Source organism: Aotus nancymaae, unplaced genomic scaffold (genome assembly GCF_030222135.1).
Source record: "Aotus nancymaae isolate 86718 unplaced genomic scaffold, 86718_ANA_hifiasm-v0.15.2.pri h1tg000014l, whole genome shotgun sequence".
NCBI classification, from domain to species: Eukaryota; Metazoa; Chordata; class Mammalia; order Primates; family Aotidae; genus Aotus; species Aotus nancymaae.
Genome location: NW_026988425.1, coordinates 32169418 through 32313596, shown reverse-complemented (window position 1 = coordinate 32313596; position 144179 = coordinate 32169418). Strand labels below are relative to the sequence as shown.

At 41.1% G+C, this 144179-nt stretch overlaps 1 protein-coding gene across 2 annotated transcripts; it reads right to left on the bottom strand.

Moving 5' to 3' along the window:
- Positions 1-75615: 75615 nt before the first annotated feature.
- Positions 75616-138419, bottom strand: NPR3 (natriuretic peptide receptor 3). 2 transcript variants are annotated; one of them, XM_012459940.3, is made up of 8 exons: positions 137651-138419; positions 127946-128068; positions 121486-121652; positions 86522-86657; positions 81970-82064; positions 79326-79461; positions 77465-77552; positions 75616-76133 (listed from the first exon to the last, which is right to left on the bottom strand). In XM_012459940.3, exons 1-8 carry the CDS (start codon positions 138417-138419, stop codon positions 76022-76024), a joined length of 1626 nt encoding a protein of 541 aa, XP_012315363.1. In that variant the 3' UTR covers positions 75616-76021. The 2 variants fall into 2 exon arrangements, with proteins under 2 accessions (XP_012315363.1, XP_012315364.1); XM_012459941.3 differs by having other exon boundaries at positions 77465-77549.
- Between the last annotated feature and the right edge of the window lie 5760 nt (positions 138420-144179).

Sequence of the window (144179 nt, the reverse complement as noted above, 5' to 3'; positions counted from 1 at the left end):
AGTATGGAGGTTCCTCTAGAAAACCAAAAATGGAATTATCATATGATCCACTAATCTCATTACTTGGCATTTATCCAAAGAAAAGAAAATTAGTATATTGAAAAGGCAACTGCACCCCTACGTTTATTGCAGCACTATTCACAATAGCCAAGATATGGAATCAACCTAGGCACGCAAGAACAGATGAATGGTTAAAGAAAATGTGGTATATTCACACAGTGGAATGCTATTCAGCCATGAAAAAGACATGGATGCAACTGAAGAACATTATGTTCGGTAAAATAAGCCAGAAACGGAAATGTTCCCTCTCATACGTGGAAGCTAAAAAAAAGTTGATTTCATAAAAGTAAAATGTAGAACAGAGAGTTCTAGAGCAGCAGTTTTCAACCTTTTTGGCACCAGGGATCAGTTTCAGGGAAGACAATCTTTCCATGGATGGGGGTGGGAGATGGGGTTGGGGGATGGTTCCGGGATGAAACTGTTCCACCTCAGATCATCAGACATTTAATTCTCATAAGGAGAATGCAACCTCGATCCCTAGTATGTGCAGTTCACAGTGAGGTTTGTGGCTCCTTTGAGAATCTAATGCCTCTGCTGATCTGACAGGAGTCGGAGCTCAGGGAGCAATGCTCACTGACCTGCCGCTCACCTCCTGCTGCGCAGCCTGGTTCCTAGCAAACCATGGATCCATACCAGTCTACAGCCTGGCGATTAGGGACACCTGTTCTAGATGACAGGAAGGGAACAGAGTAGATTTGTTAAAGGTTATGAAATTACAGCTAGATAGGAGAAGCAAGTTCTGGTGTTCTATACTGCTATAAGATGACTATAGTAAACAATAATATATTATCAAGTTTCAAATAGCTAGAAAAAGGATACCGAATATTCCCAACACAGAGAGATGACAAATGTTTGGGCCAGGCACAGAGGCTCATGCCTGTAATCACAGCTACTTGGGAGGCTGAGGCAGGAGAATTGCTTGAACTGGGAGACAAAGCGCACTCCAGCCTGCGCAACAGAGCCAGATTCTGTCTCAAAATAAAAAAGAAAAGAAAAACAATGATAAATGTTTCAGATGATGGATACGCCAATTACCTGATCTGATCATTATATATTATATATTGAAACATCACTACATACACCATGAATACATACAATCATTGTGTGTCAATTTAAAAAATGAAATAAATATTTAAAAAGAAAAGGACAATCCAACAAATGAAAAAACATTACAAATCATCTATTTGATAAAGGTGTAGTATCCAGAACACATATATAAAATATAAATTCTCTAATTAGAGTTCTACACAGTTTTTCTGCATATACCATCCTCCCAATACATCATCTATAATTTCTAATTTCAGCTTCTTTAAAGTGGAAATACAAGTGCAGATTTCTTCTATATTTTTATAGTCTTTCCAATCTTTTTCAAGTTGTCCTGCCAATACTGACTTACTAGCATTTGTCTTACAAGTTCATTTTCATTTAATTTTTTAAAGTATTGCATTAATTCTCTTTTCACCCTCTTATTTCATCAATGTATAGACTATTTCTCTTGTGTGGTTTAAATAACATTTACAATCAACCTAAGAAGACTGTTTGGCAGGCATCAGCTCAGCCAGTGAGAGGAGTTACTTGCATACTAGAAAGCAGCCTGCCAGTCTTGGGCATTCACGAGCTATGGTCTCAGACGATATGGTTCACCAAGGCAGTGGGAACAGGCAGAGGCTAATACAGTGAGACTGAGACATGGAATGGTTGACAGAGCTTGTCCTAGGTATGTATATATACACACACTCATACATCTTTTACTTGCTGATGAATATTTTAAGAAGTTTAAAATTATCTGATTGTTAGAAAATTTCAATTAGATAATTTTAAATTTCTTAAATATTAAGTAAATTTGGTTTACTTCCAAATCACACCGGTAGCAGTGTAAACTGATGTGATTTGGCAACTTGGCATAACGTGACTCAGAGTATCTAGGACATGAGAAGTATTCAAGGGAGTCAGTAGTCTTTGGCACTTGTTTGGGAGATGCTAAAGAACCAAAAGGATAGGGTTTAGGAGATGGAGAGACAGGTGTCACCTGAGAGAAGTAGGTCCAGGTTCTATAGCTGAGAGGCAGAAGACCATATTTTGTAGCTTGGGAGAGGCAGCAGGAGTCAATTTGGTGAGTCAAATTGAGACTCAGGGTGCTAGGTGCAGTGGCTCACGCCTATAATCCCAGCACTTTGGGAGGCCAAGGCAGGTGGATCACAAGTTCAGGAGATTGAGACCACCATCCTAGCTAACATGATGAAAACCCGTCTCTACTAAAAATACAAAAACTTAGTCAGGCATGGTGGCACACAACTGTAGTCTCAGCTACTTGAGAGGCTGAGGCAGGAGAATCGCTTGAACCCTGGAGGTGGAGGTTGCAGTGAGCTGAGATCCCACCACTGTACTCCAGCCTGGGTGACAGAGCAAGACTCCGTCTCAAAATGAAAAAACAATTGAGACTCAGTAGAGAACATTGGGTACTTGGTGGACCTCAGAAACTGTTTTCTGGGGAATTTGAAAAGAAGAAGATTCTGTGGTTCAAGAAGAGAAGATCTAAGAAAAATCCTTCAGTGTTCTCAGTAAGTTCAACATCAGATATCTGCCCCCAGGTGCCAGTCTTTTCAGGATGAAACTTGGTCTGAAATATCCAGGGTTCCTAGATCTGTCTTTCCTCAAAAGGGATCTAGCAAAACTCTTTTCTCTTCTTGGAAAGGCAGAGAAATACCCTCAAGTTCTTTCAAAGGGAAACTACGTGGTATGAGAAGGACTGGGGTAGGGTTACCACTTGGTACTCAGAGCTGTCTGCTTAGAATTTTATAGCAATCAGGCCTAAATAGCTGCTGGTGTAATATACTTATTTAGTATTTGATTATAAATATTTATCTTCTCTCACTTCTAGGAACATGAGGTAAAACAACTATTTAGTGGTTTATTACACCCCTTCAATCATCTACTAGAGAAATGGCAATATTCAACTCTGATATACATGAAATCTAGATTCATGAAAGATTAATTGGTATAGCCTTAGAAGTCATGCCTTATCCTTATATGAGTGACAAAACTGAACACTGAAACACTGAGGGTCATACAATATAATGACAGAACTAGATTTCTTGTCTTTCCACCACACCATACTTTTTCTACTCCCAGAGTTGTTTTATGTCCAAATCAAGAAAAACATCCTCAAATTCCCATAAAGAAAAAGCTTATGGGTGAACTTTAGGAGCTCTGTGAACCTCCAATATTTTGCAGCAATATTTAGTATATGTATGCACATTTTTCTGCAAAAACATTCTCAAAGGGGCTCCCATAAATGTTGAAACCTACAGCAAACTACTTATATTGGTGGGATGGGAGGAGGATCTAATATTTATTTCCTGCTGACTATTTTTGCTCCTCTCCTTCTACCACTTACTGTCACACAATTTTTTACTTGAGTTATTCTCCTTTATAGAAGCCTCCAAAAACCAAGATGTGAATTGGGCTGTATCTGTGGCCACCTTTAGCATATAAAATTCACACAATTTTTAATGATTTTGGAACAATAGTTTCATGCTTACATAAAACATAGGGTATCATAAACCTCAGAGGAAAATTTGGAATTGTATCATTCTCTTGATCCTGTTATATCAGGATTTTGTGTTAACAGTAATTCTTTTCGTGGAAAGCAGATGTGATTCAACTTCTTCCTTAGTGTCCAAGCTGCAAGTGACTACTAAACAGCCAGAAGTTTATCACTTCATATTTAAGAGATGAAATTTTTTGGCCATTCAGGGAGTAAGGGAGACTCTCTAAATGACATTCAAGAAGAAGTGTGGTCTTATACAAGGATCATTAGATTTGGGTCTGGAAACTTTGTCCTAGTCTCAGTCTTGCCACTTACCAGCTGTATAACTTTAGGTTTATTGCTTAATACTTCTGGGTTTCAATTTCCTCACCTGTAAAATAACCACAAAAATACTATCTGACTTGCTGATACTCAATGTCGATTGGTATGTCTGTTATGGGTTGAATTGCGCCCCAACCCCCAAATTTATATGTTGGAGCTCTAACCCCAAGTACCTCAGAATATGACCATATTTGGAGATAAGGACTTTAAAGAGGTAATTAAGTTAAAATGGGGCCATTTAGATGATCCTTAATCCAATCTGTCTGGTAACCTAATAAGAAGAGTGTATTAGTCCATTCTCACACTGCTATGAAGAAATACCTAAGACTGGGTAATTTATAAAGAAAAGAGATTTAATTGATTCACTATTCCACATGGCTGGGGAGGCCTCAGGAAACTTACAATCATAGTGGAAGGGAAAGCAAATATATCCTTTTTCACAAGTTAGCCGGAGAGAGAAGTGCAGAGTGAAGTGGAGGAAAAGCCCCTTATAAAACCATCAGATCTTGTGAGAACTCACTCAGTATCACAAGAACAGCATGGGGGAACTACTTTCATGATCTAATCACCTACCACAAGTTCCCTCCCCTAGCATGTGGAGATTACAATTAGGATTACAATTTAAGATGAGATTTTGGGTAGGGACACAGCCAAACCATATCAAAGAGGAAATCTGGACACAGGAAGAGACACCAGGATGTGTGTACATAAAGCCCACATGAGGCCTTGTGAGAGGACAGTTGTCTTCAATCTAAGGAGAGAGCCTCAGGAGAAACCAAACCTGCCAACACTTTGATCTTGCACTTCAAGCCTCTAAAACTGTGAAAAAATAAATTTCTGTTTTTTAAGCCCCCTAGTCTGTGGTATTTTATTGTGACAGCCCTATGAAACTAAGACAATGGCAAAGTCTACTGTTAAAACTATTAATTACTAAAGATGTGTAAGAAATTGCTTTTGATAGCAGGGTATATTTTATCTACAAATAATTTCAAGTTGTTTAGATCACTTTTTCCTCTACCCCAATTGATTCTTGCTAATTTCCAGAAAGTAATTGTTGGTACTCTTCTGCAACTTAAACCCCAGATAAATATCAGAATTGGAAGGCATTTTTAAATCATTCTATTCCAACCCCTTATATTATGGAAGATAAATTGAGTCTCAAATTCATACAATTAGCCGTTTCTGTAAAATAGGGACTGGCAGATTACCAAGTACCTTTGTCATTCGAGTATTGTGAAGAAAATCGTGGGTAATTCCAGTAAAGTGCTTTGCACAATGCTCAGTAGGTAGCAAATGTTCAGTATACTGTAGCTCTTTGTCATTGAGAAAGGGCGAATAAATAGCTTGGTCTGGTACTTATTGCTAATTATTGGTAAATCTAACCTTCCAATAATGTTTGGGGGTATTGAAACTCTCAGATTTCTCCATATCCAAGCCCAGTGAATTTTCCCAATAGCAATAAACCTCATCTAATTAATTTAGAATAAACTTGTTGGGAACCTGATGAGCTTCTATAATATTTGGTTCAATTTGTCAACAGGAACCACAAAGCACACAGGGAGCTGAAGGGTGTAGACCCCTCACATGCCTGGGACTCAAGTCAAAGCCAGCCTAAACTACTGAGTCCACAAGTTAACAGCTTATTCTCTGAGTCCCTTCTCCTTTCCTTCTAGAAGAAAAGCAAAAGCACAAAAGATAGTCCGATGGAGGTCGCTGGCCCACCAGCTCATTCCACGGGATCACCAAAGAGAATCTGATCAGTAGCCTGCATGTGGTGTGAACTAATGTGCACACTCCACCAACCTCCAGCCTGAGCCCCTCCTCATCATCATTGAAAAAACAAAAAGGCCCTGGATTTCCCTTTAACCCTTGTGCTGGCTATCTGCATGGATTCTCTCCAGCTGTGTTGAATCATGCCTTTCTACCTTTTTATCTCTGCTTTCCCAACATTTCCTTTGCTAAGTAACACAGGCAGATGCCCAGACTCAAAACGCTTCCCGACTTTCAGTCTGGATTTCAGTGGAATACTCCTTCATGTTCGCTTTGGAGGCTATGGTAAAGATTACATTAGGGACAGTTACCTTCCAGCTCTTCACCATTGCCTCATGGCCTCTGGTCTGACCTGAATTCACAGAGGGCATGGTCACCCGACAACTTAATCAATGAGCCCCTTTGGCTTTAGGGTGGCAGGGGCCAAGAGCTCCATCAAAGAAGCCTATGTGCTTTCAGCAACTCAGAAGATTCCAGTTGTTTTCAGCAGGCCTGAGAGGTTAAAATAAACAAATAAGAAAATGCCAGGTTGCCCTCTCATTTCTTCTCATACCCTGTGCCAGCCAGGGCCAGGGCCGAACAGGCTGCCCCCAAAGAGACTGCGGTGGTGCCTGTGATGCCAAGCCACGCGACCAGAGCTTTCCCTGCACTAAGTGCCTGCCTTTCTCTTCTCATTCCACTCTCCATTTCTAAAAATGCATGAAATGCCCATTGCTGTATAATTACCAAATGAATAAAAGGCTCTCCAACCCCTCTCTCCCAGCACAGGGTTCATCCAGGTTGAGGCTGCAGTTGGCAGCTTTTGGGTACATTAACACTTTCAGCACTTTTCAAAACAAAACCCAGTGCAGAAAATCCCAGCAATTGTTGGCGTTTCCAACTGTCTTCAGTTGCAATTTTCCTGTCCCATAGCAGTAAGGCCTGGAAAGTGAGTGAGATCTCCATAATGACATTACAGGGTAAATACACGTCCTCTCTGTGTGCCTTCAGCCTTTAGGCCTTTGCAGAGCTTTAAAAAAGTCTCATAAACATATTTGGCTGCCAGACCCAGCTCACAGAAAAGAGGCTGCTCACTGAGCAATTGTTCAGTCAGAGGGTCCTACTTACAGGGCAGCTCCAGCTCATAGCTTGTGTTCTTTGAGACGCATAAATCTTCTGAATTGGAATGGAACTGAAAGAATTGTTTCACTATTTATTGGTTAGTTTCAAATACCACCATTCGGTCTTTAGTCTTGTATTTACCAGAGCATTGTGTACCCCTTTTGCCTAAGATGACAAGAAAAATTGTATAAAGCATTTGTGAATGTCTATTCCCCTTCTGCATTGAGTTGAATTTGTTGTGTGTGTGTGCATTGAATTTGTTACGTGAATGCACATGTACTTACTTACCTGTGAAGGTGAAAGGCGCTCAAAGCAGGACCTCTTTGTAGCTTAGGGAAAATGTTGCAACTCAGCTGCTTCTGATGCTGTTCTCAAAAGTCACCAGTGAGTTTCTCGTTGCCAAACCCAGTGGCCATTTCTCAGTCCTCAAGCTCCCTGATGTCCTGGTAGCACTCAAAACCGCTGATCATCTGCCTGCTTTTTCTTGAAACTTTCTTTGCAAAAGCATATGAGACCCTGCACCACTGTGACTCTTTCTGATCTCCCTGACTACCATTCTTACCCTAGTCTTCAACCTGTTTTGGTCCGTAAATGACTAAATTCCCCCATCAGCATGATTGGGTCATTAGCCATCTTCTTGTCTTCCTTCATTCTCTCTTGGGACACTCTATTCCCTACCAGGACATCAAAGATTGCCACCATGTAAATGACTCCCAAATGTACATCTGTGGCCCTGCCTCTCCTCTCTATTATTATCTCTTTCTCTGTTCAATCTGTCATACTGGTACCTCAAATTCAGCATGCACACAGTAGAATTCCCCATGTGTACCCCTACTCTCCCCCGGGGCCCCTTCCAGGCCTGCTTCTGCTTTTACATTCCCAGTTTGTGTTTGGGTGACCAGCATCATCTAATTAGCCAGACTTAAAACCCCAGAGTCGTCTTTGATTTATTTCTTCCACTTACCCCTTAGTGGGACTGTTAGCGAATCCATCTGGAATCCTAAATGTCTTGTGTAATTTTTTCCTTCTCCATTCTGTCTGCCACTACACTGGTCAAGCATCTATTATTCTCACCAAGAGTATTACTAGGATCTCTAAGAATTTCATGGCTGTCTTCTCCCTTTCTTCCACATCATCCTGTGCATTACACTCAGATGAATCATCCCACAACATGGTTTTTATTATATTACTCCTCACCCAAAAATCAATGACCCCACTACCCATACAATCCAATCCAAACCCTTTAGCCTAAAATTTAAATGACTCCAGGATCTGGCCAATGGCCATCCTGCGTTCAGCCAAATATAACTTCCCAGTGTTTCCTATTATTTCCCTTCAACATTTAAGTCTTTATTCATGTTGTTCCCTTTTCTAGAATCCCCACCCATCTCTTTGTGTTTAAATTTACAGACTTGAGACATGACATAAAAACCATCTTCTCCTTAAAGATTTTTCAGATATCTTCTTCTCCTAGCCCAGCATGTCACAGAAATTATTTACCTGGATTCTCAATGGTTTATCTGTAGCTTTGTATGGCATATTCTAGCAAAGATTCAAAAACAAATAAAAATATAATCTAATCTTCCTAACTAGACTAAACATTGCTTTAGAGTAGGGTCACATGTTACCCATTGCAATGGACTTAATATTTGTGCCCCCAGTTACATCCATGTTGAAACACTAATGTGCAATGTGATGGTATTTTGAATTGGGACCTTTAGGAGATAATTAGGGTTGGATGAGGTCATCAGGATGAGGCCCCCAGATGAGATAAGTGCCCTTATAAGAAGAGACACCAGAGATCTTTCTCTTCTTTCTCTCTGTCTTCTCAGCATGCACAAAGGAAAGGTAAAGTGAGCACAGAGCCAGAAAAAGAGCCCTCCCCAGAACCTGACCACACTGGCACCCTAAGAAATAGATTTCTGTTGTTATGGCAACCCAAGACAACTAAGACACTCAATTATATGTACCCATTGCTTAATATTCCTAAATATTTGTCAAATGAATGAATGAATGTATGAGTGGAATACATGTCAAAAATTGTCTTTGATCTCTGATGTCCAGCAGAGCCTGCCACTCAAGGATTCTGACTCCTCTTCACTGCCCTGGCCACATCCCTGCCCGGCTTCAACTAAGCTCAACCACTGCAAGCATATCCCTCCTTCTAAGCCAGAGATGGTTTACTTGCAGCCCAGAGTCTAGATATTGCCTACAAGTACTACTTTTCCCAACACTATAGTGTTTTTCTAGCTTCAACTTAGTTGCCAGCTTTTAAAAATTGGGAGATATCATGAGAATGTATAGATTTGGGCCATGGTGGACCCTCAATGACAAATGACTACTACTTATAGATGGGGCTTGTACTGTTCAAGCCACAGCTCCAACTAGTTAATGTGACTTTCAGTGGGCCTTGTATAAGTATTTGAGTTCAAGAGCCATAACCTCCATCTTTTTCCACTCTCTCACAGCTCCATAGCTAAATTCTGCATCTCTAATTTTGCCCTTTTCATACCAGGAAGAATTCACCAACTACCAAAGCCTGAAATTGACTCTCCTCACCTCTTTATATTTCTGTAGAACAAGAGTTAACTAAATATCCAGAAAATTGGGGTATGCCACTATATATTCTCTCACTTTTCTCATTTCCTCAGGTCAAAAGGTTAAAAGTGAGGTTCCAGGTAAGTGGCCAGAGGTATTAATTTTTACAAATGGTGATTGATAGAACTGGTATTCAAACCCAGGTCTTATGGCTTCAAGTTGTATTTTTTATTTTGATGATGAGTTCTTTCTTCACTGGTTTGTGCTTTGTCTTCTGCAATTCAATCCAACTTAATTCACTAAATATTTGTTAAGTACTGAATATGTTACAGGAACTAACTGCTTTCTGTCCTGGAACAGTAAACATTCTCATTCTAAGTACAGAGAATTCTCACTCTTCAATTGGACACCCTGCCTGTTGACAGAGGATAGCCACTAGAGATAAATTCTCTCCTTCACTTAATACTTAATGAGCATCAACTTTGTTTAAGCATCATGCTAGATCCTAGGTATACAATGATAAATAAAACTGATATGTCCTTGTCCTGATGAGGCTTAAAATATATCAGTCCTTAAATGTATATTTTATTTTTCAAACAAATTAAGAATTCCTGTAGGGTAAAAGCTGCATATTAATTCTCTTTGAATGATGCAATGGACTAAATTTAGTAGGTATTTCATCGTTGCTACTGATGATGTTCTCAGTTACTCCCAGGTGGAAGCTGCACTTGTCCCTGCCTTCCCTGCTGTCCTTCAAAGCCACTCTTAGACTCCTAGCAGCTGGTTCTTACAGAACTATACTCTTGTTCTTAGAATGACGGGATAAGAATGTGTCAGGTCAGTTTCATGGGCATAAGACCTAGACAGTCACACAGGGCCCTATACTTGGTTTAATGCTCTATTGTTACTGTCTTGACATTCTTAACGATTCTGATTAAGGAGCCCCAACACTTGTGTAGTCATTCTGAGAACAGAGGTGGGGGTGGCAGCTGATTCAGCTTTAACGTCAACACTATCGCTTGTCAATAAGACTAAAGACTCCTCTTCAGTATGTCTTTAGTCCTATTCAAATACAGCAAAACAGTAGGGATATAGCTTGAAAGATATCTCCATATTTGAAGCTGTTTGTATTCCCTGGTTCCTCACAGAGTACTGTGATCTAAGCCATACACAAAAAAAAATAACGAGGATGCTGAGATAACAATGTCATGTTTGTTCACCTAGATTACTGGCATCTTTAGGTTCAGTGTGCAATCATTCTTAAAGTGAGAGTCCTGGACCAGCAGCAACAGCATCACCTGGGAACTTATTAGAAATGCAAATCCTTGGTCCCCACCCCAGGCTTACTGAATTCGAAACTCTAAAGGTAGTTCCCAGTTATCTGTGTTTTAATAAGCCCTTCTGATGACTCTAGCGTCTGTTGAAAACTGGAAACCGCTGAACCACGGCATTGTCAGCCCCTTGAGAGCAGAGTCCATGTCTCCATAGACGCTCTACCTTCTACCATTTCTCAACCAGGTGTAGATTATTTAATATTGACCCATTGCTGAACAGTTGGGAAATAGGCTCAGAGAACTTTTCTTTAATGAGTTTATATGAATAGAGGGGAAAGGAGCAGGACTGGTTTTTTTCTTGGGCAACATATTTGTTTATCTTTCTCCTTTGAAGTCAGAGCCAGTAATGTAGAAAGTTTTGGTGGCTAAAGCTGAACATCTAGTGAAACAGAAAAATCTTCTTTTAATTGTTTCACTGCACATACACATTTTGAAGATAATGCCATAGAGTCCTATTGCTGAGAGTGACCTTAGATAATTACCCCCACATTTTATAAAAGAGAAAACTGAGACCCATAGAGATGAACTTACTTGCCTGAGGTCACCTAGTTTTCTCCCAGGATTCAGCAAAGGAGGTTTATTAAGAAAGTCAGAATCATCTTGCTGATAATTTGGTTCCCATCGTGACTGAGCAGTTAGGTATTGGATATGGAAGAAGCAGCCACTTATCCAAAAGTTCTATTAATTGCTTTGCCATTGAGCAATTCATACATTTCTTCCCTGTCTTCTCTTAGGTAGTTTGATTTCAGAACACATGTATTTTTTGAAAGACAGTCTTCACATTCTCTGCTTTTCAATGTTTTATTTTTCCTTTGCAGTTGGACATCTCACCCCAGGAAGACAACATGGTGGCCAAGCTGTGTAGTTAATGAACTACGTCGTTGATGACCAACTGTCACTTCCTGGGAGGAGGATGAGCCCTGCTTGTAGGTGGCCGTGCTCAGCTCCAAGCTGCTTATCTCCACACCTGGTTCTCGTTTGTAACACCAAAAGCATTTCATGCTTATTAAGCATCATCTGTTCTCAATTTTTAGACCACAAGTTTGGCTTGGTTTGTTTTTAATAAGTGGTTATAACAGAGTCCACCTTTTCAGTGTGATGATGTCTCTTAAACCCAGCTATTGGCATCTTTTAAATTTGGATTAATATGGCTATTACAAGAGGATAAAAACATGAAGAACATAAATCCTTCAATTTCTTACTTTCTTCTGCATAGATACAACACAAATTTATTTCCAACACATGTATTAAAAGGATAATCATGTATAAAGGAAAGGGTATAACAATCTTTATCTTTGCATAGTTTTTCATGTCTTGATGTTTTCTTCCCTGGTTTTGAATTTAAGGAAGTTCTAAATTTTATGCAAAATTAGTTTGGAGGATTAAGTCAATGAACACTTCATCATTGCCCAATTTCTATTTCTCAGTGTTTTGCAATTGGTATTGCTTGGTTTTTTGACAGCCAATAGTTCATTATGTGGTATTTTGTCACTGCACTTGGCCAAAAGAGTTAAGACATTCATCTTCTTTTAAGATGAGACAGTAAGGAGTCTATTTGTTCCAAGTTAAATATAATTGTAAAGTCACAAGTTTTAAAAAAGATATGTAACTGATAGTTAAATTTTAACAGGATTTTCCAGGTTCCTTTAAAGTGCATTTTTAAATGCCGATTGCCTGGTGTTAAACACATATAACCATTCATGTATTGGGCAGGGATATTTTAGTATTGGTGTTGGGCAGGGATATTTTAATTTCAGCATGATAAATTCTTTGATGTTCACTTAGTGCCACAGGTTTGGGTCAGCATGGCACAAGTCTGCAGCCATCTCAACTCTCTTCCTTTAAAATAAAAGCCAACCTGAATTAGGGGAAATGTTTAATTTTTCTTCTGAAGTAAACATTATAGATGTTTCCAAGTTCTAACTTCAGGAGAAACAGCCCTCCTATAAATGACCAGCAACAGTATAAACCCTCTTCCTGCGTGATTTCAAAAGTTAAGTCTTCTTCGTAAATATTTCTAATTGGTCCCATCACAACCTTTGCCCTACCCTTGTATATTTCACAGACCGGTCCTATACAACCTTTGCTCATTATTATTTAATTGTCCAGTGTCATCAACTCTGGGCTAGATGATGCCACAGTCCTTTTCTACCTTTTTGCTACTGTGTCCTCAACATCTAGAACAGTGCCTGGCACATTATCTGTGCTAGATTAGTCTCTTGGGTGTGGATTGATTGAATGAATGAATGAATACCAGAAACACGTGTATCATGATTATTCATCCTTAAAATTCACAATTTAGATTTTATATTAATGAGAGAAAAGTAGGGAAATCACAAGAATACTAATGTAAATTTCTATATTATTCCTAGGGAATGTCTCTAAATTAATATTACTACCCAGTAATTACATATTAATCAAATGTATTAACTGGATTACACCCTCCAGTTACCATTGTAATTCCTATGGTTAGAAATACTTCTTCAATATTTATGAATTGTTATGTAATATTTTGTTTACAGTTGGTCTAATATGTTTTCTCATGAGCAAAATAGGAATTCTACTTTTCTTTCCTGAAAAGTTTGTGCAAATCAGTAAAGAGATGTAGAAACTTTGCAAATGTTTAATAGTATGTTCACATTTTTGTTCCCTTTGGAAGTCTAAGTTTATGGCTAACAGAAATGAAAAAGAAATTAGTTTTTTATATCTGTTCGTTATTTTACATTTCAAAATTTCAGATCAGTAAATTTAAAAAATACAAAGAAAGATTATTAATATCACATTTTGTGATAGATTCCTCTATCAGTGTTGTCAATAAATTATCCTACAGTATGAATCAAACTCTTGAATCATTGAATAAAATATGTTTCTACCACTGTCCTCTACCTTCAGCTGTTGGCATTCAAGGAATTTCTTTTCTCTGGGGTATATACAATATTTTCAAAATTGCTTTTTATTTCAATGTTCTCTACACATCTTAGGGAGATTTTAATATCAATAAGAAACAGAATTGCCCTTCTTTGGGAAGGATTCAGTTTCTAGAGGCTGGTCTTCAAGCTCCGTTCTCTTCTACCTCTATAGTAAATCCACACTTAACCTCATTTATAGGTTCTTGGAAACTGCAACTTTAAGTGAAATGACCGACAAAATATCCTCAAGTCACTTTGTTTTAGTCCATGTTGATGAGAAAAACAAAATTGGTTTTGTTCTAAGTTGTTTTACTCCAAGTCACAGTTTCCAAGAACCTATGGGGATATTAAGTGAAGACTTACAGTACTTGTATCTTTCAGGAAAATTCTAACCTTTGTGTATCTCACATATCAATGCTAAAATAAAACCATGCTAAGTTGGCTCCCAATGCCCAAATATTATTATTTAACCTAGAAAGAATCAGATTTTTAATAAGACACTAAAAAAATATGTTAAAATACCTTCTCAAATGGTACAATGACATCCTTTATTCTCACTCACAGACTCAACTTTTTTTTTTTTTTTTTTTTTGAGGTGGTGTCTTGCTCTGTCACCCATGCTGGAGTGCAGTGGTGTGATCTTGGCTCACTGCAACCTCCACCTCCCAGGTTCAAGTGCTTCTCCCGCCTCAGCCTCCCGAGTAGCTGGAATTATAGGCACCCGCCATCATGCCCGGCTAATTTTTGCATTTTTGTAGAGATGGCGTTTCACCATGTTGGCCAGGTTGGTCTTGAACTCCTGACTTCAAGGTGATCTGTCCGCCTCAGCCTCTCAAAGTGCTGGATTATAGGGGTGAACCACCACACCCAGCCAACTTTTTTTTTATAGTTCCTTCTTAGTGTCCTACATTTTTACAGTCTTACAGTGTTTTCCCATGTTTGTCTCATTTGACCAAAATACAGCTAAATTGTAAAGACAACATATCATAATGGTTAGGAGTACAGGCTTTGTGGTGAAACTGAGGTTTTCATCTCTGACTAGTTGTGTAAACTTAAGCTACTTAACCTCTTTCTGCTCAGTTTCTCATTGTAAATAAGTAAAGATAATGCTTTTTACCCTATACAACTATTAAAAGAGTTAGATGGGGAAAAAAACATGGATAATATGAGCTACCTTGGTTGAAGCTGAGGCTCAGCTCTACCTACATGAGAATATCTTCACTATGTACATTGGCTTTGAGCAGTGTAGATTTTCCACTTAGACATATGTCTTGAAACTCTATGTATGTTAAAACAAAGAGATTGGCCTCCTGCCTTTTAAAGAGCCTTATAATATTTCATAGTATGCATTATGCAAACATAATACAAAAAAGAGCAGGCATCACTGTTCTTATATCAGATAAAAGAGACGTTAAAGCAACAACAGTAAAAAAGGACAATGAAAGGTATTACATATGATAAAGGGTTCAATTTAACAAGAAGACTTAACTATCCTAAATATATATGCACCAATACTGGAGAACTAATATTCATAAACAAGTGCATCCAGACCTATGAAAAGACTTAGCCACACAATAATAGAGGGCACTTCAACATCCCACTGGCAGCGTTAGACAGATCATCGAGGCAGAAAACTAACAAAGACATTATAAGCTTAAATTCAACACTTGACCAATTGGACATAATATACATTTACAGAACACCCCACCTGTCACCCATAGAATATTCATTCTTTTCATATGCACACATAACATACTCCAAGATTGATCATATGTTCATAAAGCAAGTCTCAATAAACTCAAAAAAATTGAAATCATACCAACCACACTGTCAGACCACGGTGAAACAAAAACAGAACAGAATGTGAAGATCTCTCAAAATCACACAATTACATGGAAATTAGGCAACTTTCTCATGAATGACTTTTGGGTAAACAGTGAAATTAAGGTAGAAAAAAAATTATTAGAAATAAATGAAAACAGAATGACAAAATACCAAAATCTCTTACAGACAGCAAAAGCAGAGCTAAGAGGAAAGTTTATGGTGCTAAACACCTACTTCAAATAGAAAGATCTCATATTTACAATCTAACATTGCACCTAGAGGAACTAGAAAACAAGAACAACACCGAAGCTAGCAGAAGAAAATCAGAGAACAACTGAGTGAAGTTGACAGCCAAAAATTCATACAAAGAATATATAAAACCAAAAGTTTGTTATTTGAAAGGATAAACAAGATCTTTAGACCACTAGCTAGATTAACAAAGTAAAAGAGAGATCAAAATAAGTACAATCAGAATGACAAAGGTGATATTACAACTGATCCCATGGAAATAACAAAAGATCCACAGAGACTATAATGAACACCTCTATCCACACAAACTATAAAATCTAGAAAAAAAGTGATAAATTCCTGGAAACACACAAACTCAAAATCAAATCAGGAATAAATTAACACCCTAAACAAACCAATATCAAGTTCCAAAATTGAATCAGTTATACAAAACCTATCAAAAAAAAAAAAAAAACCCCAGCCCAGACCAGATGGATTCACAGCTGAATTCCTCCAGATGTACCAAAAACAGCTAGTCCCAGTCCTACAAAACCTATTCCAAATAATCAAGGAGAAAGGACTCCTCCCTAACTTATTCTACAAGGATAGCAACACCCTGATACCAAAACCTGGCAAACCATATTGAAAAAAGAAAACTAGAGATTAATATCCCTGATGAATATAGATCTGAAAACTCCTAACAAAAAATAAAAGTGAACTGAATCTGGCATCATATAAAAAAGTTAATTCACCATGAGGAAGTAGGCTTCATTCCTGGGATGCAAGGTTGTTTAAACATACACAAATCAATAAATGTGATTTGCCACATAAACAAAATTATAAACAAAAACCACATGATCATCTCATTAAACATGGAAAAAGCTTTTGATAAAATCCAACATCTCTGCATAATAAAAGCCCTAAAAAAAAACTAGACATTGAGGGAATATGCCTCAAAATAATAAGAACCATTTATGAAAAGCTCACCATAAACATCATACTGAACAGGTAAAAGCTGGAAGCATTCCCCTTAAGAACTGGAATAAGATGAGAATACCAACTCTCACCATTCCTATTAACATAGTAGTTGAAGTTCTTGCCAGAGCAATCAAGCAAGGGAGAGAAATAAAAGGCATCTAAATAGGAAAGAAGAAGTCAAACTATCTCTTTGCTGCTAATATGATTCTATACCTAGAAAATCCTAAAAACTCCAAGGAGTGTGGAACTAGTCAATAATGTCAGCAAAGCTTTAGGATACAAAATCAATGTACAAAAATCAGTATTATTTCTATTCACCAATAACATTCAAGCTGAGAGCCAAATTAAGAACACAATCCCATTTACGATACACACACACACACCCACACACACAAATGAAGCACCTAGAAATACCTCTAACCAAGGAGATGAAAGATCTCTACAAGAAGAACTGCAAAAAAACTGCTGGAAGAAATCAGAGATGACACAAACAAACGGAAAAATATTCTATGCTCATGGATTGGAGGAATCAACATTGTTAAAATGGCCATACTGCCCAGAGCAATCTACAGATTCAACAGTGTTCTTATCAATCTACAAAGATCATTTTTCACAGAACTAGAAAAAGCTATTTCAAAATTTATATAAAACCATGAAAAAGCCCAAATAGCCAAAGCAATCCTAAGCAAAAAGAACAAAACTGGAGGCCTCACATTACACAGCTTCAAACTATATTGTAAGGCTACAGTAACCAAAACAGCACAATATTGGTACAAAAACAGGCATATAGACCAATGGAATGGGATAGAGAAGGCAGAAATAAAGCCATATATCTACAGCCATCTGATGTTTGATAAAGTCAACAAAAGTATACAACAAGGAAAGGACTCCCTATTCAATAAATGGTGCTGGGATAGCTGGCTATTCGTATGCAGAAGAATAAAAGTGGGCACCTACCATATACAAAAATTAACTCAAGATGGCTTAAATATATAAATGTAAGACCTCAAACTATAAGAATCCTAAAATAAAACCTAGGAAACATCATTCTAGACATCAGCCTTGGGAAATAATTTATGACTAAGCACCCTTCCCCCAAGAAAAGGAACAAAAATAAAAATTGACAGGTGAGACCTATTTAAACTAAAGAGTTCCTGCACAGCAAACGAAACTATTCACAGAGTAAACAGACAACCTACGGAATAGGAGAAAATATTCATAAACTGTGCCACATGAAAATCTAATATCTGGAATCTATAAGGAACTTTAAAAAATTAAACAAGAAAAAAGCACTAAAATGGGCAAAAGACATAAATAGACACTTCTCAAAACTTATAAGCAACCAACAGACATATGAAAAAATACATCACATCACTAATCATCAAAGGAATGTAAATCAAATAGCTACAATGAGAATGGCTATTACTAAAAAGTCAAAACACAGCAGATGCTGGTGAGACTGCAGGAAAAAAAAAGGAATACTTTACACTGTTGGTGGAAATGTAAATTAGTTCAGCCCCTGTAGACAGCAGTTTAGAGACTTCTTAAAGAACTTAAAACACAACTACCATTTGACCCAACAAATCTATTACTGGGTATGTACCCAAAGAAAAATTAATCTTTCTACCAAAAAGACACATGAACTTGTATGTTCATTGAAGCACTATTCATAGTAGCTAAGACATGGATTCAACCTAGGTGCCTATTAATGGTGGTTTGGATTTTTTTTTAATGTGGTACATATACACAATGGAATACTATTCAGCTGTAAAAAAGAATGAAATCATGTCCTTTGCAGCAACATGAATGCAGCTGGAGGCCATGATCCTAAGCAAATTAATGCAGAAAACCAAATTACTCACTTATACGTGGGAGCCAAATAATGAGTACTCATGGACATAAAGATGGCAACAATAGACACTGGGGACTACTAGAAGGAGGAAGGAGAGGGACACATGTTAAAAAACTACTATGCTCAGGACCTGGGTGACAAGATCAATCATACCCCAAACCTCAGCATCACATAAAGTATCCAAGTAACACATCTGCACATGTATCTCCAAATCTAAGATAAAAGTTGAAATCAAATTTCAACTTTTTAAAAATTAAAAAATAAAGTAAAACAGATGGCCATTGTGGTAGCTGCCAATATTTCTTCTATTACAATAATTCAATGAACCTTTCATATCTATTCCCTTGCACATTAGTGCTAGTGTGTACTAGAAGGAGATGCTAACAAGTTAAACTTCTGGGGCACAAAGTATAAATATTTTTCATTTCAATAGATGCTATAAAACTGCTCTCCAGAAAGGCTTTTCCAAAAATGAATTTCATCTCATCTTTGACATCATATGACATTATTTAAAGTCTTTAACAAACAAGGAATAAAAGAAAACTAGCCCACCATAATAAAGGTCATTTATGAAAAGCCCACAGCTAACATTATGCTCAATGGTAAAAGACTAACAGCCTTTTCTTTAAAATGAGAACAAGACAAGGGTGTTCATTGTCCCCACTCCTATTTAATATAGTATCAGAAGTCTTAGCCAGAGCAATTAGGCAAGAAAAAGAAATTAAAGACACCCACCTTGGAACAGAAGAAGTAAAATTATCTCTGTTTGCAGGTAACATAATCCTATGTGTAAAAAGAAAGAAAGAAAGAAAAAAAACCCAAGGATTCTACACACACATTTGATCTAATAAATAATTCAGTAAAGTTTCAACATACAAAATCAACATGCAAAAGTCGGTAGCATTTTAATACACAAATAATGAACAAACTAAAAATAAATTTTGAAAAATCCTATTTACAATGGTGTCAAAATAATAAAATGCCTAGGAGAAAACTTAACCAAATAGGTGAAAAATCTGTACACTGCAAACCATAAAACATTGGTGAAAGAAATTGAGAAAGACACAAATAAATGGAAAGACATCCCATGCTCATGGATTGAAAGACTTAATATTATTAAGATGTCCATATTATCTAAAGCAATCTACAGATTCAACACAATTCCTATTAAAATCCAGTGGCTTTTTTTTCACAAATAGGAAAATTTGTCCTAAAATTCAAATGAAAGCTTAAGGGACCCCAAATAGTCACAATAATTTTGAAAAACAAAAAAGTTATATGACCCACATTTCTTTATTCTCTTCAATAAATGGTACTGCAAAAATTTATATCAATGTAAAAAAGAACAAATTTAAACTTTATTTTATACCACGTACAAAAATTAACTCATAATGGATTAAAGGCCTAAACATAAAACCTAAAACTATAAAACTGCTAAAAAAAAAAAAAAAAACAGAGAAAAAGCTACATAGCATTGGACTTGGTTGGCAGTGATTTATTGACTATGACACCTAAACACAGGCAACAAAAGCAAAAATAGACTAATGAAATAATATCAAATATAACAACTTTTGTGCATCAAAAGACATAGTCATATGATCCAATAATTCTATTTCTGGTAAATATCCAGAAAAAAAGGAAAGCAAAGAGATATGGGTTTACCCATGTTTACAGCAGCACAATTCATAATGGCCAAGAGGTGAAAACAACCCAAATGTTCATCAATGGTTGAATGAATAAACAAAATGTGGTCCGTATATATATGTATGTGTATACATATACATATATGCATATGTGTGTGTATATATATTAGGATAATAATATATATTATATCATATATTATGATATATGTTATATAATACAATATATATATTAGGATATTATTCAACTTTACAAAGGAAGGATATCTTGTTACATGTTACAACATGGATGAATCTTGAAGACTTTATGATAAGTAAAATAAGCCAGCACAAAAGGACAATTATTGCATGGTTCCATTTATATAAGGAATCTACAGTAGTTAAATATGTAGAAACAGAAAACAGAATGGTGGTTACCAGGGACAGGTTGTGGGGCAGAGGGGAGGTAAAGGGAAGTTTTTGTTTAATGGGTATAGAGTTTCAGATCTGCAAGATGAGAAAGTTCTGGAGATCTGCTCACAATAATGAAAATACACTTAAAGTACTAAACTGTACACTTAAAAATGGTTAAGATGGTAAATTGTGTGTTACTTTTTTTACCACAATTAAAATTGACAACAAAAAAAGTTGCATTTACATAATTAGAATAATGTAAACATTAAATATTGATTTAGCCAATGTGATGATTTAACCATATTAGGAGAAGAGGAAGTGAAAGTGTATTCAAGTGAGTTGAGGGTGTGTGTGTGTGTGTGTGTGTGTTACCAATCTGTCAGATGTAAAATTGTATTCTATTTCTTTCTCTGATCATTAATGAAGTTAAATATCTTTTTATATATGTAGTGCCCATATATGACTCTTCTCTGTATTTCCTGTCCATAGCCTTTGCCTATTTTTCTTTGAGTTGTATATTTTTTCTTATTTATATGTAGGATTTTTATGCATTTATTTATTTTTTAAATTCACATAAATTGACATTTTAATTGCTAGTACAATTTCTTTAACATTATACTGTGATTTCTAGTCAGCCCAGCAGCACACCTAAACACACAAAGGAATGAAATAAAGAGCTTAGTCTTGCTTTGCCTATGTGTGATCTTCTTTGGATCTTTATAGATTATAGTGCTGTTTTTTCCAGTTCTGTGAAGAATGATGGTGGTATTTTGATGGGAATTGCATTGAATTTACAGATTCCTTTTGGCAGTATGATCATTTTCACAATATTGATTCTACCAATCCATGAGCTACATGTAAAATTTTTTAAATACTTAGAAACTATTCCTTTATCTGCTAAATATGTTGTATATATTATCTCCCAATCTTGCCCTTTGACTTTACCTACAATAAATTTTTGATATATAAAAATTTTCATTTTGATTTAGTCAAATGTATGCTCATAATGCTATCCCTTCATTTTACATTTTTAGTTTTAAATTGTGATCATATTTAATTGTTCACACACACACACACACACACACACACACCTCAACTCCACCACTTGAATACACTCTTACTTCCTCTTCTCCTAATATGGTTAAATCATCACATTGGTTAAATCAATATTTAATGTTTACATTATTCTAATTATGTAAATGCTACTGAATCTGTGATCTGTATTATGCTACAATGATATTTCCTTATTTGTCCTGCTTTTGATTTTTCCTAGAGTTAATCATTATTGTGTGTTTTCATTTGCTTATTTTTGCATCTACTTGTTATTTATCACCAAACTCTTCCCAATTTGGTAAATTTCTTCTGAATACATTTGCAACTTTTTATTTAATTTCTTCTTGAAAAAATTCTCCTCCCGGGCCTCTGACATACTTCAGTATGAATTTGTTGAATGTTAGACCTATTGCAAGGCTGCCCCCATAAGATGACTTTTTAGTGACACGCCAATACTGTCTTCGAGATTGCCTGCACTTTTCTCTTGTGAAGGATGTCTACTGCCTGCATCATATTCTTCCTCTTTCTTAGTTACTCCCACATTTTAGTGAAACATGTCTTCTTGTAGCTTTGCACAAAAGGTGCATAGGTAGTAAATTGTTTTAATTCTCCAGTGCCCCAAAAAGTTGGAAGAGCACTGTACAGGGCAGCGCTGCACTCAAGTGAGAAGCCTTGATCTTTGGTACTGTATTCACCGCCTCTGTGATTTTGGGAAAGGTCACAAAACTCTCTGAGCCTCAATTTCTCTTTCTGAAATAGACAATAATCCAAGCTGTGCCTGCTCAGAGTGATGGCGAGGAGAGTGCTTGTAGAGGGGCTTTGTATGGTAAAAGGTATGTACAAACAGTGTGTGCTGGTGCCACAAGAGTCAATTGTTGAGCCATTGGTAGCTGAACTTGGCCGTGGTAGAAGTATTTACACTACAGAAATTGGCAAATGCTACAGAGAGTTGTTTTGTTTTGTTCTGTTTCCTTTTGGAGGAGAGCTGGTTTAGGAGCACACTACTTACAAATACAAGTGATTATAACAACCGTTTTCATTGCCGTGCCCGCCTTAGTGATCCATGGCCTAATGCATAGCTCAATTATAGTTTTGATCACATATAATATTATTATATAATAGGTCGTGGACTCCTTGAGACATGAGACAGTGTGTTACTCATGGAGATATATCTCCCCTGCACCCTATTTCCCCCGGTACCTAACACATTGATATTAGGTACCTACTATCTAATTGATACCTGGCACTTAGTTGTTATTTGATTCCAAATTTTTGAATGAGTGACCAAAATTTTTGATTAATTTCTTTTATGAGTTGGCAACAACCATAGAGAAGATGAGAGTTGAGGGAAGGGGTTAAAAAAGGTACGTGCCACATGGAACAGCTTTCTCGAGGCATGCCCTGTTAGGTGTATTGGAAAGAGCTGTCCTTAATGGGAAGTCTTCTACGAGCCAGTCACCATTCTTAGGTGCTATGCAGAAATCATCTAATTCCCATAACAACTTATGAGGTAGGTGTTATCCCCATTTCACAGATGAGAAAAACAAGATGTCTGGTGTTAAGTAATATTCCCTCCGTCACTAAGGCTGAGGTTCAAATCTGATGAATGTCTGTGTGCTTAATCATATCTGTACACTGGAGGTAGAAAATGATCTAAATGGGTTAAAAATAATCATCGTAATCTGGTAAAACAGATCCACTTAAAATAAGAGGGAGGAGTAAAGATTGTAGCAAAGGCTAACTCAAGAGCCAGACCCAACCAAAAGGGATAGCTTTGTGACCTGAGGAAATGTGGTATATTGAGGCTAGAAATTGAAGCTGTTTTTCAAGAGAACCTGGGAATGCGGAATTTTATCTCCTGAATTTCAAATGTTGGTAATTACCTCTAATTAAAAATAAAAAAGACTCGAGATGAAGCATCTGTAAGTGGTCTATCAGTTTGCAAGTTTTGATATACTGCCTTCCCCCAAAATACGCTTCGAGCAACTAGGGGGCAGCATAAGGGTATGGAGTGTCCCTGGAGGTGGAAATGGATAAAATGAATGGCAAGTTTAGTCCAGCTCACAGTTTCTCCTGGAGGAAAGCAGACACAGGGAGCACAAAGGTCCTGCTATCACGTTGCAGAGCAGAGGCCAACGGAGACGGGAGGAGGATGAGGTAAGGCTCCGCTGCGGGTGCACATTCCGTCTTCTCCAGGCATCCCTGGGGAGGGCACATTCCTCATGCTCAAAAGGCAGAGCTGTTGATTTAAAAGATTCTTAGAATATTCTGTTCAATACCCCCAGAGGGTTCTTCTTGCCTTGGAAACAATATATCTAGGCCATGCCTTGGACTGTGGGACCTGCCTACAAGTGAATGGGAAAACAGTCATAACTCTAGCCCCCTAGGTAGAGTGTCCTGGGGTCTGACCAGTCCCTTCGGGTCCCTTGTCCATTGATTTCTTCTTCCCTTCCCAGAGAGTAGTGCTGGTCACACTACTAGATCACAAGGGAATTCCCTGTTCTTTTTCATAAATTTTAGCCTCTGCAGAAAGTTGGAAGATTGAATCCTGTCATCGAGTGAATCTGCAGTTCTTTTTTAATGAAGTTTTTAAATAGTTGCAAAGTTACAATTACCTCTTGAAATTATGAGGAGCTAAACTATAAGCCCATTCTTCATGGAATGCGGCTGAATCCCTGAGATTAATTAGGGAATTTAGATTAAGGACTGACGAGAGATGATCTGGTGATGAGGACTCAAAGAGAAGGTTTCCACAAGTTCAGGTTAAAATAAGTGGTGCCCGATTTAGATATGTGACTGCAAGTTGTAAAAGGAAAGTTTAGGCCTGCATGCGATCAACAGTTTGTTTCAATGAGGGCCCCATGACCAAAGCCTGTCCAGACAGGCTACTGGCACGTGTGTTTTGAAAAATCTCTGTGTTCCTGATGGCCTTTTCCCAAAAGCCTAATTGAGAACCTCTGTAAGTAAAAGTGAAGAGAGATGAAAAAGCTAGGCTGGAAAAGCTGGGCTGTGAATTAGTCAAACTGGGTACAAAGCTTTTAGGGAAGATGTGAAAAGGTCTTCACTGTGACTTGGCTACAACAGCCCCTGGCGAGATGATAAATAGATACAGAGCTTTATAGAGCAATGCTCCCATTGTTCCTTGAGGGCACCAGGGTCTTCAGAGATGGTGCCCTGGGGCTAGAACCCTAATTTCTTTTTAACATTCACAACTCAATAGTGCTTACAGATAAAGACCCCAGAGATACAATGGTACTTTATCAATTAGAAAAAAAAAAAGAACTGAGGCTCTGCTAAATTCTACCGCAGAACAGAGCACAGTATAATACTTTCCATTATGCTTTTATTCCCTCCACTGCAGGAATTTAATCCAGGAATAACCCATCCATGCCCTTGCTCTCCTCCCCTATTATGAAAGTTTTTCTCCAAGCCCTCTCTCATCTCACCTTCCTGCTTCATTCAGTGCATTCCAGTTAGCAACCTGCCAATCCCAGTCTCTGCTCCTGCAGCCTCACCCTCACCCTCCTGCCCCACTGGCCCACAGCAAGCAGCAGTCTGGGCTCTTAGTTATGCACTCCCCTACTCTCAGCCTCAGTTACATTCTCTCATGTAATCCGCAGGCCCATCTGATGAGGCAAAGGCTGTTCTTATTTTATAGATGAGGAAATTAAGACAAAAGGTAAAGGAGTAACTTTTTCAAGCTTCCAGAACCATATGCAAACCCGGATTGAGCTGGACTTCAAAAGATCAAAACCTCCTGACAAATACCTAAAATCCCTGACTTGACCACTCTGCAATCTATGCATGTAACAGAATTGCACATGTACCCCAGAAATTGCACATGTACCCCAGAAATTGCACATGTACCCCAGAAATTGTACATGTACCCCAGAAATTGCACATGTACCCCAGATATTTGTACAAATTAGATAAAACAGACTGAAGTATTGTGATAAATACCTTAAAATAGGCAAAACAAACAAACAAACAAAAACCATCCGATCAATTTTCACTGAATGATCCACACACCCAATCTTTCCTTTTTCATGCTTCTCTAGTTCCCCATCAAGCACCCTCTCTTTTTAACACAAAGTCACTCTTTCTCTAACTTTTTTGGCTTCCTCTTTCTGATACCCAATAAATTTTCCTCTTCTCCTTTTTGCTATTTATTCTCCTGGACTAGGATTTATGAGAATCAAGTCCAATTCTATTTCAACACCATTAGTGTGACCTTGGGCAACAAAATAATTCTATAACACCCTGTGAAGAGGACGCAGTTGCTTTCTCCAAGGGGAACCTAGCACCCTCGACTTGCATTTTTCTCAGCCTCCAGCCCCATACAGCAGCTCATATTTTATTGGGATGACTAGGTACACGCACACAACATAGAGGACAAATCAGTGCTTCTAAGAATTGTGGGGAATATAAAAATTTGGTAGAAAGTCAGATAATGGATGTCCCTTTGGACTAGCATAGGTGGTAACGACCCAATAGAGGAACAAAGAGATTCAAGGTAAGTCTAAGAGCATGGGATCATGTCTTAGCTCAGGCTGCTGTAACAAAACACCACAGACTATGTGGCTTAAACAAAACGAATTTAACTTCTCACAGTTTGGGAAGCTGGAAGTCCCAGATCAAGGTGCTGGTCAATTTGGTTCCTGGTGAGAGCTCGCCCCTCTTCTGGCTCACAGAAGGATACCTTCTTGCTCTGTGTTCTCTTGGCTTTTCCCTGGTGCCTGCACACAGAAAGACCGAGTGCCTCTGTCTCTGGTGTCTCTTCTTACAAGGACACTAATCTTATCAGATCCGGGCCCCACCCTTATGACCACATTTAAACTTCATTACTTCCTTGGAAGCCTCAAATTCAAATACAGCCACACAGGGGCTTAGGTCTTCAATGTATGTATTTGTGGAGACACATTCAGCCCCTAACAAGGGGATATGTCTAAAGAGTGTGATGGAAAGCATTGCAGACCTAAGCAGCATGAGAGAAAATAAGGAGTTAAGAAAATTGTATATGTATAGGTGTATGTGTATGTGTGTGTGTGTGTGTGTAGATTGTGTACATGTGGTACATGAAAGGACATTATTTCTTTTTTTTTCTTTTTCTTTTTCTTTTTTTTTTTTTTTTTTTTTTTTTGAGACAGAGTCTCACTCTGTCACTAGGCACCAGGCTGGAGTGCAGTGGTGTGATCTCGGCTCACTGCAACCTCCGCCTCCCAGCTTCAAGCAATTCTCCTGAAAGAGGACATTATTTCTGAACAAATATTAATTAAGCACCTACTGTGGGCCAGGCACTATTCCAGGCACATGGATATATCAGAGAACAAAACAGACAAGGCTCCTACCCTCATGAAGTTCACCTTCTAGCAGGCAGAGACAAACATGAACAGAGTGAGTAAATGATGTAGTAAATGTTATCAGTTGTGTACAAGGGATAAGCACTATGGAAATAAGAAGAAAGTAGAACAGGCTGTGGAGGCCAGGGGTAGGGATGGTGCAGGGAGGAGGTTGAGAAGCTCAGTTAGGGTAATCAACATGGGCCTCATGTCAAGACTTGAGGGAGGTAGTGAGGTGGATAAGCCAGTGAAAGCATTGCAGGCAGAGGGAAGATAAAACAAAGGCGTGGGAGGCAGGACAACACAATGACACTTAAGAAAGAATGAAGAGGTGGGAGAGGAGGGAGGAAGAGCAAGAGCTGTAGACAAAGCCAGAGTGACCTCCAAAGCCACTTCAAGAAGGACTTGGTGGGTCCCCTACATCAATGGGAATCATTGCAGGGTTTGAACAAAGGAGTGACACAATCTGACTTCCTGAAGTCTGGCTCTAGCTGATGTGTGTAGGGCAAGGAGCTGAGAGGTCAGTGTTTACTGCAATGATCTAGAGGAGACATCATGATGGCTCAGACCAAAGTAGTCACAAGGGGAGGCAGAAGCAGGGGTCTGATTCTGAGTGTGCTGATGGTAGAGACAAGAGAATTTGCTGACAGGCTGGGAAAGAGCAGGAGGAGGCAAGAATGATCTCGAGTATTGTGTTTGCTTGTTACACTAGATCGTTTCACTGGCTAGAGAACTGTACCTCCTCCGCTCCAGCCTCACCACTCTTACTTTAGGGCTGAGACATGCAGGACGCAGAGAACCTCACTGTATTACCCAGAGTGTCTGTGCGGTTAAGGGATTCAAACTCCAAATTGTTCTTGTTTGCAATACTTAGCATAACTTCATTTTACATTGGCTGAGATCTATATTGTTAAGTATGAGCATTCCTTGATCACCCTTTGAGAAACTGCCATCCTATTCTCCCTGTTTCTCTTTCTTACTTTAGTTTTCTCCCTAGGAACTGCCAATACCTAACATAATATATATTTTACTCACGTATCTTGTTTATTGTATATTTCTTCCCATGAGAATATAAGAGCAGTTTTTCTCAGTTTGTTCACTACTGCATATCTACTGCCTAGAAGAACGTCTGTTGTGTAGAAGGTGTTCAGTAAATATGTATTAATGGAGTGCATGCACCAAGGTGTGAAAGGAAGAGGGGAAGGAAGGAAGGGAGTGAGTGAGTCAGGAAAGACAAGTAAAGTGAGAGAGAAAAAGAAACACAGGAAATAACTCTCCAGGTTTTTTGTCTCATGTATCTACACACAAACATACAAATGCAATAATAGAACAAAAATTAAAAGTAATGAAATTAATTCAATGAAAAAATGGTTTAGAAAACCATTACTTTGACTTTTATATATTCATTTTCCCCAAATGATATTGAATCTGGGCACGTTTTCTTTATTCCAGAATATTTGAAATCCTGCCAGTGTTCCCTGGATGCGTAAGAAGCTAAGGCGGGAGTTAAAGAAGCTATGAGTAGGTTGTATTTTAAATGGATATTGAGCAATTAAATCAGTGACTCCATTCTTTCAAGTAATGCTGAACTGTTTGCATCGGGAGCATTTAGTGTCCCATAATTCTGAAAACCCTCAGGGAAGAAAATGAGTCAGTGGCTTATGTATGAACCGAAAAACTGAAATTTGAGGGCACAAGTTCAGGACTGGGAAAGCTGGCGTTTTCACCCCTGGTCCCTGTGAATCCAAATGCAGTGTGGCTGGCAGGCAGGGACGTGATGTCCTGTTCCTAACTCAGTAACATTGTTCACTGCAACTCTTCCCAGATTTGGAAAGGGGTTGAATTGTATGAAAACCCATTCTCAGAAATAAGAAGTCAATATTTCCATGAAACCATATGAGATGTATATATTTCAGTTTGCCATTTACAACATGTTTCACATATTTAGCATAACCAGTAGGCAAGGTGGAACTCCCTTTCCCAGATAGGAGGCAAATCAGTTAAACTCAAGCTTTCACGGTCCCTGAGCTGGGTATCTTCCATTTGCCGCCCAAGCTCCACTCTCGTCCCTTCTCCCTCTCCCTGTTTTCTGTGATCCTCTGTGCCTAGAAAGTTGGCCCCATCGCAGCAAGCTTTCCCCAGGCTTCTGGCTTCTCAGTAGGCTATGAGTGAAAGGAGGGCAGTGGAGAGTCAGCCCTGGGCATTTTTTCTCTTCCTCATTTCCTACCAGGTCTTAAGGCCCCTCGGCACACCATAGTTCCTCTCTGGCAGCCCCTCGGGGTCCCAGACATGGCCTCTTTCCCTTTGCCCCTTCAGGCCTGGAGATGACAACCAAAGTGTGAAAGAAAGAGAGGAGAAATATCAACAATAGCCCCAAATATTGCACTATGACTTCCTAGTTTCCCTGAACCTAGCCTTCACTTTGTAAATAGCCCCTTTGTTAAACTCTTTTCAAATCACCTGGTTTGAGTGTACCATCTATTTCCTGCTAGGATCCAGCAATACACACACTTAATAGGTAAGGGAGGAGCAGGGTTCAAACCACATCTGTCCAGGCCTCTTCCCCTGTTTAATAGCTGAGGCTACCAGATGAATAAAGCTATACACCTTCTAGAGGAAACCTGATTGCCCCCCTCATTTTTTTAAACAATACCAAACACATCTCTTACTCTATCATTTATTCAACCTGACCACCAACATTTATTGAGAACATGCTCTGTGCTAGGCACTCTACTGGGTGCTGAAAACACAAAGATGAATGGGGCACAGACTCCATCATCAAATTACTCAGATTAGACAAAGGTGGGTGACCCATATCTGGAAACTGGGAGGCTGATTTTGAGATGAACATTAGTATGCAGGAGTTTTCTTAGGGAGCTCTTGGAATCCACACCCATGGAATGGCAGAAAGGAAACAGGACTGGCCACAAGGAGAAGCTGAGATGTGATGCAATCTAAATGGATGCTTCTGCTGACACTGCCGAGCGTTCTGAGGCTTAGACGAGGTTTCAGACCTGAACTTACCTGGGTTAAAGAGCTAAAATTTTCCACCTCTGTGCTGATGAATCATTGGACTCTGACCATCTCAGAAAGGGGATGTGACTTGGCACAAAGGCAATCCCTTGAAGGGGCTGACAGCTGATAGCTGTGTCTAGTGGTACTTCCAGCATCTGAGGAAATATGTTCTTCATCTCTTAGGGGAATCAGTATCCCTCATTGTAGTTCCCCGCATTACATGGGGATGAACACAATGTATTATTAATGCCCAGAAAGATGACCTAATCCAGTCTCAGAAATCTTGAAGAAACTTCCTGAACAAGGTGATGCTTGACTTGAATCTTAAAGGCTAAAGAAGACATTAGCCAGACAAAGGAGGTGTGGCATGTAAAAGTGTTATGGACGTGATGAACAAAGGCTGAGACCGACCGTGGCATGGTACATCTCAAAGAAGAAGGATTGCTGGTGCATAAAGTTTGAGACTGAAAGACAAGAAATTAAGCTGGAAAAGTAAGCAAGATTATTGCAAGGAGACTGAATGCTGTGTAAAAGAACTGGGACTTTAGACTTCAGGCAAAGGGAAGCTACTGGGAAAGGAGAGAAAGCCCTCCTCTAGGACACAGTCTTCCTTCAGAGGGTTTGCAGTGACAGAGAATGCCCTGATTATGGGAGGGGGCTTCAAGTTCTCACCATCTGGATCATATTCACACCGTGAGCACATGCAGCTTTCTGCCTTTTTCTTAGCTGTCTTCTCTACTTTGAAGGATATCCATTGAGAAGGTATCTGTTCACTAACTGTCCCACCTCCAGAGTTACATCTCATTTCAGCTCTAGAAGGATAGATGTGGGTTGAGGCCACATACAGACTAGCAGAAGCTCAGAGGAATTGCCATTTTGGAGGAGCCATAATTTCGTTCTGCTCAATTTCATGAATATAAATCAGCCCAGCCTAAGATGCTCAGAAGGAAAGGACTCCCAATTCTCATGCTTTTTGTTCCCCCACTACATTGGTCAAGACCAAGAAGTGATACTCTTCTCTATATGATGCGTGAACTGGAGTAAGACAGAAGGAATCAGAAGGTTGTTACAATTCTTCAGTAGCGACTGTCAAACTGAGTAAACCAGGTGTCAAAGCACAGTCCTGTGCTATGATGAAATTAATCACAGCGTTGAAGGTGACAGCTGAACATGTTCACACCTGACATGAATTTTGTTCTTTGATAAATGTTCCTGTCGTGTCAGAAACATCCCTCAGGTTGGCCTGGGGACAAGCTTCACTCCAGACAACCATGTCTTCTCATGAATCTATTTAGACAGGTGTTCAGAAATATTTAGGACATTTGACTCTGACTTTTCATTCTGGTTAACAGGCTTAATTATAGTTGAACCACATAGAATTTTTTTTTAAACATGGTTTTTCCCAAGTGAGACAAAGGCTTCAAGTTCGGTTTGCTCAACTTAGATGATTGAAGTATGAAATACACGACGCTGTGAAAAAGAAGAGGCTACACACCTGGATCCTTCCATTTTCCTGAACGGGACCTTTGGGCTCTTCATTGGCCACAGAAAGTTGAAGATAAAATTCCATGCAGAACATTTTGCTCTTTTCCAGAGAGTAAAATCAGAACACCAAGGAAGAGAAAAGCAGCTTTGGCCAGGGAGGAGCTCTGTGAAGGTCAGAGTGGAGAAAAACTCAATTTGTCGGAGCTGTTGCTATAGATTTAAAATCCATATACCTATGCAGTGTTTTTGGCTGATTTCCCAAGGGGATATATGGTCCAAATTCCTAGCTCATCTATCAAGAGCTGTAAGTCGTTTAATGTTGCTTAAGACATTTTGGGTGTTGCCAATACAGGCTTCCCTTCCGGGAACATTTTTCCCCTGTAATGTTTTCATCTTGGCTTGTTTGAGGCAGAGGCTTTAAGAACACATCAAGGGCTTTGCTCGGGGTATCACCGCACCCTGACCGCCCTTCCTCATTCTATACCTCACAACATATGGAAATGAGCCCTTTCAGTCATTCTTTCATTCACTAAGCCTTAAAGGATTGTATCTGTTCCAGATATTAAGCTCAGAGGCCTTAAGCAAATGTGACAGATCAACAAGTCAACACAAAACCATAACCCAAGATGATTATTGCTAAGAGATTTGGAACAAAGTGCTTTTAAAACACTTTCAACAAACTTGTCCTCAACTAAATTATGGCTTTATCGCAGTGAGTTTGCCTTCTCAGACTCTTTACTCTGCTCAAATAGAAATATCTCTCCTTTAGCTTAGTTCTTTCCCGAAGAAAGCATTATTCTCTATTCTTTCTAATGGATCAGCCTAGAAAGTGTAAGTATGTTTTACATAATGCTATCAATGATTGATTCTATTATAGCCATATTATAGTTCCCATATCACAAAGATCATCGGGAAATTTCTCCAAAATTCAAAGCCATTCCATCCAAATAGTAGCTAAGAGCTACATGGGCTTTTGTGCCATGAGATTCATTCAAGAGGAAGATGGCTTCCTCCTGAAGAATTGTATGCAGAATACTGAAGATGTGAACTCAGTCATTGGTCTCTTAAACAGAGGGTTCTTGAAAAACAGGAAGAAGTGGCAGCTTAATGTTCTTTCAGTTAAATTGTCTAACACCATAAACACAGGAATTCCACTTCCTTATCAGTTTATTTATCTCCAATGCATCTGAGGGATGAAAGAGACCAACTCACATTGTTGATCTGGGTGGGTAGCAAAGCATTATTTGGAATATGTTAGAGGAAAGAAAAGTAATGCCAGTTCTTTAGAACAATTATGGAGAACCTGCCAATGGAGCTGGCATTTCTTTATATAAACAGTTGGCTTCAAATGGTCCAGAGATTGACTGAAGGAGGAATGGCCTCATCCGCTTTCACCTTGACATAAAGAAACTACTGTTGCTTGCTCTTCCCTCCACCAAACAAAGGCACTCAAAGCCCTTGATGAGTCAGTTTCCCTATTCCTGTCACCAAAAGTCTTCATGTATTTCAATGGCAATGCCTCTCTAAAGGGACCCCAGCCCTGCTGAACCAGGAAGAGGGAGAGCAAACAGATGCTTATCTGCATGACCAGAGGAACAAACTGCTTTCTGGTCTGAACGTGAGCCTGCAGCTGAGCCAGGCACCATGAGGATACTGTCTGAAAGAAGGCCACCCTGCAGCCCTCTGTGGAGGCCCGGCGCCCTGAAAGAATTCATTCACTCCACATGGGTGAGCAGTTTCCTCCCAAGTGGCTACTCACCAATGGCAGACCCAATTACAGACAAGATTGATGGCTCTGCTTGATGTGCTGAACCTACCTTCATTTTTTTTTGAAAAAACTAATCTTCACACACAGAAGCTCTAGTACAAATAATAGGAGGATTTCTTTAAACAGAGTTTAAAAGGAAACAAAGAGTAAAGCCACAAGAAATTTTGCAGAAAGTGACTCAGGAAGCACTGACTTCCACACCTCCCTTCTACACCCACACCCACACCCACCCTGTCCCCCAACACACACACACACCCCAGAAGGGCAATAATTCTTGAGGCCAAGAGTTAAAGACACTGTCTTCCTAGTGTGGGGAAAGCCATAAGCTCTGCCTGCGGGAACTGCGTGGGCTTAGAGTGCATTCTCTCCCTTCCTGGCTAGATTCCTGCAGCTTAGGGGACGCATTTACCTTTGTGCCATTTTATCTAGAATAACTTCTCAGTAAAGCTGTATTAGAATCCCAAGGCCTCTAATTTTACCTACTAGCATTTTTCTCCCAGAGAAAACTACAGAATTTACGGAACTCAGTATGAAATAAAAATCTGGGCCCCCTGTTCACAACAGCAGGAGGAAAATAGTTTTGTTCTTCTTCTTCTTTCTTCTATGGTTTCCTTTTTGGCCTGACAAAGTGGTTTTTTTTTTTTAAGACAGGCTCTCCCTCTGTCACCCAGGCTGGAGTGCAGTGGTGCAATCTCCTCTCACTGCAACCTCGCCTCCTAGGCCCAAGCTATCCTCCCACTTCAGCCTCCCGAGTAGCTGGTACCACCGTACAAGCCACCACACCCAGCTAATTTTTGTATTTTTGCAGAGACGGGGACTTGCTAAGTTACCCAGACTGATCTTGAACTCCTGAGCTCAAAGGATCCTCCTGCCTTGGCCTCCCAAAATGCTAGGATTATAGGCATGAACCACCACACCCAGCCCCATTATTTTCTTAATTTGCCATTTAATGTTGCCTTTCCTTCAGTGCAACAGAGAACATTAGAGCAAATGGAGACCCTCACAGGTGTCCAGGGTCTAACACTGCAATATGGGGGCATATGCACTTGACCTCACACCTCCCTCCACCTAGGTCTGTGGCCTCACTGCAGGCAGAAGACAGCAGTAACAACTGGACAGTCTCATGGGAGAGAGGCAGAGAAGCCATCCAGTGGCGGTAGCAAGAGACAGGGCACAAGTGAATCAAGGTTCCAAATGCCTTGTGCATGCTCCATTGTCCCATCAGACTTCACTTACAAAGTGAAAATCCAAACAGACAACTACAAAGAATTTCAAGACGGTGATCACAGAGCATTAAACCCCAGGTAAGGAACTCTTTTCTGAGGGTAGGATGCTATGCAACCACGCTGGTGGCCCACCCAAAAAGCCAGCTCTGCTCTCTTCTAATACAGGAAACACTGTGTGAGCATAAAAACTATAAGAGTTTCCTCACCAAACATGTAGATGCAGATTAACAGGTGGACAAGTGCACACGAGCGTTTACATGTGTGTGTAACTGGCTCTTCCCTTATTGTTAGACTAGTTGCTTGGATGCAAGATTATTGAAACAAAGACACAAACATCGTTGGGGCTGACAGATTACTTTGCTAACAGGTGTGGTGACTTTCAGTGCCACCAACAAATCCCAACAGGACAGGTTTGCTGCATCTGCTTAGGCACTGGACAGTATTGTGTGCTGATAAATAGTTGTGTTCACTTAATATGGGAAAAAAGTTAACATGAAAAAATTTCATTTTAATTTGGTTTAAAATATTATTTCATACACTTTTTGTATGTCTGAAATATTTTGCAATTTTTTTTTTTGAGACAGAGTCTCGCTCTTTTCACCCAGGCTTGAGTGCAATGGCTCAGTCTTGGCTCACTGCAACCTCCACATCCCAGGTTCAAGTGATTCTCCTGCCTCTGCCTCCCGAACAGGAGGTGCCCACCACTATGCCTGGCTAATTTTTTGTATTTTTAATAGAAACAGGGTTTCACCATGTTGATCAGGCTGGTCTCAAACTCCTGATTTGATGATCCTCAGGTGTTCCACCCACCTCAGCCTCCCAAAGTGCTGGGATTACAGTTGTGAGTCACCACATTTGGCCTATTTTGCAATTTTTTAAAGAGGAAGCGTCTCACTATGTTGCAGAGGCTGGTCTCGAACTCCTGGCCTCAAGCCATCCTCTAACCGAAGACTTCCAAGTAGCTGGGACTACAGGGGCATGCCACCATGCCCAGCTATTTTGCAATTTTAAAAACCACCAAGTTTTAAAAACATTAAAGTATGCTTTTTAGTGATATTATGTGACACCGTTTCAAAATGTCACCTTTTGTGTTGATCTTAAGGTAACTATCTGTATTCATCAGAAAAGGAGAGAAGAGGGAAGGAGAGGAAAAGAGGAAAAAAAGAAAATGAAAAATTAAACTTCAGTAGGGAAGTATCTTACCTTAAAGTTATCATTGCTCAATGTGGCAGTTGTCATTGTGGAACTTGTCATTGTAACTGGACAAACACATCTGGTCCTATGGCATATGTTATCAGTGTTCATTGGAAGGCCTTTATCATGTGCTACTTTGTACCATGGTTACTTATATGCCTGTTTTATTCCCCATCCTTCCACCCTGAAATAAATCGTAAACCCCCTAGGTCTTATTCAGCTTTTCACGTTCCCACAAGGCCTAAAACAATAATAGGAACATAGTCATCACCAGACTTCTGAAAGCATCAGAAAAATTCAAACATCTCATACATGCTGAGGTCCCTTATTCTATCCTTTCACCCTCATCTGTAACTATTACTAGATTGATGAGTTTCAAGTAGAGTTATATGGTATCCTTGGGTGAAAAGATAAGAAATGAATCCAGAAGAGTTTATGTTATATAGATGTAAGTATAAATATAGATGATAGATAATGATATTCCTAAAACTGCAATATTTTCACTATTCAGAGTTACACAATAGTTGCACTTTTACTTATTTCTTAATTAACACTAAAATTCGGGAAATTTGGGGTGTCATGGAACAATAGTTTCTAACTCAGCAAATACACATATTAGAAGTGTGCAATACATTACAGGTGGTGCACACCGGTAATCCCAGCTACTCAGGAGGCTGAGGCAGGAGAATCACTTGAACCCAGGAGGCGGAGGTTGTAGCGAGCCAACATCACGCCACTGCACTCCAGCCTGGGTGACAGAGCAAGACTCCATCTCAAAAAAAAAAAAAAGCAATGTGATAGGCATTCTGGATATTTGTATTAATTCTCACAACATCCTAAGAAAACAGGGACTGCTATGGTCTACCATTTTACAGAGGAGGGAGCTGAACTCCAGAAGATGCAGGAATCTAGTGAGCAGCAGAACCAGGATATGAACTCCAAGCAATTGAGTCCAGCTTTAGCCTCTCCAGTTTTCTGCCTCCCACAGTGTTATTAGTGGATTCACTATCCTTAAAGCTTGAGCCAGGCCACCAACTGCTTCTTGCCTGGGAAGCCGACTTGTAGGCTTGCCAGATTTAGCAAATAAAAATACAGGATACCCGGTTAAAATTGAATTTCAGATAAACAACAAGTAATTTTTAAAAATATGTGTCCCAATATCGAATGGAACATACTTGTATTAAAATGATTCATTGTTTCAGGTTTAACTGTGTGTCCTCTATTTTGTTTGGCAACCCTTGCAGCTTGCCATCTCACAGTAACTCTGAGTGACTGTCATAGTTTCTGAAATGACAGCAATGTGGCTTTTTGAGAAAGATAGAAGAGTAATTCTAGGTTGAAGCTGGCATCAGAAACAAGGACAGACCCTGTTTCCATGGACAAAATCTCTACTTAATAGCAGCCAAAATGAACATCCCTCTTAAGCCTGCAGGTTGGACCAAACAGTCCCATTGAACACCTCCTCCTGTAGGCCCTGTAAACCTTAATCAGTATTTGCAGAATGAGAGCCTTCTGACCTTCAGCTTCTCACCCTGTAAATAATGATAATATTTCAGTGGGTTGTTTTGAAGGTCAAGTAAGGTTATGTATGTAAACATTTACTATAAATGCTGTTTTCCGTCTCATGGTTTTGAACATAGAAAATTAAGAAACTGTGTCATTTTTTTTCAAAAACCAAGAATAAATGTTGTTAATCCAAGCCACTTTCAGTGAACATATAAATCAGGAAGTCTAATATTTAAACGGATTAAGATTAAAAACTAATATATTTGAAGGGGTATTTTTTAAAGAACAATTTAAAATTTGAAATCAGATCTAAAAAATCACTTTGCATTTGTTCTGACAATCACATGCAAGTAAAAATAGCCCTTTATGCACATTACATTTATTCTTTATTTTTGTTATTATGTGATGTCAACTTTTAAAAAATGAGTTGGATATACCAAAATCAAGTAATATCATTCAAGGTGATCCTTTTTTAACTGAAAAGCTACCAAAACAATTAAATAGAGCAAATATTATATTAAAATAGGTAAGCTAAGAATAATAGGGCAGAGAAAAAGTAAATACATTATAGACATACAGAGTGGTAGTGAAACAACGATTTTTAAGAGTAATTTACCAACATTTTCTTGGCATTTTCTCAAGTGCTATGGAAAAAGACAGCCTTGCTGTTTTTAGAAAGCTCCCTAGTCCCACAAATGGGAATTTCAGACTCTTTTCTGTTTAGAGGGAACCTTTTTTCTTTACCAAAAAAAAAAAAAAAAAGAAAAAAAGAAAAAAGAAAACACTTCTATGGAAAAGTTAATTGAAGTCTCAAATATTCAAGTTGAACTGATTGGCTAAAGAAATTTGTTCCTCAAAATTTCTTTGTTTTCTGGCAGCCCTCAGTCTGACCAGGGCCAGAGTGTCAAAATACTTGAAATATAACTCTTCTGCTAGAAACTTCTGAAAGAGTTTGAAGAAACTCCAAGGAGTCCAAAGAGAAACAGTGTATAGAACAGAGGAATGGTTAAAGCTAATGGAACTGAATGTAATTCTGTGGCTGCAGAGAGCAGGTAGCTGAGGAGGCGAGGTTGTAAGGAAAACAACGTAGACTTCGCAAATCAGGAAAATTTGAATTCTTATCCTGGCTCCACTTCCAACTTGCTGAGCAAATCACTTGGTTGCTCTGAGCCTCCCTTTCCTCATCTTCAAAATAGAGACAATAATATCTCACAGGGATATCATGAGCAGTAAATAAGATAATGTGGTAAAAATACACCCACTTAAAGTTAATAAATAGTTGTTATAAATAATGTTCTTACAATATTTGTAAGAGAGTAGAACCTGGGGGCTGAATCAATGCTCAGTAAAGAGGAGATTCTGTGTGGGAAGATGTCATAGGCAGAACTCAAAAATTTTACATAGTGGAGTTCATTTGGGTGCAGAGAAAAGAAACTGGGGATGGGAAAAAATATGTAGAAAAAGAGCTGTTAGTTCTAGAAAGCTCTGAGGTTAACTGGAACACAGACCTGGAAATTGCTGGGAAATTGTTTCCATTGTCACACATGGCTCATCTTACAGAATCACTTCACACAATAATCACATCCTTGTCTGTGCTGTGCCTGAGTTTGTTGTATGGAGGCGGCACAGGATGGGAATGATGACTCAGGACAGTGTAAGAGAAAGGTCATGGGTTTAGAGGAGAAATGCATGATTGGGTGTGATAGAGGAAGGTTTCCCACGTGTCAACCAAACCAGATAGATGCACTCTGGGTAGATGATTTCATGGTTTGCAATGGTTCCAAATTGAAAACAGTTGGCAGACAGTCAAAGGGGAAATCATGTCAAATCAAATCAAATTATGAGTTCAGTCTCATCTCTTCCCTCTGCTGCTCTGCGGTGACAGCCGCCGACTTTAGGAATTAATGAGGTACCAAGAACTGCACTTCCCAAATTCCAGTAAATGCATATGAGGGCCTTAGTAATATTTTGAAGCCTTCTCCCTTACTTGGCTTAAGGTAAGAAATAAGTACTCCCTGTCCCCGTACCCCCAGGATGAGGATTATTCCCGCCATGCTGAAAATGTTCTCCAGAGATGTGCTCCTACTGACCTTGTCAACCTCCTTGTGAATTCATAGGCTTTTCTAATAGAACCTCTTGTATGAGCTACTAAAGCCAGCCCCAGTTCTGGATCGGTAATTTCGCAAATCCTGCATAAATGGTCTGTTAACCTCACTGTAAAAAGTAGATATTAGCATCTCTTATTTTGTTCTTGGCTTTATGGGCCTCTGAAAAACATGAGACATTAAGAAAAATCTTAATTAACAGCCCATTTCTTAGCATATTGGTAGAAAAAACTGAAGAAATATATGTATAAGTATTTGTAGTCATTTTCAAGGAAGTGAGAGTGATCACAAGAGACTTTGATTTTCTACATGACGTAATTCTGCTAAGTTCAAATTTACATGTGTATTTCTTACTTTTGCATCAGGAAAAATAAAGTAATTAATGTGGATGTCCCCAAGGATCCAAGGTTAAGGTATTCATAGGGAATATTGCATTGAATATGAAGTCCAAGGACAGAGCTGACTCTGGCTTCAAGGCTGATGACTCCATGAGTTCAAAAGATGACATTAGCTCCCTGTCCCTCTGTCTCTCTTATACTTGACTTTGCTTTTCTCTGTGTTGGCTTCATTCCCAAGCAGACTGTCTTCACATGAAAGTCAATGTGTCTCCTGAAGCTCCAAGTTCACCTGGTTTCTTGATGCTCACAAAGTTGGGAATAGGGAGAGTCTCTCCTTCATAGAGTTCATCTCACTCTTCTCACCCAAATATATTCAGTGGCCTTGCTAGAGTTTTTGGATCAATCACTGTGTCCAGGGAGTAGGACAATTTGATTAGTCAGCCTGCGGTAAGTGGCTACCAAGTAGCAGGTGGATAAGATCCACTTGATTGTCAGCCCGATCTAAAACACATGGAAAGGGGAAGAAGATATTCACTAAAGTGACATAAGGCAGGCAAAGGAAGGGAGAAAAGAAGAGAGGGATGGAGGAATGGAGGGATGGAGGGGAGAGGGAAGGAGGGAGAGAAGGAGATGTCTACTACATCAGAGAGACAGCATTTATAAGAAATATTTACTGATTGCCTACTACATGCGTGTTACTGAAGACCCTTAAAAATATGGAATATAACATTGAAAGCTTTAGCTGTAAGAGACTTGAAAGATCCATGACATGATGGCATATAATAAATTATATGGTAATAGTACTGCCTACACCTGTGGTTTCCAAACTTTAGTGAGCATTGGAATCATGTCAAGGGCTTAATAAAAGACAGATTGCTGGCCCAGTAAGTCAGGGTAAGACCCAAGAATGTACATTTCTAGTAAGGTCTTAGGTGATGCTGATGTTGAAAGGACCACATTTGAGACCCTCTGCCCTATATCAAATGGTTTCATGAAGACAAACTGGATTATATAAGTAAAGTGGTTTCTACTAATTTGAAACTGTGGTTCAGCAAGAGTGGTAGCCTTATCTGATGAACAAATCTATTGAACATCTGCATCTCGATTAGTGGTGTTCTTGAGTTTAGGAATGCCCTAAAATCTATTATTCTTTGTCCCCTAAAATCTAATTATTCTTCACAATTATTGAGTTTGGTGTCCAGAGATGTTTAACCAATGGTCCACCATGGAGAACAGTGAGATTCAACATCAGACAAAAGTTGTGTGGCTACAGCTAAAGCTTGAAGCAAATGGTCCATCCCAGTCTTTTCTTGGTACTCCCCATCTTGTGCAAAACAATGTAAGCCATGACCAAGTCAAGGACGCTATCCGAAAGAAGCCAGAAAAACAGACAGAAAAGACAGCAAAAGCTCTCAACTCAATATGCCTTCATCTCCAAAACAACGTGTTCTTTCTCTTTGGTTCACTTGGTGTTTCTGACGGAAGTAAAATTCTTCTCCAGCATCCAAGGAAGATTTATGACCGAAAAAGAACAGATTTTACCTGGCAGTGAGTGCGTGCGAGGTTTGTTCTCTTTCATACCAGGCCCAATTGCTCTTTATTTTGAGGATACTAATATTAGAGCCAGTTAATCATTGCACATTCCTTTTATTAGGTGAGGAGCTACATTCTTGAAACCACTCTCAAGAAAACAATCCTTCACTTCCAGACCACCCTGAGTTGTAGACTTGGGGTTTCGGCAGCGGTAGAACTATTGGGCCATGTGACAGACTTCTGGGCAGCCCGTAGACATCCATTCTTTAGCCTCAACCCTTTGGAAGTGGTTCGAGAACTTCCTCTTTTCTTGTTCACTTGGCGCAAGGTTGCTGCTTCTACAAACAACATGAAGGTGTTAGTGCCACCAGAATATTAAACTTTATTGACTCTTTCCCTATGGGCAAAGCTGCCTGTGATGAGGGAAAGGCTGCTGGAATAGGATGTATTCAATAGACTTTATTTGCAGGTCCTAATTCAGGCAAGTTAGAGCCATCTGAGATTTTGCAGAATCTGAAATATGAAATTTTAGACCGTAATCAATTTTATTAGTTCTAAGTAAATACGTCTTGACTCTAATCATCTTTTCTAAGTTGATTATTGGCAAATTAGCAGCCAATTTGCCATAGAAACATTGTGGTTAGATTCCAAACCAACCCCCAGATGCCTCCTTAACTCATTTTGTGCCTGACGTAGAGTACTACCCAATAGTACCATGAACTCTCATCACCAATTACAACTGTGTTTTTAAAATAAAAACAGTCCAAGTTCCAACTTAGAACTAGAGGATGTGGTTGCTGGGTCTCCCCTTCATTTCCTTCTGTTCCTTCTGTGGTCAGCAGACCTCCTGACAGTGAGATAGGGACTCCAGAAAGGGGCTTCTAGGAGCACATTTTGGGTGATGGCAGTAACAGAAGTCGAGGTCTTCAGTGAACATAAGCAAGCAGTAGCAGTTACCCACATTTTCCATGGTAGTCCCAGTCCTTCCTGAGTGACAAGGGTGGTGGCAGTGGGGAGTGAAGAAACAGGAGGGGAAAGGGTGGTCCCTTACAGAAGCGATGTTGCCAGCAGGAAGTTATGCCTCTGGCTTGGCCTCCAAGTCACAAGAAGAAAACATTTAAGAGTCTAGAATTAGAAAGTGGTCTACACAGTGACCACAGAAGAACAAAAAAAAAAAACATGTTGCAAACAAGATCCTTCAGAATCCACTTCACCAACCAAATAAAGTGATTTGTAATTGGCAAATCAACTTGAAACCAACATGCTTGAAAATCATTTATTCCCTTAAGTCTACTTCTCTGCCACCCCTGGACTCCATTATCAGAGCTCATCCAGGAAGTATGTATTGAGGGCCTACTCTGGACCAAGACCAACCTCATATATCCACCGTTAGTTTTCAGAAGCTGCAAAGCACAATGACGTGTGTATAGGAAATAAACTCGCTTACCTGATTCTTTCCCACAGAATGCCTTCTGGGCTCCCTCTTTCACTCTTCATCTGTTCCTTCTCCTAGCTCTCTAAGATCACTATACCTGGCCAGTCTCCTCTGTGCACTGCTCATTCTAGAATCTCACTCCTGGTCATAACCCCAGAGACCAAACAGAAAAAGTCTCCCCTGCTTCCAGAACAAGAAAGCAGACATGAGTCCTGGCTGCAGCCAGGCTGTGAAGCCGAAAAAATGAAGCCTGTCTCTATTTCCGTCTGCATTCTATTTTCTAGGCAATTTCTTTGGAATTGTTTATTTTTCTTTTTTTTTTCTTTGTTTTTTTGGATTGCAGAAATTCATTAAAATTGGAGACATTTTGAATCTTCTTGGGCCATGAGACTCTATCAGGCTGTCTATAAAGTCCACTGGGAGGCTGAGGATCACTTGAGCCCAGGAGTTTGAGGCTGTAGTAAGCCTCAAAGGGCCACTGCACTCCAGCCTGGGTGAGGCAAGACCCTTTCAAGGAGTGAACTTGCAGCAAGCATGCTTGCTTGCTGCAGTCATTAAAAACCCTAGTTTTTAAGATAATAGGTCTGCCTGTTTGAAGATGAAAAATAATTCCGTTTAAAACTTGCCCTACTCAATTTCCTTTTCAGTCACATTTTAACTTTTAAACAGCTAATCACTCCCATCTACAGATTAAGGTGTATATGCCACCAAAACATCCTTTGCCACCTTAAAAATTTCCTTAAAATAGTTTAATCTGCATTTCTTCAAGCATGAATTCTGAGTCCTTTGCTTCTTTAAAATCTTTTTCTTTCTTTTACTTTCTTCCATTTTCCCCCTTGAATCATTTCCTTTTCTTTCTCTTTAGATTTTCCTTTCTTTCTTCAGACATTTATCTGAGAAACTCATGCATTCTGCTAAGCAGCATGGAACACTGAGAGATGTTACGGATATGCACGCCCAGCACCCACACAGGAGAGACGCACACCTCAGCTGCAAATGGTGAAACTGAAATCCAAAATCACCTTTCCAAAAGAATTCTAGTCGGGAAAGACTCCTTGCAGGCATTCATGGAAGGCTCCAGCCTCTTAGGCTTCGTTTACATTTCATACCTTTTATTGAATTTTCTACCACTGTCTCCCCAAACATGCTTCTCTGATCCGTAAACTGTTTCCAGTGAAACTTGGATCACATTTGGTGTAATTCCAGTAACTGTGAGAATCTGACACAGGCCATTCATTTCTAAGCAAAGGTCTCTGTTTAAAAGATTATGCTTGCCATTTCTCTGTCAATGTCGTCAAGGCCAACGGCGTCACCCTTCCTCCTCCCGATAATCAGGGTGGTCGGAATCTTCCTAAAATAGCAGCTACTGGGACCCTGCTTGCCACTTTTAATTTCACTGCTTCTTTATAGAGCCTTATTTATGTATTAAACTATGAACAAGTCAGCTTGAATTGCCTGGGGCCAAAGGCGAGAGAAATGTTGATAACATTTGGTATTTCCAGCCTTCCCCACTGTCTCCTCCGTAAGTGAGAATCCTTCATACTAAAATTTAGATAATGGATAAGGCTTAGAAGTGGCTTCTTCCTGTGTGTTGTATTCTAGTTGGGGCTAAGTAATGTGGAATTTGGGGGGGTGTAGCATCAATGATATGTTCTGAAGCTCTGGGAATATTATATCATGAAGGTAGCCACTGACTGGCACGGGTCTGAGGGCTCTGAGACGTGGGAGGAATTGCTCACTGGGCCACTGCTTTCTTTTCACTTTTAAAATAATCACAATGTAATTAGGAGGCAGCCTAACCTGTAACAACTACCTAAGCCAGGGCGTTTACCGGTAGGAGAGGCATTAGCTCTGCCTCCACCTCCCCAGGACATGAGAACACACAGGCCTCTTTAAGCCACCTAGGTAATACAGTCTTTCTTCCAGGCATCTAGCCCAGGAAGAGAACATTTTGTTAATCATTACTCATTATCAATTTGGCCAAAGAATTGTTTTGAGTTTTGGGGTCTTTTTGTTTCCTTTTGTTTTGTTTTTGCATCTGGGTGGCACAGGCTCAAGGCCAATTTCATCATGTAAACATCCAGCTTACAATTCTGGGTGGTTTCCCTAGGGTAGAAACTCTCACGTCCATCCTTCTGAACTTCCAGTGGTATTTATTTCACCTTGAGCCTATACTCTTGGCATTTTCAGTCATCCTCTTGACTCAGTGAAATCGAATTATCCATGCCTCTCTTCAGAGCTCAGGCATTTCTGGCATACAGCTGTTTCTCTTGTACTACCATTTTCATGTACATTTGCCCCAAAATGGAATAATCATTGAGAACAGTTCCGAGCATTCTTCAGCTCCTTCATCCTGTGCCCTGGTCTCAAAGGTTTAGCGTGTCTTCGGGAACAGGGCTATGCTTTGCAATACTACTAGTGGCTCTTGCTTCTCTTCCTCAAGATTGATTTTTCAAAGTGACCGTATTTAATTTAAGCAAGCCATGTTGGTTCTCCTACCTTCAGCAGATGGAAAACTCCAGTAGGAAGTACACATTTGCTTTTGTGAATGTCAGATATGCATTATTAACTACTCTAGAAACACTGATCAAGTCTTCCTTTCCTAGAATAGTCCTGGGGAAATCACAAGCAAAAAGCATTTTCTTAGGTAAGTAGGAAGCAATTGTTATAACTTCGTTTTGTTTTGCTTCCTGAGAAGACTTGAAAAACTGAGAGACTTCCACTCATCTGATATGGGACACAGAAAAAATAAAAATATTCTTAGAACCCACCACAAGGCAAAAGCTAGTCTAGCCGACACCATCCTGAAACAGTTTGGCTGTGTCCCCACCCACGTCTCATCTTGAATTGTAGCTCCCATAATTCCCCCGTGTTGTGGGAGGGACCCAGCGGGAGATAATGGAATCATGGGAGTGGTTTCCCCGGACTGTTCTCATGGTAGTGAATAAGTCTCATGAGATCTGATGGTTTTATTAGGGTTTCCCCTTTTGCTTGGCTCTCATTCTCTCTTGCCACTGCCATGTAAGACGTGTCTTTAGCCTTCCACCATGATTGTGAACCTCCCAGCCACATGGAACTGTGAGTCCATTGTACCTCCTTTTCTTTATTAATTACCCAGTCTCAAGCGTGTCTTTATCAGCAGCGTGAAAATGAACTAATACACATCCTTTCAAAGCAACCTGCGCATGTGTCCCTCAGAGCCCCGCACACAAGGCATCATCATTGGTTGATCAGCTGCCTATGGTACTAGATTATCAGTTCCTTGAGAGTCCTACGGTCATTTCCAGTACCCAGCACAGTGGCCACACCGCATCATTCATTCATATATTCTCAATTCACATGGCAAATATTAATACAGGGCTAGTCTATACTAGACACTGTGCTAGGTGTAGAGAGTACCGTGATGAGCTGCTCTTGTAGAACTTGTCTGTTTGCCAATGTTGTCTATTCGTTAATGAACAACTATTTGCTGAATGAATGAAGGGATGAAGGAGTGCATAAATGAATCCTGTGCTGCCATATATTGTTCTCTCACTGTTCCATTATACAGGCCCATCCACTCCGGATGGTTTCGATGGTGAGAAAGTCTTTATATGGCATGAAAGTCTGTGGCTCTGAAGCTTCTATGTATTAGTTCATAAAGAATGCAAGCCACTAATGACAGTCCCCAGACCTTCTCCTCTCCCGTCTAAATGTTCCTGGTTCTTTCAGGATTTCCTCAAGATGGAAGCATTAGCAAATAATTTGGAGTGGTTTGAGTTATCCCACCAGTCCAGTTGCTTTTCTCACAACAACCTCCATCATCTCCTCTAAACATGACCCCCAAAACAAAAGCCCAGCCCCAGGTGCACCACCTGATGCACCCTAATCTTTATGTCCACAGATGCACCCTCCACTGTACCAGTGTCTCTGTAAAGCACACCCTGTATCCAGCTTCAAATTAACAATGACCACCCACTTATACTTGCGCCTTATGGAGTTATTTATCCAGAAACCCCTTTTACTTCTTGAAAATTTTAAACAGCTCTTCCTTTTTCTCTCTCCCTATAAGAACATGTAAATGGCTATCTTGAGAACCACCATTTTTTGACATGATTCCATCTCCCTGGCTGCAAGGAGAGCCCTTACCAGGTTTCCTATCAGAATTCTTCCTCAAGTCTTGTCTGGCTGTATCTGAAAAAGCCAGCCTCTTCTAAGTTCACTAGCAAAAGTTAGAAGAGATGATACTCAGAAGTATTTAGGGGCCATAATCCTGCCCTGTGCAGAAAGATGGTCTGTAGCAAGAGAGAATAAAACACAGAAGAGAGAATGCCACCCAAAGAGAGGCCAGCCCAGACAAGAAGTGGAGGGAGCCCGGGGCTTTTGTGTCCCTGCCCATTTGTCCTTGAAACCCAGCAGCCTTCCCTGCCCTTCACTTAGTCTGGTTGTTCTTGGATTCTGAGAGCCAATAAATTCCCTTTTTGCCCTTTTGCCTAATCCCAGCTGGGTTTCTGTAAGTTGTAACCAAAAACTTCCTAATACAACCCCTAATTTTTTCTTCCTAAGTACTGCTGTGCCATTCCTAAACCAGATATTCTCATCCTGTACTTACATGTTTTTGAACCCAAAGGCAGGATCCTACATTTACTGCTGTGGAATATTATTTTGTTTTCTTTGATTTGTAATTCTAGTATAGCTGGTGGCAAATTTGCACACACTACTCTCAACTGCTCTAAGAAAATGTGGCTTTTGTCAATTTTTTAACAGAGTTAGTCACCCTCATAAGTCCTTGCTGGTAACACACACACACGCACATACACATATACACAAACACAGATACACACAAACACACTTTTCAGTAACAATATCACATTTAAAAAGAGTTTTAAGCTAGAAGAAACAGTTTATTTCTTCTGAGTTGTCAGTCCTCAAGAGCACTGCAGCCCTGTTCTCCAAAACATCAACAGGTTGAAGGGGGGAATGATGAGACCTCATGACTATGGAAAAGGAGCTCCAAGTCTAATCGACATCCTCTGATCCCCACTGGCCTATAGCATGGAGCAATTTGTCTGATCTTGTCCCTGAGGTGCAGAGGGCCTCATCCGAGCCTTGGGGCATCCTCCTGGCATCCACAGCTGGAGTCAGTGGTCCTGGCTGTTTGCCTCTGTTCACAAACTCACCACATACTGTTGTCAAATAAAAGGAAATCCAGACTTAGTAAGAAGAGACTTTATTCAAAATAATTATTGCAAAAGGAGTAAAGTAGGGAAGGTGTCCTGTGGCAATAGCGAGAGCACAGTGATCACACATTCTACCAGCATCTCAAGAGTTAGGCAACAGGCAGGTTTTCTTTTCCACAGAGGAGTAAACAAGGCTCAAAAGAACAAGGCAAGTGGGATGAAAGGGAGGTGTGATCAATCAGAAGATAAGATTTTACCTCAGGACAGCCTACTCTTAGGAGGGGCTGTATGCTGCTTCAAGCTGAGCATGGGATAAAGTTCAGAGGCCTGGGGGACAGAGAGAATCCCAGCCAAAGCGTAATGAACAAGTTTCTTGTTCCAGTTATCAGTTAGACACAGGCAGTTTAGCTAATTATTTATGATGCAAAGGATGGGAATTTGGAGGATCTGTGGGTGGTCTTGTCACAGGTAAGTAGAGGGTATCTGTGAGTCTTATCTGTGTCCTAAAGGGAAGGATATTTCTTTGCAGTGAGCCTTTTGCCAGAACACCAGAGTGTGAGTTTTTTTTAACCTCCGATCATTTTCCATGATCACAGGGCTTAGGTAAGTTTCAACATTGCCTCTATGAACCTTTGTTTTGACTCCAAGCTCTCTCAGTACCTCACACTCTCCCTGGGTCATGTGGGAATCCTGGATTCCAAGAATGACACAGACAGATCATAGGAGGCTGGGAGTGGTACCTCAGGTCCATTTCTCCACCTGTCTGATACACCATGTTGGAAATTATGGCTGCCCAGCAAATTGCAAGCCCAATTCCAGAAGTTTGCAAGTTTCTTCAGGCAACACCTAAGAACAAAGGCCAATCAGCCCCAGTATGACTGGATTTCCATGTACCCATCTGGATATTTCCGCAGCCCTTGGACTTTTGATCTTAAATAAGGTTTCTGAGGACCCTAGCATCTGATCTCCATACCCTCACTATCTCATTTTTTTTTCTTTCCACAGTCCACTGGGATCCCAAGGGGTAAACTTACCTTCATTCCTTAATAGTAGAGGCTTCTGTGACATCATAGCTAAATTCCCTCTCTTCCCTGTTACTTAAACTGAAACTCAATGATAAAAATGTTGTTGAGAGCTAAAGTTTAGAAAATTGATTCTTTCTCACCATAGCCTGCCTTTCAGAATACTGTCTGTGAACTCAAAACTTCTATTTTGAAATTTAAAAGATGGGCTTTGCCTTTTCTTTGCATTATACTGCAATAATTCCAGTTTCCTCCAAAGCAAATGGATGACTGTAGCTGAAAAGAAGAAGGTTACATACAGGGAAGTTCAAATGCAAAAATCATTTTAATATACATCAAAAATAGCATCCCCATTACATTAGCAAGGAAATAAAATTGGAACCTAATTGTGTCATCCAAATTATTTGCTGAGATTCTGATTCATTCATAAATTTGAAAAACTTGTCTTTTATATCTTCATGGAGTCATTGATAAAATGGATACTATTAATGAATGACATAGTGGATAGAGCCCAGAGAAACATGACTAAAACCTTATTTGCAAATTAACAGTAATTCACAGTGAAAATTCTGTTTGCCTGAAATTTATACCTATCAGCCCACGTAAATCACTTGCTTGGTATCATGGTGTAGGGACCCTAAGGTCCTCATCTTCTAGTATTTATGCCCCCATATAATCTCTTCTCAAGTTTGGGTGCTATTTGAGCTGCTTCTAACTGATAAAATATGGCAAAGGTGATGCAATGTTTCCACCATCATTATAAGACTCCATCTTGCTAGATACTTTCTCCCTTGTAGCTTTAAAGAAGTAAGTGGGAACATCAGGAGGTACAGATGGCAAGGAAGTGAGAAAGACCTCTAGAAGCTGAAAATGGCCTCTAGTCTGCAGCCAGAAGGAAGCTGGAGTCTGCAGTTTTATAGCCAAAGGATATAAATGCTGCCATAACGTGAAGGAGCTTGAAAGTGTAAACTTCTCCAGTCAGGCCTTCAGATGAGAACACAGCCTGGCTGATACTTTAATTATTGCAGCCTGAATTCAGAGACTCCACCTAAGCCTTGATCAGACTGCTGACCCACAGACACTGTGGGATAGTAAACATACGTTGTTTTTAGAGGCTATGTTTGTGATGAGTTGTCACGTAGCATAGAAAACTAATACAGACTCATCCAGTGGTGGGACAAACTGATCAGACATATGCGTTTTTTCTAATCTCTACTTCATATTGTACTGCCTCTTTTTGCAGGTGATAGAATCAGTACTCCAAAGACCTAGGAACTAAGACAATTCCCTTCCCCTCTCTGTGCCTACATTTTCTCATCTGTAAAATGAGAACATTGTACTTGGGGAAGTCTAAGAGACCTTTCAGCTAAGAGAGTTTATGTCCTGTGATCCAAAAAGAAGGTATCCTTGAAATTCATTTGAACTGAGGTAAAACAGAAAGTGATGAAGCTTGGAAATAATGGAACAGAAATTAGCAAGTATTGAAGACAAAAAAAAGTCAGATTTGAGTATACAACAAAAATTGCCCATAAACTGATAGCCCCATAGAAGTCAATGAAATGAAATGACCAGGCCAGCCAGAGACATGATGCTGGCATATTCAGCCGAGTGGTCAATGGAGCCTTTAGCACATCCCAGCTTGTTCTTATGGACATTTTTCTGAAGGCATCTATTAGTTTTTAAAAAAAAAAAAAAAGTAGCTCAAGTTTTTCCATTAAAAGAATAAAGAATGTATCCCCAGCCTAATCTGAGAAACTTAGCATGAAAATCTTCTCATCTTCATCACTCCTAATAACAGACATGGCTCAGTTATTCAACTGCTGTCTTGACCTCTGGATTGTTGGAAGAGCAGAACCAATGATCTTAGAAGTAAAGCATACCAACAAACTCACGCGAAATCATTTTGTGGGTCTCTGTTTTCTAATGCTATATAAAGAAAAGCTTTGAATGGTGCTGGATCCTGGGAAGAACCATGGTGAGTATTTTCTAAGATTTCAAAGTCAATGGGGGATATAACTGAGAACATAAATTCTAAAACCATCGTAAGCTGAATGCTGGAAAAAGAGAAGCAAGTGTTCTTTCCAGTGTTAAAAAAAAAAAAAAAAAACCCTACTCATTAGAGGCTTAGAATGAATCTACTCTTACAAGCCTAATCCATGAATAAACTAAGAAATAGAACTTTGCTGAAAAATTCCTCATGGATTTACAAGTTGCTATAAGTCCCCAAGGAATGGGGTTTGAGCTATAAAGTTGCCTGAGGTACACAGGTCTGTACAGTGTAGTGAGAATTTGGGAACTGACATCTCTCCACAACAAAGACACTACTGATACTAAAAACCAGACCTATCTGGCTGTCTGTCCCCTGTGTTAAATAGTACTTAGTGTGGGTTTAAGAGTAACTTAATGGTTGCTGGCTTAAGAAAGAGGGAATTTTGAGGGACTGTTGAATATGTAAAAACAGAAGAGCCAATCTAGATTTCTTAAAAACCTGGGATTTGAAATCATTTAATTTAATTTTTTTCTAATCTTAAATTAATGACTATAAATAGTCAAATAATATTCAAATTCTAATTACTTAGGGATATGTAGGCAAAACCAAGAAGCAGATATACATATATATTTATTACTCTTATTAAAAGAAACATGTATGTTAAAAAGCCCAGCAAATAAGTTTCAATAAATTTAGTCTTTGTCTTCCATTCTGTGCTTTATTTAATTGGCCCAAAGGAATAGTGTATCAATTGTTTGCCAACTCTTGGATTTGAAATTAATTTAGCTGAATGTTAAATGTGTTGTTTTGGATGGATATCAGCTAAAAAACAGTCACAGAACTGTACTATAGTAAGACCAAGCTGATAATATTTGCTATCTTCAAGATTATATGAGCCTCTAATGTCAGATCCATCTTTGGAGCCTGCTTTGGCCAACCGCAACATTGTTTTATTCCTCAGCCAAAGAAGCATGCAATTTGGGAGTACAGATGCTCCTCAATTCCCAATACGGTCATCATAAATGGAAAATATCATAAGATGAATATGCATTCAATATACTTACCCTAATCATAGTTTAGCCTAGCCTACTTTAAATACCTACAGTTGGCCAAAATCATCTAATGTAAAGGTTATTTTGTAGTAAAATGTTGAATATCTCATGTAATTAATTGAATACTGTACTAAAAGTGAAAAGCAGAATGATTGTATGGCTACTCAAAATACAGTTTCTACTGAATGCATATCACTCTTAAAAAAATCATTAAGTCAAACCACTGTCAGTCAGGACATCTATATTATAGAAGATAGGAAAACAATCAACTCTGGGGACATAAGAATGCGTGATTTGAATGAGGACTATTTCATCTTCCGTGTGCTTTAATCATTAAATTTAATCAGAAATCTGGAAGTTAGTGGTCGGTCAGTAGTAAGTAACCTTACAAACCCTGACACACAGCTGGACGTTCACCAGGCGGAGAACTTGGGGAACTTCAGGGGCATGTTCTGTGACCTTTAGATCGCTTCAGGGTAGGCTTTTTATTTACCTTGGCATTCAATCAGATGTTCTAGTTTACATTCAAGAATTCAACATAAGAAAGTTTTTAACGATTTCACTAAGTATTTTTATTTACTTACCAAGCACTCATTCACCAAAGAATGTATTAATTTCCAAGAGTATACAAAAACTTTGCCAATTAAGGAGAGTAGTCTGGGAAAAGAGGCAGAGAAATAAATAAGACCTAATTACTGGCCTCTAAGAACACCTAATCCAGTAGGATAAATGGGACATATTTACACATAAGCACATTACAAGGTAGAAGATGAATGGCATATTCATCTTATGTACATAATATGCAATATGAGTTCAAAGGCAGAAGGGATTATTTGCGATTGGCAGGAGTCAAAAACAATTCAATGGTTTTATCATTGATATCGCAATGTGGAACAATCAAAATTGTCTTAGAAGCAAGGATTTCAGAATTAGAATTCTGAGGAATCATCAAGTCCAGCTCTTTCTCCCATGGGTTCTAAAGTGGAAATCCATGGACTTGCTTTAGGTCTATGGGTGTTCAGATCCTCTATATTGCCTTTCATTCTGTTTCCTTTGAGGACACACCTTCTACCCTGCCATTAAGTATGAAAGTTCCTCAAGGATTAACCACAGGCCCATCTATCCACATCCATGACTTCAGTAACTCTCTCTCTCTCTCTTTCTCTCTCATGACACATAACCTCTCTTCAGCCTAGATTTCACTTCTAAGTTCCAGATGCATATATTTCACTAACTTCTTGGCCTGTCCACTAAGAAAACTTAAAGGCAGCTTCCACTTAACACATTCAAGATCTACCTCCTAATCTGCCCCTTCACAACTGATCCTCTTTAATACATGTCTCCCTACCCCTGCATTTGGTTCTTAAATCCCTACAACCCAATCTCCATACCCTGGAGCATGTTTTTCTTTAACCCACATCTGACAATGTTATACTTTTTCTAAAACACTTTAGCAGCTCTCCAGTTTGCTAAAGACTAAATTCTACACATGGGCTGCATGGTTTTAAATCTTTTTTTTTTTTTTTTTTTGGCTGCAAATAACAGAATCACTCACTCAACTGGTTTCAATAACAATGATGTCACTTAACAAGATGTCCTTAAAAATGATGGCTTCAGATGGATCATTCACATCTCCAAAAGCCCTGTTTCCTTCCTTCTTTCTTGTTGTCACTGAATTTTGCTTGAAGATTTCTGGTTTGTGCTCACCATGGTTGTAGTCATGAAGGAAATATTTTCTTTCCATATTGATTCCTTACTAAACTGTTACCAAGTGCCCTTACTTTGTCCTGTCATTATAGTGAAGGTATTTTTGCAAAGCATTGTCAAGTGTGAGTCTTTGGCCTCACCAGGGTCCAATTTTAAGAACTACCCTGTTCCCGTGACACATCTGAGACTGGGAATAAAAAGAGGTTTAATTGGACTTATAATGCCACGTGGCTGGGAGGCCTCAGGATCATGGCAAGAGGCAAAAGGTACTTCTTACATGGTGGTGGCAAGAGAAAATGAGGAAGAAGCAAAAGTGGAAACCCCTGATGAACCCTTCAGATCTCGTGAGATTTATTCATCATCACAAAAATAGCATGGGAAAGTCTGGCCCCCACAATTCAATTACCTCCCTCTGGGTTCCTCCTACAACATGTGGGAATTCTGAGAGATACATTTCAAGTTGTGATTTGGATGGGGACACAGCCAAACCATATCATTCCACCTCTGGCCCCTCCAAATCTCATGTCCTCACATTTCAAAACCAACTATGCCTTCCCAACAGTCCCCTAAAGTCTTAACTCATTTCGGCATTAACCCAAAAGTCCACAGTCCAAAGTCTCATCCGAGACAAGGCAAGTCCGTTTCACCTACGAGCCTATAAAATCGAAAGCAAGCTAGTTACTTCCTAGATACAATGGGGGTGCAGGTATTAGGCAAATACAGCTGTTCCAAATGGGAGACATTGGCCAAATCAGAGAGGTTACAGGCCCCATGCAAGTCCAAAACCCAGTGGGGCAGTCAAATTTTAAAGCTCCAGAATGATCTCCTTTGACTCCATGTCTCACATCCAAGTCATACTTAATGTCCATGGTCTTGGGCAGCTCTGCCCCTACAGCTTTTCAGGGTATAGCCTCCCTCCTGGCTACTTTCACGGGCTGGCATTGAGTGTCTGCAGCTTTTCCAGGCACACTGTGCAAGCTGCTGGTGTATCTACCATTCTGGGGTCTAGAGGATGGTGACCCTCTTCTCATAGCTCCACTAGGCAGTGCCCCAGTCAGGACTCTGTGTGGGGGTGCCAATCCCACATTTCCTTTCCACACTGCAGTAGCAGAGGTTCTCCATGGGGGCCCTGCCCTTGCAGCAAACTTTGGCCTGGGCATCCAGGTGTTTCCATACATCTTCTGAAATCCAGACGGAGGTTTCCAAATCTCAATTCTTGACTTCTGTGCATTTACAGGCTTAATACCACATGGAAGCTGCCAAGGCTTGGGGCTTGCACCCTCTGAAGTCACAACCAGAGCTGTACATTGGCCCCTTTCAGCCACAGCTAGAGCAGCTCAGACACAGGGCACTAAGTTCCTTGGCTGCCCACAGCACAAGAACCCAGGGCCTGACCCACAAAACCACTTTTTCCTCCTAGGCCTCTGGGCCTGTGATGGGGAGCACTGCCGTGAAGCTCCCTGACACGGCTTGGGGATATTTTCCCCATGGTCTTGGGGATTAACATTAGGCTTCTTTCTACTTACACAAATTTCTGCAGCTGGCTTGAATTTCTCCCAGAAAATGGTTTTTTTTTCTTTTCTATCACATATTTAGGCTGCAAATTTTCCAAACTTTTATGCTCTTATAAAACTAGATGCCTTTAACAGCACCCAAGTCACCTCTTGAATGCTTCGCTGCTTAAAATTTTTTTTCACCAGATACCCTAAATCATCTCTCTCAAGTTCAAAGTGCCACATACCTCTAGGGCAAGGTCGAAATGCCACCAGTCACTTTGCTGAAACATAACAAGAGTCACCTTTACTCCAGTTCCTAACAAGTTCCTCATCTCCATCTGAGACCACCTCAGGCTGGATTTTATTGTCCATATTGCTATCAGCATTTTGGGCAAAGCCATTCAACAAGTCTCTAGGAAGTTCTGAACTTTCCCACACTTTCATGTCTTCTTCTAAGCCCTTTAACCTGTTCCAATCTCTGCTTGTTACCCAGTTCCGAAGTTGCTTCCACATTTTTGAGTATCTTTTCAGCAATGCCCACTCCACTGGTACTAATTTACTGTGTTAGTCTGTTTTCATGAAGCTGACAAAGACAAATCCAAGGTTGGGAAGAAAAAGAGATTTAAATGGACTTACAGTTCCACATGGCTGAGGAGGCCTCAGAATCATGGAGGGAGGTGAAGGGCACTTCTTACATGGTGGCAGCAAGAGAAAATGAGGAAGAAGCAAAAGCAGATCAGATCTCATGAGACTTATTCAGGATCATGAGAATAGCATGGGAAAGACCAATCCCCATGATTCAATTATCTCCCCCTGGGTTCCTCCCACAACATGTGTGAATTCTGGAAGATAACATTCAAGTTGAGATTTGGATGGGGACACAGCCAAATCTTATCGTGATCTCATACAAACTTATTCACGAAGTACCAGCAGCCAATGAGCTGAAAGGCAAGAAGTATTCAGTTGTGTTGAACTAAAACTTTTAATTGTGTTTGGTCAAGCATATGTTGACACACCATGTTGCCTTTGGGCTATCTCCCAAAAAAATAAAATATTCATCAATTATGAGTCATACATTCTCTCCTTGCTATATGTACTCTGCTGTGCTGAATGGGTGCAGGGCTACAACCTGAGATAATGAAAAAAAGGAAATATAAGAATTATGACTTTTAAAATTTTAGAGTCATGTATTAGAAGAGAGTCACACTGGACTGAAAGGCAACATGAGATATCCGAAGGTGTGTCCCTCTTTCCCTCCTTGGGAATGGCATGATGCCAACAGAAGCACAAGGTTGCTAAGCTAAATACAGCAGGTTCTGATTCAATATCAACTGCAAACAAAATCTCATGAACAAGAAAGTAATTTGTGGTGAAAACAATATGTTGCTTGTGGTCATTCCTTAAAGGTAGCCAAAGTAACTTTTGTGACCTCAAAAAAAAGCCAGGTGTTTCAGTTTAAGGAAAGACCAAAATTAGATCAGGAGGGAGTAGACTCCTGTAGCTCTAGTTGAATCCAAGAGTATGAAAGATGTGAGACAATGACCCTATGATGAGCTCACAGAAGAAAAGCAGAAGCCAAGATGAAATGGTCTTTCCATCATTAGCAAAATACACAGAAGACCTGTAAGGAGAGCTCTATAAAGTTTACATAATGAAATCAGGTGGAATTTGGTGGTGAATGTTAACCAAGTGACAATTTTGGATGAAAACCAAAAAAGAATGTTCTGAATGTTTCCCACTCTTGATCAGAAAACCCTTAATTTGTCAAAATTGCTTTCCATTTTGAAGATCATGTGAATCTCCATCTGCCTTTGAAAGTTGAACTGAGTGATCTAAAGTTAATCAAATAGTTTCAAAACATCCATAATTCCAGGAACCTCATAAAGAAGTATAAGAAAGACATTGCCCTCTCATACTCATTAGGATGGCTACTATCAAAATAGTAATAATAACAGAAAATAATAAGTGTTGGCAAGGATGTGAAGAAATTGGAACACTTGTGTACTGTCAATAAGATCATAAAACGGTGCAACTGCTATGGAAAACAGTACTAAGCTTCCTGAAAACATTAAAAATAGAACTATCATATGACCCAGGACTCCCATTTCTGGATAGATGTCAAAAAGAATTAAAAGTGGGGTCTCCAAGAACTGTTCGGACACCCATGTTCATAGCAGCATTATTCACAATAGTCAAGAGGCAAAAGCAACCCAGCTGTCTCTCAACAGATAAATCAATAAACAAAATGTGGCATATACATACAGTGGAATATTATTCAGCCTTAAAAAGGAAGGATATACTGTCACATGCTGCAACGTGGATGAATCTTAAGGACATTATACTAAGTGAAATAAGCCAGACACAAAAGGACAAACATGTTATGATTCCACTTATATGAAATCTCTAAAGCAGTCAAATTCATAGAAACAGAAAGTAGAGTGGTGATTACCAGGGGCTAGAGGCAGAAGGAAAAGGAGATTTATTGAATGGGTATAGAATTCCAGGTTTGCAAAACAAAAAAAGTTCTGGAGATCTGTTTCATAACAGTGTAAATATACTTAACACTACTAAACTGCACACGGAAAATGGTTAAGATGGTAAATTTTATGTTGTGTATCTATTCCCATAATATAACAGAGAGAGAAAGAAAGAAATGCTTTTGTTGACAAGTCACTTCAAGAGAGATAGGGTGGGGAACTTCCTCACAAACGACAGAAAAACGGGTGGGAGAAGGAATACAGAGTTTTAAGGGGTTGAGATTGTCTCTCCCAGTAATGTAAGAGCTACTGGGGCTTCAGAGTATAAATGCAGATAGAACTAAAGTGAGAACCTCAGGGTATCAGAGGGACTGAATAGAGCTGTACAAGTCCTCCTTTCTGATAATTTCAAGTCTCCTCAATTCTCAATATCTTGGTAGATCCACATCTTTTGACAACACAGACTTACTCTCTCTTCCTTAGAATATATACTACCTGAACTTTCAAGGCAGAATCTTCATATGATTTGCTCCTGTTTATTTTGGGAAGACACCTAAGAGAAAGTGTTACACCCCAGGAGCTAACAAACAAGAGTGGATTGGGTCTGGGGCAGGGGGAAACCTGGGTTTCAGGTGAACCGTCTAGAGATGGATACGCATGGTTCTTCAGGTTGGAGCAAGGCGACAGCTCACAACAATCAGACAGTGAGAAACCACATGACAGCAGTGAACCAAACACAAGGTGAGTCAGTGGGTCTGAGCCTCAGAAACAGAGATCATGAGTGTGGACTGTTGGCATGAATCAGAGCCCAGGTGGGAAGTAAGAGCAACAGAGGTTTCAGGATTCAGACAGGTGATCCAGGCAGCAGACCCCAGAGCCTTGCAGCAAAATGTCACCTGCTGCCCCCATCAGACGGCTCCTACCAAGAGTAACGCAGATCACCCCATGCAAAAACTCATCACACTCACACACCCTGATGCAGGACTGTGGCAATGCCTGACACTTCCTACTAGTGAAGAAAAGACATCTGCTGCGGATCTTGTTCAGATTACATCAGATCACAAAATCTTCTCTGGCAGCATGGAGGACATGATTACCTAGACACTGCCCACTACAGAACAGCTAGAAATACTGGATGAATATAGCAAACATTCTTGTGTTATAATGCATAGCTTTTTATATAATGCATATAAAAATGCATAGCTGAGCTCACAAAAAATTAAAGGAAAGCTCCAGGGGTCTGAAATGCAGAAGGAACTAAATGAACACCAGCATAGTAAGAGCAGGAGCCAAAGGGCTGTTGTTCCAGGTACCGAGTGAGTGGGGAGGTGACCAATCCACGTAAATCAACACTTGGGTTTTAACGGCCTTGCGGGAACAGAGAATAAACACTTCGGGGAAAATTTACCATGACTAAGTACCGCTCTTGGGTGTACCTGGGTGACTCTCAGCCTCCCAGTCAGAACCAGCCCGAGATCTTTCTTCCCATTGGCTGGTCCTGAGGAATAGCAAGATAAACTTACCTCAGTGCTTCTCTGGATACATTTCTCCTTATCAGGGAGCAGAGGACTCTAAAGTCACTTGACTCCAATGACAGATCCTGGAGAATCTTGGGGTCCTCAAGCCTTAGCAGCATTTAGTCCCTTCCAGGTCTTCGGCTACCCTTCTACTCACCTAGTTTCACAAAGACTACAAATACATCTTCTACTCTCCCTGCATGCCCCATTCCAAGGCTAATGGATTCAGAATCTATAGCCTAGAAGACCCCTAGCCCAAAACCTAGCTTACCTTAAAGAGCACAGTCAGGCTCTGAGTGTTCTTTCAAAAATGAAACAGTTCTTCCTTTTAGAGGGAAGGAGTTTACCTTTTTTAAAGACAAATATGATGTCTTTCCTTTAACAAGTCTCTATGGTGACAGCTTTGGTCACGGCTACCTCAAGTCTGGGACCAGTACCTGGGAGGAGAATTGGGGGTCTCTGGAAATGGCATTGAGGTGTAAAGTCAGGGAATAGCAGGTACCTGGATGGGGCGTGCAGGTGGAAAGGAGCACATGGTTGCAGTAAAAACAGAGTTTCTTGTCAGTGGTGTCCATTTCCCTCAAATAGGGAATTCCACGTTTTCCTCGGAAGGTGAGTACGAGAAGGTCAGCTAGCTCTGTGATGATTCACTGAAATGCACCCAGAGTAGCTGTAGTTCACTGGGAGACCCCCATTGGCATTGCAGGCTGTAAATTATGGTCATTCCTACGAGGTAACAAGAGAGGTTCTGTCAGCTGTGCAATTACTTTGTTTTGGCAGGACATTTTGGAGTCAAGAAAACATTGGCTGGAGTTCAAGCCCAAGATTTTGGATCAGCTGCCACCATAATTTTTCAGAAATGTGATGACTGTTCCTCAAGAAATAGTTTCCTAAGTAGGCTGCAGGAATGTCTCCTGTACATACTCGAAAGGGATTTAAAGAATGAAGCCCTTGGGGACCCACCAGTACAGCTGAGTTACCATGGACTATTCAAGCAAAGGGTGAGAAGTCCAAATTGCATCGCAAATCCTCTTCACCAAATGTGGTGAAGGAATTAGAGAGTGGCTTTCAATGGAGCTAGGACATGCTGGATTCTGTATCTTCTACATGGTAGATGAGCACAATGATATATAATAAAATCTGTCTAGATAACCTACATAGAACTTCTCTTTTCTTCATTGCAAGACCTGTGCTAAACTAAACAGTGTAATCTCCCTACAATGCCCAATATCCTGTTTGAATGTAATGATAATGAAGAGGACAGTCATGTGAACCTCTAAACTATGCTCCAACTCTCGAGAGGGCCACTGAAGTCCTGGTTACTCTCATTTTCTCTTTATTGTCATTTCCAATCCTTTATTTGTATATTACAAAGCATCACTCATACTTTAAAAATTCAGAGGATCGGCTGGGTGTGGTGGCTTGCGCCCATAATCTCAGCACTCTGGGAGGCCAAGGCAGGTGGATCATGAGGTCAAAAGATCAAGACCATCCTGGCCAACATGGTGAAACTCTGTCTCTATTAAAAATACAAAAATTAGCTGGGCGTGGTGGCACCTGTAGTTCCAGATACTTCGGAAGCTGAGGCAGGAGAATCGCTTGAGGAGAATCGCTTGAACTCGGGAGGCAGAAGTTACAGTGAGCCGAGATCACACTGCTGCACTCCAGCCTGGTGACAGAGCAAGATTCCATCTCACAAAAAAAAAAAAAAAAAAAAAAAATCAGAGGATCATTACAAGTTGAGTACCCAAGTTATGACTTAGCATGAAGAACATTTCCTACTCTATTTTATTTAGTGTAATATTGCAACTAAACACTCTGTAATTAACACCGTATATTGTGGTTGTCAAGGGAAAGATTTACAACATACCTAACTGAGGTCCTAAGATAGAAAAGAAGATAAACTTTAGGTAATGGAAGATTGGGTGTGAAATAGAATCTGTGTTGAGTCAGAAATACTATTCTGGAAGCACAGCTATAATGCCTCGGGAGACACTGAGCATGCTCAGCCAATAGGGAGGAAGAGAGAAAACGTTAGTGCTTCGAGGGCAGTAGTTGGGCCATGCAGATCATATCCTGAAAAGATGAGATAAGACATTAATTTATTGGACCGGGTGTGGTGGTTCATGCCTATAATCCCAGCACTTTGAGAGTTCGAGGTGGACGGATCATTTGAGGTCAGGAGTTCAAGACCAGCCTGGTTTCATGGTGAAACACCATCTCTACTAAAAATACAAAAAAATTAGCTGGACATGGTGGTGAGCGCCTGTAGTCCCAACTACTCAGGAGGTTGAGCAGGAGAATCACTTGAACCTGGGAGGCGGAGGTTGCAGTAAGCCGGGATCACACCACTGCACTCCAGCCTGGGAGATAGAGCAATATTCCATCTCAAAAAAAAAGACATTAATTTATTATCAATTATTACATTCCTTTTAGAAATTGTATAGGAATAAAATTAAGTATATTAAAATACTGCTCTATAGGAGATTTTAAAAGATAGCATCTGATCTCTGAAGGTTTATATAGTTAACACAAATGATTTCCAAAGTGGAAACTGATGCTGAATTCTTCATTCTATTTAGAAAATTATAATCATTATTCTTGGAGAAGCCTGTATAAATTCCTCTGTTTTAATATAAATGTGCTTAGATTGGTTCTACCTTATACATATAATATTTCAAATGTCACAAGAGATAATATCATGGAAATTGATATGGACAGAAGTCTTACTTGGAAGGCCTACAGTTTCAATTGTTTACAACTAAATTTTTATGTTCCATATATTTTATGTTTCCACCTTCACCATGTGTGCCATGCATTTATAAGTGGTGTAGGAGTAGGGGCAGTAAATTTAGGAGGACGTTAAGAGTCCTGGAGGGTTCAGTAGCAGAGCTTCCAGTTGTCAGATTCCTAGTGATTCTCTTCCATTTGTGTCCCATTCCCTTCCCCATACAAATTGTGTCTCCTTCCCCTCTCCAAATTACAATGCACACACAACCCTCACCAAAATACTTAAGGTTACTGGTGAGACAACAATTTGGACTTTCAGCTGAGGCCATACAAGAATTTTTGTATTTTAAGGATTTCTATTACAGGAATCAAGATCTCTGATCTCTGGGCAGACCTCAGAACAGAAATTTCTCCAGGGCCATTATGAAGCTGGAAAGCTCATCCAAAAATTCAAGATACTTTTCAGGGTCAGAGGCATCCTCAATTCTCTAGCAAAAAAGAGCACTAGTTAGGTTTTTGAAGCCCTGGGTTCTAGTCCTGGGTTGGCCATTTTTCTGCTATGATACTTAACATCACAGAATATCAAATTCCTTATCTCTGAAAGAGAAGTATCATTGATGGGCTGGGTTCTGGGTCTACCTAATAGGAAGAAGAGACTGGGAGGCGGTGGTGTGCTAGTCAGCACCTAACAACCAAGTCTCAGGAAAATGTGCCATGATTTGTAGCATCTGTTGATTTCCATGATGTAAATACTCATACTGTGGCCGATTTCAAGCTACCAACATGAAATCATGGAACAGAGTTGGAAAGAGATGCACAGAGCCCATTATTACATAGGATTTCCATTGTATAAAAAGACAAATGTAAATAACCTCAACAACACAGATAATAGTAATATGTAAAGTCATTAGGAAGTGATGTTTTGCATATACAAAAATCAACTCAAGATGGATTAAAGACTCAAATGTCAAACCCATAACTATTATTTAAAAAAAAAAAAACTCTGGAAGACAGCCTGGGCTATACCATTCCGGACAAAGGAACAGGCAAAAATTTGATGAAGAAGACGCCAAAAGCAATTGCAACAGAAGCAAAAATATCTAATTAAACTAAAGACCAGAAGTTTTTCAAAAGAAGACATGTATATGGCCATCATATATTTTAAAAAAAAGCTTAACATCATTGATCATTAGAGAAATGCAAATCAAAACTACAATGAGATACCATCTCACACTTGTCAGAATGTCTATTATAAAAAAGTTTAAAAACAACAGATGCTGGTGAGGTTGCAGAGCAAAAGGAATGCTTATACATTCCTTTAAGTATATTCAATGAGTTTAAGTTAATTCACCCATTGTGGAAGAAAGTGTAATAATTCCTCAAAGATCTGAAAACAGAAATACCATTTGACCCAGCAATCCCATTACTGGGTATATAACCAAAGGAATATAAATTATTCTATCATAAAGACATATGCATGTGTATATTCACTGCAGCACTATTCACAATAGCAAAGACATGGAATCAACCCAAATGCCCATCAACGGTAGACTAGATAAAGAAAATGTTCTATATATACACCATGAAATACTATACAGCCATAAAAAAAATGAGATCATGTACTTTGCAGGGACATGGATGGGGCTGGAGGTCATTATCTTTAGCAAACTAACACAGGAACAGAAAACCAACTACCCCATGTTCTTACTCATAAGTGGGAACTGAGTAATGAGATCACATGGACACATAGAGGAGAACAACACACACTGAGTCCTACTGGAGGGCAGAGGGTGAGAGAAGGGAGAGGATCAGGACTTAATACCTCGGCAATGAAATAATCTGTACAACAAACCCCCATGACATGAGTTTACCCATGTAACAAATCTGCACATGAACTTCTGGACTTAAAATAAAAGTTTTTTTTTTTTTTAAAGAAAGTGGTGCTTTGAGTATTCATTACCTTTGCTTTTCATAAAACTTATTTAATTATAAGTTTTTGTAATTTTGTTTTTCAAGAATGGCTTATTTCCCAACCAGCTCACAAAATTCTAACAATTTAATCACTTGTTCTCACAAGCCAGTCAGAGCCAGCTCCAGCACACTCCCAATGGATTGGTTTCTTTTATATGAGATAGATGAACCAGAGAATGCCAATTCATTCTTAAATAAAATAGAAGAATAGCTTCGAGTCAAGGCTTACTTGAATGAGAAGATACAGGATCTTGGGTGGGTAGAAATGAGAATAAAATGCAAAAAGTATCCCTGATTTGCTGTGATTTGGAGTCAGAGGCTTTTCTTGTTTTCTCTCTCAAGTCAAAGCAGCTAAGTTTAGAAAAGTCTTAAAATTAGAAAAAAAAAACGTTTTAGTGTCACAGTGTGGAAGGATCCACTAAGCAAATATCTCTAATGGGCTGTCACATTATCATCACTCTCATTATTGCTGTTGTTATAATAAGCTGGTGAGTAGTGATCTGTTTCACTATAGAGGCTGTTTGTAAATGCAGCTGAAAGTTCAACCTTGGGGCCTGGCTTTAAGAAGCAGCTCTGAAAACCTTTCAAGGAAAGAGCAGTGGTCTGATATGTTTGTTTTGCCAACGGTTTTGGTTTGAGGATGACTTGTTCATCACTCAACTATAGGCAGAATGTAAGAGATCTTTCACAGGAGGACAGAGATACACTATTAGGAAGCTGGGCTGGGACACAGGTTTTGTGTGGCCCTTAGAAGAATCAGCCAGCAGGGATTTACTGAACAGATAGCTCTAAGTCACTGAGATACGAAAAGAGGGGAAAGCTGAATCCTGATGCCCAGAAGACAAGACACAGTCTCATGTTACAACGAGTAAGCAAGCAGACACAATGTCATTGCATGCAGCAAAAGCCTGAAGCAATGTTTCTAGATTCATCGATTTTATAAATTTCATCCATGTCCAAAAAAAGTAAGTTTGCCAACTTTTTATTATAAAAGAAAAACCCACTATTATCACTATCATTTTTAACAGAAAGGGTATTTTCATAATTCGTACACAAAATCATGAAGTTATAATGTGAGAAAAAAGCTTTACATACTGTTTTAAGTATTGATGTTTAATATTTGATATTTAAGACTGGGTGTGGTGGCTCACCCCTGTAATCCCAGCATCTTGGGAGGCTGAGGTGGGAGGACCACTTGAACCCAGGAGTTTGAGACCAGCCTGGGCAATGTGGCAAAACCCCATCTCCACCCAAAAAAAAAAAACGCAAAAATGTGCCAGGCGTGTGCCATGCACCTGTAGTCCCACCTACTCAGGAAGCTGAGGTGGGAGGATCACTTGAGACTGAGGAAGGCGGAGGTTACAGTGAGCTGAGATCACACCACTGCACTTCGGCCTGGGCGACAGAGCAAGACTGTCACAAAAAAACATGATATTTAAATATTGAATCAGTTTATGTTTATGAACACTTCCCTACATCATCTTAATTCATCTTAATTTTTCTTTATTTCAGCACAGACTGGTAAAACTCTGAATTGGTACCAGTCTAGGAAGCCCTGAACTGCGATCCTCAATTCTGCTGTAAAGGCACTCTTTTCCTCTCATCATGATTGATGTACCATAGGGCAGCAGGCAACAGGGGATGAAAGGTGGCAGGGCCTCCAGAGGGTCCTCCAGTTATTCTTAAGGCATGCGCCATGGAGACCCCCGATGCCACTGCAGCCATCAGAGTGGAGGAGCACCTGGGCTCTGCCGCCAGACTCCCTGCCGTCGTGTTCGGGCCCTGTCATTTCCTGGCTGGGTGACCGGGGCAAGCTGTTTAACCACTCTGTGTCTCAGAGATGACCACAGTGCCTGCCTCATGAGGCTTCAGTGAGGATTGTGTGAGACCTGAGGCTTAGGCCAGTGTGTGGAAGACAGTCCGTGTAACACACATGAGCACTCATCCTTGCTCCAGACAGGAGCCTCACACCCACAACCTTGGGTGTGCCTCAGTGTCCTCATCTGTGGAATGAGGATGAGAATGAGAATGTACCTGCCCTGAGCCGCTCACTAAAGAGGCCCCAGGGTCTCTGTTATGGGCCAGTCTTAACACCAGGGATCCAGCAGCTTGAGGAACTAAGTAAATAAGGTTTACCTCATGAAAATATTAATGGCTCCAGTCTATTGAGTTTCTGGTGCATATCAGTCACTACTTGAAAACCCTACAAAGCAGTTATTATCCTCCTGATTTATTGTACAAAGGCAGAAACTGAGGCCCAGAAAGGTCTTATAGTTTGCAGAGGCCACAGAGCTAGCAAATAAAAAAGCAGGGATTTACCATCTCTTAGAGTCCTGCTTGTGGGAGGCCACTTAAGAATAATCCAGTTTTCAGAAAATCTGATTTCACAATGCAGACTTATTATGGAGTCTTAGCATTACAAAAATGCTATGGAGTTTCTCTTCAAGAAATAATTCCCCTGGTACAGCAAATATTTTGTTTTGGAATCACTTATTACTTGATAAAGAAGCTAAACAGAAAGAAAGACAAATCTACAGTGTCATGGAATTCTCTGAAGACCAGCGATGTGGAAATTATAATGTTGAAAGGGTAAGGCAGCAATAGAGGAGAGAAGAGCTCACCAATCAGCCGTACACACAGGGATTGCAAAGCCCTAAAGTAAGTTGGTGAAGAGAGCTGGGTTTAAGACCATCAGGAGCCTAGGGAGGCTGGCAAATTAAAAGCATTTGCCACATCCAAAGACATTCACATTCTGTTTCTTTCTAAAAACTGGCTGACCAAACAAAACACATCTGCCGACCACCCACTCATAGCCCCTGAGACACAAAATAAGGTAGAGTTCAATTGAGGTTAGGGGGAACAGGGAAGCTTACAGAGGAAATAGGACGTTAAACTGCAGATGAGTGCACTCAATTAGAAAGCAAAGGATTTTTCAGGCAGGAGAAACAATGGGAATTGAGAGTTTCAGGCAGGAAAGGGCAGGGAAATAAATCAATTTCAGTTAAGTCAAATGCAGCACAATTTAACTGCATCGAAGCAATCATGAATGACAGTAAATCAATGCAGCAAGACTGAGGTTGTAGGACTTTGGACATCAGGCATAGAATATGGAACTTGATCTGTGGGGAATGGAGTACTTAAAGGTTTTTGAGCAAAGGAGTGAAACTGCTACACTCTCTGGGATATGTACTCTGGGGTTCATTGTCTAGCACTGAGAAAGAATTCAGGACATGGACATATGTGGGTGGGTTAAGGAGTGGAAAGTTTAATAGGAGAAAGGAGAGAGGAGAGCAGCTCCTTGCCAAATATAAAGAGATGTCCAACAAGGGAAGAAGCCGCAGACTGCAGCAGGTTTTATAGGCAGGCTGGGAAAGACAGCGTCTGATTTACATAGGGCTCACAGATTGGTTCGATCAGGTATGACGCCTACATAGTGTGAGAGGAAGGCTGGTCTAAACTTCTTATGCAAATAGGTTTTCCAGTTGATTGGCACCGTCTTCTCTGCTCCTTTACAGTACACGTGGCTGACAGAGAAGGGAAGATGGAGCCGCCATCTTGAACATGTATAGTCCTTAGTTCCTGCTGGCATTCACCGGGGCAAGCTCCTAGCTTGCAGGCTGCTCTCTGTTAGAAAATGATTTGGAGTTGCTTTTAATTAAAAAGAAAAGTCTTACCGAGGACTCCCATACCCTTACTATCTACCTGAGTAATTTCTTAATTCCTCTATCAGGAGTAACATTATCAGCGCAGTATTTCAGGAAGGATGAGATGGCAGTTGTATGAAAGAGGAGAGCTTAGAAGGAGCAGAGTTAGGAGGCTGCTTCCTCTCATTTGGAGATAAGGTGATGAGGACCTTGTTTAGGGGCAATGAAAATGGAGAGGGAAAGATGGATGTGAGGTGATGAAAAGGAAGGAAGGTCACTTATAGAAGACTGAAAATGACCACTAATGAATTGAGCCATTTGGCGTAGCCACTGCCTACAGCCAGCAGCCTGACTCCAAACCCCAGCTCTGCCACATGTAACCGTGAGACCTTGGGCAAGTTACTTAACCTCTCTGTGCTTAGTTTACACATTTCTAAGATGACGAGAATAACCACAGTCCTAGCTCGTAGGGGTGCTGTGAGAGTGCAATACATGTGCACATCTAAGGTGCTTAAGCCCAACCTCGGCATGCGGAAGGCTGTCAATAAGTAGCTAGTGTCATCAAATTGAGAATGGCATACATTCTGCTGTCTTCATTTTCCTTCTGAATAAAATGCTGAGAATAGTCGTAAAGTAGTACATGGTTAAGATGCAGGTGGCAAGTTCTGTTGAGATTCAGCCTCCTGCTGGATATTTGCCTGAAAGCGTATCTTCAGTATCACCTGAGAGGTTCCCACTGGGGGCACTCCAGTCTCTTCATGCACTGCTGGTCCTTCTCAAACATTCCACAGAACCAGTCTGTGTGCCACCAGAGGGGACCTAGCAGGGGTCACTGTGCAAAGGATGGAGGGGATGACAGCCTGGAGTAAGCCTCCCAGATCTGCTTTGTCCCATCCTCATTCTGAACTGAACTGTCAGAGGCCCTTCCAGAAGAGCGGGTGTCATCTCTATCCTGGTCTCTGTAGCTGTTAGCACTGGGAGGAGGAGGACCCTGTGGGCACCAGGAACTTCATGTCCTCTAGTCCAGAAAGATCACTTTAATGCAGCATTCTCTGCCAGCCTGCATGACGCCTGGTCTCTCTTGGGCCATTGGAGTAGGAGTGGAATAAAAACCTCCTTTGTCTACACTGGGAAATCCCCTACCCACCAACACCCTTAATGGGGTGCTACTGTTGCGTTTAGGACAAAATGCCAGCATTCTGGGGAAAGCCCTGGGCTGAGGGCAGCGAGGTGGGAGGCTCTTGTTTAGGACACATGCGTCCTCTATGTCATGGCAGGTATTGCTCTGACCGATCACAGCAGTGGGGGGATGAATTCCAAAGAGCAGTCCCCAGGCCCGTCTCCACTGGGGGAGAAAGCAGGGGGTGGGGGTCGGGTACAGCAGGTGTGGCCTGCTGCTCCAGAGTTGGTGCCTACACTCTAAGGAGGAAACAGATTTGAGTAAAGCTGCGGAGGCCTTCTGAAAGCTTCAGAGGCAATGTGGCCATCACTGTCCGTTTCTTGGCCCTTGTCAGGACCCTTTGGAGAGGGGTGGTGTACAGGAAAGGGACCTCTTGCATTTCATCTCATCCTCCAAGAGGTTGAGGCTACTTGTCATCAAGCCAAAATGAAAAGAAAGAAATGTGGGCTGCCAGGCTTTCAACAGTAGACATTCCTTTGGCCTTAAAGGCCTCAAAAATTGCCAACTGAGAGGTTTGTCTCCTTATCCAAGGAGACAGGAGAGTGTAATAGTAATTCCACTGAATGTTTCACTACATGCCAAGTAGAATCCTAAGTGTAAAGTTCTCACAGTAGCCTAGTGAGGCTAGAATTAATATTATCCTCATTTTCACACAAGGATCAGAGCCAGGTTATGAACCCCAGGAGTCTGGCTCCAGAGTGTCCCCATCTACGAAATGGAAATGACTGGAGGGGCATGAGAAAATGGCATGACGGGTTACTACAAAGCACATAGTACATCATGCCCTGCTCATCTTCCTCCTCCTCTCCACTCCTCAAGAACTTCAGCAGCTGATGATCGCCAGGGTTGCACAAGGCCTACAAAGGGAATTTTTTTCTTGACTCTAGTTTGATGCTAATGGATGGTTTATAAAATTGCTATTTTTTGGCCAGGTGCGGTGGCTCATCCCTGTAATCCCAGCAGTTTGGGAGGCTGAGGTGGGTAGATCACCTGAGGTCAGGAGTTTCAGACCACCCTGACCAACATGGTGAAACCCTATCTCTACTAAAAATACAAAAATTAGCTGGGCATGGTGGCACATGCCTGTAATTCCCAGCTAGTCAGGAGGCTGAGGCAGGAGAACTGTTTTAACCTGGGAGGCAGAGGTTGCAGTGAGCCAAGATTGCGCCATTGCACTCCAGCCTGGGCGATAGAACAAGACTTCATCCCCCCAAAAATATAGTTATTTTTTTTTTAAACACATGGCCATTGGTATCTCCCACCATAGTAGTTGCTATTTAAGTCAATGCCAGATGCCCCTGATTTAGGGTTACATCTAAATCAATGGTGTTTGGAGCTTCCTAGGGCTCCTTCAGTGGGCACAGCCCCAAGAGCCAGTCATGAGGCATCTTTGGCCTATCATGGGATGTTGATTATGCATGAAATGAAATTCAGAGGGAACTGGGGAGGTAGGAAGGGGGTACAGAGATTCAAGGAGGTCATGTTTCCCAAAACAGAGATGGGACAGTCACAGCAGGAGAGCTTGTTTTGCAGAGGAGGTTTCCTGGCTCTACCCTTCATTCCTGCCATACCCTCCTACCCTACCTCACCCCACCCCGAGTCAGCAGAATCTCCTCAAACATGGGGAGTTTGAGTGGCATTTGTGGTGTTGTCTGGGGACCTCATTGGTGGTGGCAGCGGCAGCGGCAGCAGGACCAGGGGAACAGTGCTCCAACCATGCACATCGCTATGTGTTTCTTGGGCTTAAAATAAATCATGAGTAACTTCCCAGATGGTGAAGTAGCTTTTTACAACCCAGAGGCAACTGGAGATGCTGGAGGCTGGTTAATCTGCTTAGTATGCTGGAACCTGGGGAGGTCTTTAAAGTGACAAAATTGACTTAGGATCTCTTTAAAGTGGCAAAGGACTTAATAACATGAGTCGATGAGGTCAACCATGAAGAGCTCTCAAGCTGTACTGACTCAAGATGAAGGTTACTATTCATGAAGATTTCTTCCCTTACCTGCCAATTCAAGGTTTGCTGTCTTTTAAAAATTCTGTAGATTTGCCTTTACTTGGCAGAAATTCTTGAGTCTTTTCTTGGGTATCCCCCTCAAACATTACAATTCATCAGACCCACCAATTGCTCTTTTACTTAAACAAGTCCCAGGAGAGCACAAAGACCTCGAAGAATATGGATATGTGCAGCGTATGCTGGTTGAATTATAAACAGGAAAAGGTTTCCTTGGGATGTATTTTTTAATGAGCACACATTGTTATATTCTGAGTATGTGGCACTCTTGCTTAATAGAAACATTTACAAGGACACGTACACATTTATATCCAAACACCAAATGAAGTAGATATTTTAAATGACCAGTTTGCACAAGAAATAAAATATATTATACAAAACAGGGGTTTTATCCACAGTCATTAGTTCTCCTTTCCTACACAAAACAACAATAAATTAAATCACATTATATGCAGATAGTTGTACATTAGAATAATAAACTGTATGCAACTTGTGCAGTTTTTACTTTTACGTTTCTACCAGACTCATGATAGGTTTGTACTGTTTGGTAGTCCTGTATTTAAACGAACAATGAATAATGTGGCCAGAAGACAGAGGTCACAGAATTGATGTGCCACAGGCTCTGTCCCAGGCTCTCTTGGTTTCACTTATCAACCATGCACAGGGAACAAAGCTCAGATTCCCAGGACCCCTCACAAAGGTCTGCAATAAACAAACTCACAGCAGCCACGTGCAATTGACAGGCTGTTTCATTGCCAACTTAGAAGACACTGAAGATTTTCAGATCTTGGCATTAAACAATAAAGAGGACACCCTGTTTCAAAACCTGAATTTGCCTCTTTTTTAGCCATCTCTGTCCAACTCTTACACACTGTGACAGCTTTGTTCTCCTAGCAAAGAAGAAATATTTTGGTAGCCTATGTTGTGACTTATACTTGGTAAGTGGGCCCTTTATTCCTTGTGCATAGAAATGTAGGTCTTTAAACATGAATAAAGCAATGCAGCATTTTTGCTAACACGTAATTCTGCTTGTTCAAATCTCTCCCATACGAATCATCTTGCACCTGATACATCACAGAGCTATTATAAAATGGATTTTTACTCGCGAGACTTGGCTCCCATTGAAACCCTTTCATTGCGTTTGAAGTAGCTTAAAACATGAAGATTAACAACATCAGCTGGTTTAGAATACTTTGCATTTGGTATGAATTAACATTAGTGGTTAATGAGAAATTTGAACAAACTCCAATCCAGCACCTTTTGGAGGTTATTTTAATCCTGCAGTCTAGCTGTGGGGTACGCCTACAAGAAACATTTATGGAATCTGCGTGCTGAACACCAAAGCCAGGCTTGTTGGAGTTTATGCACATAGCAGGCTCGAACTTCCCCGAGAGCAAGTGTGGTCAAGTTAGCATAAGGGTTCTGATGAAAAGCCAGCTACATTCTTAGAACCAGCATTTTGTCTTTCTTCCCCCAAGGAAGTATGGAGGCCTACTCCCAAATTTCTACCTGCATGGGAAAGATGCTCATGCATCCTTGGAGCAGTGCTGGATGTGGACGTGGGGGGCAGAGGGGCAGTAAAGACAGTGGCAGCAGGCAAAGATACCCTCTTCTGTTTCTTTTAGAAGATCAAGCTTCTGATTCACTTTGCTCAGTATGTCCCACGCTTCTTGCTCAGTATGTCCCACGCTTCTTGCTGAGTACTATTGAAGGGGGACTAAATTATTGATTATTCTTCAGCTCTAGAGACAACTGAAAAAGAAGCCAGTCCCTCTGAACAGCATCATCTCATTCTCTCTGCTTCCACAATTGCCCCTAAAACATATCCTGTGTTTTTAGACAGTTTCAGTTTTTTCCACCGAATAAGAAATTCAGCTCATTACCAGCTTCCTCACGTAGCCCCAAACCATGGGTTATGATTAAATGAAACCCATGAAATGTACATAGGTCAAGGGGCCCAATTTGGGCTGGCATTTACCCTTGTGTCTGCATCCACTCAGGATCTGAGTGCTTTGTGTCCCAAGAAACACAGGTGCTTATTCTTTCCAGTCTATGAACACTCCCAGTGGCATAATACTCTGTTTGGTCTCCCAAAGAGACTTCTACAAATAGCCATTGTATACTTGCTTACAAGAAGGTAGAAATGCCACTAGAACCTACTTTCTGAATCCATCACTGTCTGCATGAGATCTATGCAATGGCCTTCATCTCGTCGTTGACTGCGTATCATACACACACACACCCAAAATCAGCCATAACTAAAAGGTAAGTGGTGCATTTGGGGCAAAGAAGGCACATGTGCCTTGAGTAAATTAATGATTCTAAAAGCCTGTGAACAGGGAGAAGTGGGGGCATTCCAAAGCAAAAGTCTTTGAATTTCAGAGAAAGGAGAAAAGGAGGTGTTCTTTTTCCGTGCATTTCTCTCTTCCCTCCATTAAACACAGGTTCTGAAATGTAAAGAATTACAGTAGGGCCTGTGGAACCATGCCCGTGGTTCAGGAAAAGACAAGTTGATGGTTCTTCAGAGAAATGTGATGTTTTCAGGGGCTTCCTCATGAAACCTGTGGTCAGTCTTGGGAGAGAGATGGACTCTATTCAGAAAATTCTTTCCAGATTGTTTTCTGGGGAATGCTTTCATTTCTGAGTCTCGCCCTACCTGGCACCCCTGCCCAAAAATCTAAGAAGACGACGATGACCATAAGACAACACCAAAAAGTGTCTACACGTTGACCTGTATCAGTGTCAGCTGAAGTTTAGATGAGAAAATACATTTTGAAATATGTATTTAAAGTATCACCTTTGAAATCTGAACACCCTGGATTTCAGGGTAAAAATGTATAGGATGACTTAAGAACTAAGGCCCTATTTATTTTACTATATGACATAGGACTACCAGTAGAGTATAAATCACTAGTTGTCAAAGATGTTGCTTAGCAGTTAGGATCATAAATCCCCAAAACTAATCTTGAGATCTGAATCCAGGTAACCTTGGGCCAAGCACCTACACTTTTAACCAACGTTTCCAACTTAATGGAATTTTCCAAACTTAACAGAGTTTTTGTAATTCATATGCCAATTTCAAGGAAGAAAAAGTAGGTGACTGACATGTAAATAAGCAATCAATCTTAACATGAGAATTTATTTTACATTGGTGTGGCATCCAGAAACCTCATAATTTGTTCTGCCATTTTTAGGATACTAAATTCTCATTTATTTTTAATACTTTATCTAGAGCTATCATATTAAGTTTAGGACTATTCCTCTACCTGACGTTAAAATAGAATATATTTGTTCTAAAAATGTTAGCGTTAATGGGCTGCTATATAAATTTTAAAAAGATTAGATGTGGTTATACTCAAAGACTGCAACCAGGTAGATTATTTTTCCCCTGTAATAAGCACATAGGCTTGAAATGTAAATGTTTTTTACAAGCACAAGAGAAAATGAATATCTCTAAAATATTGAAAAATAAAAATGAGAGAGAAACGAGCTCTCCAATTCAAGTAACTAAAGTGGATACGGTCCTTCCATGCTTTTTCACTCTGGGGAGTCCCAAGCGGTCCAGTGCTTTGCTTTCCTGGATTTTACTTCTCAAACTCTCTTCCTGCACTAGAATTTCTGGAGTTTGTGCTTCTTGCTCTCTTCTTCCATCCTTTTTGGAATTCAACACTTTTCCCTTTGCATGCAGCACAGAGAACTACAGCAGACTTGTTTCAGTTGATTGTACTTAATTTATCACACCTCTCAGCTGCCTCCCAGCTCCCATTTTTTAAACAACAGAGGAGAAATGTGCCTCACAGAGAAATAATCTGTTAACTGTGACTCAGGTGGGAGCAACAGAAGCAGACTTCTCCAGGGAGGCACACACACATGGGCCAGCTCTAGGACACGCAGCTTGCGCTGACCTTTGCCTCCACTGTTACTTGTGTGAATCACCTTCATCGCCACCAAGGGATTGCTCAAACTCTGCTGTTTCCTGCATAGACATGGCCTTTAATAGATATTAAGTTAATTTTTAGACTATTTTTCAGCTGCTCAAAATGTTATTGAGGAAAGACCCCAGTTATGTAATTCCAAGACGGTGCACTGACGTGACAGCTTCCCATTCCTCCCTCACTATCTTCTCCGTAAAGTATAAGTGAAAGTGGTGACCTGAGTTTAAACTCATGTGCAGACTACTGGGTGCAAAGCAGATACCCAGTAAAAACTTACTCAACTTTATCCAAATTCCTTATCTCCACACCTAACCCACTCTTACAGTTATTCGTAGATGACTACAAAGTTCTGTGCAGTTAACTGAAAGGGAATAGAGTAGATATTTAGGTTCCTTCTTTTAACCAAAATCGTCACCGGGAATTTTGGCAAATGCCATGTGTAAAAGTTTTACATTTGTCATTTCTGTACTTGCTGTCAAGTTGTAACTCTCAACAAAGTTGTTCTTGAGAGAAAAGGGCTGCCTTCCTTTATAAAGATCTGTTTAATTCTAACAACTTTTCGCTCTTGATCTTGAAACTCATCATTTGGCCAGAATTGGAAGGAGTGTCACCCTAAAATAACTTGCATTTAAAACAGTTAAACAGTAAAAATGCCAAAGAGTTAAAATTTTGATGTATTCCTGGAAAGTTTGTCATCTAAATACATTTCCACATCTCTGTAATTAAAGCAGCAATTAGCATTTGGCTATGGCCAAGGGAAAGAGGGAAACGGGGAGAAAAAGAGAAGTATTTTTCATCATCATTGGTTTGTTGTACACTTGACACATGCTTTTAAAATATAAGCAAAAGTTAATCTTCAAAATGAAAAAATAGACAAATTTTTCTAATACCAAAATATAAGATTAAAATACTTGTAAAATAAAATGTTAGTGTGAAATAGGATTTTTTTACATCGAAAAGGAAACACTTTAGACTTGCTTTTCATCTGTAAATCCTCCCATCTCTCACTAATATTTACAACTTTCCAGAGTAGCTTTTATGAGACACTGAAAAAGACAGGGAGGAAATCCTTTTTCAAGATATGAAGTCAGAACCTGAATGTAGACATTGGACAGAGAAGTCTTCAACCACCAATCTGTCCTCCAGCTCTAGAGTAAGGCTGTATTTCCAACCTTGAGATTTTTCATTACATTTCACCCTTATTGGGTGTTAAATTCTTTCCAAGAATGTTCTACTTGTAAAAATATTTTATTCTAGCTACAAAACATTTCATTTAAGTAAATCATGTTTTATACCCTTGTGTGAAATGCTCCCAAAAGCCATCAAGATATGGAGACATCAGATTTTAAAAACATAAACCTAATCATATGCCCTTGAAACAGTATGAACATTTAGCAGAGTGACACGATATCATGATTATATTTGTTTGTCATGAGATGAAAGGCCTGGAGGCAGATGGTGATTAATAATAGTTCCTGAGCTTCTAAAGAAATTTTAAAATGAAATGACTAACTGCTTAAAATAATGAATTCTTCAAGAACACCCCTTCTATTTTGTTGATTTCTTTCATCCCCTCTATCTCCTTAAAGAATCTCAGGCAGAAAAAAAAGTGTCGGGGGGAGGGGGAGCCTTCCCTTAAGCCACCGAAAAATGGGATCTGATGGAATCTTCTCGTAACTCCCGATGTTTTCCAAGGTTACTTTCTTCTTGCTGGTTTCGCCTCTCAATGGTTATTCTGTATTTCTTCCTGGGTAAAGAAAAAGTGAATGTCGTAATAAAATTTGGCTACAAAATACCATGGTTTCTCTTACAAAGAGTGCCCTCAAGGGACATCTGGGTTTGAGTTGATAAATGAGAAGTGACAGAATATGAAACCCTGGTTAGAGATTAAAGTAGTGTGCCCCCAGGCGTGATGCCCTGATTCAAGAGAGAAAATTGGCATGCTTTCCCAAATACCACAGAACAAGCCTTCCCCTTCTTCCCTGGGTGCCTTGGGGGGGTTAAGTCTGTCTATTCGGCCACAAAAGTTCTCCCTGACTCCCAGGATATGCCCTAGATAAAGATCAAACTACGTGTACTGTGACCAAAGGAACAGTAATACAATTGTTCCCACAAAGTGTCACATACGCCCAGTTACAATTCCATGTAGAAATAAAGAAATCTTGCTCTAATGACTTATGAATAAACCACAAACTCAGCCACCAAAAATTACAAAGGAATGGGCCACCCTCACAGGGCAGAACAATCAGTACCTTGAACACCCATACATTATTACAATTTTGCAAGCCTTGGGGCTTAACCACAGTGGTGAGTGAGAATGTGAGCTTCCAGATACTGAGCACAGATCAGCCTGAGAGCACGGGCTATGCAGACTTCCTCCTTGTCTTTAAGGTGGGCCCAGGCACCTATTTCCGAATTGGAGAAAGCCTGAGAAAGGGGAAGCTGATTTCCCCACTTTATCCAGATTCCCTCCTCACTGCTTCACTTGGTGGGCAGTAGGAATTCTTGTGAGAATATCTGTGATCAAAGGATGGTGGCTCAGACCTGTAATCTCAGCACTTTGGGATGCTAAGGCAGACAGATCACTTGATAGCAAGAGTTCAAGACCAGCCTGGCCAACATGGTGAAACCCTGTCTCTACTAAAAATACAAAAAAGTAGCCAGGCATGGTGGCCTGCACCTGTAGTCCCAGCTACTGATGAGGTGGAGGCAGGAGAATCTCTTGAGCCCAGGAGGCGGAGTTGCAGTGAGAAGAGATCCTGCCACTGCACTCCAGCCTGGGCAAGAGTGACTGAGACTCCATCTCAAAAAAATAAAAATAAAAATCTGTGATCAAAGTACAGCAGCAGCTCTCTGTCCCACAGTGAGGTGTAATAGAAACCCATGACCCCAGCACCCAGTATGCTAACCCACTGACTACCAAACCTGGGGTCACGCCAAAAGAATGGCTTAGATTTTTTAACCACTGTGCTTCTTGGGTGAAAGAAGGATGTGGACAAGTCACAAAGAGAATCATGCAAAAACAAATGACAAAGACAATAGAAGAGAGTGAATTGTGCCTTTACAAATGGTCCTCACCTGAAAAAGTAGAAGGCCATTAGCAAGCCAGCTCCTAGTAAGGCCCCCACAACAATTCCTGTCACTGCTGATTCTTCTAGGCCACCTGCTTGAAAAAGAAGCATAGATAACCATGGTTCATTTTGAGATACAATTGGAAATGCCTCAAATTTCATTCATTGCAAGATGTTCCTCGATTTCCCACTGGAGGCAACTTTCCCTTTGTTTTCAGGAATATTTTCTAAGGAACCCTACACTTAGCTTTTTGAGGGGGGGGGTTGTTGTTGTTGTTTTGGTTTGGTTTGCCTAGCGCAAAGCTTAAGAAGCATTTGAGAAAGTGCTAGATAAACAAGCACACTATTAAGAGAGTGGATACAATGAGAACAGAAGCAAATTCAAGAATCAGAGGAAAACTAGAACAGAAGATTTCAGATATAGCCACTCTCTTTTGATTTTAAAGTCAAAGAATTGGGAGGCCAAGGTGGGTGGATCACCTGAGGTCAGGAGTTCGAGACCAGCCTGGCCAACATGGTGAAACCCCATCTCTACTAAAAATACAAAAATTAGCTGGATGTGACAAGCACCTTTAATCCCAGCTACTCAGGAGGCTGAGGCAGGAGAATCACTCCAACCCAAGAGGTGGAGGTTGCAGTGAGCCAAAATCACGCCACTGTACTCCAGCCTGAGTGACATAGTGAGATTCCATCTCAAAAATAAAAAAGTAAAGTCAAAGAAGACAACCAGTTGGACCAGGGCACTGACCCAGGGCTTCTTATTTTCACAGATGGATGATGGCACTTCAAAATGCTAGAAGATTTAATGAAAAATTCATTGTGTCAATGTTCTGTTTTTAGATATTCTCTCACCAAAGCCAGCGTCTCATGTCAAAATGTGAAATGTGGATAACAATTTGAAACAATCAAGTTCAGTAGTGTCCCAGTTCTATAACAATGATAAATAGTTAACTTGTATCTAGAGTTTAGTATGACGTTTTCAATGCAACATAGTGTGTAATCCTCAAAACAGCCTTATGCGTTGGGCACATTTCTTTCTCTTTATACTGGAAAACTGAGGGTTAAAAAGCTGAAGGAACACTCCTAGGGTCACAAAGCCAGCAAATGACAACAGTGGGATTTCAAATACAGGCCCAATCTCCCCAGAGTGTTCTTAACACACTTCCTCCTTCATTCTTTCCCATAACTATTGCATAGACATAAATACCTAACAGTTTAAAAGATGCTTTCAAAAGCACACATGTATTTGCCTAAAATGACCAACTGGCCTCCTGAAAAACCTATATTCACTTTGTTCTCCCTCACTACCTTATTCTCTAAAACAATGATTTCTAACAACTTTCCCATTTGTAATCTATGTGTGAGAACATCCACTTGTTTCTCTACTTACATACAAAGCTGTTCATAAATAATACATTTTACACTTATTTGCCAATGTGTAAATGTTCGGATGTTTAAGGAGTGTTATCTCTTTGGTTCTGAGGAGCTGGAAAGTAACCACGAACTTGGAAAATCAGAACGAGACTTGCTATGAGAGAAGAATAAGTGAATGACATCTACTAACTGATATTTTGATTTTCTCTAAAAGTGGAAACATGAACTAGCCAAGAGATTACAGTAAGAGACGTACAAATAGGGAGAAACATTCTCCCATTGTGGAAGAGAAGGCTGGAAGGGAAGGAAAACCTGAGAGCCTCTGATAAGGGCAAAATGACAGTTCGTGAACTGTTCCCATGCATTTTACCACATCAGAGAAAGAAATGTGAACTTCCAAAACGTAAGCCCCCAGAAACACTTGGGTTTTAAACTTATATTACGCTGAGCTTAGAGGTGATGGCATGAATAGCAAATTAAGTCTCTGGACTTACATGATTTGCAGGGAGAGCTGTTTGTGTGCTCTACAATTCGGGTTTCATCTATTCTCAGTTTTAAAGGGCCCCAAGGATACTTGACATTTGGCCGCATTTCAAAACGACCTTCTTTTCCAAAGTAATCACCAATAACCTATATAGAGGCAAAAAACAAGTATACAAACCGAAAGGTCAAAGGAGGCACAAAGCTTGCAGCCTTCCACAACTCCTCCCCAAAATGCACAGCCTGATCTAAACCAGCTGCCTCTGGGCGTGTCATCAAATCACTGTCTCCAGGGCAAGGACAGCAGGTGCTTCAGAAAATCGGGATATATTGGGCAGGTGCCTCTGTCTTCCACACTGATGTTCATGGTGTGTGTTCTGGGAACCTCATAAGTCAGCATTTGAGTTTGCTAATGGTGCTCTCAAGAGGGCATGAAGAGTGGTCATGCCGGAGCAGAAGGACGTGGGAAGCAGGGAGAGTGGTGCCCCTGGGGCCTGCCCTCACTAAAAGCCCAGCCCTGCCAGAGCTGCCCCTAGGATTCTTCAGTCACTACCACCTAATGGAAAGGGAGGACTTTTTCCCCTAGGAAAACAACAGTCTTGGAATTCTTGGCTTTTGTTTTGTTCATCGGATAGGGAACTGCCCCACCCATCTGACCCAGAGCAGCCCACCCCATCAGCCATTATTGCAAGGCCCAAGTTACTTTCACGGGCACGCGAAGGACAGCCAGGGTTCACTGTGTACCAGAGTGAAGCATATGACAGGTACCCAGCCTCTCGGCCCTCAATTGTTCAACATATAATTACAATGTATCTTTCAGGAACCTCCTGTTTCACCACTTCCGGGGGCAGACTATTCCTTCAAGAGTTGCACTTTCAGGCCTGCAATCCCAGCACTTTGGGAGGCGGGTGGATCATGAGGTCAGAAGATCGAGACCAGCCTGGCCATGGTGAAACCCTGTCTCTACTAAAAATATAAAAATTAGCAGGGCGTGGTGGGCGCCTGTAATCCCAGCAACTCAGGAGGCTGAGGCAGGAGAATCACTTGAACCCAGGAGGCAGAGGTTGCATTGAGCCGAGATTGTGCCACTGCACTCCAGCCTGGGCGACAGAGTGAAATTCCATCTCAAAAAAAAAAGGGTTGCACTCTCCTCTCTGATGAATCCACCCTATTTGCACTCCAATTTCCAGGCCGAATTCTCTCTCTCTTAATTGGCTCCTCTGGCCCCTGGAAAATCGTTATTCTGTTATGGCTTAATTTCATGGCCGTCCCTCAGTTTCTGGTTAAAATGATTGTTTGATCAGCTCCTCAAACCCTGATCTAGAAGTGCCTTCCCACCCAGGTTCTCAGGAGTCATATCTCTTTTATCTGAAAACAAGCACATGGCTCCTAAGTGGCTGGTGACGTCTCCTCCCCTTCTCCTGGCTGAGGCGCAGCAGGTTCTCGCAGGCCATGTCAGGTCATAGTAAGAGGAAGTCTAGATCACTACCAAAATATAACCATCGCTGGTGTATACTGGGCACTTGCCAAGGGCTTTATACACCTTCTCCCCTGCAACCTCACAATGGACTCTACGGAACTGTCTCAATTCACCTTTCGCAGGAGGGAACCAGGAATACAGATGAGACCCAGACCACTCAGTGGGCAAAAAAAAAAATCATTCATTAAACTTAGTGAGAGTGAGTCCTGCTGCTTCAGCACTTTCTGCAAGAGCCAGGCATCTATTAGTTGATGCAAAATAATTGAGGTTTTGGCCATTAAAAATAAATGATTAAAAATAATGACAAAAGCCACAATTACTTTTGCAGCAACCTGATAAACAGGAAAAACAAAGAGGAAAACAGCAAGTCCCATATGCCGGGTCCCATGAAAGGCACTGGAACGATGACCCTGGGAGCTGGCAATCAAGGAAACAGAGGAAGTGGCGTTCTTTGCTGAAGCACTACACATCTGTATAATGTTATATGCATATTTATAATTTAAAATGTAGACGATACTTTTCTAGGTTTCATTTGCTCTGAACAGAGGAAGTGGCATTCTTTGCTGAAGCACTGCACATCTGTATAATTTTGTATGCATATTTATAATTTAAAATGTAGATAGTACTTTTCTAGGCTTCATTTGATCTGTTCCCATGACAATAATCATGTGAGATCAACCAGGAAGACATTATGATTTCTATGTTACAGCTAAGGAAACTGAAGCAGAGAGTTCACACTCCCAAGCACAGGAGACTCATCTTTGTGTCCAGGGCACTCTTTTCTCTTCACAATGTTATCCTGAAGCTACATCATCTTTTGAAATATTAACACATGTTGAGTTTGTGACCACCCACCCTCCCACACCCTTCCCCCAAAAAAGCTCAAATCTTAAGGGAGGGAATACAGTTTCACTTTACTGATTTCACCCAATGACCCTCATGCATAAGACTAGGGTGTGATTCTTGGCCACTTGAAAGGGAGGATTTCCCCACTTACAATAAACATGAAACCATCTCCTGAAGTCTTCCTTGATACCCTCAACTAAAAGTTAAGGTTTTTCAACTCATTTTTATTTGGAAGCTGCATGGAGACAGCTCTTTGGTCATGAGAACAAATGCATTCCTCAGAGTACCCACGAGCAGAAAGAGCAACTGGAGAGGAGGTCTCGCGTGCTCACCTCCTGGGTGCCCGCCTCCACATCAGTCATGGCGATCACAGAGAAATCCCCGTATCGGTCTCCGTTGGCATCTATGGACACCTGCCCGGCGATACCTACAGGACCAGAAGTGAAGAACTCAATGTTGGTTACTTAAAATACCTCTGTCTGCCAACAAAAACAAGAGAATGAATTGACAGGACTTTTTAAACAAACATGCCACAGGGAATCTCATCAGACTCTGAGCATTTTTGTTGGCATTTTGGAAAGACATTGTAATTTCATCTGCGTCTGCATTCCTAAATTCTTAACATTTCTCCATTTAAAAATGAAAAGAAAAAGAAATAAATGATCTTCTTTGGGGTTATGTTTGAAAAAAGATTAAGGCTAATCCTGGAAGCAGCATACTTATCCCAGAGTTTTGTATTAATTTTTTTTAATTGCAGAGTTAGAAGTGAAGGTGGGGCACATTTATAGATTTGTCATGGGTTTGCATTATCATTGGATGAATATTATAAAAGAAAAATCATTCCAGGCCTAGGACTTAATTAATGTGCTTTTCTCCAGGCTACTTTAATACACAGGAGAGCAACGGGCCTGCTTCGTGGGTCACCGGAGCCAATACCTAAGAAGAGCCATTCTTCTTTTTCCCAGTTGAGCTCTTCACTGATTGTTTATCCAAACGTTTTCTGGATGCTTAGTGCTGAATTAGTGCTGCAGCTAAAGCAAAGATGAATCGAACACATTCTCTGCTCAAGAGAGGGGCAGCCTGGACTGGCAATTTAGCTTGTTCACACCAGAATCTAACCACTTGCATTCAAATCCCAGATTTTACATTTACATAGCTCCATGACCTTGGACAAGGTTTTTAGCCCTCTAGGCCTCAGTCTCCACAACTGTAAAATGGGCATAATAGTACCTCCCTACCAAGAGGCCACGCAGATTAAATGAGATAAAACAAATAAAGCACTTTCAACACATTTAAAAGAAGTTAATCGTTTTCATCAACTGTTGTTATTACTATCACTATTATTACTACGATTTATTTTATAATTCTCTTGTTAGAGAACACCTGACCATGCCCACATCACTCAGAGGAGGAGCCAGAACATCAGTTTGGAGAATCAGGGAGGACTCAGTGAAAGAGCAGGAATTTTACAGGGAGGTTGGAGGAAGTCTAAGACAGGGCAAACAGTAATCAAGAAATGGAAGAGAAGCTGAAAGGCTGGCCTAGGTGTATCTACCAAGGCACAGAGGCCCAAAGAGACCAGAGGAATTGTGAGATTTCTGGGAAGATGGTCCATGTGGATAAAGGGAGTCAGTGACACAGAAGGCCAGAACAGGGTGGCCTGTCTATATCAGCCTGGCGCAGTGGCTCACGCCTGTACTCCCAGCACTTTGGAAGGCCGAGGAGGGGAGATCACAAGGTCAGGAGATCGAGACTAACCTGGCCAACATGGTGAAACCTGCCTTTACTAAAGATACAAAAAATTAGCTGGAGATGGTGGTGTGCACCTGTAATCCCACCTACTTGGGAGGCTGAGGCAGGAGAATCACTTGAATCAGAGAGGTGGAGGTTGCAGGGAGCCGAGATCACACCACTGCACACCAGCCTAGGCAACAGGGTGAGACTCTGTCTCAAGAAAAAAATATATATGTCTATATCATAATTTTCATTCACTAAATAAGAGAATGCATACATCAGTCCCATTCTAATTAACTAAAGCTATTTCCTTTTCAACTGGGGAGAGTTCAGTGTAATTTTTAATTGGCCTTTCTATCGATTTGGTTCTCTCTGGAAGTACTGACTCTTCTAGTAAAACGAATGTCTGGGAAAAAGGATCCCAAGGGAAAGTTCCATCCTCCAGTGTGGCTTGGAGAGGGCAGGTATTTGGGTTTACTGTCCTTTGGGTTGTGGTTTGAAGGCCCACTGATTTTTCCAGACTTTGGTTTACTTTGCCGGAAACAGAATGGAAGCTACCATTCACTTTGATTTTTTTGTCTTCTTAATATAGACTGGTTACAAAGGGTACACCGACCATAAACTTGTGTGTCCTTGACAGCCTATAAAACTCTTAAGTGATAAATATGTTTTTAAAAAAAAAAACTTATTGACCATCCACAACCATATGTCATTCTGTTCAGAGGTGTTTGTTGTTGTGTCCTGCTAAGCATTTTGCAGAGTATTTTATAAGATGAGGTGGTCCTAGTAATTTACGACCTCATTATACCTTTAAGCTATTGCAATTCTACCAAGAAATGGGGTGAGAATCCTCAGGATGGCCAATTAGCAAAGTGAGACTTCACCTAAGAGTATCATACATAAGGTGAGATTGTCAGGCTTACAGCAGAATTTTCCTGCACATAAGTAATGAGACTTTCCACTCTCATTTCTATTTGCCTGTAGTGGGGCTCAAAGTTTAAGCCACAGTCCTATTTACCTTGTCACTCTGACCTCTCACACAGAGGAAATCCAGTTTCTTCCCAGGCCATTTATTGAAATGAGAGTTGATCACAGGTTTCATGGCAATAAAAGCCAAATTTGTCAAATCGCAGCCAGAGTATTTTTCCCTTGACAACTTAATGATCACTTAAAGGTGACTATTAAAGTTAAAATTGTTTTTAATTTTAGGAAGGCTTGGGTTTTTCTTCATACAGGTACCTTAGAATTCCTTTTAGGCCTACAATCCAATGGACCACTGCTTAGCAAATCAAATGGGCTCTCCAAACAATTCAAGCTGAAACTTAGCTTGGTCTCAATTATCTTTACATTTGAACAAATGAGATTCTAATTGTAGACTGAACTACACAGTTGATTGGTTCAGGACGAACCTGAACCCTTATACTGATATCCCTAATTCTCTTTATTGCCTGTGTAGACCTGGCCCTAGAAAAGAGACATTAAGATGGCCTATGGGAAAACTGAGCCCAGGCCCTGGCTCTAACCAAAATACATTCCAGCCATCATGGCCATCTACCCTTCCCTTAACAACCTCCCTCAGTGGCGCCCTCCAGCATCCCCCACCTCTGGCTCCTGTCCCTCTGTCAGAAGACCAAGAACAAATGACCACACCGCGTAGTGAGTAATAGCTAAGAATGGGATGTGGCCGACCGAGGTTGTGTCCACAGATGCCATGTTCTCAGTGTATTGTGCAAAACTTCTGGGAAATTTGGCTTTGTCCTAATATGACCCCTGAATTTTCCTGTTGGATTCCAGCTCCTCAACTGAAGCAGTCAGAAGTAAAGCAAGATAATCCTGGGGGTCTACTCACCCATGGACTACAATCTGGCTAACGCTAAGGAAGATGTCACTCTGGTTTTGAGTAAGACATGGCATCCAGTAAAACCACCAGAGAGAAATGAAATCCAATTGCCACAGTAGCTATTGCCCAGACAACTCCAGCTGAAGCTCAACCTCTCTCTACTGTCCTGTCCTGCCCTTTCTAAGAACTGAGGACAAACTGAGGGAGTAGAGGCCCAGAAGTCCCAACTGAAAAAACACATGCCCCAAATCTAAACTTGGCAGTACTTGCTCCCGCCATTGAAAAACATCACTCACTAGTTGGATTACAAATAGATATCGGCATACCCCAATGCATGAAAGGGCTCAAAGGAAGAGCGAGCATGATGTAAAACGGAAAGAGCTCTTCTTAGTCATTAACTAGCCTAACCTCCTCATCATACAGGTAAAGACAGAGAAGCTCAGAGGACAAGCTTACTAGTTAGTGGGGGATGCAGGTTTTTCTGAACCCCGGTTCAGCAATTTTTACTTTTACCACTTCTCAAGTGATACCCATAAGCATATATAGTTTATTTTCCACAGAGCAGCCATAAGAACCCCTTTTAAACATACAAGGTAGATCATGTCACTCAAAAGCCTCAGGTGACTTTCTGTCTCACCCAAGTAGAGCCCAAAGACCTCAGTGAGGCTCCCAGGTCTGCGTGATCTGGCCCCATTGCCTCTCGGGCTTTGGCAACTATCACGCTGCCTCTCACTTGTGGACACTTGGTGTCCACACTGGCCATGTTGCTCTCTCTGGGGATACTCCACAGCCTCCCAGATGCACTCAGGATCTCCATGTTTGCCACTCCCTCTGGAATGCTCTCTCCTAAACATCTACAGAGCTTCCCCCTCACTTCCCTTGGATCTCTTCTCAACTTCGCTCTCACAGAGAACTTCCCCAACCACTCGAAACTAGCAGTCCCACTCCTTCTTGCTGGCACTTTCCAGCTCCCTATCCTACCTTATTTTATAGCCCTGAAAGGTGTACTGTATTCATTGTTTGTTGCCTGTCCCCTTCACTAGCATGTAAGCTCAAATGATTGCATGAATGTCTTTAGTTCACTGCTGAATCCTCAGCACCTTGAACAGCACCTGGCATATAATAGGTGCTCAATGAACATTTGTTGAATGAATAAATAAATATAAAGTTGATATCTGTGTTATCCCTGCTTTACAGCTGAGAAAAGCAAAATGTTGGAAAGGCCCCACAGCTGCAACAGAGAAAAACAGAACCAGAAAAGAAGCAGCTCAATTGGCTCCATGTCATTGCCTTGTAGATGGAATCCCCACCTTCAAATGTTCTGTTCCATGTCTGCTGGATAATTTTCCCTCCATCCTTCTTGCTGTAACCAGCTCTGAGTACTTCATGTAGAGCCAAGACATAGAGGAGGATGGCATCGTGGAATCCTTCAACAAACATGTTAACCTGTAAAGAAAACCCCAGATGGGTGAGCCAAAACACCACATGACTCATGTCAGAAATAAGATGAGTAATCCAAAGGATTAATGAGTTAGACTTGAGGTCTGTTAGCCCTGGCACAGGTGGGCAGAGGGGGCACTAACAAGAATTATGCCATGAATTTCCTGGCATGGCTCAGTGGGGAAAACCCTTCCTCAGTTGGGGAGTTTGGAGAGCCTATTCCAGAAGTCAAGAAAACTGTACCCATTGGCCAAGTCAAGTATTTCAAGTGTGCTCACCTTTGCAAAGGTCCCTTTTGGACAAGTCCCCTCCTCCTTTCCCACATCTGCCTCTATCTCAAGCTTATATGAGTTCAGCCTCCCCGTTGAAGTCTACTCCACCTTCAACTGCCCCACGATCTCTCCATTCTCTGAATGTGGAGCATAACTAAGGAATAGTAGGGATCTGTTCGCTTCTGTTTAGCAACTGTTGATACCCCCCAGAGTGCTGGTGCTTTGGGTGCAAAGAAGAGTGGACACTGTAACTTCTGCTTGCCTGCCTAGCATTTGTGTGCTGTCTCCCATTAGTGATAATGTCTTAGTCTCTCTTTCCAATTTGTGTTTTGGGTACATCTAACTGCTTCCTATCCCTATCCAAGGACAGGAATGGAAAATAGGCTTGGACTGTTGTTATATCCCAGTTCAGCCCTGACTCAAATAATGCAGCCCTTGCCCTCAGGACACCTAAAGTTTTATAACATAAACACTGGTCATGTGGACTTGGGGAAGTCACTTCATCTCTTTGAGCTTTGCTCTTATCATCTGTATATTGACCATGAGACTAGTACCTTACTTCAAGAGGTGGTTGAAAGAATTCTGTTAAATAAAATGCTTGATATTATCATGCCTGGTATACATCAAATTCTCAACAAACAGAAGCCAAGGCTATCATGATATTTTATAAGCTCTAAAGTATTGGAGTCTGTGCTGTGCTCATGGTCTGTTCAGAATACAGTATAAATACCAGAGAGGGAGTGGGCCATCTGACGGGCTGGAGAAGAACAGCAAGAGAGGCTTCAAAGCAGTGACAAAAGTTGAACTGAGTTTTGAAGATGAAGAGATGTTTCTCAGGTGCAGGCAAAGACACAGGGCACATTTTGACAGCCTGGTATATTTGAGGAACTGCAAATGTTTTACTAGGCTGGGAGCAGGAGAAACAGGGTCACACCAAGAGACAGGGATGGAGAGGTAAGGAGAGTCAGATCATCGAGAATCCGGAGACCACACTGAGGAACTTGGACTGTCTTCAGCAGGCACCCAGTCACGTTAGTTCATTCCTTACCTACATTAAAAGCAGCCTTTGGTAAATTCCAGTACCACATTTAAACCCATTATAACATTCATTGGATATGAAATGAGCAAATACAATCTTGAAACACCGAAAGGCTTACAAACAAACTCTATACAAAAAGTACAAAAAATCCAAGACTTCTTATATCAGAAAAAAAGTGTCAATGATGAAATGCCAATGATGCAGAATGAACTGGGCATTCTGTAGATGAGCATCTGGCACGGCTTAGTGGGGAAAACCCACTACTCACCGCATCTCTAGAAGGAAGCCTTGTGGGAAGAGAGCTGCAACTGACCTTCTGCATCACCTGATTCAGAGGCACAAACATTCACAACAGACACAGCTCAGCTACTGGATCTACTTGACCTTATCCCACCCCTAGGATGGGGAGTCCTGTTTACATCACAGAAGCAGGTATTTCAGGTTTGCCAAAACCTAGTGCTGAGAAGCAGTCTAAAATAATGGTTAAAAATCCTGGGCTCCCTTTCCAGCTCTGCCACTTCCTAGTTGTGTTCTGGTTTCCTCATCTGGAAAATGAGAAAAATAACACTACCTATCTCATGGGGATGCTGTTAGGTTTAAACACATTAATAAATGTAAAAGACTTCAATTAGTGTCTGGCAGAGTCAGGATTCACTGTTAGCTTTTGAAACTAAGCAGGATCTCTAAGGTCTAGAGATAGAGAATTATTCACTTAGAGATCCTGCTTAGTTTCAAATTCTTAACGGCAGTATTCAAAAAACAAGTGATTTTCTTACAGGTATCACATATGTTACTGGTCCATTTTACACTCGGTGGGAGAGAAGGCTACTGTTCATGCTGTTTGTACCCTAGACAGTTCTCTTTCTTCCACAACACCAAGCTCTTGATTCCACTCTAGTATGGCAGGTGCAGTTCCAGTGGTCATCTGCTGACCCTCTGCAAGAGGCAGAGGGTGGTGGGAAGGAGAGCTGGTTTGCAAGAGAGCTTGGAGTTAGCTGGCTGGACCCACAGTCCAGTCCTAGCCCTGACAGGTACTTAATCTCTCTAATCTTCAGTTTCCTCATCTGTTAAGTGGGGGTTTAGTACCATCAGAGAGCTCTTCTGAGGATTAAATGAACTAGTGCATGTAAAACACCGAAAATAGTTCCTGGGACCATGGAAGCAACTGATAGATTCTGGCTCTTACTCTTAGCTGTCGAGCTTAAATGTCAGAGTGATTATTTCTTCAGTCAAAGAAAAATAATGTAGAAATAACATCTACTAGTTAAAGACAATTTTCTGCTCATTTGGCTATGCCACTTTAATTTTCCAAAGGAATATGCAATTTCCACTTAGGCCATGAAGTCATTATGTCTTGAGAAAGTCTGCACGCTGATGAATTCTAATAAGCGAACTTTAGCGGTGTAATTTCATTCTCAGACCACAGTTTTTTTAAAGTTTAAGGTCTATCTTCTCTTTGATAATTTTATAGAAGCCGGCCTGCTACAGGGGGAAGTCAGAGAATCACAGAGTCATGGCCTGTGGGTGATGCCAGGTGCCCTCGAAAAGCTCCGATCAAATCCCCCTCTTACTCTGAAGATTGAAAGAGCATTCATTGCTCTCCTCAGTCTTCCTGCATTCTGTACTTCTTGTACAAGGGTTGTGCCCTGCAAGCTCCTTGTTCCTGGGGTTCTCAAGACAGGCCTTGCTTAAATTCTGAAGCACCAGCCACTGGGCATCACCCATCCACTTCTCATCCTACTCCTTCCGTTCCCTCCTCGAAATCCTAACCCAGGACCACCATGTTGATGTTGATCGCCAAAGCACTGACTGTGCGCCCAGCACCACATCCTGTCTAGCCCTTCCCCTTCCTTCCTTCTTGACATGCCATCTGAGCTGCCCCCTCTACAATCCAGGATAGGAAGAAAGATTACATGGTGGAGAACAATGAACTTGAATTACTTTTGTCCTTACAGGTTTGATGGTAGAAGGAAATAGACAGGCCCTGAATACATGCCCAGGTCTGAAAACGCATTCTAGCTTGATTTGCAAATGGATCGCAAAATTTACCTTCTTTCTTCTCAGGGTGGCTGAGTGTCTCCCTCTCCTGCCAAAATTAGCAGGAGAGCTGCTGACCCCACTGAGGTTCGCTGGCACCCACCCACTGCGGGGGAGGTTTCATAACACCTACCTCATAGGACCTCAAGCCAGAAGCAAAGCCCAAAAGACTGGCTTTCATCAAGAAGAACATTCTCACTCTACACGTGATTCTTAGTGGGAGGAAAGCCCATTAGCACATTGTAGACACTGAAAATTGGATGTGCAAATTAAGAAAATATAAGAGAGGAAAAAAAGTATGAAGTTGCCTTAGGAACACTTTCTACTGGACCTCCAGGCTGAAAGGAGCAAGATCAGCTGATGTGTCCCCTGCCTGTGGACAGAACAATACTTGAACCTCAACGTCCAAGTCCTGACTAATACAGGTCATGCTGTCATTACCTATCACAGGTAACAGGTGGGATTCCCACAAGGAGCATCCTGTTCTAGTAATTAGCATTGTTTATTGCCAGGAAGTTTTCTTTACCGTCATCAGCCCTAAGTCCTAATTAAGTTCCTACATGCAGCCATTTCCTCTACTAGATGCTCCGAAAACCGGGAGAAGAGAACAATGCAGTTTCCAATCTCCACCAAACAGCACCGCTGCTACCTATGAACACACAGATGGGCTCTGTGCATGCGAGCTGCAAAGTTGTGACATGGCCTCGCAGAGAGCCAAGCTCCAGGGTAATCATTATTGGTGCTGTTTATCAAACAAAGTGGCCTTCCAACAAGATGAAAAGCATTCACCATTTTCCACTCATTCTTGCCAGAACAAGGTAGCGTGACAAGAGGCATTAACTTTCTTTCCTTTCATTTCTATTCCTTTTTTTTTGAAACAGAGTCTCACTTTGTCAACCAGGCTGGAGTGCAGTGATGCAATCTCAGTTCACTGCAGCCTTGGCCTCCCCTATTCAAGTGATCCTCCTGCCTCAGCCCCCCAAAGTAGCTGGGATTACAGGCATGCACCAGCAAATCCGGTTAATTTTCGTATTTTTTGTAGAGACGTGGTTTCACCATGTTGCCCAGGCTAGTCTCAAACTGAAGCTCAAGTGATCCGCACACCTCAGCCTCCCAAAGTGCTGAGATTACAGGCATGAGCCACTGTGCCAGGCCTGTCATCTCCATTCTCTTGATTCTGCCTCTGCAGCTGGTCAGAATGGAAGAACACTGTTTTTGCCCTGGCCTTCCTCTCTGAAAGCACCCGCCAGCCACATCTGTTTGTTAGTGATTTTTTAGATCCTCTAATGAGGACAGCTGAATAGAAACATGTTGTTGCTGCTTTTATTTTCTAACTGATCACAAAGGGTTGCTGCTCATGGCCTGGCTCCCAACCGTGGCAGCGAGCCGTGTTGCTCTCACTTCTCTCTGAAGACACAAATTCATAGTTAGATGAATTCCTCAGTGCCTGCGCTCCAAACAAGTCAGCATAGAATGCTGCGGGCCTCAGCTCTTCTGTAAAGTGAGAGTGACCCAGCTCTTGGGGATGCCTGGATAGCTGAGAAAGTCTGTCAAGCTCTCAGATAGAGGCTGCTGGAAGAAAATGACCAAGTTCAAAGCTCAGCTAGGCTATCCTGGAGCTTTGCCCGTGGTGTTCGCAGGAACTCGAGCACAGCACACAGTAGTTCTGCCTTCCCTACCACAGACCAGTGGTTCCCAGGGCAAAGGAGGGAAGCTGAGGGTGCCGGGCAGCATTTCTCAAGAGTCCCTTGGAAAAGACATGCCACCTAACCACCTGTTTGGTTGAAGGGGAGATGGGGAAAAGGGAAATTTGGATGGAAAGTAGGTAAGAGAGGAGATGGGCCCATCACGGGCTTGTCCCCTATCATAGTGAACAGTGGTCGAACCACCTTCTCTGATTATGAAATGAAACTGGTCCAGCCTGCCTGGGCCAATAGAGGTGGTAGATAGCAGAAGGAAGTGGTCTGGGAATGCTGTGTGCATAGCGAAAAGGTTAAAGAATATTCTGCATTTGATGAACACTTTACAAATGTAATACAGTACCTAGACTTCAATTTCCTTTTAAATCATTAAATTAAGTGTACAATTTAGGGTCACAGCAGCAACTGCCGTAAACCAAGTAGCATCACAATCTCCTCATCACCAAACAGCAGGAGGTCTCTTTCTTACTGACAGTGACCCCAAAGTCTGTTCTATAATGCGCCTACCTTCATGGAATTCACACTTGGTCACTTGACTTATTTTAGCCTTGAGGAAAGTTAAGCTGAAAATCTGCACCCTTATCCCAGTGGAACTCTGGGAAAATGCAAAGGGCAGGTGGCTGACAGTCAGGAAGCACAGCAGGGAGAGAACCGGGCTCTTCATCTACAACTCTGTGCACAGTGGAAGCATCACTGAACCCCCTGGCATACCTCTTGCTCCCCATACTGAAGTTAGAACTTACTTGGGGTGGGGTCTGACCTAAGTTTCTCAAATAACTGTCCCCATCATGGGCTCAGCTCTGCACCAGCAGCAGTTCCCTGGACTGGCAAATTAACGTGGACCTTCTTGAAGTGTGGCTGCCTACAGACTGTTCTCTCACTCATCACCTAGAACAGACTGGATCATTAAACAAAAGCAGTCTTAGGAAAACCATTAGGTAGAGTTAGGGCCCTCATTCACCTTCTATAATGACAGGGAGAGCAGAGCGTCGCAGAGCTGGCACATGGAATCCGGAGGCACGAGCACAATCTCAGCAAGGAACTCTGGTCCTGTTCGTGAGAAGCAATGAGATCTCTGTGGGCACCGACGTTTGGAATTTGTAGGTATGGAGCACAAGTAAGTGAGAATGACTTTTGAAAACTCTCCCAAGGCTCACGCAGGGAATATGGTCATCTGATATATTTGCCCTTTGAATGTGTCACGCATGCATCTTATACAGATGCTTCTCATCCCATCACCCTCTTGAAGGCTTAGTTGAGAAATGCACACACGTAATGACATAATCGTTCCTGGCCTTCAGATGAGCAAGTGCGTGATGTCTGTCCTAGGCCTTGATGATTCACCGGTGCCAACCAGATATGTCTCTGGAAGGCTGGTGACCCAACCCCCACAAGACCTCTCGGGACACAGGCAGGCCTCTCTTCCCAGGGGCTGTGTCCTGTCAAGGCATGAAGTTGAAGTGGGCAAAGGCATAAACCAAAACCCAATAGAAGAAGGGCGGGAACGGGAGCAGGAGCAGGAGCTGCATCCCACTCACCCTGCAACTGTGCCGGGCAGAGATGCAGACAGGAAGGGGGGTGATTGGGTCAAAGGGAGAAGGAGACAGGGAAAAAGGAGAGGAACAATTTCTGGCCTCATTACTTCTGATAGGCCAAAATCAGAAGGAGCATGTAATTCTAATTTCTCTGACTCGATGATACCCTCTTAAACCAGTCCTGAGAACTTCAGAAGCTTCCCTTGAATTTCTTGAGTCACCTAGAGATATGTTTACAAAGAAGAGATGAACAAAAATACAGGTTTTTATAAGGGTGATTTTTTTTTCATTTCTGTTTTATACCCTAAAATGAAACTTCCTTGTTTTTGTTTAAGCAATTTCAAGGTGTGGTGAGGACTGAGCTAAGATCCAGAAACCCAACTCCGACAGTTTAATTTTGTCCAATTCTTAATTCAGAGTTTCTCAAGCTGCATTCCACGGAACAGTAGCATTCCTTGAAATGTTAATGAATGGTTCTAGAAATAGTAGTATTTTGGTTAAACAGGTTTACAAAATGCTAAATTAAACAAAGTCAAGCAGTTCTCTTCACTGCTGGGCAATAATTATAATAGCCAACTTTTATTGAACACCTACTATATGCTAGGAGTTATGTAAACATAGATTGAGTTATGTTGCGCCTTACAAAACATCCATAGATGGGTACTGTTATTCTCCTATGACAGAGACTCTGACTAACATCCTAACAGGAAAAAGAGAGCTTGGTCACTGGATGGGGTCAAAACTCAAGAACACGTTGAGTGGGCAAGTTTTTAGGAGTCTAAAGCTGACTTGCCTGGGTATAATATTCATCCTATTGAAACATTTGTTCAGCCAACAAATATGAGAAAACAGTTTTGTGCTCCAGTTTCTATTTTTAATTGGCTGATAATTGGGTGACTCTGCAAGTGAGCATGTACGCTGGGAGACACAAATGACACAAGACTAGGACTGACGATGTCCTTCAGTTCCTGTGACTGAGTCGACCTCCAACTCATCATCAGGGTAAGGAAGGGACAGAACCTGCACCTGGAGAGGGAATGAGAGGGCAGAAGATGGAAGAGAAAGGACAAGACAGGACATGAGACAATAAGCTAATTGTCCCTCGTCTCAACTAGGCTTTAAACAGCAGCTAACAACAGCTTGACTCCAGAATCAGATCAAGTGAATAAGGATTTCTGCTAAGCTGTAAACTCACCAAAGATGCCTTTAAATAAGCCAGACATGAAGGATGAGTGTCCTACCTCACATAGCAGCTAACACATCAGCAACTCCACCAGGTAATAAAAGATCTACTGATTACGTGTTTGCCAACTAGCACTTACTGTGAAATAAGATGACTTTGCTTTTGAAGGGTCTTTAATCCAGAATGATAATCATAATAATAACCTCGATAAATAACAATAATAATATAAAGGTAGCAAAACTTCATTTACCCAGCCTCATCCAGAAAAAAAGATGTTTCATCTAAGCAAATTTTCCAGGTTCCTTAATGTCATTTCTCTAAGTATCAAAACTTTTTATATAATCCAAAGACCTTTGATTGGAAATGCTACTAAAATGAACCACAGACGTTGCTGCCTTGGTAACAGAAATATGCTGCCTGTGATATGTAAGGCCATGATCATGAACAGTCCAGTCGCTTCCATCACTGTTGTGGTGGGGATTGTGCTGTCTACACAATGCTGACATCAGACTCGTGTTTTTCAGATACTATTTCTTCATCCGCACTGGTGGAACATGAGCTGAGGACCCTCACTCCTTCCTGCCACACTTTCTCCCCTTGGCTGCTGGTCCCTTTCCTGCTGGGGACCTCTAGGGTTCTCAACAGCTCACAAATCCAGTCTAAATGCTTCAGGAGGGTGAGGAATACTGTCCATTGCTAGCCACCCCCCAGATGAACTCTGTGCTTCACTTCTTCCAAAACCACTTGGATTTTCTGAGCATGTCTTGAAGTACTTCACACCTTAGCCCTGGGGCTTGAAATGCCCTCCCCGAGGGCCACATGTCACCTAAAACAAAATTCTACTCAACTTTGCTGGATATTCTCAGGTTACCCCTCCAGTCCACTTCCCACCCTTCTCCAGCCAGCTCTGTGCCCTGAGAAGCTGACATATACACACAGCACCAATGGTGGCCCCCCACCCCCCATTCTCTGGCTTCTGGTTGGATTGGCAGGAGGTGAGAGGATATAGGCGATAAAGATGGGATGCCAGAAGCCTGCTCTCCCAGACCAGATGCCACAGGCAGGCAGGTCCCCCCAGCGGCCACAGGCCTCGCAGGCTCTGGAAACATTTCCTCCTCTTGCTCCTTCCAGTCTAGGAGTGGTAACAGCTTCCTACCGTGTTCACAGGCCCTGGGGTTCTTCACCATCTTTGTAGGTTTTTCTTAACATAGCTTTGTAAATAGTACCTTTATTTATAAGTTCCATTTGATTTCCTTTCAACATGTCATCTGTATCTTCCAAAGACCCTTACGGACAGAGATCAATCTTATGTGAGCCACTTGAACCTCTCGCTGAAGCCTTCTCTGAACCATCCAATTCCTCCTTCCTTCCATAACTGCACTCACTGAAAGTTTGTGATAATCTCACTCACCAGTCCACTTTGCACTTTTGCACATCTGTGTACCGTGATACTGCACAAGTTCCTTGATGCACAAGCCAAACCTCAGGTATCTTTGTTAGCCTGGGACCTAGCCCTGCGTCAAATACAGAGACTGCACTCCCTGAAATTAATGCCACTGTTCCCAGTCACTTCCTGCCACTGTCACTGTGCCTGCCTGTAGCACGCCATCATCCCTTCTCTGTCACTCCCCCTAACATTCTATAAGCTAGGGGAAGAAATCACAAGGCCTCCTGTACTTAAAATTGGGGTAAATAGGTTCTGAGTGAGGATCTGAAAGATTCCCCTGTGATAAAATTAATCGATTATGTGTCTATTTTAGCTGCTCAGAGGCCTTTGTCATGGACTTCTTTGCTCTTGACTGTGTCCTGAATACCTGAGATTACCATAAAACTGGCTCAGCAGCTGCTGTGAAGGGGAACACATCCAGGCTTTAATACCAAGACAGGGATGCTCATCCTACAACAATTAGTAATTGCAGTTTTTGCCATTAAAAGTAATGGCATTACTTTTAATGGCAAAAACCTACAAAGGATGGTTAAGAACCCCAGGGCCGGTGAACACGGTGGGAAGCTGTTACCACCCCTAGACCATCAAAAGTAATGGCAAAAACTGCAATTACTTCTGCACCAACCTAATAACAATATGCTTCTCAGCCAGTGAATGAGCAAACTCATTTTTTCAGAAACTTTCCTATCAAGTTTGCTCTAACAAAAAGAAAAAAGCTAAACTAAATATTATCTCCCTCATGAGAACCTTAATTCTCTACATTTGGAATACTGATTATGGGTGAAATTAAGGAATCATTGGCAACTTTCGGGTGTCATTAGTACAAATATTGTTGTTTTTAAAAAGAGAGTTCCAGTTGTGGAAGCACAGTTTGTATCAGGTTAACTCTCTTCAAAAATATTTCTATCTATGTGGAGGCATAGTTTGTATCAGGTTAACTCTTCAAAAATATTTCTATCCTGGACAAATTCTTTTTTTTTTTTTTTTTGATACAGAATCTCCTTCTTGTCACTCAGGCTGGAGTGCAGTGACATGATCTTGGCTCACTGCAACCTCCGCCTCCCAGGTTCAAGTGATTTTCCTGCCTCAGCCTCCCGAGTAGCTGGGACTATAGGCACCCGCCACCACACCTGGCTAATTTTTGTACTTTTAGTAGAGACCAGGTTTCACCATGTTGGCCATGCTGATCTCGAACTCCTGACCTCAGGTAATCTGTCCTCCTTGGTCTCCCAAAATGCTAGGATTACAGACATGAACACTGGGCCCAGCCAAGTTTTTTGAAGAACTAGTTGAAGGCACTAGAAATTGACCAAAAGCAGACAGTAGCTAGCAGAGATTTGACCCTCAAATTAAGAGATGATATTACTTGGAAACTAAATTGACAGGGCTTTTCCCCTAAGGGTAGGGGGCAGCTAACACTCAAGGAGGTCACAAGCTTCTTGGCTTTAAAGATCAGAAGACATAGGTGAGAGCTGATATCAAGGGAGTAAATCCTGGGAAGAACAGAGCCACAGAGAAAGGAGCATCCAAGTCTTTTCATAAACTTCTGTTGTCCGTGGTTAATTCCTAAGCTGCACAAGCACAAAGGAGACATCAGAAGTCCAGCAGACAGAGGGTAGGCTGAGAAGCTGAGGAACATCTGAACTGCTGCCCTCTGCACAGAAGAGAGTTTGGAGTTTGAACCCCACAGAGCTAGAGGAAATTGGGGAATGCCTCAGACTTTCCACTAAAACCCTACAAAAGGACCACACATTAGGAGTCAAGACTATGTCCAAAGACTAACAATTCATCCTAAGACTAAAAGCAAAACCAAAACAGAGCAACCCTAAGAAAGAACAAAACCAAGTTTCCAAAAGTCCAAAGATGTCCATCAGTAATTTATCCACCTGCTAGAACAAAAATTTAGTCTTCAAATAAACATTACGAATACAATCTTTATAACATATTATCCACAACGTCCAGTATAAAATCAAAATATACTGGACATGCAAGGGCTGGAGAGGTGACTTATACTCAAGAAAAATATCGTGAATAGAAAGTAACCTGGAGATGATTTAAATGTTGAAATTAGCAGATAAGAGCTTTAAAGCAGCTATTATAAATATGTTTAGAGACTATTTAAAAAGATGTCCAAAGTGGCCAGGCACAATGGCTCGTGTTGGTAATCCCAGCACTTTGGGAGGCCAAGGCAGGCAGGTCACTTGAGGTCAGGAGTTCAAGACCGGCCTGGCCAACATGGTGAAACCCCATCTCTACTGAAAAAGAAAACAAATACAAAAATTAACTGGGCAAAGTGGTCATTGCCTGAAATCCCAGCTACTCGGGAAGATGAGGCAGGGTAACTGTTTGAATCCAGGAGGCAGAGTTGCAATGAGCTGAAAGTGAGCCAGGGAACTCCAGCCTAGGCAACAGAATAAGACTCTGTCTCAAAAAATAAATAAAAGATGGCTAAAGAACAAAACTGGAGGCATCACACTACCTGACTTCAAACTGTACTACAAGGCTACAGTAGCCAAAACAGTACGATACTGATACCAAAACAGATGTATAGATCAATGGAACAGAACAGAGGCCTCAGAAATAATGCCACACATCTACAACCATCTGATCTTTGACAAACCTGACAAAAACAAGCAAAGGGAAAAGGATTCCCTGTTTAATAAATGGTGTTGGGAAAACTGGCTAGCCATATGCAGAAAACTGAAACTGGACCCCTTCCTTACATCTTATACAAAAATTAACTCAAGACAGATTTAAGACTTAAACGTAAGACACAACTCTTTCAAAGAACAACAAGACAGCCTAATTTTTAAATGGGCAAAGTATTTCAGCAGACAGGTCACAAAAGTGAAGTAGCCAACAAGCACATGAAAAGCAGCTCCAACCCACCTGTCATCAGGGGAGTACAATTTAAACCACAGCAAGGTAGCATTTCACATCCATCAGAATAACTAAAATTAAAAAGCTGTCAACATCAAATGTAGATAAGGCTGTAGAACAACTGCAACTCCATACATTGCTGGTGGGAATGTAAAATTATACTACTTTGGCACCTTCTTATAAAGTTAACCATGCATCTATGCTATGATGCAGCAATTCCATTCCTGGATATTTACTCAACAGAAATGAAAGCATGGATCCACAAAAAGACTTATACAAGAATGTTCGTTGCAGTTGTGGTCACAATAGCTCCAAACTGGAAAAAATCCAAATGTCCATCAACAGAAGAATAAATAAACAAATTGTGGTGTATTTGTACACCATAGTAGTACTCAGCAACTTTTTTAAAAAGAATGAACTACTAATATATGCATCACCATGCAAAATCTCAAAAGCAGCATATAAAGTAAAAGAAGCCAACACGAGAGTATAAACCACATGTACAATATGTGCTGTATGAATTCAAAACTGGACAAAACTAATGCATAGTAATAGAAACAAGAATGGCTGCTTATGGAGATGGTAATTGATTGGAAAGGGACATGAACGAACAGTATATGATCCTGCAAATATCCTATATCTTGATTCGAGTGGTGCTTACAAGGACACACACTTTTTTCAAAGTCGATCAAATTTTACGATTAAGATCTACATATTTCATTGCATACAAATTTTGATGAAATAGTAAAAAGCCTTATCTTTTAGACACATACCAAAATATTTACTGGTGAAATATGATGCCTTAGATCTGCCTCAAAATTATCAGGATGTGAGAGTATGGGAAAGGTTATAAATCAAATTAGACTGGGCTGATAATTGTAGGATCTGAGTGACAGGGGCATGGAGTTTCCCTTTACTGGACTTTCTATTCATGTATATTTGAAATTTGCCATGTTTAAAAGTTTTGTTTATGAATCAATTTCCTAAATGAACAACCTACACCTGGAAAATCGTAGAACATTTCCTACAGTCAGTGCATTTAGAACATATGAAAACCCATTAATAATAAGGTCAACATTTATATTTCTGTTCAGTCCAGTACTATTTTCTCATCATTTAACCAAAATAATTATTTTAAGCAAACAAACAACAAAAAAAGACATTTGCTGCTTTTCTAAACCCTTAGGGAAAAAAATATGTTTTTTTTAAAAAAAAAAGACAGTTGTAGATCTCAAATGTCAACCTAAAAGGGTAGGGCAACACACCAAATGATCAACACTCTCATTCCCATTTGCGATCCATCATAATGAACTGATCTAAATCATTCTGGAACCCATTTTAAAAGTCTTTGGAAACTATGGAAATAGTGAATTTAATATGCTTATAAACTATCAGGAAAAATAATAATTCCTTGTAATTATCCTGAAAGTATCCCTTCAGTTTGAGAATTCCATTGTCTTCAAATTTCAAGAAATGCCCCATAGTCTTCATAAGGTTGGATCATGCTATCTCTTATATATTTTAAAGAGACTGATCTTTTTAGCCTGTTTCATAAGAAAATTATTTTACTCCTTTGAGCAATTAAAAGATACTCTATTTCTTTTTTGAAACCTTTAAGGCTAACATTACTAATGTGGTGAGACTTACTTCTCTTAAGAAATTTACCAAAACCATACAGAGTATTCCAGATGCAGATGTATCATGATTTGGAATCATAAAGATTTTCTCAATATTTTGAAAGGTAGAATGACCGGAGCCCAATAAATACATTGGCCACCATCCAAGAGAGACTCCTGGGTACATGTCTTAGGGGGTGCATTATCTCAACCTTATAGGCATTTTTAACAGCCTCAAAAAATTACAGATCACAAAATTTTACAACTGGAAGGGAATTTAGACCTCAAACAGTACAGCTAGTAAACTGTAAATGGAAAAAGCCCACAACAGTTGCCTGATTCATCCAACATGATGCAGAGGGAAGGATGGAGCTGCAACTAGAACTGAAGTTGCCTAATGCCAAACGAGCACCTTTATCATCAGCGTCCCTGTGTTTATCAAGCAACACATCTCCCTAAACAGCTAACTTACCCCCAGGGATAGAATTCCAAGTATATCAGCCTCTTCTTTAGAAGACTTAATATGACTTCTCTAGCAAGTATAAAGAGTTCCAAGATGTTATCTGCATATCAGTAGGGATTAAAAGAAAGAAAGAAAGTTTGCCCTAGCAAACACAACTTTTAATTAACTGTCAGGAAAATATGAGCCATGAAAAGAACAAAAAAAAAAGGTAACACTGGATACTAGATTGTTAAAGTCAGTCTTAGGGTTGTTGAAAAGAATTTTGTAAATTGACATAAAGCCAGAAAACAAGGCTTAATCTCTTTAGATTCACTGCTGATAAAGCCAATTCATTATTATTTAAGGATCTGCTATAATTTTTTAAGACCTGAGATGCAGAATTTAAGGGAAAAAAAATCTTAACCAGAGTGTTCTCAAAGAACTGAGACATCAAAAATCTTTTATGTCAAATATCACTCTATTATCTGATGCAAGGGCCCTCCCTCGCTCTCAGGGCATAATGAATACATTATGGAGGTCAGCAGTCAGCTCACATTCTTCCTCTCCACCCACATTCTACTGCATTCCTAGTGAGCCACTTCAACGTCCCTGTGCATTATCTATTCATTCAACACCACCAGAGCCTCTTGGTTCCCTGCCTGCCATTATTTCATCTCCATTCAATTTCATCAACTCACTTTTTTGCATACACTCTCTACCAATGTCTCTCTGACTTTAATATGCAAACAGTGCCTCCTGAGGATTTTGTTCAAATGCAGATTATGATTCAGTATGTCTAAGGAATGGGGGACTAAGACTCTTCATTTCTACAATCTCCCACGTGATGCTAATGCCACTGTTCCATAGATCACCGTTTGAGCAGCAAAACCGTAGAAGTTATTATCGCCTGGAATGGCTCAATTTTCAAAATCCTTGGAAATCATGCTTTTTACTACTATCCCCTTGCCTTCCTGCATTCTTCTCTGGGCAAAATAAGTTCTTTGAACTCAGACTTTCGTCTCCCTTGATTCCTCTTCTAGGCTTGGTCACAGAGCTCTGAATGAAGCAGTCTCCAATATGAGATGACGTAGATAGATACACTGCTGTTCAGGGAGAGGTGCCTGTGGGAAACCGGAAGTGGGAGCTGTCACTCAGGAGAGAGGTTGGAGTCAGAGATGGAAAGTTAGGTGTTATCCACATAAAGGTGAACATCCTGCTCAGGCAAGCAGATGTGTTGCCCAGAAATGGTGTTTAGAGAGAAAAGGGCCAAGGGAAAAACCTTGGGAAACATCAATATTTGTGGAGCAAGTGAAAAAGAGGCGTCATCAAAGAATACTAAGAAGGACACAGCAATGTAGTTAGAGAACTTGGAGATGATGGTGTTTTGGTAGTCAAGGAAGTAACAAATTTCAAAAAGACACAGATCTTTCCAAAATGCTCCTCTAAGAAATCCCTCCACTCAAGAGGGGTTATTTCACTATTCCTTAAATGTGTCTAATGCATCTCTAATTCTAAGCTTGGATTCCCCATATTTGCCTCGCTTAAGAGGCTTATCTCTACCTATCTATTTTGACCCACCATGGGCCCCCAACACAGGTGTTAAATTGTCCTCACAGCACATAGTATAATACCTTACCCAGAGGAGAAGCTCAGTGAGTGCTGGATGGTGTGTATACGGGTTCAATTACCAACCATCTTCAGATTTAACTGATGCTGATAGAGAGAGTCAAGTGGTCAGCAAAATATATGTGCACTGAGAGGGCAAATAAACCACAACTGAAATCTGTTCAATCCAAGGAATTCTAATTATATGCTTGCCATAAATACATGTCACCACTGAGTACAGAAAAGGGAAAATAACCTGAGATCAAAATAAATATAATACAAGCGGCAACAGTGGGAAAATTGGTATGTCAATCTCACACAGAATTGTTGACCACCAAATAAATTAGATCTCTTTAAGATCTTTAAGATAGGGTAGAAACACAACTTTCCAACACTAGTGATTTCATAATTATCCCACGGAGAGATATCTGAGTAGAAGAAATAATTAATAAAGGTCTTCATCTGAGCTGAAGAGCCAGTTAAAAAAAGAAAACGAAAAAATAAAAAAAGAAAGGTCTTCAAATTTAGGCCAATAGTCATATTGTTTATTACACAAAAAATAATCCTCTGTGCACCCCCTTCCCCACCTCCAAATCACAGTCTGTGGGGCAAGATTTTCTAAGATCTTTATAAAGGAAGCAATTTCACTCCAGAGGAAAAAAATCAGAAGATAAATACTAATCCAAACTGATTTCCTACAGCTTGAGCTCCTTTGAAATTTTATAAACAGTAAGAGGGTTGAATCCCCAGCAGTATATTATATTCTGGTTCCTCTCTTTTAACAATTAGCTGGACCCCAGAAAGGATATCACTTAAAAATGTTACTGCATGCACTCTGCTTACAGGGACACGGTGATGTCCTGCACTCGGCTACTGAGGCTGTTTTCTTTGGATACTGTCACTCAAAGTGCTTGAGATTAAAAAAAGAAGAAGAAAAACCTTTACAATCATTTTTCATAACTTCTAAGAGCAACTCAGTGTGGTTTATTTCATTTAACAGATTAAAGTCTCTGGCACACAAGGTGGCATGGCCTTGGGTCATCGATTGTTTTAATGCCCATTAATTAATATGTATTGAACCACTACCTTGGGCTCCCCCACCACATCTACCCACATGGATGGCAGCATCAATGGCCAGGCCTTATGAACCAGAACTCTGCCCTAAGAATTTAAAAATCTGTGGCTGCTGTAAGCATCAAACACCAGAGTCTTTGGTTCGTGCAGTGGCCAAGGAAGCTGGCAGTGGCCTGTCAGCCTCTCTTCTTCCAAGCTGGAAGGCTGACTACCTGGGTGTGCCTCTCTGGGTCCTGTCAAATGATCTAAAACGTAGAGTAATTTTGCTTCTGCTTTACTAGTGCAATGCAAAACTTCATGCAAGGGAGTTTAAGTTATGAATGTAGCCATCAGGTGGTCTGATTGAAGACATGTCTCATGAGCACAGCTCTCTTAACACAGGAGTAAATCAACTCCTATAACTGACAGTAAAATCTCACCTTTAAATTCATTTACTTTAAGACCTCCTTTTCCAGGTTCCTCCTTTAAATGCAATGTCCTCGTAAAGCTAATCTACTGAACCTCTAATATTTTGTGCAAAAGAGCTCCTCACCAAGTTGAGGAAAAAAAAAAAAGAATGTTGAGACCCTGAGGTACTCAGAGGCATTGGAAGGAGTGAGAAAGGGAGGGGAAAAAAAAAAAAAAAGGAAATCTGAGCTTTTATCCTCGCGGTTCTGCCTTAGACTCCTTCAGTTACACCGATGGGTATAGCTGCTGGAGCTGATGCATGTTCTTTCTACAGGCTGAACTGGTAATGTGTCTGTAGTTCATATTTTAAGTGATTGGATTATTCTAACAAGAATTTAAATTGTGTTTCGATTGTGAAGAAGTTGGCCAAATTAACTGAAGTGCCCTTCTCCTTCCTACAGGAAAAAAAAATAAAGAAACCAGCATAGCATTTCCATTATGAAACATATTTCCACACTGTATTGCTACTTTAGACATGCATATTTAAGTGTATTGTCATCATTATCACAAAACGTCTTTCTAACTGAAAGTAATTACATCATCACACACAATAGAAAAAAACAGTGACTGTCTTTCAGAAGGACAAAATGAAGTGCATTGCTTGGAACAGACCTTTTTCACAGGTATTGTGACTCTCCACATTTTCAGATTGTACCACTTCAATAGTATTTTTGCAATTAATAAATCCACACCTGCCAATATGTGCCAATGGAAAGCAAATACTTATTTACAAACAAAAAACACTCTAATCAGGAGATTCCCAAGTTCTTCAAATATTCTAATTTAGTACAACTAAAGCTAATTAAAGATTACAGGAATAAACAAGTTTCCCATTTATTCCAAGAAAATAGGAGTGGTGTATTTTTTTAGATTTTAATACCTCTTTATTTAAATGTGTTCTGAAAGCCAACTAATAGTTCTTTTCGTAGAGAAAACGAATGACTTTTAATCAGCCATTCCTCGAGCAGCACCTCAATTCACTTGATTACATTTTCCTAATAAAACTAATCTTATTAAACATGTTGCCATGAGAACTCATTATTTTTCTGTCGTTAAAAGCCAATATGTGGTTTACCTTTATTCTCTCAGATACAATTAGCAAAGCCCTCCAGTGCCTGAAAGGACCTTTTTATCTGGACAAATTATTCTCTGGCTGACTTTAAAGAAAGGGAGGGAGGGCAAAGGATGGGAGGGGGAAGACTCCTTCTATCCAGATGCAGCTCCGGCACAAAAGCCCAGCCTTGCAGTCTCACCAGAAGTGGAGCAAATACAGCTTCATTTTATTTCTCCCACTAGGTTGACTGAATAGTCAACTTAAAAAATTTTCTGTAGGAGTATACAATTCCAGTTAAATGACATCATATAAGACAAGAGGGTCGGAAGTGTCTGGCCAAGATTTTATTGATGATCTGATAATTTTTCAAATAATGTCACCTCCCATACTACTTCTGTGCAAAACTAGTGTCAAAATCCAAGTTGGTTTTTGGTTTTTTCACCTTTTGGTGTTTGTTTGTTTGTTTGGAGGCAGAGTCTTGCTCTTGTTGCCTAGGCTGGAGTGCAGTGGCGTGATCTTGGCTCACTGCAACCTCAGCCTTCCAGGTCAAGCAATTCTCCTGCCTCAGCCTCCTGAGTAGCTGCGATTACAGGCTCCCACCACCATGCCAGCTAACATTTTTGTATTTTTAGTACAGACAGAGTTTCACCATGTTGGCCTGGCTGGTCTTGAACTCCTGACCTCAGGTGATCCACCCACCTCGGCCTCCCAAAGTGCTGGGATTACAGGCGTGAGCCACCACACTTGGCCCCAAGTTGGTTTAAACAACTTTAATGCTGGGCCTTCTCCCTCATTTAAGGAAATTAAAGCATTGTTTTCCAACATTTTAGACTTTCCAACACATAACGTCTGGGCTATTCTAAACAATTACTTATTAAACCCAGTCCCTTTCAAACATATTGGCTAGATAAACCACCTGCTCCTCAACCTCTTGTTTCATATTTGAGTGTCAGAGGGAGACCCTGAGAGAGGGGATGCCCAAATACACACCCCACCTCCCTAACAATACTGCTGTGCATTGGTTACTACTGGAGTATTTGTTTAATTAGTTAAATTTTCAGCTTCAAATAAGGGGAAAAAAAACAAGCCATGGGTGGCCTGCTAACCTCAAACGACCAAATATCCACGGTTACAAAATCACCCCCTGCTCAGAATACCTGGTTAGAAATAAAAACAGCATTTACCAAATCCTACCCCAAAACAAGAACAGAGGTCTCATTAAGAAGTATAAAGCTGAATTTGAAAGCCAAAGTACTAAGGATGCAGCATTATTTTATTTTAAATGTACTTTACATGTTCTTTACAAGTAACACAACTTTCTTTAACGAAATAAAATCCAAAAAAAATCCAGTCTCTGAAATTCATTGGAGAAATTCTGACCCACTTTTAAAAACTAGGCTCTAATTTTATGTTTGCAAAACTACACTTGCAGCTGTATCTTTGCAAACACAAATTGGACACAGAACATTGCAATTACTTAATTTGTGTATACAACGGTGGGTTTTGCATGGAGAGACAGTTACACACCATAGAACGGTGACAGTTTAGAGCTGAAGAAAAGCTAGTCCTTTGTATTTTAAAGCCAGAGTAATGAAAATTTCCAAGAGACGTTCCTGATGTAGTGTGACAAGCAGAACAATACTTGATGGTAACAACATTCTCCTCCTCAAATAGGGGATGAGAAAGGGTGGCTGTAATTATTGAGACTCTGTGATTTGTCAATAAGGACTAGTACGTTCCATACCCAGATAATGACAATGAATTCAGCCTCTAAATTTAGCCTATAGGAAAACACTGTTTGTCCGCATGTAACAACAAAATCCTGAGAATGGGAAGGCTCCTTGCAGTGGGGGTTCAAATCCCTGGCTGCACAACAGAGGAAGCACCAGGAAGACGAGGGACCTCGCCAAGGGCTTTCTCTGCCCAAGTCTGCTGTGCTTGGCCACAGTCAGGACCCTGCATTCCTCCTTTGGAACCAGAAAGATGCTGCCTGCAACAATGGAGATTACTACAAGGTGGATCCATTTCAGAGGAATTGGTCTCTGCTCTCTAACAGTACACTGGAAGGTAACTGGGGCCCTTTCAACAAATTTATATCCTCAAATATTTTTCACCTTTTTTCTATCTTATTTTCTAACAAAAGAGTTATAACAGATTCTAGAAAGGGTATAAAATTGCTACATTGCGTTATGATAAACTACAAATAACCTGCCAGGACACAAATAGCTTTGATTATTTTAATGTAAATATCCCTTTTTTTTTCACCTTAAAATTGAGTCAGCTCAATTTTTTTAAATCTACTTTAAAGCCTAAAAGTCTACTTACACTGGGAACAGGATCGCCTCTGTCCATGTACAAAAGATGCATTTTTAAAAGTCAGCAAAGAGCTATGTTAGAGGAGGAGCCCCAGACATAAAGTAAAATCAACAGTCTTCATATACCAAGATGATAAACCTGCAAGAGACCACCCTTTTTGTTGTTACTTGGCAAAGCAATTGGTATGCATTATTGTTCATGTGTTTTGCTTATGTGTAATAGCTTTTAAAGAATCACAGAAGTCAGGTATGTCCACAAGGGTAAAAGAATGCACTGAGCTAGTAAATCAAGAAAAGCAGCCATTAAAAGGAAACTATAACCAAATAGGAATTTCTAAAGCAGCTAGAGCGTTTTGGACCAAAATATATGTTTACTCACTCTCTCAAACATATACTCTCTCTCTTTCCCTTGCTTTGATAAGATTATTTCCCACCACATCTCCACCCCTCAAAAAATGGCACCACCATCTTGGAACACTTGCATGGTATTGAGATTCAACAATACAGAAGAGACTTCCATTAAATCACAGCCGTATAAACATAGATTTCCTCTAAAATACCCACTAAAATGAAATAAATAAAAATTTTAAGGCATAAACCTACAAGTCTAAAGAGTAGAGAAAGGAAATAGCGGATGAGAAATATCAACAAAATGCGGGAAGTTGGGAAGGGGTAACTGACTCAATAGAGCTGAAAAACTACAACCTACAACCAAAGTGTACACAGGAGGGTGGCAGGAACTCCAACAAGAAGCAAAGCCACTCCAGTTCAGAGGCTCTAGAACTGGAGTCACCATTAGCTCTGGAGGTGGGGGATGCAGTGGCACTGAAAGTAGCAAGATCAGTTGAAAGTCTGTATAAAGAGCTCTCCTAATTATTTTTATGTAAATATCCCATTTTTCACCCTTAAATTGAGTCAGATCTCCTTCCTAACCTTATACAGAGAAGAAAGTGCCCCATCCCATCTAGGTAAAAGGCAGTAGTTTTATTGTCTGAAGATACTGAAGCAAAGAAGATTTGAACAGGAAGATACCAGGCACAGCTCAAGACTGGGTGAAGCATAAAACTGAAAATTGTGTTTAAGTAATAAGTCTGCAGTCCTAAAAGTAAGACTCTTACTCCCTAGGCCCCCAGAATATAGGGCAGCCTTATGGCCCTCAAGAAGGGATTTGGAGGAGAATTTTGAAACTGACCAACCTAACATAAGCAACTTCCAGATATTCATATTTGGTATAACCTTTTGAAAAACAAGCTTGATACATTATTATAAAGTTCACTACTATAACAAGTTCCACTCATACACAGAGAGCTTCTGGAGAACTCCATAGTGGCTCACACTTAAATACAAACAGACAGCAAAGGATTACCAAAAGTTTAAGAAATGTTTATAATACAAAAGAGAAAGAGATCAAAATTAATAGAAAAAAAGAAAGACACTATGCAGAAAGTAAAAGAAAATTAAAAAAACAAACATCTCTTTTTTTCCTTCTGATTTACTTCTCAGAGAAAAATACCTTATCTCAACAAATGTAATATACCTGCAATTGTGAGAAGCACATTTTTTTCTAAGTTGCCCTTAGAAAGAAAAAATTATACTTATTAAATTATGACAGTCACCAATTATAAAATGAATCTCAACTTTGGATAAGTAAAAATATTTTTTAAAAGTATATTCTACAACTGATGAAAGCATGTACTCAGAAAGATAAAATATTGTATACAGGAAATGAGACAAGGTGCTATGTTTTAAGAGGGGAGCATAGAAAACAAGAGAGAACTCTTGGAAATTAAAAATATGATAGCAAAAATTTTAAATTCAATAAACAGGCTGGAAGATAAAGTTGAGTCAATTTCTCAGAAAGTAAAAGAAAAAGGAAGAGTCAGAAAATAGGAGAAAAAAAATTAGAGAATCAACTGAAAAGAGCCAACATCTCATTTTAAAGTTCCAGAAAAAGCAAGCAAAAAGTACTCAGAACAGTGATGTAAAAACCCATCATTGTGAAATTTCAAAACACCCATGAGTCCAATTGTCTGCCTATTTCACCCCCTTCAATTCATTCCCCTCCCTTCATCTGCTTTGCTCTGCTCAATATCATATGAAAATGACTCCTCCAGGTGCCTTTCCCTGTCAGCTGACAGCTATTTGATTCAGGCAAGAAGAAGCACTGGTGGGAGACCAGTGCCAGAAAGAAGAAAAAAGCAAGGATATTTTTCCCACTTTCTCTTTGCCTTGAGCAGGATTTCTAGAAGAAGCTGCATTTACTCCATCATTTTAGCTCCCATAGGCAACCCTAACTTTGAGTCTTGGGAAAACTATCTCTTCCTTGGTGTTTCCAGCTCTACAGGTGGTAATGGCTTTCTGTTGTTGCTAATCTCTGACTTGCCTTATTCTTCCACTTGTCATTTCAACTCTTTCTACCCCTTAAAGATAATTCCTCATATAAAATCCCTGTTGAATCACCTGGCGTAGGTTCTATTTTCCTGACTAGATCCTGACTGATACAATCAACAATATGGGGAAAATACTAAAAGCTTCTAGAGATGGAGAAAAAGAAAGCATGAAAAAGATAAAGGATAAGAATAGTAACACCAAAAGCTACAAAACAGTACAGTAATAGCATCAAAATTTTGAGGGAAAATAATCTTCAAAGAAAATTTTATACCCAGCTAAACTGTCAATTAAATGTAAGACTAAAACAAAATGTTTCTGATACTCAAAGTCGCGAAAGATTTTCCACTGGGTGTGGTGGCACATGCCTGTAGTCCCAGCTACTCGGGAGACTGAGGTAGGAGGATTGCTTGAGCCCAGGAGTTCTGGGCTGTAATTTACTATGCCGATCGGGTGTCCACACTAAGTTCAACATCAATATGGTCACCTCCTGGGATCAGGGACCACCAGATTGCCTAAGGAGGGGTGAACCAGCCCAGGTTGGAAATGGAGCAGGCCAAAACTCCTGTGCTGATCAGTAGTGGGATCACGCCTATGAATAGCCAATGCACTCCAGCCTGAGCAACATAGCGAGACCCCATCTCTAAAAAAAAAAAATGGCCGAGGCAGGTGGATCATGAGGTCAAGAGATCAAGACCATCCTGGTCAACATGGTGAAACCCTGTCTCTATTAAAAATACAAAAAATTAGCTGGGCATGGTGGCGTGTGTCTGTAATCCCAGCTACTCAGGAGGCTGAGGCAGGAGAACTGCCTGAACCCAGGAGGCGGAGGTTGTGGTGAGCCAAGATCACGCCATTGCACTCCAGCCTGGGTGACAAGAGCGAAACTCTGTCTCAAAAAAAAAAAAATAAAATAAAATAAAAAATAAAAATAAAAGATTTTCCTGCCAGACATGATGGCTCACACCTGTAATCCCAGAACTTTGGGAGGCCAAGGTGGTTGTATTGCTTGAGCCCAGGAATTTAAGACCAGCTTGGGCAACATGATGAAACCTTGTCTCTACTAAAAATACAAGAAGCTCTCAAGTGTCAGTGGGGCTCTAGCTATGGAGAGCATGCCTATAGTCCTAGCTACACAGAAGGTTGAGGTGGAAGGATCTCTTGAGCCCAGGAGATGGATGTTGCAGTGAACCAAGATGGCACCATTGCTCTCCAGCCTGGATGACAGAGTGAGACCCCATCTCAAAAAAAACAAAAAAATTTGATGTATGCCTCCTATCTTCTTCAAAACCAAGGGTAAATTTAAGAAAGAAGATTTGATACCTAAAAAAAGATATGTAAGAGAGAACTGAAGAACATTTCCAGGTGGTATTGGAGGAAGAAATTACTCTAGAGCAGGAAGATAAAGGGTTAAAAATTAACATTATCTAAAATGTTTGGCTGAGAGAATGAAAATGAAACAGTAAGAACTACACAGAAGCAAAAAAAAAACTAAGACAATTGGTAAGCCCAGAGGAAACAAAAAGCTGTACTGGAAAGGATATGTAATTAGAGAATATTATATGGTTCTACTATAAATATTTATATGGATATAATAACAAAAGCTCTGAATTTTTTTAGCTTTTCTTCACATTTTATTTTGTGAATGCATTTTTAACCAGAAACTATGCTATAAAATATTGGGAAGATAGAAGGAAAAGGAAGAACTGGCAGAGAAAGAGTATGTAAAGAGCTAGCTAAATCTTTTTCCACTTTAGGAATTCAACAGATAATATCAAAATTTTTACTATCAAAAACAGCAATATGAATAATCAATTTTACAAACTTGGAGAGAAACAGCAGAATAGCAGACAAAACATTAATGATGATGATCTCTAGGGAAATGGGAGTTAGAAGTAAAGAAGAGCAGAAAAGGAGATTCACGCTTACCTATAACTCTTTAGTACTATGAATATATTTTTTAATTCAGTGTGGGTTTTTTTTAACTTCATTATATCAGGCCCTTTCGATCTAGAAATTTGTGTATTATTTTGACTTAAATAACAAGAATATGAGGGAAGGAATGTGAACTTCACCCAAAGACAGAACCAACTGTTAAAGGGCCAGTCAGTGAATGGGTCTCAGAAGTTCCAAACACAATCAGGAGAGTGGGTCAAGCCAGAAGTGGGATTTACAGGGCAGAAAAGCCAAATTAGCTGACTGAGGGGAAAATGTGTCTCCAACACTGACTTAGTCTAACATGGGAAATAGTAGCAGGGACAAATTTAAGTCTACTGTTAAAAGCATAATGCAAAAACACTGGGAATTGAAAAGACTGAACTGTCTCCATACTCCAGAATAAATGAATGAATATGTCTAATGGTTTTTATCATGTAAAATAAGGTAGAATTTGAGCATTTAGGTCTTTCTTTAGTTTATTCCAAGGGAGTGATTTTTCAGTGCAACCTGACATACACAATGTTGTAGTACCCTATCCATGTGAATAAACAGGACTCAGAACAGTAACTGGATGAATGGAATTTTGACAAGCCATGGTCTAGTTCAATGATTTTCTGCTTTTTGCACTCTGACCCCCATTAAGAATCAGATGATGGGTGACGACCCTTCTCTCCAAAAGTATATACATGTGCACTTACACACAACATTTTGTATATAATTAGAAAGATTTAACACATCCTACGTCAAGAAACCCTCATCCACCTAATAAACTCATGAAAACATGAATGAACTTGAAAGATATCTCTTACTAAACAAAGTGAACTCACTGTTTAATTTCAATTCTCTAGAAACGAATATTTTCACATATGTACTACATTTGATCTGCTACAAGATAAACTGTCCAGACTCCTGTGATTATCACCAGCATGTTGGAGTGCTTTACACTAAGGTATGTGGTGTTTTATGTGCATGCTGGCATAGGAATGCAGCTCTCATGGGCCCCTCAAGCTTACAGCCATGGATATTTATATACTTGCTCAAGTATTTTTAGGGAGTGAGGATCCCACCCCAGATGGGACCACTCATTGTCCAGGATCAGGCTCACACCCATACTTCCTGGAGCACTCAGTAAACAGTATCTGATAATCAAGGGAATGATGGTTTACACTACAGAAAAAAATAGGAAAAACAGGTCATTGAGGATGAAGCGGAGATGAAGTCCTAGCCAGACTTTGTCAAGTGTCTGAAAGAGGAAAGAGAAACCAGTATCTTACAAATGTGTATTTGGGCAGGTGGGGAGCAGGGAAAGGAAGGAAATATGTCAGCCTGTGTTGTCTGCCAGGCTCACTTGTAAAGCCTGAGACACATAATATTCAGGTCATGGGTTTGCCCTTTTATGGGGTACATTGTTGTTAAAAGGGTCAGACTGATGTAGTGGAAAAAGAAAGTCACTGACCCAGGCAGGAGTCAGGGGATGCAACTAATCTTGGCTTGGCCACCACACAGTGCATTCTAAAACCAAATACCAGTGCTCTGGAATTGGAACTGCTTGTAGGCAGAGGCCAAGCACCTCCATTAAGATGCCCTTGAGTCAGGGCCACTGCACATATGGGCAACCCAATAGAAACCACCAGAAAAGGCCAGGCAGGCACTTGGCAAAAACTTGTCTGAGCCATATCTAGAGCCCCACTGACACTTGAGAGCCTCTGCAGCTGGGCTTTACTTCTCACTTTAGATTTCAGATGACCTCCAGATGGTCCTCAGAACCCCCACTGTGAAACCCCGTTATTAACCCCACACTATCTCCCATGGTAGAAGTGAAACTGAATACTTACTTGGCTTTGTGTGCCCAATAAAGTCTAAGCACAGGACCCCACCACCAGCCAACATCACTGTACTGACTGCAATATACTGGTTACATTTGGAAAGGCCACCCCACCTTTCTCAGCCTCAGTTTCCACCACTGTACAGGAAGTCGGTTTGATTTGATGTCCTTTCTATTCAATAATCACAAAAATAATAAGCATAATAATAATAACAGGTACTTTGGCCACTTCCTACGTGTCATGTACACAGTAAGGGAATGCAAGAGTGGGCAGAAACAAAAGTAGTTCCTGCTGTCGTAGAGTTTACTAGAGGAGAAAAAGTTTAATCAGAAAATCCCACATATCGGTGTATAATTACAATCTGAGAAATGTGCTGTGATGGAAAAGGACAGAGTGCCATGAGATAGTCTGGAGTGTCAGGAAAGCCTGTCCTGAGGAAGTGGTGTTTGAGTTACAGTCTGAAGAATGGATAAGAGTTCTGGATGCAGTAGGCACACAAGAGTGTCATACACATCATCCTGGGATACAAGAAACAAGAGTAAGAGAAATGACAGCTATCATCCGATGAATGCTTACCAAGTATTCAACATGGTAGGTATGCATTATTGGTAAGAACCAATGAAGGCATACCATCCAATGAATGCGTGGCATTGTGGTGAATATTATTTTTATACAATTCTTGAGTTACTTCAACAACTTTGTCAGTTAAAAATTGTTATCCCCATTTGATAGCCAATAAGCTAACACACTAAGTCTCAGAAAGGTGCCCAAGATAAGAATTGTAAGAGGCAGCCAGGTTTATGAAATCCCAAGCCTGCATATGTAACCACTGGGCTATACTGCCTCCAGTGGTGGCCACTGGGCCTCATTAAAACATAATGCATCAGAATGGAATAGATTTCCCCTAGGTTCACTAGTAAAAGGACAAATGCATTTTTGAATATTATATTACCCATAGGAATGGTGGGGACACTGTCATAAGACACACATACTCTCAGCATTTAGATCATAAAAAAAAATACATCTACTAATAACTAGACAATTATAGTATATGCAACACTTACAGCCCCAGTGATAGACCAGCCCTAAACAACCCTATTTTCTATCATTCCACACACATGTACCACCCAAGGTGAGGGAAACAGGAATGGACACTGGACCCAGAGAAGCTAATTTACAAGCTGCTAATAGCACTTGAGACGAACCAGCCTGAAAATTTCTGCCAAGGCAGGCATGTGTAGTTTCAACCATAAGTATATTCTCCAAAATATGAACTAGGAAATAGAACACTCAGTCTTGAGGTAGAGAGGATCCAAAGTTATTCTAGGAGTGCAGAAATGGTTACAATCAGAAACATCTACTAATGCAACTCACATCACAACTTTATAACAGAATAAAGAAAAACTGAGTGTCACAATATGTGTAAGAATAGGCATTCGATAAAATTCAAACACTCAAATTGACACAGATAATAAAATTGCATAGAACTTAATACACACACACACACACACAAAGAGTATAGGTAAAACTGGGGAAATCTGAGCATAATAATTGCATTTATCCATGTCAATATCCTGGTTGTGATCTTATAATTTTCCAAAATGTCCCCATTGTGGGTAACTGGGGAATGTATACAAGGAATCTCTCTGTATCACATCTTAAAACTGCATGTAAATGCGCAATTATCTCTATTAGAAAGTCAATTAAAAAGAGAGAGGGCAAGAGATGGAGAGGGAAGAGATCAATTTTACAGAAACAAAATTGCATTAATCCATCAAAATTTAGTAAGTTAACGAGAGAGATCCAAGATGGCTGATGATTAGCAGCTCGGGCACGTACCTCCCAGTGAAAGCGCAAAGAACGAGAGGACGCCACACTTTCAGACGAATATTAGTTGCTCACGGACAAGGAGATTCCCAGTGGAGAAGCTCCACGGGTCACCAGGGCGACTCTTGTGGCCGGCGTGGCGGTTTTGCTGGTGCCTTAGCACGCCAGTTCTTGGTGCAGAGTCCGGAGATTCCCGGGCAGAAAAGCACCATCAATCTGAACACCGCTGTTTTGGCCGGCTCAGTGGATTGCTCAGATTTCGGCACAGGGAATCAACAAGTTGGACGTCAGAGACCCAGTTAGAAAGTCGGTAATTATAAAGACGACAGACGGACAAATATATAATGAAGGGAAGAAACCAGCGTAAAAAGGTAGAGAATACTCAAAATCAGAATGCCTCTCCCTCTACAGGGGATTGCAATTCCTCATCAGTAACGGAACAAGGCTTAATAGATTACACGTGTGTTCCAATAACAGAAGCAGGTTTCAAAACGTGGGTGATAAGAAACTTCTGTGAATTAAAAGAACTTGTTCTAACCCAATGCAAAGAAACTAAGAACCTTGAAAAAAGGTTTGACGAAATGTTAACGAGAATGGACAATTTAGAGAAGAATATAAGTGAATTGATGGAGCTGAAAAACACAACACGAGAACTTCGCGAAGCATGCACAAGTTTAAACAGTCGAATTGATCAAGCAGAAGGAAGGATATCAGAAGTCGAGGACCAGCTCAGTGAAATGAAACGAGAAGACAAGAATGCAGAAAAAAGAATGAAAAGGAATGAGCAAAGTCTCCAGGAAATATGGGACTATGTGAAAAGACCTAATTTACGTTTGATAGGTGTACCTGAATGTGATGAAGAGAATGAATCCAAGTTGGAAAATACTCTTCAGGATATCATTCAGGAAAATTTTCCCAACCTGGCAAGGCAGGGTAATATTCAACTCCAGGTAATACAGAGAACACCACAAAGATATTCTTCAAGAAGACCAACCCCAAGGCACATAATCGCCAGATTTATTAGGGTTGAAATGAAGGAGAAAATACTAAGGGCAGCCAGAGAGAAAGGTCAGGTTACCCATAAAGGGAAACCTATCAGACTTACAGCAGATCTCTCAGCAGAAACCCTACAAGCCAGAAAAGAGTGGGGACCAATATTTAACATCCTTAAAGAAAAGAACTTTCAACCCAGAATTTCCTATCCAGCCAAACTAAGCTTTATGAGCGAAGGAAAAATTAAATCTTTTGCGAACAAACAAGTACTTAGAGAGTTCACCACCACCAGGCCTGCTTTACAAGAGCTTCTGAAAGAAGCACTATACATATAAAGGAACAACCAATATCAGCCTTTCCAAAAATATATCAAAAAGCAAAGAACTTTAACACAATAAAAAATTTACATCAACTAATGGGCAAAACAGCCAGCTAGCATCAAACGCCGGTATTAAACTTATATATATTTTAATTGGATAAAAAGCCAAAACCCATCGGTATGCTGCATCCGGGCCCATCTTACATGCAACAATACACAAAGACTCAGAGAGAAGGAGGAAGATTTACCAATCAAACAGAGAGTAAAAATAAACTAATAAACAAAAAGCAGGAGATGCAATTCTCGCCTCTGATAAAGTTGACTTTAAAGCAACAAAGATCAAAAGAGGTGAGGAATGACATTACATAACGGCAAAAGGATTAATGCAACAAGAAGAGCTAACGATTCTATAGATCAATGAGATAGAAAATTAACAAGGATATTCAGAACTTGAACTCAGACCCGGAACAAGTAAACTTAATAAACATTTATAGAACTCTCCACTTCAAATACACAAAACATACATTACCACCTCACACCTATTCCAAAGGTGACTCTATAATTGGAAGTAAATCACTCCTCAGTAATCGCATAGCATCATAGGTTTAAATTAAATATTGGTTGGCTGTTTGTTTGTTATCTTCTTCCCTTATTCCTTCCTGACTACATCATTAATTATAATTATCAGTATAAAAGAGGTTTTCAATACCCATTACTAAATTGCATTCTAACCTGGGCAAGAAAGCAATACTCCCATTCTCTCTCCCTCTTTCTTTTCCTTCTCCCTCCTCCCCATTCTCTCTCTCTCTCTCTCTCTTCCTTTTTCCTCCTTCCTATTCTCTCTCTCTTTCTAAAAAAAAAAAAAAAAAAAAAAAAAAAAAAAAAAATTTAGTAAGTTAAAAATATGGAACGTTAATTTTACTAAAAACATTATTGCTACTCTATTCTCCAAATGCTTCAGTATAGTCCGTAAATATTTTAAAGTTTCAAATTTTTTATTTTCAGAAGATCATAACCTTTCCAAGGATACTGACAACATGGTAATATGATGAATGCAATACTAGCATATATGAAATAGAGTCAGGGGTATCATACGATATGTAATGCCTAAAGTAAAAAACTCATGTCCAAAGATTTTCCTTAACCTACATTACACAAACCTTGATGCTTGATGTGCTATTTTTGTTCCAGTTATCATATTAGAAGGAATCATTGTGCCAATGAAAAAAACCTTCACTAACAAGAGAGAAAAGGGAATTTCCACAATCTAATGACTGTCCCCCAAACCCCACAGCAAGCATCATGCTTAAGTGGTGATGTGAGCAGATATGAACTCTGTTATATGCTCTTTACATTAAAGTTAAGATGCCCACTATCACTGCTTATAATTAATACAGTATTGGGATCCCACCCGGGGCCATTTACAGTTTTAATTTAATTAATTATATTTAATTTTAATTCAATATACTTAATACTTAAATTCAATTAAGCACATATTTTATTATACTTTTTTAAAGTTACTTTATTTACTTATTTTTTTAGAGATGAGGTCTTGATATATTACCCAGTCTGGGCTCGAACTCCTGTACTCAAGCGATCCTCCCACCTCAGCTTCCCAAGTACCTGGGAATATAGGCATGTACCACCAGGCCCGGCTTCTTAAGTACACTTTCAATTAAGCATACTTAAAAGTAGAAGAATTAAAAAGAGACAAAATTGTCACTATTCCTAGGTCATGTGATTCTTTAGAAAACGCATGGTAAATTTTAGAACAAATAGGAGTTCACCAAAGTCGCCAGATTCAAGATGGATAGCAGAGAACGAAGAGCTCATGATGGACATCATGAACTGGAGTTTTAAGTAAGCAGATAAGACAACTCATTAGCACAAATAAGAGAAGTGAAAAGACTGAGCCTACAGAGAAGACTGCAGACCCCTGCAGACCCTCCCACCACACTAGATCAAGGACTAGTCTCTGGGAACCCAGCCACACAGGTGCTGGCTCTTTGGCTCCCATAGTTCCTTCCCATGATACTCACCAGGACCACCTGTCTAACCTAACCTGATAAACATCTGCAACTGGTACTCACAAGAGCCCAGCTCAGCCAGGAGTGGTGATGTGCACCTATAATGCCACCTACTCCAAAGTCTAAGGCAGGAGGATCACTCGAGCCTGGGAGCAGCCTGAGCAACACGGGGAGACCTCATCTCAAAAAAAAAAAAAAGGGCCCACTAAAACCTACATACATACATACAAAAGATGGACATACATTCAGAATTGGAATAAGGTATAGTTAACTCTAACTTCTACTTAAAATTCTAATTTTTATTTATTTATAAAGTCAGTTTTAATAGGCCCACGATCAGAGAGAAGCAGTGTGGTAATCTAGGGCTGGAAATAATCTCTAAAGTGCTCTTAATTTGTTTTGGAATATGCTATAAATCTTTGTAGGACGTATACCTTTCCAGTGAGATTTTGCTTAGACTACCATTAAATTAGATTTAATGTTATGAACACAGAGTAACAGATAACCAAGAAGAATTACCCGGTAGTGGGATGTCAACTTTTTCTTTGAGACATGGTCTTACTCTGCCACCCAAGCTGGAGTGCAGTGGTACAATCACGGCTCACTGCAGCCTCGACCACCCTGGGTTCAGGTGATGCTCCTACCTCAGCCTCCCAAGTAGCTGGGACGACAAGTCCATGCCACCATGCCTGGCTAATTTTTGGGTTTTTTTGTAGAGATGAGGTTTCACCATGTTGCCCAAGTTGGTCTTCATCTCCTGAGCTCAAGCAATCTCCCACCTCAGGCTCCCAGAGTGCTGGGATTACAGACGTCAGCCACCACTCCTGGCTGGGATGCCCACTTTTGCCCAATGAGAGGAAACCAGACAACATGGAACCATTGTTGAGTTTTTGAGCCACAAAATTAATATGAACCTAATAAAGAAAAATAATATACAGAGGCATATGTAAAACAGTTTGATGTTTTCAATAATGGCCCAGGCTACCTTTAGAAGCACTACTGAAAAAAGTTCAGTACCTTTTGTGTTCTTTCATATTCCTGAGACAAAGGATTTAGATGATGACAACAATATCATATGTTTCCTTAAATGTAGGCAAAAACCCTACTTCTTTCGTCATTCAGAACATGCTGTCCAATGTGGTAGCCCCTAGTCATGTGTGGCTATGGAACACTTGAACAAGGGCTTCACACACCGTAAGTGCAAAATCACACTGGATTTCCAAGACTTAGTATAAGAAATATATTAAAATCCCTTTAATAATTTTTAATTGATAACATGTTTAAATGCTATTATGTTTATATTGTGTTAATTAGAATATATTACTAAGATTTCACCTGTTTTTTTCACTTTTTCAAATGTGTCTACTAGAACATTTTAAATTATATATGTGGCTCACTTTTTTGGCTCATATTGTATAACTGCCAGACAGCACTGATTTAAAAAGTCAAAAGGTATTTTAAATGATATGAGTATCGTATATGTAACACTTAAAACATTAATAAATATGTTTATAAGACCCTTTGTATGTCATTTGATAACAAATTCCTATAAAGACAGGTATAACCTTGCAACAATGGTACAAAAGAGGTACCATGTATTTCGTTCTAACTTTCTGACAGTGATAGCGCTAAATGCTTCAGGTAAATGATCTGAAATCTAACAAGAAAAAGTAATTTGGATCAGGGAAACGGAGCAACTTTTTCAAGATCACACAGCTCAGAAGTGCTAGATCTAGGCTCTGAAGGCAGCTCTGAGGCCAATGCCAGTACTCTGTGGTACTTCAAGTAGAGAAACTAGGAGAAATCCTGTTTGGAAGTGGCCATCTCTTATGAAGTTGATTATTATCCAGTTTGGGCAGGGACTATCCAAGCCACATGCCCATCATTAAGAAGGTGGTCCTAATTAGCTGGGCATGGTGATATGCACCTGTGGTCCCAGCTACTCAGGAGGCTGAACTGGGAGGATCGCTTGAGCCCAGGAATTTGAGGCTGCAGTGAGCCATGATCACACCACTGCATTCCAGCCTGGGAGACAGGGTGAAATGTTGCCCCCAAAAAAAGAAGAGGAGGAAGAAGGTGCTCCTTTTCAGTTTTCGATGCTGTAGAGTGATTCATTTTGAAGACCAGCTGCTCAGCCTGCTCTGAGAAAGGATTTGCAGGAGTGGCATGTTGGCCATGTGGCAAAGCATGTCAGAGGCAGCCAAAACAATGATGCCAAGTGAGGTGTGGTCAGCCGCCCGTGGCGCCACCTCATAGATGAATCCCTCTGCTTAATCCTCAGTCTGATCTAAGGTTCTGACTCTTGTCCACTCTTGAAATGCACTAGTAACAACAGCACTTATGGGATTTGAGGCCCTGCTGTATGTGAGTAGGAAGCAACTTCCAGCAGAAAGAGACAACAACACCGTCCACAAGCAGACTAGCCAGAAAGCTAAGCCAGGCTGCCAAAAGAAAGAGTCTCCTAAAACCCCAAATATCTGCTGCCACCAAGCTTTGGAAAAATTAGGCATGCAAACCTTTGGCACACCTTCATCCTTCTTCTCCCCCAAAACCCTCTTAGTCAATTATGTGATGGAAGTCTACAGACATTCTACTCAGCACCACCACAAGTGCCCACAAAAAAGCAAATGTCCTTCCTGCAGCAGCTGAAAAAGTGTAAGTGAAGGAAAGAATGATAGTGGGTATATTGGGGAAGGAAGGAAGAAAACCACCCAGAAAGAAAGACAAGCAAAAACAGAAGGCAACAGTGACATCAGACCTGAACCTAGGAATTTTTGAATGGCTCAGAATGGGACACTCTGTCATCTCTGATTTAATTAGAAGACTGTTTTCAGGATGCTGAAGGTCCAGGCTCATAATTAGGCACTTACGTAATCCTCCTCATTGAGCCCTTGTTTCTCAACAGAACTTTTCACCTCCATGGAAAACTTCTCAAACTCAGGTTTCACTGTCCTCAGTAGAGTGACTGTCTGGAGGGATGAGTATGCTTGCTTAGCTTCAAAGTCGTGTTTGTCTCCTCTCTTCCACGAGCCATCTCCTATGGAAGAAATAAAAATATTTATAATTCCAAGCCAGCCACCATAAAGAGGCCATTCTCCCTTTACAACTGCGACGTGTCCCCTGCATGTTAGTTTGGCAACCAGGACGAGAGGTATTGTCATAGTTTTGCACTTAGGTATGATGCTACAATGTCAGGACCATTAAAGGAGAAGGAGGCCCTCTGAACATGTGTTCCTTTGAAATGTGAGCGAGAAAGAAGAGTACCGTTGAGGTCATTGCCTTGTAATAACCATGTAACTGCAATTTTCAGCCCTGCCCCACCCCCAAAATTACAGCACTATAGGAGAAATAATTCAGCTTTTATTCCTTGCCATTCACACTTTTTTTTTTGAGTCGGAGTCTCACTCTATCACCAGGCTGGAGTGCAGTGGCACCATCTCATCTCACCACAACCTCCACCTCCTGGGTTTAAGCGATTCTCCTGCCTCAGCCTCTCAAGTAGCTGGGACTACAGGCATGTGCCCTTACACCCAGCTAATTTTTGTATTTTTAGTAGAGACACCCTGTCTCCGAGGGTTTCACCATGTGGGCCAGGATGGTCTTGATCTCTTGACCTCGTGATCTGCCCGCCTTGGCCTCCCAAAGTGCTGGGATTACAGGCGTGAGCCACCGCGCCCAGTCTACACTTCTTTTTTAACATCTACAAGCAACTGTGAAGGTGAATCAAGTGGCTGGTGTGGTATAATAAACCTGATGTTATATGGGTGTGGGGCAGCAGGTCACAGCAATGCATGACAATAGATATGCACAACTATTAGAAAGTTAGTGCTGTTAAAAGAAAGAAGTTTGAGATTATTGATATTTCTTGAATCTTTTCAGGGTGAATGGTTGCTTAGGTCAACTCAAAGATTTGTATCTCTCTAGTGCTGGCAACATCATAGAAATTATTTATTAGAAAAGTTCCATTAGTGCATTCGTGGTAATGAAATCAAAAATGCTAACATTTATTAAGCATATATAATAATAATAAAAGCTCTATTTGTTGAGTACTTTATATGTATAAAAACATTTACTCCTCACAAGACCCCGTGATATGGGTACTATGATCCTCTCTATTTTACAGATAAGGAAACTGATGCATAGGGAAGCTGGGTAGCCCAGTGTTCACAGGTCTCTCTTTTACAAAAGCAAAGTCAAATTACATGAATAAGCATAATTATTTTTCTCTTCATTATTTTATTTGCAAGAAAACATGTGGCTTCCAGGGCCCCAAAAGACAAGGCGGGCCTCTGACTTTTGACAATGAGCTATTTTTTCTATGAATTGTTGTGATTCCTGGAGATCTCTGAAAACATAAGGAACTCCACTTGCTGGCATCCAATGCCAAAGTCATCTGTTTGCCCAGAGCCCCCGCATCCTTGGCAGAGGCCTCGAACCCAACAGCTAAGCAGTGAGAATATCTCTGGGGTTTGTGGCCGGGACTTTGTGGCACTCACTCTACTCTTCCTGAAGAAGTTCAACAAAGACCTGGTGGCTTTGGAATTTCTATGACAGCCTGAATCAGACAAACATGTATGAACTATGCAAGGTCCTAAGATTGGCAGGGTGGGCATTGTAAATACAGTCTCCACCACATTCAAGAGAGAGGCTGAGGGTGCGACATGTAAATAACTGAGGTTATCACAGGTAGGACCACAGCTTACTATGGCGGGGTGGTACAAAGAAACAACACAGAGTGTAGAGGAGGACGCTCTAACCTGGGGGAAGGCTGCGTGTGAGGAAGAAGCATCAGCCCGGTCCTAACTGTGTGAACAGGATTTTAATAGGAGGAGAGGAGGGTGGAAAGGCATGCTTGGCTGAGCCTACAGCACAGCACAGGCAAAGGTGCAAATGTGTCTGACAGCCAGGAGGCAGCTGGGTGCTTCAGTCTAGAGCCCGAAAAAAGGCAGAGACAAAGAAAATGTTTGCAGAGCCATCTGGATAATCATAATCCTAATAATAGCAACCATTTATTAATTGCTTACATGTGTCAGGGAGCTGTTAAAAGATAAGGAAGACACAGCTGAGGACAGAATTCATTAGGAACTAAATCTGTGCTCAACGAGCACGAGATTAAATTTCAGGCTACCGAGCAAAACTTGACAAAGTCCTCCTCCTCTCCCATGAAACCTCCCAGACACTGTGGAGGCCTCAGTGTGAGCCAAGCCATACCCATGCTCCGGCCAGTGAGCCATCAAGCAGGTAAAACCAGCTGGACGCTCACTCACCAAGACAGCATGGCGTTTGTTAAGGGGCCAAGTCCACTGCCAGGAAGACCCCAAACTCTAAGAATGCTCAGGACATCTTTGTTCAATGGAGGAGCCCATTGCTTGCAGGCATGCAATAAGTAGTTATTGATTCATTTTTAATTGACTCTAAGTATCAAGACTCAGTAGAGGTGATGTCTCAAGCAAAATGGGTATGAGTTTCACAGAGCTGGAAAAAATGTTCTCTCCAGGGGTCTAAGAAGGGAAATGCTTAACTCTGTAGAGTTGTATGCTATGTAATTAGAAAATACAGATAGGAGTAGAAACTGCAACCATCTCAGGGACTGAAATGGGCAAAAACATTTTTTTTAATTTGCAAAGAAGTAAAATCCAGTACAATAAATCTGTCTACCACAATCTAAAAGGTAATGGCTTTGGAGTTTTGTTTTCCTTTTTTTGTTGTTCTTTTGTTTTTGTTTTTGTTTTTTGAGGTAGAGTCTCACTCTGTCACCCAGGCTGGAGTGCAGTGGCACAATCTCTGCTTACTGCAAACTTCGCCTCCAGGGTTCACGCAATTCTGCCTCAGCCTCCCAAGTTGCTGGGATTACAGACATGCGCCACCACACAGCTAATTTTTGTATTTTTAGTAGAGATAGGGTTTCACCATTTTGGCCAGGCTGGTTTTGAACTCCTGATCTCAAGTGATTCACCTGCCTCAGCCTCCCAAAGTGTTGGGATTACAGGCATGAGCCACCGCGCCCAGCACAGAGTTTTGCTTCCTAGAAAAAAGAATGGAAATAGTAGTGCTTAATAAATGTAAGCCAAGCTAAATAGATATCTATTCCCAACCACAACTGATACTGTGCCTTCCTGCTTTTTGTGGGCATTTCTAACAGTGCTGTGTCAGTAACAGCTCCCTTATCCAGGCTGTTGAACACGAGGAAAGCAGAGGTTGGCTTGGCATGACGCCCCATCAGTGGGATGAACTTAATGCAGTAGACAACTGGGTGCCTCTGGAGATTTATGAGCAGAACACAAGAGTGACATGATGAGAATCAGTCTTGGGAAATAGCAGTGGATTAGAGTGGGGGAGATTCCGAGCGTTCACAGCCACAGTAATCCAGGCAAGAGGTTAGAGAAGGTTATATGTGGGAAGTCACACCAAAAATGGTTCTCGGGATGGTTACAATTATGAGCAAGTTTTCTTTTCTTTTTTTTCCGAATATAGAAAATTTTCAATAATAACCATTGACTACTTTTATTATCAAAAAAGAGAGCCTTTGAGAACAAAGGTAGAGGGCTGTGCATGAGGAATCTCAAGACTGTACAACAGTTAGGGAGTGAGGGACAACAGAGAGGGAGGCATGTCACAGATGACGCCAAGGAGAAAAAGAAAACAGGTTATCATTAAGGAAGCAGCAGAGCCAGATGGAAGAGGAGGGGGTTAGGAGGACATGGAAATGATTATTTCAGTTAGGGGTATGGTACATCCAAGAATGCCCAAGTGACCACCAGGCTAGAGGCGGAAATACTAGTCCAAAGCCAAAAAGAGGAGTGAGGACTAGAGACCATACTGGGTGTCATTTCCTCACCAGACATGAAAGAGAGTGCAGAAAGCAAAGGGAGAAGGGCAGGGCACAGACACTTTGGGGGATGCTATTTTTAGTGGGCAAAAGGAGTAAGAAGAGACAGAGAGGAGCTAACAGAACCAGAAGAATGCCGTGTCACCAAAGCTAAGAGCATAGGGTTACCAGAAAGGGATGGATGGCAACCAGATCGAATGCTCTAGAGACGTGCTGTCTCAAAGAGTAGCTGCTAGCCACACGTGTGACCATTTAAATTTAATTAAAATTAAAAATTCAGCTCTTCAGTCACACTTGCCATATTTAAAGTGCTCAATAGCCACGTGTGGCTGGTAGCTACCATATTGGACAGCACAGACGGGAACATAGCCGTCACTGCAGGAAGTTCCACTGGGTGGCACTGCTGTGGAGGCATGGAAGCATGGTCTCAGGTAAGGCTAATGGATTTGGTAATGAGAAGCTCACTGGTGACGCTGAGGAAAGCACTTGCAGAGGAGTGGTGGATACTAATGCTGTATTAAACACCCAAGCTTGCATTGGGTGAGGAATATTTATGAAAGAGGAAGATAGTCTGCTCAGCACCGCGCCCTGCACTCAGCAATCCTGTGGCTGAAGAGCTGCAGCCAATAATGGGTACCCACGCTGGGGTAACTGTGCAATCCTGTAGCTCCCAGCACTTACCAAGGACCTAGCACATAGTAAGCTTTCAACATATATTACCTGAATGAGTAGCTGAACCATCACAGAATATGCCCAAGAAATGAAGGCTTAGCCTTCACCTGGCCTAGCCCCACGGTACTGTGGATCTTCAGCTCTGGCGGTCATTTAAGGAGAGAAAATAATTGCCTTCCTTGGCTTACGCCCACCTTCTCCAAACGACCCCGAGAGGGGAAAACACCATGATGGAAGCAAGGATGACAAAATAAGTGTTTATCTTGCAAGCCTCAAATCTCCAATTTGATCTGCTACAGGAAGCAGTGGCTACCTTTGTTTCATCGACTTTTCTTTATCTCTGTGAAAAGTGTGTTTTATTATCTGTATATGCACAATGATGTACTGCTCCAGTAAGCCAGGATGTCAGAGCAGGAAACCCGGGTGTATGTTTTAAGGTTTAGATCCTGTCCAACTATATCTCATCAGCAAGAACTGGGAAGTGAAGCTCAGTATAAACATGCCATTTGTGATATACACACTTACACTTCCCCTACAAGTGCTCAGCCCTGAACAGCCAGTGTGCAGTGTTTGAGAAAATGTTCTGTAGCCTTACGCTGTCTGCTTCAGAGAGAGCCCTAACCACGTTTGGGGGAGAAATGTCTTGTACCTGTTATCTTGATGACCTCCTTAAACACCCTCCATCATAGGAACCCACACACTTCCCCAGATTCATTATAGGGAATTAAATGCTTTCAACCCTGTACATTGGTGGTTCACAACTTCTATATAGGAGTGGTTTAAGGTGCAGTAATCTGGAAGAAAGAGGGGAGGGGGATCAGTGCCTTTCAAATGATTTTTACCTCAATTTTCAGTAACAGTTATTTTATTTCACACTGTGACCCGTCGCAAACATAGGTGTAGCGTGTACCTATACACACAAATCCACAATAATATTACTAAAGTAAAAGTTGTCTAAAACAATACACATGCTAAGTATGATACACCTTTACCTGTTCAATAGTGTTATGTTCTAGTCTATTCCATTCTATTAAAAGTTCTGCCCAAATCTCACTGAAATTATTCTGATCATGATGGTATCACGATGATAGCAATGTGCAGTTGGAAAAGCACTGGACAAGGGGTCGTTGGGACGTGGATTTATGACCATTTAAAGTGACTATAGGAGTGGGCTACGCTCATACCCAGACAGGTGTCTTGACATCACAGGTACGTGGCATTTTTTTTGCTCTAATTGAATTGTTGGAGATGAAGCTAATTCAAGAAATTTGAGAAGCCGTAGGAGTGTTCAGAGTCACCAATTTCCAAAATTGCATTTATGGAAATCACATTTATGGACATAATTCAAATTTTTGACTCTTTCTCACAACCCCCTTGTTTTTTACTTCAGCTTTTATTCTAGATACAAGGGGTACCTGTGCAGATTTTTTGCATGGGAATATTGTGTGATGATTCGGAGTATGGATCCCATCACCCAGGTAGTGAACGTAGTACCCAACAGGGTTTTTTTAACCCACCCCCATGACCCCCAGGAGTCCCCAGTGTCGTTGTTCCCATGTTTATGTCCAAGTTTGCTCAGTGTTTAGCTCACACTTATAAGTGAGAACATGCAGTGTTTGGTTTTCTGTTCCTGCATTAATTTGTTTGGATCATGGCCTCAAACTCCATTGCTGTTGCTGCAAAGGACATGATTCCATTCTTTTCTATGGCTGCATAGTATTCCCTGGTGTTTATGTATCACATATTCTTTATCCAACCCACCATTCATGGGCACCTGACAACCTCTCTTGGAACCTTAGCAGAGGAGGGGAAAGTGGAAGCAGAGTTACCATAGGAAGAGCTGTTGAAGAGCTCAATGTTGAAGAAGGCGTAGTCTCCACTGGTCATGCCATGCCTGTGCGCCTCCAGCATGATGTTCCGGATGGTGTCACTGCTCGCACACATGATCACCACTGGGGGGGAACAAACAACACGCGTGAGGCACCCCATTGCAGAGCGCTTCGAGATCACTGACACCAGTGAGGGACATCTGACAAGGAACAGGATACTTGTATGGTCCTGAAGTCTCTCCTCACAATCACTTGTTAACTACAAATGGACCGTGGAGGAACCTAGCAGACACCTCCATAACCAAGGAATGGAAGCCAACATTACCAACCATGGGAACACAGACTCATGAGACACCAGGAATAACACTCCGAGGACCAAAAACATCCAGATGGGCAGCCTACATTAAATCAGGAGACAGCCATAGACCCAACTTGGAGGACAGTCTGTAGAAAATCGGCCTATGCTCTTTAAAATGCTCAATTTCATGAACAACAAAGTCAGGCTAAAGAAATGTTCTAGACTGAAAGAGACTTAAAGGAATAGGTAACTGACTACAATGTGTGATGCTGGATTGGATTCTGAACCTTAAAATAAATAAATCATGTTTTGCTACAAAGGGCATTATGAAGATGATTGGTGAAATTCGAATAAGTCCCATACACTAGATAATAGAATTCTGTTTCTGTTAAAGTTATTACTTTTCATAATTATACTGTGGTTATGTAAGTGAACGTCCTTGTTCTTAGGAAACACACACTTGAATGTTTGGGCTAAATAAACATGATTCTGTACTTTCAAATGGTTCATAAAAAGTATTATCTCTGTGTGTATGTATATGTACACATATATTGATAGATAGAGGATAGGTAGATAGATAGAAAAGAGAAGGGGAATGGATGGGAGGGGAGGAGAGAGGAGGGGAGAGGGAAAGGAAGATACTTGAAATCATAAATCTAATGTGGCAAAATATTGCAATTGATGAAACTCTTAAGTGAAGCTTGTACAGACCAGTTCTTTATACTTTCTTACATCTTTTCCAAAAATGCAAGATTATTTAAAAATAAAGTTCTCTGTTTTAAAAAATGCATCAAATATATCACCTGATTTGCCCAATATAAGACAGTGCAAATTGTCAACTGTTTTTTATACTTAATAGCATGGTAAATGCATTGTCCTGAAAAAGCAAACGCAATGGTTTTAGAAAGAACATTCGCTTGGCAAATCAGAGGATTCAGGGAGTGCTACAAGCTTTCTGCCGTTTGAATTTTAAAACATTATTTTCAGGTTGTCTCTACATACATAAGAAATGGTTTATAAGATTCCAGGTATCTCTCATGTTCTCTCAGTTTATATCCACACTGTTGGATTCAAGAGGCTTCACAGAACTCGAAAGCTTCTCCAGCTGGATATTGTTGCCTACCACATAAGGGCTACACAGGCTGGAGTGAAGTAGGGCTTGACCATTACCCAGTCAATTTGATCCGTGTTGATAGACCCAGGTCTCCATGACCAGGACCACTGTGTTTTGCTGCACACATACTGTGCAGAGGAGAGACCTGGAGAGACCTGGGTGCTATAAACCGCATTATCATGATGCATGCCAGCCCTCCAAGATGTGTATGTTCTTTGTAAACGCATGGGTGCTGAAAGACGCAAAACAAACTTCAGGCTATGCCAAAGCGGCCTTGGCAACCTGCATGGAGGTTGGGCTCTTGTTGATATTTAGTTTACTGCGCACTTTAATTCAGTGTTAGATCACGACTCTGACATTTCATACCCCAAAAGGGCTTGGTGTATAGCATAAAAGCTCTAGAGAAAAAGTTTCTAAAACAATACAAACTTCCTAAAGATCTATAACTATGGGAGTAGGTGTTGTTTCTGCCTGAAAGTATAGTTATATATTTGGGATAAATAATCAAATTCCAAGATGCCTCAGTAAGGAACTTTTCAAAGAAACTCCTATTTGTTATGATTTAGACCCTTGTTTTACCTCTGATTTGATTCTAGCCTCTTAAATGAACAAAATGCCAAAATGTCCCATAAAAAATTCAACAAGAGACTGAGGCTGGACAAGTTTGAAGAATGTGGATTCCAAGAGTGGATGTCTCCGGGAGGTTCCAGGAAGCTCTGGCTGACTGGCCACCAAGCAGCCCTCATCATTTTTCGATCAAGTGATCATAGTCCAGGGTCTGGCTCTCAATCCCAAGATGTAGAACCTGATTCTGTCAACATATAGAGAGTAGAGTCATTGCTTAGGGGCGAGTTTCCGATAAAGTAACTGAGATATATTTAGGTAATCTGAAATGCATACTACTTAAATTCAATGAGGGCCAGAATGGTTATGAATATACTTGTTTCAACATTCCAACTAACTGGAGAGACAAATTATAAACAGTAGGATGTAGGTAAGGATGAAATCAGAATCAGGGAGGCCAGTAGAGGATTCAGGGTATCAAAGGCACCAAAATTTGATGATCCTAGGCATCCATCTAAGATATATGTCTGGTCCAGGACCAAACAGGCAGGGTCTAAGGACCAGAGGACAAGCTTTCCTAAACTTTGCCTGAAGTATTCCTAAACACTGGCCTCTGTGGCACTTTTTTTCTATTTTTACATTCCTGGTTCATCTCCTTCTCTCTCTTCCTGCTATGGTTTGTTTGTGTTCCCCCGATTTCATGTGTTGGAAACCTAATGCTCAAAGTCAAATGTTGATAGTATTTGGAGATAGGGCCTTCGATAGATACTTAGAATTAGATAAGGCCATCAGGTGGGTCCCCAAGATGGGACTGGCAGTTTAGAAAAGGAAGAGAGACCTAAGCTGGAACACACTTGCTCTCTCACCACGTGATGCCCTCCATAGTGTTATGACACAGCAGGAAGGCCCTCACAAGATGCCAGCACCATGCTCTTAGACTTCCTAGCCTCTAGAACCATAAGCTAATAAACTTCTTTTCTTTTCTTTTCTTTTTTTTTTTTTTTTTTTTTTGAGATGGAATTTTGCTCTTATCACCCAGGCTGGAGTACAATAGCAAAATCTCAGATCAGTGAAACCTCTGCCTCCTGAATTCAAGGGATTCTCCTGCCTTAGCCTCCCAAGTAGCCTGGATTACAAGTGCCCACCACCATGACCAGCTAATTTTAGTATTTTTAGTAGAAATGGGGTTTCACCATGTTGGCCAAGCTGGTCTCAAACACCTGACCTCAGGCCACACACCCCAGCCTCCCAAAGCGCTGGGGTTATACGTGTGAGCCACCACACCTGGCCATAAACTTATTTTCTTTATAAATTACCCAGTCTGTGGTATTTTGTCATAGCAACAGAAAACAAATGAAGACATACCCCACCACCACCAAGTCCTTCTGAAGGACACATTCTTTGTTTTTTGTTGTTGTTTGTTTGGAGACAGACTCTCACTCTGTCACCCAGGCTGGGGTGCAGTGGCTCAATCTTGGCTCACTGCAACCTCCATCTCCTGGGCTTAAGCAATCCTCCCACCTCAGCGCCTCCCACGTAGCTGGGACTACAGGTGCGTGTTACCACATTCAGCTAATTTTTGTATTTTTTGTACAGATAGAGTTTCTCCATGTTGACCAGGCTGGTCTAAAACTCCTGGCCTCAAGTGATCTGCCCACCTTGTCCTCCCAAAGTGCTGGGATTACAGGCATGAGACACCACACCCAGCCTATTTTCTTTTTCTAAATGTTAGTACCCACTTAAACTAAGCAAGTAGAGTGGTACTGTATCTATCTAAGCAGCTTTTGATTATTTTAGACCTTATCCATTTTGTGTTTGTCATGTGACTTAAGACTCAAAAGGAAGTCTTAATTTCCAAGTTCATGGGCAGAGCGTTGTCTTCCTTGAACAAATCAAACCCATAATGCCCATCATCATCCAGTTTCAGTTCAAACTGGAGCAAGCACCTAATAACACTGGCCCAGCAGTCAGAGTGCATGATCCTAGATTTTTATGATGCTCTCCAATCTCTTAGAGTTGTCTCATTCATGCCTAATTGAACAGCAAGTATTTTTAGTAACTTGCCTTTATACAATCAAAAGGTTTAGAATAATTTTTTAAAGTAGCTTTCTCTTCCTGCTCATGTTTTATTAATTTATATAATAACTAATTAAATTATGGATTTATCATAATGAGCACAACCAGCATTAACAGACTTGGGGACAACTCAGAAAATATATGAAGTTTATATATTCGTATATTTGATGAATATATAAGAATGAGAAGTGTGCAGCATACTCAGAAGAACGATACTAGCTGCCAACACCTACCAAGAGGTGATAAGATATATAGAGAACAAAGAACATCAGCTAATCCTGCAACCTGCATAAGTGGAGGTTAATTAAGGAAGTTTTTGTTGTATCACAATATGACTAAATGTATAAATATTAATTTTAGGTCAAATTGTTGAAATTCTAAAAGAGGGGATGATGCTGTAACTCTAACTTTATGTATAGACTTTTTTCAACCGACTCTATTTTCTCCTCCTTGTCAAAGAACTTTCAACGTTCCTTGCCACCCTCTATCATCTGGTTCCCACAACAACTTCTGTAAATGGCTTCTCACTACTGCATCATGTTCTTGCAATCACTCTAAGAACAGCAGAGAGAAATGCAAAGAGGTGGCTATAGTAGTCAATTCAGAGTATCAAAAACATTCCACGTAGCATGCCTGAACTGGGGGGATATTTATTTCCCAAATTTCAAGTTTCCATTGGAAGAAATTTCTAATGGGTTAACATTTCTCATCTCTCAATGTGCTTTCATTTACCCTCTCTTCACCCACAACAAGAGGAAAAAAAAGTGAAATATCTGATTGTTGAGCCTAAAACTCAGTATACTGGCTCAGTCTTTTCTTCCTTCTTCTTGGGTTGTGGCTGTTTGCAGAGAGCCCACATCATGGGCTTCTTGTGTCACATGGTCAGGAGTTAGCAGGGGAGATCTGCAGCTAAATGGCACTATCTGTGATTGAATAGATATTCCTGCCTAATTCTGGAAGGAAGTAATAGCAAGCAGGCCCTTTTGGAAATGGATCTAAATCCATGTTCTCTAACTGGTTTTATCAATATTAAGGATATTTTCATATTCTCCATCTGGGTTCTGTACCCATCTTCCAGTTAATTCTAAATTTAGAAGGAAAAGAGGGCTATTATTGCATGTAAGCAAAGCAGAGTATGCCATATCCTGCACACTGATGAAAATGTTCCAGTCACAAAAGCTCTGAAAATTTAGATCTTACTCAACCTTTCTCAGAAAGCTCTTGGAGGATGTGCTCCACCAAAACAAAACCATAAGCAAAAAAGAGGAACACACAGGGATCTAGCTCAACAGAGAGGTGATGGAAGCCCCAGGAGGATATTGAAGAACCCAGAGTGGCAATTGTGCAAAATACCTGGAAAATAACTAACTGAAACAACTCAGGAGACTTGAAATAAAGAATTAGAAGATTGTTTAATTATAAATCCATAGTAAATTAAGCAAATAAACAAAAACAGACTTTTTAAACTCCATGGAAAATAAGTAGGAGGAAAAAGGAAATGTCAACATAAGAGCCTATATGACTTAACCTTAAATATCATTTAGAAATTAATGATAATATTTATATTGAATACTGGGCTAACTAAAAAAAAAAACTGTTCAAGAGATGGGGTCTAGCTATGTTGCCCAGGCTGGAATGCAGTGGCTATTCAAATAATGCAATCCATAGCCTCAAACTCTTGGACTCAAGCAATCCTCCTGCCTCAGCCTCCTGCGAAAAATTTGGAAACAACCATATTGTGAATACGACTGGAAAGAAAGCTTGCATGTGTGGTTAACAAGCAGTAGAATGATTGAGAAGAAAATTTTCTTCCACTGGTATTCCAAGAGATAAGACCTAAAACTGAAAAAAAAAAAAAAAAAAAAAAAAAAAAAGTAGCATGTTATTAAAAGACACAAAGGCCAATACCTACAGGAACAGCTAACAAGAATAGAAAATGGTTGCTTCTAGAAAGTGAAACATGGCGAGTAGGAGACAGGTATCTTTTTCTCCTCATACGTCTTGTGCAGTTTTCTCACTTTCTGTAGCCGTAGAACTAAACTTTGGTAAAAAGAAAATCTAATTTTTTTCAGAAAAGGTTTCTCTATGGCTGTTTCTACCTACATAGCAATGGATATCATTGCAAAATGGAGATTGCATCTTTATATCTGTTGTTCATAAAGCTCCATCTACTCCAAAGGCCTTTAGAATTTTCCCACTGCAGCCTACAAAGCTCTTCTTTTCCCCCCTCCTGTGTTATTTTACACTTATCGTGGCTTCTTTCCTTAAAAATACTGCTGATTGACCACTCAATCATTTACCCCAGACTAATTCTAAAAATAAATGACTCTTGTATTGATTAAATACAGTTATCTCTACCGTCATTATGCAGGCCCAGATTAATGACATACTAATAACTAAAACTATAAAACTACAGTTCTTGGTATAAACCAGGATACTTCTGGTTCTGCATCATATAAAGTGCATCCACAAAACAACTACTGACTTTTATTGCTTGAAAAAATTATTTCTAAGCCTGTCTCTTTAAAACTAAATTTATTGTTAAGTGTGTGGAATATGAGGGCAGTAGCTGGCTGTATAAGTGAATTCATTTTAAATAAAGATAATTGTTTTTAAAAATAATTTATGTTCAGTTCTGTTTATTGTAGTGGTATTAGCGAAAGACATGACAGGAAAAAATGACTTTAAATTATTGACTTAGATGATCTAAGTCTAAATGTCTAAAACAAAGAAATAATGGATGTCCCTTAGTCTTTCTTTCTACAGTATGCCAAGTGAAATTTTGGTCGCATTATTTTTTGAGATACTGGCATGGTCAGTTTTTTACTTGTTAAGAAATTCAAACATTTGTGATTTGGTTTTAAAGAGAAACTTAAGTCCAAAAAAAGTAATACAAACATTCTCACCAAAAGAGGGAGAAACTCCCTCTACTTTAATTCATAATGCTTAATAGGGAATTTTCAAAAGCAAAAATACTGTCAGTTGCATTTCACACTTGGGTGAGAATATCAGTTTGAAGAGGCCTGCTTCTCACCCCACACATTGTTTCACAGAGAAGAAAATTCAGATAAGAAGACCAGCCAAATCCAGAGGCATCTGCATCTCAGCCCAAGGTTCTTTCCCATAGCCTGGCCTCACCCCTGGGGTAAAGTTGATCATGATCATATATAAAATAATAACTACAATGAAACTGCACATTTATTGAGCACTTCGTATTCATCTGGCACTGCTCCCACGCATTCCTGTGTTAGCTCCCCTAAGCCTCCCAGCTTCCCAAAGATGTGGGTGCTCTGACTACCCCCACTTTACCTGAGGGGCTCGAGGTACAGGGGTTTCCTAGCAGTCCAAGATTCCCCAGCCAGTGACTGAGCCACAAACTCCACTGCAACCATATACTGAAGCCCTATTTAATGCATTAATTGCTTATGGTAAAGTAACCATGATTCATTGTGTTTGTAAAAGGTCCCCTAAGAGAGCTTTGTTATCAAGCAACTTTCTCTCCTGAGTGTAAACAATTTCGGGGTGGAAGGGCGGGGAAGATTAGAGGAGAAACTGTTTTGTTTCATATTTCTAAATATCTGCCAGGTCACTATTGGAAATATTTTTTAGAGTAAGAATTGTAAGATCCTAATCTTAACACTTGTAAAATATATAGGTCAGTTAACCCAACTTTCACCACTCAATGCAAACTTGGCGGTGGGGGGTGCAGAGACTTCGGAACCTCTATGAGGCTTCTGGAATTAAAAAGTAATTCCCAACAGCCGACTGCAGCCTAATCCTCTGAACCCAGGGCGCACCAGTCCCCAGGCCCGCCAGGACACTGCTGCCCGCCTACCCCCAGGCCTCAGCCGCCACTGTGAGGCTGAGGGGCCCCGGGCCGCGATCTGCCCTCCTCTGGGGTCACACTGCCCTTGGTTTAGTATCCTAGGCCACGTGCGATGAGGCAGCCGCTGACATTGGGACCTACCGGGCAGTGGCATCACAGACCTGTCAGCAAACCGCCGATCTCGCCCGTAGGGGGACACACCCCCAGCCCCAGCCCGCCTTGGTAAGTCTCTGATTTCTAGCTCTTTGCCCTCAAAAGCCGAGAACTGAAGAAGCAGGTTCCGGGAGCCACTGCAGCCCGGGGCGCAGACTCCCCCATTGAGGCTGCGGTAACCCGGCGACTGGGAGTTGGGAGCGTAGATGTGGGTTCCTTGCCGAGCCGTGGCAAGTCCGCAACCTTTGGATACAGGTGCCCTTTTTCATAATCAGCGAAGCCTGCGACCCGCCTGCTTGTCTGGCAGGAATTCGGCACAGACAGCCTGGAGTTCGAGAGCTCAAAACTTGGCCATGCTTTCTCACTGCCAAACACCTCTAGCCTCTTTGCTCTAAAGGGCGAGTCCGAAGTGGCCAAGATGGCAAGGCAATGGCTGCAGGGCCATTACCAATGGCTTCTCTGCCCACTCTCACCTATTCGTGGGGCCCTCGGCCTCAGGTTGTGCTATCCCCTATGACCAGCGCCCAGGTGTCCGGCCAAGCTAAGTTGTGGACTCGCCCCCAGCCTGGCTCAGCTCCGCTCCCCTTCGTTCTCATCCGCGCTGCCCTGGGGTCTCGGGGAGCTTTGCCGGGATTGCACTGCTCAAATTCCAGGCGCGTGCGCGCCGAGGGGAGCAGAGACGGGATTCCCTCAACGCCGTGCCCTCAATCTCTGACTCAAGGGAGGAGGGAACTGCGCTATACTGGGATCTCAACCTGCCTTCCCTCGGATTCTACCTTACAGTAAAACGGGCCACAGTGTCGATTACACACCCGCATCCACCCGCTCCCGGCAGCCATAGCCACATCCTCAGCCTCGAGTTCTTTGTCCAGTTTGAGTTTTATTCCAATACCGAAAGACTCATGGTGAAAACTTGGGAGACAGGTGGAAAGAAGATTCAGCGCCCGTTTCTTCAAAAGGCGCTCTCGCAAAGCTTAGCTCTGGGCGCATTAGAGACTGCGATGCAGAACGCGCCGGGGGAAGTGAGTGTCGCCAGAGTCCAGACACACAGGGGCATTTTTGGTGGAAGCCACAGAAGCTCGTTTATAAGGGGCTGGAAGGGGAATGAAAGGAATGAGAAGAGTGATTCAACGAGCCTTTAAAAGAAACCAGGGGTCTGTGGAAACAGCAGTCAGGGAAACCCCGACAGCGGGCGAGCCAAGTGGCGACGCCTGGCTGCCGGGCGTCCGCGGACGTTTCCGCCCTAAGAGGGGACGCATGCCGGCAAAGGAATGGGGAACAAGCTCTTTCCGCCTCGGATGCTTCAGACCCTGGTTGGAGCCAGGCAATGGGAGTGCGCCCCCTAATCGCCAGCCAGGCGCTGGCAAAGTGGAAATCGGGAAGAAAAAAACCCAAGTGGTTTCACAGCACCTGTAGGACAGGAGCTGCGGACTCAGACGCCCTCCCCTCCAAATTCTTCACCTCCCTGGGGCCCTCTACAAACACCCCGCGACCGCGATGGGCAGTTGTCAAAGGTCGTTGCAGCCACACAGCGCACACCTGAACGACTGCCCGCGCGCACCCGCCCTTAGCGCCGCAGAGGGGAGTGGGGACTGCAGAGTGGACGGGTGTGTAGGGAGAGCCAAGGAGAGCTGTTGGGTTAGGGCCTGGGGCCCGGGACGCACTCCTGCTCACCTCTCTCACTGGCCTGTATATTGCGCACGATGTCTTCCAGGTCCAAGTCTTTGGTCTCGTCGAAACTGTAGATGGACGTGTGCAAATCCTCCTCCTCGAAGACCTCGTGGACCCCTTCGAGGGTGAAGTAGCAGTTCCGCTCCAGCTTGTCGTCGCTGTAGACCAGCACCGCGCGGCTCCAGTGGTGGTGGCGGAACAGGGCGAGCATCATCTCGCCCATCTTGGCGTAGGCGGGCGCCACGCGCGTGAGGTGCGAGTACTCAGAGTCCTTGCGCTGGAAGCCGGCGGCCAGCGCCCCGGCCGACAGCATGGGCAGGTCCCAGTGCGACGCAAGCCGGGCTACTGGCGCTGCAGCATACTCGCACACCGGCCCCAGGATAAGGTCCGGCTTGGCGCCCCGCGCCGCCGCCACGCGGTCCACCAAGCTGAAGAGCGCACGGTTGCCACAGTCCGAGTCCTCGTATGCCACCTGGAAGCGAGTGCCGGACGGCAGAAGCCGCCTCCCGGTCCCGTTGCCCTCCACGCTGCGCAGAGCATACTCGATGGCCGGCCGCACCCGAGTCAGCGAGAACAAGTACGAGTTATCCTGGGGCAGTAATACCAGCACCTCGATCTTCTCCGGCGGCAGCGCCTCTCTCTCCCGGCGTCCGCCGCCTACGCCCTCGCCCCCGCCGCCGCCGCCAAAGCCACCGCCACCAGTGCCGCCGGCCAGCAACGCCCAGCCGAGCAGGACGCACGGGGAGAAAGTGAGCACCAGCAGAGACGGCATCGTGCCGCAAGAAAGCGCTTGCCCTCGCCGCCGACTCGCCCTGTGCCCCCCACCCACCCTTCCTCTTTCCTCCCCACTCCTCTCTCCAAGGTCCCTGCGCCCCCTTCACTGGCGCAGAATACCCCCTTCACTGGCGCGCCAAAAGATAGAGAGGAAGAGTCCTTCTCTCCAATGTCACTAGTTTTTCTTTAAAAAAAAAAGAAAAAGAAAAAGAAAAAGTTCACCTGGTGTAAACCTGTGCGTCTGTAATATACATACATATACTTATATATATTCGCCCTCCCTTTATACATATACTATTTTGTTTAGAGGTGGCTTCTTATTTGGGCGTTGCTAAGGTTGCTTTTGAAAGCGTTTTTGTAAAAGAAAAAAAAAGTTAGACTTGTCCAAGTGTTTGTAATTGACGGTGCATCTCCCTCGCGTTTGATCTCATTGATTCGCGCCGGTTCCTGGATCCATAGCCCGCGTTTAAATAGCGTGGCAGCGGCTGAGCGTGTCATCACACACGGCGCGCCGAGGCTGGGCTCGTATTTCCAGCGGGTGGGGTGGGTGGGGGTGGGGAAAGGTGGGGACTGGGCTGGGGGAGTCTCTCATTAACATTCTTACATCAGGGCTCCTCCCCGCACCCCTTCCCTACCCATCGCTCCCCTGTCCCTAACCCCCACTCGCTGCCAGCCCTCTGCCTTTTCCTTAAAGCTGAAATCGCCCACGTCTGCATCGGCGAGAGCCCCCACCAAGCCGCGCGCCTGAGATCCCCGCCTCTCCCTTGCCACGCTCTCCAGCTACGGGCTTTAAAGAAGGAAATGTGCTTGAAAGTAGAGAAATGCGCGCGCGCGCGCACACACACACACACACACACTCTATGCACAACAAAACAACAGGACTCGGGGAGAGGAATGGTTCTATAAATTGTGGTTTCGGTGCAAAAATCCTCAGGTGCCGCTTGCTCTCACCTTTCTCATTCCGGCCACATTCCCTCCTGGCGCACCGACGCGGGGCGAACACCTGATCTTCCTGGTCCCTCCGCGCAAGGTCAGGGAACCAGGATCAAGGTCCCAGTGCAGATGGCTCCTTCGCAGACCCGGTTTGCCCGGCTGGCCCGGGCGTCACCCACACCCCGCCTTCCTCAGCCCCGCGCCAGCCCCTCCTGCTGGGCCACTCAGGTTCGCGCTGGAATCGCAGCGGTGCCGGGCCCACGGTGTCCCAGTTCACAGACCCTCTGTCGGCGCACTGAGAGCAGGAAAGCGAAACTTGTTGCTCCCAAAGGCGAGCGAAAGGTTCAACTTCTGGAGGTGTCACAAAGCTCAGAAAGCATCCCCAAAGCGTCCTCGGGGCTTTGTTTGCTAAACCAGCTATCTAAATAAAGAGACTGTCCTTCCCAAAACGTTCCCGGCAGGTCCCCTGGGTCCGATGCACGCTCCCCTCCAACCTGAGCGCTCAGAGATCCAAGCGCTCCTCCTCTGGAGCGCGCGAGGCACTGTACGGGGGTTCTGCGACGCCAAGAAAGATCCTGTCTCAGAGACCCAGTCCTACCACTGGCCACAGCCACAACAGCCATGGAGACGGGAGGGAAGCGGCTCTGGAGGAGTCCGTGACCAGAGGAGCATCGCCGTAGTCCGCCGCGCGGCGGGGCGGGACAAGATGGAACTGGACCTTCTGTGCCTACCGCACCCGAGTCATTTGCAATGTGAACGTGCTACACTGGGCGGGAGAATTCTGACAATTAAGTCCCGCAAATCGAAGTCCATTGAAAATGTGTTAAAACGGTCTTTCATTTGACTAAGCGCCCGTGTCCACACATTTTCTTTTAGTCTCAGACCAACGCCCTCTTTCGGCAGAAACTTGCACCCGACTCAATCCTGGAGCCGCAGTCCCAGACGCTGTGTTTTTACTCCGAGGCCTCAACGCGCTCTCGTTCTCTCACTTCTGGCGGTGAAAAGGCAAACCGGGGTTTCTGGGGATGTGGCGACTTCCGGCGTTCGCGCTCGCCGCCCTTAGCAGCACTCTCCATGTCGCTCTTTCTGGAACCGTCAGTGTGATTGTGGGTAACGTTTCAGCTTCTGGGTCATTTAGATTTCAGATTATGCACTGTGATCCCGAAATCTTCACTGTTATGTAGGAGCTTCTAATTCCTGCGAGAACTTTCATTTATTTGATTAGAGCCACTAACTAGGGAGCAGAAGAGACATCTATATAAAATTTCATTCGACCAACGGGGTAATACACACACACTGGAAACTGAGCTTTAGTGCTTCACAACAATTAATTCTTTCCTGAATTTGCAGAAGGGCAGGCGTTTACGTTTATGGCAGCATAGGTTAAAAAAAAAATGAACAGCAACAAAACAAGGGCTAAATCTCCAATTCCAAGGGTCTTAATGGATTTCAAAACTGGTTGCCAGGAGACATGAAGGAACCAGGGTTTCCTATTACTCCGCAGTGTGCCCTGCGTGTGGGGAACACCAGCCGATGGCGATTTGATTCTGCCGTGTCTGGTGTGGGTTTACGCGGAGAGTCTGGGGTTTCAGTAGCCCCGGTGTGAACGCCTGTCCCATCCCAGATGCTAACCAGCCTCGCCTGCAGTTCAACAGGCGCTTACGGTAGGGTGAGTGCCCCGTAGCCTCTCCTTCTGGACATGAGCTGTCGACTTGCAGTTTGTCACACTTAAGAGCACCAACAAGACCAAGCTGCGGAAGGAAAGAGCCCCCAAACCACCCAGCAGAACGAAAAACAAAAAGCCCATATTATGCTCTATGCTGAGGCGCAAAACTCCCCCTTAAAAATTCCAATGAGCAAAAGTTAAAATTTTTTTAAAAGCTTTTCAAATGAAAAGAGTCACAAGATTATAAGAAGACCCACCAAGTAACATAAGTGTATGGATTTTAATGTTATAGGTATGTTTACTTTCCATCAAATTAGATTTTTGTAACTAACTGAAAGTTTGTGCAAATATGTAGTTCTAAATCTTCAAGCCAGAAGGCTTAAGAAGTCACCCAGCCTGATACCCCTCACTCTCTAGATGAATTAAGTCCCAAAAGGGACGTCTTCATCCCCTGAGAATATTTTTAAATGGGGTTGGATTCAAAATAAACCAGCGACCACCAGTGACATCATGTAAAAAGTGTTAGGAACAAAGCTAATTCCTACTCTAAGTAATAACATTCTTCATATCAAATTTATATATATATATATATATGGCTAAGTTTTGAGGCTAATACAGCACAATAAACCCAAAAATAATATTTTATGATAGAATTTTTGCAGCTCTTTAATCATAAAAGCAAACCAAAAGAAAAAAAAGAGGAAAAAAATAGAAATAACTTCTTTCTTTGACTCAATTTTTAAATACTATTCCTTTGAATTCTGTAAAACACCAAAATGGGGAAAAAATAAGTACTTTTTTAACATTCAAAAGAGTGATAACCTTTTTACTGGCTGCTTCCTTTCTGGATTCAGTTGTTGAAGGAAACAAAGGAAAGATACGAGAAAATGATGCACAATAAAAGAAAATTAGCCATTTGAAAGAAAGGCAGTGTTGGCCCTAAACATGATATTTCAGAAACTAAATATCATGAGGCTTTTTATGAGGCTTAGAAATGTTGTACTTAATATCCACAAGCCATGTTTTGTTGTTGGGGTTTTTTGTGTTTTTTTTAAGCTACTATAATAAGGTGGCAAGTTTCCATAGAGTATTCAACAGTTTGTTTTCCAGCTCTACAAAATGAAATTACTGTCTTTATGTTATTTCTCACTACCAGGAAAGACACCACTAATATAGGCAACCTAACATGTGATTCTGTGAAGTATTGTTAGAAATTCTATCAGAAGTAAGTTTTCTCCACCAACTGTAACAGTCTCTGTAACTCTTGTCACTTGGCATCCTGACTGCAACCTCTAACGTAAAAGCCCATCCAGATTTTCAAAGGGCCTCTTCTCCCTTGTTGAGCCAGCCCTAACGTTGTACTCAGGAATACCCCTGTGAAGCCTGTGGCCCACAATAAAATACCTTCTGAGGACAGAATTGTTGAAAACACACTCCCCCCTAGAGGCAGAAAAGATGAAAGAACATTACCAATAATTCAAGAACATTTCTGTAATGTAATGAGTGTTGAGATTTCATTCTTGACATATAGTTGCTGTTTTAGAGGAAACCATTCAAGAAGTGAGGGAAAAAAATCAATGGATGCCAAAAAATTAAATTAAAACTTTGCCTCTAGGTTCTCAGTTTCCTTAGCAGGGACTTTATTAAATTATCCTTTTCTTCTATTATACAAATCTATAATTTTAATTGCCAGCACTATAAATAATAGTAATTTTATATTTTCTATGATTCCATTTCATCAGAAGCTGCAGCTAACTGTGACCTTAAGGGGTTCTTTTGAAAACACAGAGTTGTTTCTCTGTTATAATCCTCTTAGATTTCCATCAACTACAATCTTTCACTTCTTTGAAGATGTTCTGAGGCAAAGTGACATTAGAAAGACTTCTGAAAAATGTATAACCTAGTCGTGATTTAACCTGAATACTGGCATATTTGCAAACTATATGAAGAATTTTCATATCATTGATTTATAGACAAGTTACTTGATGTAGATTATTATATTCACAAAAAAAGTGAATGTATGGGGGGCTTCAAAAAGCTCATGGAAAATGGAATTAAAAGATAAAAATTTAAAATATGAACTTTATTTCTCAACCATCAAGTTCAAGGCACTCTTCTGAGTGGTGATACCAACCATGTAGTTTATCCCTAAAAAAACTAAGGGTCCTGGAAACTTAACCATGTCAATGCAATCTTTATTAACTGAAGAAAAATGCGTGCCCTTTACAGATTTATTTAAGATCAGGAAACAAAGAGAAGTCAGAAGGAGCCAAATTGGGACTATAATGTGGATACCTAATGATTTCCCATCAAAATTCTCACAAAATCACCCTTGTTTGATGAGTGGAATGAGCAGGAGTATTGTCATGGTAGGGAAGAAGTCTCTGGTGAAGCTTTCCCAAATATTTCTCTGCTAAAGTTTTGGCTAACTTGGTCAAAATACTCTCATAATAAACAAAAGTTATCCTCCAGAAAGTCAACAAGCAAAATGCCTTAAGCGTTCCAAGAAACCATTGCTATGACCTTTGCTCTCGACCACTTCCACCTCTTAGTAGCCACTACATTGATTGTGTTTATCTTCAGGATCATGTTGGTTAAGCAGTGTTTCATCCCCTGTGTATTAGGCCATTCTTGCAGTAACATAAGGAAATACCTGAGACTGGGTAATTTATAAAGAAAAGACATTTAATTGGCTCACGGTTCTGCAGGATGTACAAGAAGCATGGCACCAGAATCTGCTCCACTTCTGATGAGGGCCTCAGCAAGCTTACAAGCATGGCAGAAGGTGAAGGGGGAGCAGGCATCTCACATGCTGAGAGAGAGTTGAGGGTTGTCCGGGAGGTGCCACACAGTTAAATAACCAGATCTCATGAGAACTCACTCACTATTGCCAGGGACAGCACCAAGTCATGAGGGATACTCCCCCATGACGCAAACATCTCCCACCAGGCCCCACCACCAGCACTGGTGATCACAATTCAACATGAAATCTGGCAGGGACATATATTCAAACTATATTGTCCTGTTACAATTCTCCAAACAAATGCTTTGGGATCTTTCACTTGTTTAAAATTTCCATTGAAAGTTCCACTTTTGTCTACAATGAATCTGGTTGTAACAGTTTTGGCACCCATTGGCTGAAATATTTGCTGAGCTTTA

Excerpts from the sequence above, each read along its gene's own strand:
- NPR3 (XM_012459940.3), bottom strand. The coding sequence starts at position 138,419 with ATGCCGTCTCTGCTGGTGCTCACTTTCTCCCCGTGCGTCCTGCTCGGC. Across the intron at positions 121,653-127,945 it reads CTTCAACAGCTCTTCCTATG|GAGATGGCTCGTGGAAGAGA; the intron begins GTAACTCTGCTT and ends TTTCTTCCATAG. Across the intron at positions 79,462-81,969 it reads TGGAGGCGGGCACCCAGGAG|GTTATTGGTGATTACTTTGG; the intron begins GTGAGCACGCGA and ends GCCTCTATATAG.